General features: G+C 42.5%; 3 protein-coding genes across 4 annotated transcripts; 1 reads left to right on the forward strand and 2 right to left on the reverse strand.

Moving 5' to 3' along the window:
- Window positions 1-743: 743 nt before the first annotated feature.
- On the forward strand, window positions 744-36,969 carry SPATA6L (spermatogenesis associated 6 like). 2 transcript variants are annotated; one of them, XM_081103425.1, is made up of 14 exons: window positions 744-797; window positions 916-1,007; window positions 5,105-5,242; window positions 8,101-8,149; window positions 8,598-8,639; window positions 17,798-17,922; window positions 19,488-19,565; window positions 22,501-22,740; window positions 24,906-25,008; window positions 28,043-28,077; window positions 28,964-29,160; window positions 31,375-31,468; window positions 32,468-32,570; window positions 36,756-36,969. In XM_081103425.1, the coding sequence occupies exons 2-13, from the start codon at window positions 969-971 to the stop codon at window positions 32,555-32,557; spliced, it is 1,230 nt and encodes a 409-aa protein (XP_080959551.1). In that variant the 5' UTR covers window positions 744-797; window positions 916-968; the 3' UTR covers window positions 32,558-32,570; window positions 36,756-36,969. The 2 variants fall into 2 exon arrangements, with proteins under 2 accessions (XP_080959551.1, XP_080959552.1); XM_081103426.1 differs by lacking the exons at window positions 744-797; window positions 8,598-8,639; window positions 22,501-22,740 and having other exon boundaries at window positions 834-1,007.
- On the reverse strand, window positions 1,367-4,864 carry PLPP6 (phospholipid phosphatase 6). The gene has a single exon (XM_081103427.1). The coding sequence runs from the start codon at window positions 4,778-4,780 to the stop codon at window positions 3,887-3,889; it is 894 nt and encodes a 297-aa protein (XP_080959553.1). The 5' UTR covers window positions 4,781-4,864; the 3' UTR covers window positions 1,367-3,886.
- Window positions 36,970-49,196: 12,227 nt separating the features above from the next.
- On the reverse strand, window positions 49,197-112,692 carry SLC1A1 (solute carrier family 1 member 1). The gene is made up of 13 exons (XM_081103428.1): window positions 112,282-112,692; window positions 86,078-86,218; window positions 71,305-71,397; window positions 69,767-69,881; window positions 68,507-68,549; window positions 66,908-67,006; window positions 63,456-63,640; window positions 62,133-62,240; window positions 60,140-60,262; window positions 59,311-59,505; window positions 54,212-54,346; window positions 51,811-52,071; window positions 49,197-49,604 (listed from the first exon to the last, which is right to left on the reverse strand). Exons 1-12 carry the CDS (start codon window positions 112,370-112,372, stop codon window positions 51,825-51,827), a joined length of 1,575 nt encoding a protein of 524 aa, XP_080959554.1. The 5' UTR covers window positions 112,373-112,692; the 3' UTR covers window positions 49,197-49,604; window positions 51,811-51,824.
- Between the last annotated feature and the right edge of the window lie 31,487 nt (window positions 112,693-144,179).

A 144,179-nucleotide genomic window follows, 5' to 3' on the forward strand; every position in this document is an offset into this window, starting at 1 on the left:
AGGGGAGGAAATGCAATTTTCCCTACTGGTTAATAACTCTTGCCCTGTCTGCCACCACTGACGGTTTTTGCAGTGTAAGCCTGGTTTTGGCAACTACAGTAACTACCCATTGGGAGATAATATAATTCATTGCTTGCATTAGGTTAACTAAACCCCCAAAAGAGAGACTGACAATTTCTATTGTGGCTAAAGCAGGATACCTAACATTTTAAAAACCTTTTAAAAAATTATCCTTGTATTTCTAAAAAGCACATGTTGAATTTCTTATTGACAGTGTGTGCTTTGCGGACCAAACATGAGGACATAACATTTCATAAACAAGAGAGTACCTTTAGGGACAGGCTACTATGTTAACTGAAACATCTATGTGAGAAAGACCTATGGATTGGTTTCCTCCCACACAAACACCCCGACAGGGGCCAGGAACGAATTTGCAACCCAGATAAGTGCCCTTGACCTGGAATCTAACCGACGACATTACGGTGCACGTGCCCACGCTCACCGGCCAGGGCCACATTCATTTTTAGACGGACACTGTCAACATTTGGTGTAATGGGAACCAGGGCTCTTAGCATCTCGCCACCCGGCTACCATCTCAGTGCCTGGTCGTTCTCCCCCTTCAGCGCACAGTCTGGCAAGCGGACCGTGGGACCGCGCTTCCCTAGCGGAGCATTGAAGACGTGTACGCCTGCGCCTTAGACCTCGCTGGCGTTCTAAGGTGGAAGGGTGCGCGTTTGAGTTTCCATGGCAACGCGACGCTTCCGCCTTCTGGAAGCCTTAGCTCCGGCTCCGGCTGTGTGAGACCCGTCCGGGTGGGAGGGGACCTGGGCACTGGGGAACAGATGGGGTAGGAGGGGTGGGAGCTGGGGACATTTGCTCCAGGGTTCGAACTAAACTAAGAAAGATCTGTCCTAGGCTCAACGCGAAAGGATCTTTTCATCCCGGTCCTTCCGCCCACGCAGGGAACGATGCCTCTGGAAGTGGTGGTGGAGCTGCAGATCCGGGCGGTAAGAAAGATCAACGAACCTCCCTCTCCTTGCGCCCAAGTCATGCTCTTTCCCCAGGTTCTGAAAGGGTCCCTGGTCATTCTCACCACACCCTCTCATTCACCACACAGACATCATTATCTTTTGGAACAAACAGTACTCTGTCCCTACGATTTTCTACACTGGACTTCCCAGACCTCCTAACCTTTACTTCAGTTCAACCTCTTCCCACTTTCCTCCCCCTTAAAGCCAACTTGTTTCTAGCTCTATCCTGAAATTTTCTGTTCTTTAAAAATAACCCTGTATTAAGTCCAAGGAGGATTTTCTTTTCTTTTGTAGGATAAAGATTTGGGAAAGGTTTAAAACCCTCTTTTAAATAACCAGGTTAGAATTTTATTTCATAAAGCCTCATTACTTCCTGATAATTTTTCACTTCTAGGAACCAATAAAATATTTAAAAGCTATTTCCCCTATTAGCTCTGGTTTGCTAATTCCAAAGGGGAAATCAATCAACTGTCTTATAATTATCCACTGAATCTTGCTTGAGATACTGTGGCAGAGTGACTCCACTGTTCCTATTTGGGCCAGTCATTCCTCTTATTTCAGTTCCCATTTTCCAGTCCTTCCATCTGTAGTGACAGGCTGTCCTGCAGCTTTGCCTCCTAACTGTAGGGGCTTCTCTCCTGGCCATGATTACAAGCAAACATGCCACATAGGTTATGGCTATGGAAAATATGGTTAGTCTCTATACAATTGACAAATGCAGTTTCATTATACACACAACTACAAAATAAAGAGCAGAATTTCCTGGATGTTCCACTTTGACAGCAAAAAGAACCAGGCTATATCAGCCGTGCAATATCAATTGCAAGCTCTGTAGTAGTAAGGTGAAGGAATTCTTGAGAAGGTGAGTGATAAATCAGTCTTCCTCTTCATCAAGGCAAAAATGACACACTCATTTCATTCAATATTATTGGTTAATTCTATTTTCATTTTTAAAATGCATTCCTCAGTATACAATTAATTAACAGTGAAATCAGTTTTCTACTCTACAGTACTTAGGATCCTCCAAAAACAGGGTGAATTGATCTGTGCTTTAAAGCCAGCAAACTAGGCCCCAGCAACTAAGATAGGGAATTCCAGAACTATATATAGCCAGTAACCAGAAGGTAAGCCTAATTTTGAGCCTCTAATATTCAGGTTTGTGAACACCGTAAGAAATGTCATGCTTCCAAATATCTGGCCTGAATATTGTTACCATTAAAATAAAGGATCTAAGATTAAATGATAAAGCAAACTACTTACTGCTTCAGTTTGACTCTGCAAGTGAAGAGGTAGTCTGTGTTCAGGAAGTTGTGGGAATGAAAATGATTTTATTTGAAAAAGCTACTCTTTTATCTTGAAGAGTAGCTATTCCTCTCTCAGTGTGCCTCCCACACTCAGAAAATTTGTTTCCACCCATCATAGCCTACTTGTCACAGCCATTCTCCAGATTCCTATGTGCACCTCTCCTAGTTTATGACAGATCAAAGATAATAATCCATTCTATGTATAAATGTCAAAATAACTTGTCAAAGGTTTTTAACTTAAAGGTTCTTAATTTTTAGGCAGAGAGGCATTTAAAGCTTACCCTTTCAGTTTTTCATGGTCAAAGAATAATGAGCGGCGTCCACTATACATTTGGTGGTCTTTGTTCTTGTGATTTGGGGGAGGCACCATGAATAAACTGCTTTAAATGTAAAGGCCAATGTAAATGTAAATTTAGGAGTTAGTTGTACCTTGTATAGCAGCAGACTCCCCTGATTAATTTCAAATGAAATACTGTTCCTTAAAGTGTGCTGTGTACAGGGAAACAGAATTCCATATGAAAAAGTATTAATACACAAGGTCATCCTTGTGGTATAGATGAAAAAGCTCACACTTTTGCATTGCAGAGTGTCACATTATTTTCCCATTTTATTAACTCAGTGGAGGGCATTTATTTTTAATTCAGCAGAGATGACAGGTGGCAGGGCCCCATACCCTATCATACCGGTCCACTGACATACTAGTAGTATGTGGCTAGCTACCCCCAATCTCTCCGTTTCTCTGACCTCCTCAGCAGCTTATCTTTTCTGCGTAAGGCCATTGCTCTATCCTCCCTTTTCTTCTAGAGACTATAGGTATGTCCATCTTTCAGTGTATCTTCTTCAAGTAAGTCCTTGGCTTGTTCTCTGAATGCTAAAAGATAATACTAGAGAATAGTGGGAACTAAATATAAATTTAAAGACCTTTTGAAGAGGTGAAAGGAAGTTATGTACTATAATCTCTCTTCTCACTACCAAGTCCACAAAGATGGAAGAGACAATAAACTAAAAATGCTTACCAAGAAAATCAAGAGTAAGAGGAAATCTCCCCAGCTGTGATAACAGATCTTCAGAGAATAAACTAGAAAAAGCTATGTCTTAGACTCTTCAATAACTAAGAACTATGATTAGTATGCAGCTTATCTGCCTGTATATTTACAGAATGAAGATCCTTTTTTTTCCCCCCAAAGTTCAGTTCACAAGTGATATATTGACGTATAGGATCACTACAAAATACAATTTTTCTGATGTCAATTTTGAAAAAACAGCAACATTACAATCACCCCAGCTTGATTTCTTTGCAGTTGTCCTGGAGATACAAACAGTTGTTGAATGTATAACAGTGGGATTTTCCTTTCTTTCTGTAATATGGCCCTGATCAGTAATGGCCAGCGTGTGGCTTCAGCCTAGCAACCCATCAAGAGGGGCACCTAAAATTCCAAAGGAAGCCTGAAATGTCCTAAGAGGGACAAGCGGTATGGCTGCTGGTTTATGTCAGCATGATCGCATGTGGAAACATCTAGATCTCCTGGTGCCATAATGAATAAGACGGTGTCATTGTTGGTTCCACAGTACAAAGAGGACTGGAGCATTGTGCGGTGACAGCCAGCAGTAGTCCACGATGCTATACTGCATGTAGCCCAGAAAAAAGCCAAAAGCCACGTCGGTGACATTGTGTCGCCCCAGCATGACCCTGGAGAGGCCCAAGATGAAGGCCCACAATACCACCAGCACCCTCAGTGGAATGGCCAACACCAGGTGGTTCAAGATGAACCGCGACACCAGGGCGGCCCTGGTGGCATGTCCCGAGGGAAAGGAGTACTTGTCCACCGAGAGGGTGACAAACATGTCCATCTGGTTGTGGGCTGGGCGACGCCTGCGGACCAGCCCCTTGAGCAGGGCCACCAGCAGCAGGTCCAAAAGCAGAGCAAAGAGCAGGTTCATCAGCACCTCGCGCCCGGCCCAGCTGTCGCTCCTGGACAGGCAGTAGAGGGTGCCCAGCAGCCAGGGGATGCCGTGTCCCGAGATCTCCAGCAGCTTCATAAGGGGCCGCACGCTGCCCCAGGACGAGCTCTCCCCCGCGCACACCCCCAGCTTCTTGGACAGCCACAGGTCGATGGCCAGCAGGGAGCGCAGGGCGATGCCCAGGAAGGACGGGTTCAGGTCGATGCGGTCCTCCTCGGGCAGCGGGGGCGGGGGCGCCTGCGAGGGGACGGCCCCCGCCAGCGGGAAGGAGCCGCGCCGGTGCACCGGGCTCTCGGACACGCGGAGCCGGGCGCAGGTGGGGTCGGCGCCCGCCGCGCGGCTGCCGAGCAGGGACTGGAACTCGAACCGGCCGCCGCCGCCGCCGCCGCCGCCGTGGGCCGGGCTGCTGGGGCTGCTGCTGCTGCTGCTCGAGGCCGAGGCGCCCAGGGCGCGAACCTCCACGTTCCTCCGGGGGCTCGGCATCGCGGCGGGCGGCCCGGACGCCAGGACCCAGACGGCCTCCGGACAGGCTCCCCGGCCCTGCAGCCTCTTCCGCTTCCGCACTGCTATCCCGGAGGGGCGGGGAGAGGAAGGCGCGAGAGGACGATTGTGACACCTGGCGGAGACGTGGGATGAAACTGGAATTCCAATTTGCAGAAGAGGAGGCGTGGGAGGGTGTTGTGGGGGTACCTATCCGGGGGTGCGGTAGTGGGGGGACTTTGACATTGTCTGTGGTTGGTTAGGGAAAATAGAGTCCCGTTTAAAAACAAACCAACCCTGTTCTCTATTTTTTTTTTTCTTTTTAAGATTTCCTGCCCAGGGGTGTTCCTTCCTGACAAGCAAGATGTGTACCTGGGGGTTTACCTCCTGCATCAGTACCTGGAGACGAAGTGCTTTCCCTCCGTGTTCCCTATTATGATTCAGCAGAGGATGAGATTTCAAAAGGTGATCTTGACTTTCTCACTGCTAAATAGACATTTAAATGTTGCTGTCTGAAGATCATGTAGTGGTTCTCACAAAGGGCACAGTTCTTATAAAGTTATTTTGTAAATTTCCTTTTAAAACATGCTAGAAGGCCCCTGAGCACAGGGCAGAACCGTTAGTTGGAAGACTTGCTTTTGCAGCCCAGGTCAGAGCCAAGTTCTGTCAACCTAGTGCTAAACACCCTGGTCAATGACGTTTTCTATTCTGGGAACTCCCATGGCATTTTCTAACTGGAGCAGAGAGAGCAGTTTCTGAATGTTCTTGGAGATGTTAGAGGCGGTTGCATTACATTTACGACAGGGATAATCAATAAACTAGTGGACCTTAGAAACAAACTTTTTTTAACTCAAAAAAATGATGAAAAACTATAACCAAATTAGTTATATCCTGTATCTGAAATCGTATAACAAAACAAAAAGGCTCCTCAGACTTGATTTTTCTTAGGCCATACCTGGTTTATTTATGATTATTATATAAACTAGAGGCCTGGTGCATGAAATTTGTACAGGGGGGGTGTCTCTCAGCCCGGCCTGCACCCTCTCACAATCTGGGACCCCTCGAGGATGTTTAAGCCCGATCTCTGCAGCCTAACCAGCAGTTGGACATCCCACTCGCAATCCAGGACTGCTGGCTCCTAACTGCTCGCCTGCCTGATCACCCATAACCTCCTCTGCCTCGGCCTCCACCTAGGCAGCTTCCTCTGGAAGGATGTCCGGAAGGTTGTTCGGCTGTCTGGTCTAATTAGCATATTATGTTTTTATTATTATAGATAGTCAAAAACATTACCAATCTTTTCCCCACTTTGAAATATTTTTATTACTACACAATCACAGTCCTTTGAAGTTTTTGTTTTGGAATTTGGAAATTAATCAATCTGATTCTTTGAACCTTGATAAATCTGATGACAACATCACTGAGGTGGTTCTTTGGGGGAAGAGGATGAGTATGGGAAGGCTCCAGGTAGTCTATCACTTTTAAAGGTTTGGATGGTGGTGCCCAGAAAATGACCTGTTTTGACCTGAGAATACGAGAGGAGATGAGGATTGATTGCCTAAAGGGCTAGAGCTGTATGTAATATTTTAATACATTACAGTATTAATTTAAATAAAGTCTACAACACTGGTTGGATGATAGAGGAGAGGTACAAATGGATATTACCTTGGAACATACAGTTAGAATCCAAAGACGCCTCCTTCTACCATTTAAATGTTAGTAGTAGTAAAAAGTGGGTGGTAGAAATCCAGTCTATTCTCCCACCCCTACCCCACCCCCCAAGAATGTCCTTATGTTATCAATTTTAAGTTTGCTTCTATAAAAGATTTTAAAAATCTTTTTTTGGTAAGAAACCCAAGGATACAACGTCATAGAAGCACAGAGTGATAAATTTGTAAATGACTTTGAAGGTCATTTAGTCCAACCTCCTTGACTTGTAGAAGAGGCGGGTGAGCCTCAGAGTCACATTCTGGAGGCCACAATTGCTCTATTGCAGAGCTGTGCTTATGAGATTACTAGTCAGACATACCATGGAATATTTTTCATCTTATAAATTTTAATTAAATAAATGCTTTATTTTGTTTTTAAAATGCTTCACTTTAAATTTTGAAAACTGCCCTCTTGTGTGAGCGGTTTGGGTTCATACTCCAGCTTGCTTTCAGTTTGCTCCAGCTTGGGCTGTACCTGTTCCATTCTTTTGTTGCAAGTACTTGCGTCTGTTCTATTCTCTAAATGTAAATACTTGCAGCAAGTAGAGAAAATCTTTTCTCCTTGAACCTTCTGTGTAATTCAGAATTGAATGTGCTAAAGCATTTGGATAAACAAATTACTCCTGAAGACTGCGTGAGCCCTTATACTTGTTGGTCATGTTCATGCTGGTCATTACTCCCTAAGATCATACTTGAGGATATCCTTGGACATAGATGAAGTGAAGGGCTGAAATAGTTTAGGGGAGGGAGTCACCCAGATTTCCAAGTCAGTAACACAAAAATTACAGGGGACAGCCTCATTTTTGTAGTTAAAATAGACCTAGTTTTGAATTAAGAGCAGAGTTTAACCATACTTAGGTTTAAACACTATTTCAATCAGAACTTTAAAACCTGAAATTAAACTCTGCTGAAAACTTTTTTTTATAGTGCACTAGAATTCAGGGAGAGGGACATAGTATGCCTTTTATTTCAGTCCTATCCCAGGCCCTTTTGATCTAAAGGATGAAATATGCAGACTTGGCATTGGCTAGACAGGCCTCACAGTTATTTTCTTGTGCTTCGTGATACACTTAACTTACGAGGCTTTCCCTCTCTCTCATTATTTTTGAATTTTGTGGGAGTGTAGTTACTAGCACTTAGCTTTCCTTTTGTGATTCACATAGTTAGAATTTTTATTTATGTGTTGTTGTTTTTTAGCACAACCAATTCCTTGACAAGATAAGTCATTCATTCAGTTAACATTTTATGAATATATGTGGTATGCAGATTGTGTTTTAGGTAATCATGACTCTTTGAGGTTGATGCCAGATATGCTTTTAGCAACTAACTGTAGGGCTAGGTCAAGTTGATAACATTTTGAGCATGTGGTAGATTCAGCTAACGTAGATTTTCCTGGCGCTTGGTATTGTATTACTAATTCTCATTCATTTATCCTATAGTCATTTGTTGAATTTTTAACCACATATCTGTTAAAGGTATTTCTGCTGTATCCTAAAATATTATATGGCTGAATTTGATATGTGTTAATTATTTGGAAGAATGTAATTTATAATTTCTGTAAGTATATATGAATGAAACTTCGAAAATTTATTTTTCTCATTTTTTCTTCTCCTGTAGTTATTTGAAAATGCAATAGATCCTGGAGCTGTAGCAGACATTTTAGAAAGTAGGTACTCTCCATCCCTCCCCAACCCTCCCCAAAAAGAGACTATTACATTGTGTGTCTGTAATTCACAGATATAAAATTCTACTATTTTCTAAGTTGTGATACTTCCCTGTTTGATCTATGTTAATACTCAAGAGAACCTGTAAAATTTGAATCATGTTTTATATTTGATTACAAATTCTTTTCCAGATATAGATAGGATATACTAGAAGATACAATTCTACTTGTTTATTTTTTATTTTATTTATTTTAAAAAATAAATAACAATGTATTTAATTCCCATTTAATTCCACTGTTGAGAATTCAAACTGGTTAATTGCCCCTAACCATGGTGCTGTTTAAATTAAATGGGAATTAAATGGACTGTTATAGCAGTTTTAAACCTAGTAATTAATGAAAAATTCTGGCAATTTTCTAAAGTATTAAAATCGAATTTTTTCCTTTTTAGGCATTTTAACCAGGTTTGAATTAATACAGCTAGTGCCTCCAGGTAATGTGCCAGTAAATGCATTTCTAAATTAGCTTTTTTTTTTAAAATTTAAAAGGATTTTGGCATGACAAAATGAGGACTGGTATTTAAAAGTCGTCCCTTGTATAATACTCACTATTTCTCACCTCCCACCCCCTCATCAGTCAGTTTCATTTTGTCCTCTTTTAGAAGAGTAACTTTATGGGTTTGGTGGTTTTATGACTTTCCACATTTTTATAACTTTAATTATTATAAAACTAGTAGTCCTGCGCACGAATCCGTGTGCCAGTAGCTCACTGCTGCCCTCCTGTAGCTCTCCGCCCGCTGCCCCACCCTCCTGTAACTCCCCCCTCCCCCCGCCCTCCCTCCCCCTTACCCCCCGCCCTCCCCTCATAGCTTGCTGTCCTGCCCCCTCCTGTAGCTCTCTGCTGCCCCCTTGTAGGTCGCTGCCCCACCCTCCTGCTGATCCGTGAGCCAGTCGTTCTCGGTCGGTCGTTACATAACGACCATTTGCGTATTACATCTTTATTATATAGGATACTTTTTTCCATCCTGGCTCAGCTTCTTTCAAGTTTTTGCCTTTGACTATGTTTTAATTGTGGAGTGTGTGAGTGTGTATGCACGTAAAGCCCAAAGCCATCTTCTCTACTAGTTGCTACAACAGGGTTGGCAAATCCAGCAGCACTGTTTCGTATGGCTCATGAGCTAAATCTCTACACTTTTAAAACTGAGATTTTATTCATATACTATAAAATTTACCATTTTAAGTACAACTCAGTTGTTTTAGTTTGCTTACAGGGTAGTGCAAGCTAGTGATCACTGCCTAATTCCAGAAACTTTTATAACCTGGAAACAGACCCCATACTCATTAGCAGTCACTCATTATTCCTTCCTTCCCAGAGCTCCTGGCCACCATTAATCTACGCTCTGTCCCTGTCACTTTGCCTGTTCTGGATATTTCATGTAAATGGAATCAGACAACATATGGTCTTTTATGCCTGGCTTCTTTCAGTTAGCATGCTTCAAAGTTTATCCATGCTATAACATATATCAGTAATTCATTCCTTTTTATGGTAGAATAATATTCTTTTGTATGGATATATCACATATACAATTCTGTTCTTTTATATGGATAAGTTTGCTTACCCATTCATTAGTTGATGGACACTGGGTTGTTCCTACATTTTGAACATTATGAATAATACTGCTATCAGCATTCATTAACAAGTTGTTGGGTGTGTACATGTTTTCAGGTCACTTGGGTATACACCTAGGAGTGGAATTATTGGGTAGCTCCGTGGTTAACTTTTTAAGAACTGCCAAACTGTCTTCAGTTGTTACATTTTTAAATGGTTGGAAAGAAATTAAAAAATACAAATATTTAGTGATGTGAAAATTTTAAAATTCAAATTTCATTGTTCATAAAGTTTTATTGGAACACATCCATGTCCATTTGTTTAAGTGTTGTTCAATGGCTGCTTTCACACTGCAGTGAGAGTTGAATAGTTATGACCATACTTAAAGCCTAAAATTTTTATTGTTCTGCCCCCCCCAAAGAAAACCCCACAAAAAATAAAATAAAATAAAATAAAATCTTTATTGTCTAGACCTTTACAGAAAACATTTGTGACCTCTGTACTAGAATCATGGGGCTTTAGGGGGAAACGTTCTATGATGCCTTTGCTTTGTGTATGGCTTGAATGCCTGGCGACCCGAGCTAGTGAGAGAGTAGGAACTGCCATCTGGTGGCATCAGTTCTCATATAGTCTCTCAATGTGGTTAATTACTGGTGATTTTAGAGTCGTGTGTGTGTGTGTGTGTGTGTGTGTGTGAGAGAGAGAGAGAGAGAGAGAGAGAGAGAGAGAGAGAATGAATATACCTAAACATTTCTAATTCTCTTCTGATGTTTGCTATTATACATTTTTGCCTTTTCCCTTCCCCCAAATGAAAGAATCTTCATAGTTTTACCTTGTCATAAAAAGCATCCCCAAATGATGAGAAAACCTAGTTCTACATCGTTATTTTAAATAGCTATAAAAAGCTTCATTAATTTACTTATGTGCTTCTATAGGTCTATAAACAGTATGTAGATAATATTTTGGGTTTTGTTCTTTTTTTTTTTTTAAATATATTTTATTGATTTTTTACAGAGAGGAAGGGAGAGAGAGATAGTGAGTTAGAAACATCGATGAGAGAGAAACATCGATCAGCTGCCTCCTGCACATCTCCCACTGGGGATATGCCCGCAACCCAGGTACATGCCCTTGACCGGAATCGAACCTGGGACCTTTCAGTCTGCAAGCCGACGCTCTATCCACTGAGCCAAACCGGTTTCGGCAGGGTTTTGTTCTTTCATTCTGCATTGTTTACTTGCTTGTAGTTTACTTGTTTGTCATTTTCAACAGCTATATACTTTTCTGTAGTCATAATTGTCCTTAAATTGGTATTGTTGAGCATTTAGTTTTCTTTACCTTTCACATCTTTATAAAAATTATTTTTCCTCTTGGTATATTTGCAAAGAACAGAATTACTAGATTGAACCATGTCTTGTAACCTGGGAATAAACCAATCCCCAGCAAGTTTCCACAATTTCACTGGCAGATGCCTCAGCTAAAGCAGAGGTAGCTGTGGAGGCTTTTATGAGGATCATAGGCCTGCCTACTGTTGCTGTCCCTGGAGCAGGTCAAAGCCTTAGTGGAGTGGATCAAGAAGTCTGTAGTTCTTCCTTCTGCCTCTTGGTTCCTTAGCAGAAGCAGGCTCTGAAAACAGACAAGAACCCCATTCTCCATGGATCTAGAGATAGACACTCTTGTTAATGTCATTTACTTTCTTAGGTAGGCACAACAGAGGGAAGATCAGAAATATCTCCTACCTTCTTTTCAGAAATTCTCACTGAGCACTTTTCAGCCTAAAAGTGACAGGCCAAAATCAGGGCATTGAGGTGTGTTTTCTTCCCCCCACCATAAGATTTTTTTCTTATTTGACCTAATTTTATGTTGAGACATAAATCTGCTAACTGACAAGTTATATTTTAGTGTGCTAGTAAAATAGAAGCAGGCCCATTTTAGTCTTATTCAATTTTACATGAATTGAAAAATTATCCAGTACTTAATATTCTCACTATAAAATGTTTAATTAACACGAATCCTATATAATAAAAGGCTAATATGCAAATAGACTGAATGGCTGAAGGAGTGGTTGCTATGACACGCACTAACCACCAGGGGCAGCCGCTTGACACAGAAGCTACCCCCTGGTGGTCAGTGAGCTTCCACAGGGGGAGTGCTGCTCAGCCAGAAGCCGGGCTCACCACTGGTGAGTGCAGCTGCCAACTGCTGGCTTAGGCCCTCTCCCCAGAGGGAGTGGGCCTAAGCTGTCAGTAGGACATCCCCCGAGGGTTCCTGGATTGCAAGAGGGCACAAGCCGGGCTGAGGGACCCCCGGCCCCCCAGTGCAAGAATTTCATGCACCGGGCCTCTAGTTTTGTAAAATAAAAAGCAAAAAGCCACAGCCATCAACAATCCCTGAAAATAATTACTATTAACAATTTGTTGTGTATCTTTTTAGGTCTTCAAGATATATTTAGCATATATAATGCATTTAGTATATTCAAACACCCTAAAATAATACATATATACACATATGTGCATATATATGTATGTAAATATGTATACACACACATATACTAAATGTATCCAGTATTTATGATATGTATATTTAGTGTTACATTTTGGTTGAATATATATATTCTGCAACTTGCTTTATAAAATTTAATATATTTTAGACTGCCATATGTTTTTCATATGACCAGAAATCCATCTGTGGGAAGGTTGCAAGAATTTTTTAAAACTATGATGATTGGAGAATATTGAAGCTGGGTATATGCATACTGTTATAACTCAAAAGTTAATCAGATACAAAATGGAGGCTTTATTATATACTTGTTTTCCTTTTGTCTACATTCTCTCAATTGCAGAGTGCAATTAAATTTATTGCTCAAAATAACAATTTTACCCAGTTTCAGTTGTATTACAGACTGATCCATTACTTTGTCCTACGTATGTTTATTGAGGGTATATATGCCCTACACTATGCCACTTCCTGGTATCACGCAGGTGGCACCAGTCAGAGTGGCAATGATAAATCCTCTTGATCTGCTAGTCCCTGATGCTAGATAATTATGTAAAAACTAGGGGCCCGGTGCACGAAATTCGTGCACTGGGTGTGTGTGTGTGTGTGTGTGGGGGGGGGGGGGGAGTGTCCCTCAGCCCAGCCTGCCCCCTCTCACATACTGGGAGCCCTCAGGCGTTGACCCCCAACACCCTCCGATCGCCTGATCGGCCCCTTGCCCAGGCCTGACGCCTCCGCCAGAGGTGTCAGGCTTGGACAGGGAACCCCCATCTCCCCCCGATCACTGGCTCTGGCTCCCGCCCAGGCCTGAGGCCTCTGGCCCAGGAATCATGCCTGGGCAGGGGACCCCCATCTCCCTCTGATCGCTTGCTCCACCCCCCGCCCAAGCCTGATGCCTCTGACCCAGGCTTCAGGCCTGGGCAAGGGGACCATCATATCCCCCCAATCCCCGGCTCCGCCCCCCACCCAGGCCTGATGCCTCGGCCAGAGGAGTTGACCCTTATCACCCTCCGAACACCAATCACTGGATCGGCCCCTTGACCAGGCCTGAGGCCTCCGGCAGAGGTGTCAGGCCTGGGCAGGGGACCCCCAGCTCCCCGCGGTTGCAGGTTCTGCCCCTGCCCCTGCAGGACACCTCTGGCCTAGGCGTCTGGCCCGGGCAGCGCAGACCTGCAGTGGCAGCGTGGGGCGCCGCGATCGTGGGCTTCGCTTTAGGCCCAGGCAAGGGACCCCTAGCTCCTGGGACTGCCAGCTTCGACCGTGCCCAGCTCCCATCGCTGGCTCCACCCCTACTTCCTGCTATCACTGGCCAGGGCGGCAAGGGCGCCTGATTCTCCGATCATGGCGGGGGGGGGCAGGGCAAAGGCGGCCCCAGGGCCGCCTTTGCCCTGCCCCCCAGCTCTTAGCTCCCCCCTGGGTTTCAGATCACTGTCAGTGGCAGGGGGCTTCTTCCTGCTTTTCCTTTCGCCTCCCTGCATTGTGCCTACATATGCAAATTAGCTGCCATCTTGTTGGCAGTTAACTGCCAATCTTAGTTGGCAGTTAATTTGCATATAGCCCTGATTAGCCAATGAAAACGGTATCGCCGTACGCCAATTACCATTTTTCTCTTTTATTAGTGTAGATGATTTGCTTGAAGTCTCGCGTGGACTGTGCCACGTGGTCACATGAGCCACATTTGGTTTTACAGGGACCACCAGTTCTTCATTGGCTGAATAGTTACCTTTTCATTTTGCTGTATATATTACTTTACTGTTTTATACTTTTTCATGTTGTTTTCAAACAGACTTATTATAGTCAGAAGACAGATTATGATAATTAAACTAATGATACAGGTACCTCAGATGTGTGTACAGCTTTGCTGCTAAGGAAAGAAGAGGTCCAATGGTTTGGCTTAGGAGCAATGGACTCCTCCCTGGTTCTGCAGTTTACAAAGCTGGGAAAAAGTGAATGAACACAGGGGGGCAGCATAATCCTGGTTGACAGTGAGCTTGGTGCTTTTATTGACTCAAAACCTCTACTTTGGAATGTGTCATATATATGCAGCCCAGCTGTAAAATGCTATTTTAGTGGGCACCTGTTCCCTGATTCAGAGTTTGATTTTACACTTTGTCATGATGCCTACTCAGCATCAGCAGGAAATAACTTTTGCCTCAGATGATGTGTGTGTGTGTGGGGGGGAGGGGGGGAGTATTTTTGTTGTTGTTAATCCTCACCCATGGGTATTTTTCCCACTGATTTTTAGGGAGAGTGGAAGGGAAAGGAAGAGACACACACAGAGAGAGACATCGATGTGAGAGAGACACTTCAGTTGGTTGCCTCCCACACACGCCCCGACTGGGGCTGGGGATTGAGCCTGCAACTAAGGTATGTGCCCTGACTGGAATCGAACCGTGACCCTTCAGTCCGTGGGCCAGCACTGTAACCACTGTGCAAAGCTGGCTAGGGCAGATGATCTGGTTTTGAATTTCTACTTTGCCAGGTGGCATCATGACAAGTATCTTAAACTCTCAGAGCCTCAGTTTCCTTATTTGCAAAAAAGGAATCAAATGAGACCCCATATTGGGAAGCAAGCTGTCAATTCTGATATGCTTTATAAATGCTAGATATTTCTGGAACCAGTATTTTTATTAAAATTATTTTTCTTGAAGCCTCATTTGTTTTCTTTTGGGGGGAGTACTTTTTCACTGGTGGTATTGATGATGTCCCTGTCTGTGCCATTAGCCTATTAAGAACATAATGGAGTTCTTTTCAGACATTTCGCTTGGCCTATGAGAATTGCTTAGCCTGTGTATATGCTTATTATTTACAACCGAGGCTCTTGCTATAATAACCCTGTGGTGTGCTGACATTTTTACACTGATAATAGCAGGTAAACACATACGCTCTGCACTTCACATGTGTTTGTTATTTGTCCTCACAATAGCCCTAAGAAGCAGGTACTGTGATGAGTTTTACATTTTCCTGAAGAGGAAACTGAAGTTAAGGAGTTTACATAATTTGTTCAAAGCCACATCACTAGTAATTGGTGAAGCAAGGCTTCGAACCCAGCTCTGTCTGAATCTAGAAGTTGAGTTCCTAACCAGTGTACTGTAGGCTTCAGTAGAAAGTTGTATTTTGTTGCTAGTGATGGGTGAGGAAATGGTCACATCACTTCCATTTTTTGTTTGCACTTCTGAGATCACTAAATGGAGGAAGTCTCTGTGGCCAGTAAAAGTGCAGAGCAGGTGAAAGGCCCCATCTGATGTATTTATAACATCACAGTGTGTGGAGAATGGATTTGAGTGCAGAAAGAATAGAAGCAGGGTGACCAGATAGGACAGTGATGGCGAACCTTTTGAGCTCGGCGTGTCAGCATTTTGAAAAACCCTAACTTAACTCTGGTGCCGTGTCACATATAGAAATTTTTTGATATTTGCAACCATAGTAAAACAAAGACATATTTTTGATATTTATTTTATATATTTAAATGCCATTTAACAAAGAAAAATCAACCAAAAAAATGAGTTCGCGTGTCACCTCTGACACGCGTGCCATAGGTTCTCCATCACTGAGCTAGGAGGTCATGACAGTAGTCCAGGAGAGAGGGGGTGGGGGCTTGGACAAGGGTAGTAGTAGCTATAAAGATGGAGAGAAGGGGACAGTTTTTAGATTTATTTTGGAGACAGAGTCAACAGGACTTGCTAATGGATTGATGTAAGGAGTGAAAGAGTAGAATCAAGGATAAACCCTAGATTTTTGGCTTGAGCAACTGATTCCTCTGATGGGAAGATAGAGAAGAGCTTATTTGTTGGGGGGGGGGGATCAAGAGTTCTATTTTGGACCTGTTTGCATACACTATACGACATTTATGGTGAGACTTGAATGATGAATAAGATCTCAACAAGACGGGAAGGAAGAAAAGACATTTTAGAAGGAACAGCCCAAGCTGAGCAAGTGCATAGAAGCGGAGGGAAAGATACCTTGTTAGCTTATTGTGGCTGGAGCATGTCTGACAGGGGAAGAGTAGAAAGAAATTATGATGAAAAATCTAGAATGCTTTCTTTTACACATTTATCCTTACTAGAACCCAGTAAGTGGAATGAATAGGAAGAAATGAATTCATTATATTATTTGATAGAAGGTGAGTTATTTTCTACAGTTGATATACCAAGAATTCTTGTCACAAATAAAATGGCAGCCACCAAACGGTAATGTTACCTCATTGACTATTTTGGCAGCGCTCTGTGCAGGGCCCGCTCTCAGTCCAAACCACTTGTGTAGCACCTGCTGTGCAGACAGGAGGGCTCAGCTGGCAGCTGCTCCATCCTTTAGTTCAGCCATTCTCAATCCTACTAGACCTAAGATCTTCTTTTGGTAGTGAGTATTTTGTAGCATCCTCTTACCATATTGACATACTAGTAAATATTAATAGTTAATAGAACCAACTTATACAAATCACAGTATTTGAACTGTAATATAAAGGAGAAATGAAAAGAAAGTGATTTAAAATAAAATGACATGCATATCAACATGTGAATGTTGAGCATAGTGAAGTATTTAGATGTGACGTGATTTTCAAAATGCCAAAAGGATCTCAGTAAAGATCCCAATAGCAAAGTACAGTTTTTCCTTAATGTACACAGTAACCGCATTCCTGAAAATCCAGTGTATTTTAAAATTGTGCAAAAAAGTGCTTTGTGTTTATATGTAACAGTTAGGTTCCAGGCTCTGATAGTCATAAAATAGCTTCTCACTTGGAAGAATGTCTGGCAGGATGTTAGAAGGTTGTGCAGGAGTGTCTTGAGCATTGCAGGGGCTGTTAACTCCCCTGGTGTTGGCACCAGCTCAGCTCTGCTCTGAGCCACTGGGACATTAGCATCCCTATGAACACATCGAACTCTAGTCTGCACTGTATCTTTTGCATGAACAGGGCATTGTCTGCCTTATTCCTATTCTATCCTTAGGCCTGGCCCATGGTATGTCATTAGAAAACATTTGTTGAGCCGAAACCGGTTTGGCTCAGTGGATAGAGCGTCGGCCTGTGGACTGAAAGGTCCCAGATTCGATTCCGGTCAAGGGCATGTACCTGGGTTGCGGGCACATCCCCAGTAGGAGATGTGCAGGAGGCAGCTGATTGATGTTTCTCTCTCATCGATGTTTCTAACTCTCTATCTCTCTCCCTTCCTCTCTGTAAAAAAATCAATAAAATACATATATAAAAAATTTTTTTTTTTAAAAAAGAAAACATTTGTTGAAGGAAAGAATGGATGGATGGATGGGTGGATGGAAAGAAATTTTCCTCTTTGTTCTGTTTTGTAGAACAACCCTTTAGATAGTGTTTTATCTCTGTCAGGACGTGGGGAGGGTTTTGAAACTTGTCCATGAGATAAAAAGTAGTAGAAGTCATCTGAGTCTTGAATAACAGGTACTGCATTCAAAATGTCTATTTTTATCTGTGTGCCTTCTCTGCTATCACCTATCTAAGCTTTTATTTTGTTAAACTTGGGATGTAGATACATCATTTTTCAGAACATAAATCTACTTCTGACTTTTCTTCTTCCTTCCTAGTGTCGGAAGAGTTGGCCTACTATGAAGAAAACACACGGGAATTTCTTTTTCCTGAGCCCAAGCTGACACCTTCGATCCCTGGCATAGGTAGGGAGGTGCTCATGAAAACGGCTGCAGGTTTTCCAGTAAGTGATCTATGCCTAGCTGGCTTCTGTTGGAAAAGCAATTCTTAGGACCTGAGCATTTTATTCCTAATAGGGCTTGCTCTTGGACTGATCACTTTATTTTGGTCAGTACCCCTGTTAATTCTGTTTAGCAGTCTTGTTTAGATGCCCCACTCGGAATGCCAAATTACACTGATTCCTATTATTGATCTGGGAAGTGGGAGTTTTACCTAATTTGGCTAAATCATTGCCATATTCACACTGTCACATAATTATAAGGATGACTTTTTTTTTACCTCCTCCGAATGCAGATTAGCTGAAAGATTTTGTCAATTTAATGACAGCTATTATTTTAGCAATATTAAGAGTAGATAGGGTAGTAATAGTAATAATGCTCCTTCTCATTTATTTTGCCCATTGGTTTTCCATATGATATCTTATTTTCCTCGTAACAGTTCTCAAGTGAGCTGAGGCAGATACTATGGCCTCCACTTAATGGAGGGGAAACTGACAGAGGTTCACTGACTGGTACTAATGAGGGATATTAAAAGATAGGGCAGTTATTCAATCAATAACCTAATAGTTTGGGGGCATTATCTGAACCCAAATTTGAATATTCATTTTGATGTCGTCTGTGATAATTTCTGACTCTGCAGCACCTCTGTTGTTGGAATGCCTGGGTTCAGTAACCAGCTTTGCCATCATTAGCTGGACAAGTGACTCTCTGTGTCTTAGTACCCTCCTCTACAAAGTACAGATACTGGGTATTACTAGTACCCACTTGATGGGGTTGTTTTGAGGATTAGATGAGTTACTATATGCAAAGCACTTAGGTCAGGGCATACAATACAATTTATGTAAGTGTTTAGCTATTCTTATTAAGTATATGTTATACTAATATTTTATTTTTCATCTTTATTGCTAATTGAAAAATAAAAATTGTATCCATTTAGAGTGTACAACTTGATGTTTTTCTATATATCTACATTGTGAAGTAATTGCCACATGCTAATTATCATATCCATCATTCACTGTTACTAGTTACCATTTTCTTTTCTTTTGTGATGAGAACACTTAAGGTCTACCTTCTTAGAAATTTCAAATATACAATATAGTATTGTTAACTATAGCCACATTGCTGTACATTAGACCCCCAGAATTTATTCATCTTGCATAATGAGACATTGTACCCTTTGACCAACATCTACCCATTTCCCCCATCCTCCAGCCCCTGGCAACCAACATTATACTTTCTGCTTCTGTGAGTCTGACTATATTAGATTCCCTATATAAGTGAGATAATACAGTATTAATTTTTTCATGTCTGGCTTATTTCACTTAGCATAATGTCTACCAGGTTCTTCCATGTTTTTGACAATGGTAAGATGTCCTTCTTTTTAAAGGCTGAATAATATTTCATTGTGTACATATATTTGTTATGTGCATATTTTAGATAATGAATATGGTTAATGCCAACCACACAAAAGAGCAATTAAATTCTTGCACAATTTCAAATTAGGATGAGATAGGCAAGAAAACTGTTTCCAGTAATTTTGTTTGCTTCTTTTATGCTGTTTTATTTTTAGGGTATTGCTCCAAAAATAGAGTTTTCTACAAGGACAGCCATCAGAGAATGTGTGTTTCTGCATAGAAACAGATTTCTTGTAAGTATAATCAAGAAGCCAATAATAGAAATGTCAGGAATTTTCTCCACAAATTTAAAGAGCTCAGTTTACCAAGTTTAGGTGCAACTGGATAAATAAAAACCTGGAGACTTATTGCTAGTTTTGAACTTATTCAAACTATTCGCTCTGCCTGTCACATTAGACTGAGCATGTTTGGCACATATTCATCAAGGTTTAGTTAGTGGAGCAGAATGATCTAGGGTTAAGATCACAAGTTTGATGTGTAAACTAGCTTTTTTGGTTGTTGTTTGGTGACTTTTATTCTTTTTTGTCACTGTTGTTAATCCTCACCCGAGGATACTTTTCCATTTCTGGAGAGAGTAGAAGGGAGAGGGAGAGACAGACAGAGACACATCCATTTGAGAAAGATACATCGATTGGTCACCTCCTGCAAGTGCCCCAACCAGGGCTGGGATCGAGTCTGCAACTGAGGTACATGTCTTTAACCAGTATCGAAGCGGGGACCTTTTAGTCCATGGGCCAACGCTCTATCCACTGAGCCAAACTGGCTAGGGCAGTGGTCGGCAAACTCATTAGTCAACAGAGCCAAATATCAACAGTACAACGATTAAAATTTCTTTTGAGAGCCAAATTTTTTAAAATTAAGCTATATAGGTAGGTACATTGTTATTAACTTAATTAGGGTACTCCTAAGGCTTAGGAAGAGCCACACTCAAGGAGCCAAAGAGCTGCATGTGGCTCGCGAGCCGCAGTTTGCCGACCACAGGGCTAGGGCAATGACTTTTATTCTTGATCGTATGAACAGTAGTGTTTCCTTCTTCCTTACGCTGAAGCTGAAGCTCAGAGTTGTATTCATGGCCATCGTTGGTAACCGTGAAGGGTCTTGGGCATCCATAAGCACTACCTCTATTTCCCTCTCTTGTTCAGCCCTAACTTCCCCTTCACTCTGATTTATTTCCATGTTTCTTTTATCTTATTGTACACAAATTTTGTAACCCTTTAAAGTCCTTTCTAGAACAGTATGGAAGTGAATGAATGTAATTTGTAAAGCTTCTTTAAATACTTGTCATCCTAAATCTTGCCTGATCCTCTAGAACAGTGGTCCGCAAACTGCGGCTCGCAAGCCACATGCAGCTCTTTGGCTCCTTGAGTGTGGCCACGAAGTTTCAATCGCACTGTACATGCGCGCCCGCACGTGGTATTTTGTGGAAGAGCCACACTCTTCCACAGTTTGCCGACCACTGCTTAAAAATGTGGGCTGTGGATACTGAATGACAAGGGTCTGTGCAAATCCATCAATCCTGTGGGCATTATAACTCCTATAATTGGGGACCAATGATTACTTTTAAGTAAAGCATTAGCTGCTTTTTAGTTTTTCTTTCTTTACCCACTACTTTCTTCAATCTGTTGGATATGTGCACAGTGAGTTTTTCAATCTTTTTTCTTTAAACCCTCCTAATATATATCTTCATTTTAAGCCTTAACTTTTAAAAGTGGTATCTTTTATTCTTTCTTATAACAGAAGTATCCCACTTATTTTGAAAAATTATAAAATAGGAATAAGCAAAAGGACAGAAAAATTATGTTATTCTTACTATCTAGAGATGATATGACTAATTTTCGAGTATAGTCTGCTATACAACACACTTTTATTTTAAGAAATTAGCATCATACTATTTTATACCCTTTCTTTTTTACTTAATATACCATGCACAGGTCCTGATGTCCTTAAGTACTTTTATACCAGGCCAGTCTTCATGGCTTCATTGTATGCCATTGCACGGTAGCGCCATAATTTGTTTGGCCAATCATTTTCCTATTGTTGGGCACTTAGCTGACATGTCACAGTCCAGTCAGGAAAACAAACCACACATGTTATTTTAACAGAAAGATTTAATGTAAATAGGGGATGGGATGCTGAGAGGTAAAGGGTAACACTGAAGTGATGGGGATAGTGACCGCAGGGAGCCGCCCCACCCCTAAGGCTGAGGAAACAAAGGGAAGAGCATGGAAGCTTGAGGAAGAGAACCCATAGGAAGGGGACCCCATAGCAAAGGGACCCTGGGGAGAGGCTGCCTTCCTGGGTGCTTCTTCAGGAAATCAAAGGTAGGACTTTGATGAGCTGGGACTCAGACCTCTAAGGAGGGACACTGCTCATTGCTGGTGCCTCGGATTCCATGGGGCGAGATTCAAATCCCTGAGTGCTGGAACGCCTGAGGGGGGCACAGTGAGACGAGTTCCGGGATTATTGGAGTGGGGAGAACTATGAACTGGAACCATTTGCTGTTGCTAAGGTGAAGAATGGTTGCTGGGGTGATGCTGTCAGGAATAGAATGCAAAACTGGAAGGGGCCAACTCTGACAGGGGTTTGCAGAGTGCCAGCCCTCCTACCATGAAGCTGGGTATAGAAAGGTGGGTTTGGGAGCTGAAAGACACTTGCTTACTCACCATTCACCAATGTGGTTGGTTTCTCACTTTGGAACTGTTATATAAGAGTTTTTTTTGTTTTTTGTTTTTAGCTAAATACATAGCCATAATTATTTCCTTATAATAAGTTAATTGAAGTTAAATGCCTGGATCCAAGTATATGCCTGTTCTCTCTCTCTCTCAATCTCAATCATCTCACTATCTCTTGATGTCTTTCTATCGATCAATCATCTATCTATAACTGGGGGAAGTGTCTGATACTTTCCAACTGTCTCCTAATGCAAATAAATATCACTGGTATTTGAAATATAACATACTAGTGAGTTATAAATACTAGTGATCTTAAGCTGAACTGAAGGAAAATTAAGTAGAGAAATGCCCTTCCTTGAGTTCCTATTTTATAAATCTAAGGTGTTCAGTCTTCTACCTTAGTTAACAAAGTTCAATTAAATGCAGTAATATTCTGCTTGAATTCCCCCCCCCCCGCTTTTGTTTTTAAAGGAATTGTTTCTCTTTTTGGTTCCAGGAAGAAATGTTTAAGTCACGAAGGCCTTTATTTACATCATATGGACCAACATTCCCCTTAAAAAATAAACATATGAAGCGAAGAGAAATTAATCTCAACAGATTGCCCCAATGTGTACAATTCTGGGAGCCCTCTCCATATTCTACCAGACGTTTCTTCCAGGACCAAACAGCTCAACTGAACCTTGGAAATAATTTCAAAATCCCTGGAGAAAGCAAACCTCCATTTGTAGTTAGACATGTGAGCCTAAAATTATTTATCAGAGTTCTTTGGGATGGTGAGGTTGTGAATGAGTTCAGAATACAAGAAGTTTGCAGCATAAAAATAATTGGGTAATATTAAAAAGGGAATTCAAACTGAATAGTAATGATGATTAAATTATGTTATCTTTCTAGAGTCATATTCAGGAAGCTCCTATAGAGATGTCTTGTACAGAGGATTTGCTCAGTAAATGTCAGCCATCCCTGTGTTTGATTTTCGAAAATTATTGAGTGTGATGTCTACACATGGCAACTCACCATTTATCCAGAAGAAATCAGTGAACTGATGGGTGCAAGACACATACAAAGGCTGGCATATACTCTGTACAATCTAAAACTAAAGTTTCATCAGTTTTAAAGGAAACTGCTTGAGTTTTTTAAATAAGGTTGTTGCTCATTAGCCATACTTTAAAGAGCAGGGAAAAAAATGTATCTGCAGGAAGAAGCAATGATGTGTCATATTCAAAACCCTTGATCAACCTTCAGGGAGAAGTGGGCAAATTTAATAACATTAGTTCTTTTAGTCTCCTTAATTTTTTTTTAACTATTATAAAAGTAATGGAAAATACAGAAATGTTCAAAAAAATTACCGATAGGTTCACCAGTATAATAAAAATAAATAAGTATTTAATTTAATGCATTTTCTTTAATCTTTTTAATATTCATAAGACTCTTTTTCCTACAAAGTCATAGTCTATACAGATTAGTTTCTCAACATATACAATTAATATTACATTAAAAGCATTTTTTATTATTTGCTGTTCTTCATTAACATCAGCCCATGTTCTAGTTCATGACTTATTCTCCAGTCGTTCTTATAACTCCAGTAGTTAACTGTTGATAATGTAAAGTTGATAATTTGACTTAAAGTCACTAGTGGTGATGTTTGTGTATTTGACACAAACCTGCTTGCAGATCATGTTGTCCCATTTATGAAAATATGTTCACTTAAGTAAAATAATGTAGTCACCACTATCCTTTTTTTCAAGGGTATAGACACTCAGATTGGTCTGGAACAGCCGTGGGCAAACTACGGCCCGCGGGCCGGATCCGGCCCGTTTGAAATGAATAAAACTTAAAAAAAAAAAAAGACTGTACCCTTTTATGTAATGATGTTTACTTTGAATTTATATTCGTTCACACAAACACTCCATCCATGCTTTTGTTCCGGCCTCCGGTCCCGTTTAAGAACCCATTGCCCACCCCTGGTCTGGAATGTGAAAGACTGAACTGTGTGACCTGTGATCATTCTCAGGGAGCACTGCCCAGGCTGTTCGGGAACATGCACCTCTGTCCTGTTTTTATTTATTTGTCTGTTTGTTTATATATTTATTTATTAGTATTACAGATTCTTTCATCACCGCCCCCCCCTTACCTCCCTTGTCCTGTTTTAAAAGAATGCAAAATTAGCTTCACTTGGTCTCTTCTGGGCTTGACTTACCAGTGGTTAGGATGTAACTTGTGCCCATCGTTATTTTTAAAAATATATATATTTTATTGATTTTCTACAGAGAGGAAGGGAGAGGGATAGAAAGCTAGAAACATCGATCAGCTGCCTCCTGCACACTCCCCACTGGGGATGTGCCCGCAACCAAGGTACATGCCCTTGACCGGACTCGAACCCGGGACCCTTGAGTCCACAGGCTGACGCTCTATCCACTGAGCCAAACCGGTGAGGGCCCATCGTTATTTCTTTATGCTAACATTTAGCCCAGGGGTGGGCAAACTTTTTGACTCGAGGGCCACAATGGGTTCTTAAACTGGACCGGAGGGCCGGAACAAAAGCATGGATGGAGTGTTTGTGTGAACTAATATAAATTCAAAGTAAACATCATTACATAAAAGGGTATGGTTGGTTTTTTAATAGTTTTATTCATTTCAAACGGGCCGGATCCGGCCTACGGGCTGTAGTTTGCCCACGGCTGATTTAGCCCATCTCTTCGTGTTAGCCTTAGTGACGAGAGGGACAAACAGCTTCCCCCTATCGGGACAACATGTAACGTACATTGAGCCTGAGATTTAATTTGTTCCCAACTTTCTTTTCTCACTTGCATGACTGACGGGGAGAAAGGCATTACAGGTAATGTGGAGAGGGTAATACAAGCCATGGTGGGTTTATGACTTATTTCTCTCCTTTTCTTTCAGGTGGACAGTGCAAAGCCCTTTGGTGAGGATATTTCAGAGCATTATTCTCCGAAGTCTAGAAGAAAATCTAAGTTTCCAAACTTTCCCTTTCCCATGAGAAGAGGTACTCAAGTTTCTTGTTATTCCTGTGTATTTCTCTATGGGAGCAAATGCATCCTACTTCTAAATTTTTCATTCTGTGGAATATTTTCTTTGGAAACTTGGAGTTTAATTCTCAAGTACTCTCCAGCGGTGGAGTTTCCAGGGAAGGAGTTCCTACTGAGCAGTCAGCAGAGAAGCTGTTTCAGAAGCTGTTTCACCAGGGCACCCACTGTGCTCTGGTTGCATTCATTTCCTAGCTGGGCTGGAAAAGCAGAGAGCAGTTTATTCTGGTGTGAACTTCTTGCAAATGCACCACTAATAGCCAACAGATAAGACTCGCCCTTTCTGTGGATGGGAAAGAGCAGGGGATTGGTGATCAGAAGAGTGTATAACACTTGCTTTACAAGATTCCATGTTAGCGAGGAGGGGAGCCAACTCTATCTGAAGCAGTTAGATTAAGGCAGGGGATCGCAAACTGTCAGGTGTCAGGACCCTTTTGCATTCTTCTTTAAAAAAATGTTTTTATTGACTTGAGAGGAAGGGGGAGGGAGGGAGAGGGGGGGGGAGAGAGAGAGAGAGAGAGAGAGAGAGAGAGAGAGAGAGAGAGAAACACTGATGTCAGAAAAAAACATTGACCTGTTGCCTTGCCCACAAACCGTGACTGGGGATCAAACCTAAAACCTGAAACCTGGGCATGTGCCCTGACCAGGAATTGAACTGTGACCTCCTGGTTAATAGATCGATGCTCAACCACTGAGCCGTGCTGGCTGGGCTAAAGGTTTATACTTTTTTTTGGGGGGGGGGGGGAGGTGGCGGTTAATCCCACCCGAGGATATTTTTTCATTGATTTTTAGGGAGAGCAGAAGGGAGAGGGAAAGACAGAGAAAAAACATCCATGTGAGAGAGACACATTGATTGGTTGCCTCCTGCACGCACCCTGACCAGGGCCAAGGTACGTGCCCTTGACCAGAATCGAATCTGGGAGTCTTCAGTTCGAGGGCTGAGGCTCTATCCACTGAGCCAAACCGGCTAGGGCTAGAGGTGTACCATATACGTTTTTTAAAAATATATTTTTATTGATTTTTTTACAGAGAGGAAGGAAGAGGGATAGAGAGTTAGAAACATCAATGAGTGAGAAACATTGATCAGCTGCCTCCTGCATACCCCCTACTGGGGATGTGCCTGCAACCAAGGTACATGCCCTTGACTGGAATCAAACCTGGGACCCTTCAGTCCGCAGGCCAAACCACTGAGCCAAACCAGTTAGGGCTGCCATATACTTTTAAAGGGCTGCACAGATTCTTATGGTAACTCAAGCCAGTGTTCGTTCGTGGATCACAGTGACTGCTTGAACACAGCCAACCAAGGACAGAGTACAATTTGACGCAGAAAGTGCTTTATCACCTCTGACATTTAATTTAAGTCCTTTGGTTTGAAGATCACCTGGGTAGCCTATAAAGGCAGTGCTGCCTTCCCTATTACTGGGAAATCAAGCAACAGCAAATGTCCTTTCCCAGAGAGGACACCTTGGGCTTAATTCTGGCCCAATTATGATAGCACTCATGCATCACATTGGTCTCGGCCTTTACCTGTTCTTAATCCTGGCAGGTGGAGATGTAAGGTTCCAGAGAGGTTACAGAATGTGTACAGGTCACATACCAAGTTTTTGGCAAACCTACATTTAGAAAAGACGTTCAGACCTCTGGGCTCAGATCCTGTAGCTTCCAAGCCAGACCTTTGCTTAGGTCACTGTCAGCTCATTCATCCAGGCCTAAGGTAGAATAAAGCAGTGCTTCTCAAATTTCAATGTGCATTTGAATCACCTCGGGATCTTGTTAAACTGCAGATTCTGACTCAGTGGGGTTGGGGTGAGGGCCTGTGATCTTTCTTTTCTAACAAGCTTCCAGGTGATTCAGATATCACCGGTCCATGGACTGCATTTTGAGAAGCAAAGGAACAAAGGAAAGCCCCCTGGGGAAGTGAGCCTCAACATCAGGCACAGGGGACTCTAGGGCAGGTTTGTGGCTATAGCTGGGAAGGGCCTTAGCACTGCTGATTCCCTGCTCAGCTGGAGAAGAGAGCTTCTGGGACAAGGGGGACACACACATACATGCATGCCCAGAGGATGTGACAATTGCCAGGCTTTAAAATCCCCTTTTATAGCTTCCTTTTTACTGCCAGCGGCACAAGGGGAATCAGCAATTCAGGAAAAGTTACTTGTCACTGCTTAGGCCCCAGTCATGGGGGGCGAGTGGAGGGGCAGCAGCAGCAGGGGTGGGGGTGGGAGGGTGGGGTGGTGGGGTGGTGGGGAGAGCATGGTGGCCATAGCATGGCCTTGCAAATACTCATTTCAAAAGCATTTCTTTTTTCTCAACCTGGAAAAATCCAGTTTAATCTTGGTTTCGTCGATGTATATTAATATATTCACTTTCTAGTCCTTCTTACCATTCTCTGGCATTAGATCTATTTATGTATTATGAGTATTTAGGGTAATCCTAATGATTTATACTTTGCTGCATCGTGTTTCTGCAAGCTCTTGCATATCCATTGTCTCAACCTAACGTTTATGTCTACCTTGGACAAGTATACTTAAGAATTTCTGCATAAATAAGATTCCACGGAAACCAAATGTGAAGGGAATGGCAGAAGAGGAAGAGTATATGCATTTTATATTTGAGCCACACGGCTTTCTTGTAGGCTCTGGGCACCTGAGCAAATACGAGTTTTCCAGGCTGTTGAAGGGTTACTGAACTTACTGCTTCACTTTAGACTCTCTTTTACCCTTCCCGTAGCCATGCGTGCTATGGGAAGTCATGGATAATATAACCTCATTGTTGAGCTCAGGAGGACAGAAAAACTCAGAGAGAGAGTTGCTGTGACTCAAGGGAGTTTTAAAAGTGATAGTGTAACTTGCAAGGGAGCATTTACTAGTAAGTGCTATCATAATTCATTCATTGTGTAATGTTTTTGTACTGCTGTGGAATAAGTGTAGCAGCAGTTTTTAGGGGTAACTGATAATAATGAGTCATTGAATCACCTGTTCCTCTTTCTTCTAGCTTCTTCTCTTGACAGCCTTGCAGCTAACGTAAAGGTAATTTTAGAAGTAGCATTAGTAAAATAACTTATTTCCAGCTATCTAATGTTAATCACTGTGCTTCCGCCAAGGAGTGGTGAAAAGTATACTAGCCAGTGCTGCTTATGGAATTGCTATAGTTAAATTGGAGTTTAAAAGGTGCCTTGGCTCCACTGTCTGCTTTGCTTCCACTTGTTTGTTCCCTCATAAACACTTTTCTTTTTCATCTGTGGAATGAATCAGGAGCGAGGGCATATGTAGGCCCAATACCTACTTTTATCAGTAGGATTTTCATTGCTTTTTCTCTAATCAAATACTTTTATACATAGTGGTGATAAATCACTTGTTCTTGAAGTTTGATTGGCTTGTCCAGGTGAAGAGGTAAAGTTCTGTATTAAATGGATACATGCAAAGAAAACGGAGTATACTGTGCTTCTTACGCCAGAGCATTTAAATATTTTGTTTAAAAAGGTAATCTTCCTAGCAGGTAAAGAAAAGAAAGAGAGAAAGAAAGGAAGGAAAGAAGGAAGGAAGGAAGGAAGGAAGGAAGGAAGGAAGGGAGGGAGGGAGGGAGGGAGGGAGGGAGGGAGGGAGGAAGGAAGGAAGGAAGGAAGGAAGAAAGAAATCTTTCCCAAACCCAGTAATCTCCAGGCCTCCCAAATTTAAGTTCAGAGCATGAATTTATTTTGGCTTGTTAACTCATGCCTGACATAGAGAATTTTAGTTGTCTTTCCTTGACCTCTTCTCCTGAGCATTTGTCTTTAGTCTTCTCTGCACACCCCCATCCCAGGGCAGGTATTCTATCTTGCTCACAATTCTCTTCCTTGTCCCACCCAACCCCAGCTTTGAATTAAGCAAACAAAAGCAAAACTATAACTAAAAAATAATGCACATTGTCACACAGGTTATCAAAGAGCCAGATGAACGGATTTTTTTAAGGCATCAGTCACCATCACCGTTATGTCCGAGAAAGTTTAGAAAGCCCTCGCCCAGTTACAGTAACCAAGGGGATGCGGATTTCCACCTGGGAACTTCATTCGCCACCTCCCGGCACTGCAGATCTCCAAGCCCCCCTCTGGATCAGTCCCGTCTCCGGGGAAGGTCAGTGGCAAGCGCCCGTCTCTTTGCTTGAAGAGTGTCTGTGTTCTGGCAGGAGTCATGCCAGGCCACCTCACCAGTTTGCTTCCTCAGGGATATTCAGCTGGGGACACCTTGATCTAAAAAATTATTATTTCTTTAAACGTCTTCCCCAAAGTAAAAATTCTGCCTTTCTCTTGCCTCTGGAAAACATGTCTCTGGATGTTTGTTGGGAATGGGATAGACAGCTAACTTGACGTAAGTGCTATTTATCTATCCATTTTTAGATGTTATGCATTTTAAAACTCAATCTTTTGATTTCACCAGTATAACAGTAGTGTTCACTATTTAAATTTAGGAAATTACAGAAAAAAATAAGTGAAAAAAAATCACCCATAGTCCTGTCACCTAAAGACAAACATTAACAACACGTGAATATGTTTTCTTTCTCTTTTTCTAGACATGGTTTCCTGGTTTGTTTATATTATTGTTACAAATTTTAAAAACTGTGATTGCATATGTCCGGAGGGCAGGCCAGAGAGGAACAGGAACCTTGATTTTTCCAAATTGCACTCTCTAATCTCATGATTAACCATCCGGTTTGCCCAGGACTGTCCTGTTTTAACCCTGACAGTCTGGCATTCTGGGGAAATCCCTTAGTCCCAGGCAAACCAGGACAGTTGATCACCTTCGCGCCAGGGAAGTGGCACCAAGGATAATATTAGTGAGATAGTGGTTTTGAATAAAGGATATGCAGTCTGCTTTACTCTGCAATATTAGTGATGAGAATAAGGTAAGTCCTTATATCACAATAACACAGTTGCTCACAAAGGAACTCAGTAAGTATCTCTAAACAAGACTTTCATAATCTATTTGCCAATTCTGCTTCAGAATTTAGGAGTTCATACCCACCCCTCCCAAAAATGAATGAATAAATTCAATCACCCAAGAAATATTTATTAAATACCTACCATGATATTCAATACCTATGAGGCCCTAGGACAGTGATGGTGAACCTATGACACACGTGTCAGAGTTGACACGCGAACTCATTTTTTTGTTTGATTATTTTTTATTAAATGGCATTTAAATATATAAAATAAATATCAAAAATATAAGTCTTTGTTTTACCATGGTTACAAATATCAAAAAATTTCTATATGTGACAAGGCACCAGAGTTAAGTTAGGGTTTTTCAAAATGCTGACACACCGAGCTCAAAAGGTTCGCCATCACTGCCCTAGGATGAACTATTAACCTAAGAGTTTCAGTCCCAATTTCAGGCTAGGAGTAGAAAGAGACATTAATCAAATAATGACAAAATATCCACTAGGAGAAGTGCTATCAGTAAGGGGCAAATGAACTCTAAGTGCATAAAATAGGGAAGCGGACTCCCTCTACATGAAGGGGATCAGGAAGGATCTTCCAAGGAATCTTGAACTGAGCTCTGGAGGGTGGGTAGGAGTTACAGGAGTGGGGATGGGCTGGAGGTGACAGCCTTCTAGGCAGAGCGAGCAGGGCTGGGAAATGTCTCCGGAAGGGGAAAATGCTTCATGTTCGAGGAACTGGAAGATACTGTAAGACCTGTGGTTAAGGTTGGGTCTGATTGGCCTAACGTCAGTGAGATAGCAAATAAAATTCTGAAGGTGGAAAACAATGGGATTAAATTTGGTATTAAAATTTTTGGATTAAATTCTTAAATGTCAAAGCAAGATTTGTTCTTTAGAGAAATATCTAAAACACATAGTAAAGGATGAAGAGGAAAGTCACTCACAGCCATACTCCCAAACACAAGCCATTCTGGACACCGTGGTGGTTTTTATTCCCAGTGATGGTCTATGCACAGGTTTAATAAAGACATTGAAACCACACTGTACACTATTTTTCATGGTGCTGCATTTTTCTTACTATTAAGTTATAAACATCAACCCATACTATTATGTACTCTAACTACCCTTTTGTTAAAAAAATATATATTTCATTGACTTTTTACAGAGAGGAAGGGAGGGGGATAGAGAGTTAGAAACATCAATGAGAGAGAAACATCGATCAGCTGCCTCCTGCACACCCCTTACTGGGGATATGCCCACAGCCAAGGCACATGCCCTTGACCGGAATCGAACCTGGGACCTTTCAGTCTGCAGGCTGATGCTCTATCCACTGAGCCAAACCGGTTAGGGCTCTAACTATCCTTTTTATTAGCTGCATAATACTTCACCCTGTTTAATCCGTCCAGCAGGTTCCACCCTGGATCTCAGTCCCCATGGAAGAAGATCCATGGAAGGGTATGCAATCTTCTGACATCGCACAGAGCTCGGCAACACCTACACAAGGTTAGGGCTTCTAGCAAAACTACATCTTTGCTGACAGAATAAGATGGGCCCTGGGACTTAAGAGTTTAGCATGGGAGGCAGACATGGACCAAGTAATCACAGAAGTAAATGTAAAATTCTGTGACACTGACCAAGGAGGCACACGGTGTCCTGGGAGTGTAAGAAAAGGGGTACTTGACTTGGTTGGGAGTCAGGGTGGGCTTCCTGCAGAAGAGACAGTGGAACACCTACTGAGCAATGAGCACAGTGTGCGTCACGAGGAGGTCCTGCAGCAGGAGGGAGCAGGGGCCTTTCAAAGGACTAAGAGAAGACAGTGTAACTGGCCCCAAGCACATTCCCTCCCACCAGAATTCCATTCCCACACACAGGAGTTCTGGTCCAGGGGAGAATCCAGACAAGTGTGTGTGGTCTGTGTAAGGCCACAGCACGGAAGACAAGTTTTCCTGAAAACTGTTGAACAAACTCAAAAAGAGTCTGGGGGACTCTTCCCCCTCCCTACATGGAAGTCAGTTCTGTGGGACTCTTTCCCTCTCCCCATGTGGGAGTCTGTACTTATTCTTCAATAAATTTCCACCTTTGCTATAAAAAAAAAGAGAGTCTGGAGGTTTTGCTATAAGTAAATGATAGATTTATTCAAGGGTCCTAGAGTTTGCAAATTGGGAACACAGGAAGAAAAAGAAAGAAAGAAAGAAAGAAAGAAAGAAAGAAAGAAAGAAAGAAAGAAAGAAAGAGAGAGAGAGAGAGAAAGAAAGAAAGAAAGAAAGAAAGAAAGAAAGAAAGAAAGAAAGAAAGAAAGAAAAAGTAAGGGGGGAAAAAAGAAGTTACACTGAGAAGATAGTAACTGGAGTTTGCAAATTGTAACTTCTTCATATATGTGAACCCCACATATACAGCGTATATGGGATTCATAGACCTCTTAAATGCAAAACTATACATCTTGTTATCATTGATCTATATTACATTATGAATAATGCAATTGCTGCATTTGTTTTGTTATAGGAAGATTTTATCTCTGACGTAAATTATACCCTTGAAAGACCAAGCTACCCTCTGAAGAACTACCCAGTGCATGCACAGAGATATTTTTAAGCTGATGTCTTATGTAAGTAAGCAGCTTAAGTGCTGCTTATTATGGTTTTCTAAAATAATCTTAGTTTCCAGCAGTCAAAATGAGGTAACTAGAAAATGTTGTGGACAGGAGATGAGGGAGAGTCCTAAGAACCACATTCTCCCTTCACACAGTATAATAATGACAGAACATATATGGGTCTGCCGGCTCTCTCTCTCTCTCTCTCTCTCTCCCTCTTTCAGCTCCTTGAACACAAGCTTTTTCTGCTGTGAGGCCTTTGCACATGCTTTTCTCGCTGTCTGGAATACTTCCCCCCCCGGCCCCCCAACTTTTTTTTGAATGCTTCTTCCCTATCCTACTTGGGTCACTTCTATTTATCCTTCGAGTCTCACGGTGTTCCATGACACTCCCTCCGCCTCTGAGGCATACCTTCTTCAGTGCCCTGCACTGTCATAAAGTGTGACACAATTTGTTGTTCTATGTTTATATGGTTTGATTGCTTAAAAGTCTGCCTCTTCTACTTAAGTGAAACCTGTCCCTCCTGCTCCTTGTTTCATAGCCGGCATGTAGTGCATGACAATGGGATCTCATTTAACTCAGCCACGCATGCCAGGCTTGTGGCCTCAACAAGACTCCCACTCCCACTCCCTACCTGCCGCTGTCTTTGTTTCAGATGACTCCACACTGTGGTTGGTGCTCAGTAAATATTTTTTGAGTGAAGGTTTAATGAGGGAATGAGGTAGCTCTAGAATTCAGGTAAGTGGCAAGTAGTTGGCTATAGAGTGGGTATTGTCATTTTTCAGGTATTCTCTTCATTTCCATTTCCAGCCCAGGACCCAGATAACACTAGGTCTTCATTATCAAGTCCTCCCTGAGTGCCAGGATCTGGCCCCAATACTTCACATCTATTAAATGAGTTAACATTTAATCCTCACAATCCTGTGAAGTAATTATTATCACTACTTCCATTTTACAGATAGGGAAACTGAGGCCCAGAGCACTCAGGTGCCTTGCTCAAGGTGACATGGCTAGTGGATGGCACAGCTGGAATGTGAACCTGACTATGAGTCTGGCTTCAGTGCCCACGCTGTGAACCATTGCCTTCTAGTGCTTCTCCAAACCTCGAGTTGTGATAGGGGAACCTGGGGAGAAAGACAAAGAGAGCACTTTGGAACCCCAGGAGAGCTTGTCTCCCACAAGGATCCTATGGTGCTGTATTATGAAGTCCCTCATTCTAGCCACTTCAAAATAATTACGAGTCTTTTTAAACAATAAAGGAGTGTAGGATGACATGCTAAGTTTTTACTTAGTTAGGGGCAGGCTCCCAGGGTTGGCCAGAACTCCCCGCCTTCAGCGCAGAGGAATGTGGAGGACAGCTCAGTAATTGCCGAGTCTGCAGGCTTCCACCTTAGGACGTTCTGCTTGGTAGATTAAAGGATGGATTCTGGGCCCCTTAATGTCCCGTAGCCAAAACAGCCATCTAGGCATTTATTAGGTGGTTATTCGGAACATAACCCACGTAATTACCACTTAGGGAACACGGCCACATAATTACCAAATGCCAGGTTGCATCGAATTTCAACATAGGGGGTGGCATTGAGTTATAGAGTTCTGGAACAGCGGATACGTGCACACTGATGTGAGGGGATAGAGCGAAGGTGAGAAAAGAATTAGTAAATTCTGTCTTACAAAATGGGTTTCCCAGGTAACATGAGATCCATGCCAATGGCCTCTACCCCCACTTGCTGGGTCATGGATGGGTCATGGATTCCTGGTGAGGCAGGGGGCCTGGAGGTTTTCATGCTTATACAAAAACCCAGGTGGCTTTGACTGTCTTGAGCAAATAGAGCATTTATTAGAAAGATGCTGAGTATCACAGTGAATCCAGAGAAGACCCAAATAAGTAGGGCCGAGCAGCTCAGGCTGGGCAGTTGCAGTCTCGTCCCGAGTTGGGAATACAGTCCCGGAGAGGAGCACTCGGCAGAAGACCCGGTGGGCTTCCAGGGCACGCCTCCTTCCCTGCTGCTCTTTTACAAACAGCGCTGCACGAACATGCTACCCGTCCTAATAGCCGATCCCTGCCACCCCAGAGTAAGCCTCTGGGTTCTCATCTCTGGAATGGAATGTTTTGTCAGACATTGCAGAAACGATACTGTTAACAGAGAAGGTGCTGTCAGTATTCAGCTAACACACTGACTCAAGATACTAATATGTTTGATCAGTGATCATCCCAAATTCTGCTTTGAACCTTTTTTTTTTTTTTTTTTTTCCACTGAGGGCGCTCACATCCCACTTCCTGGCACAAGTCACTGAGGGATTGGAGGGCAGCACCAGTTCTCATCCCTCTCCCACCTTCTCCACTTCTGCTGTTTCACTGGTGATCAGCCTGCCCTCTCCTGGTTTCCTAGTGATCTCAAGATTCGGGGGGAATTGAAAAAGTTGAGTCTTGCCACAGAAAGGCCAGGGATTCTTGAGCCAACAAATAATGAGCCCGATTGTCTGACCAGGGAATGGGTAGAGGAAAGGAGTCAAAGGGGTTGGAATATACTTCTTCTTATTCTGGATGGTTTGGGATTTGATATTTTTGGTATAAAGTAGATGATCCCTTGTATATTTTTAAGTGGTTAAAATGGTGAACTTTGTGTTATGTGAATTTTATCACAAAAAAATTCCCATAAGTGCACACACACACACACACACACACACAAACTCTTCCTAGCTCTCTCAGAAGCTTGGTTTCCTCTGTGTCCTTGTTCTTCCCAAGTGTGTGAGCTGATCGCCCATGTCCAGTGTGTGCTCACTGAGATGCCGCTCGGAAGGATGGGCTTGTGAGGCCCTCTTTTGCGAAACCTCTGGGTCCCTCAGGAGGAGCCAGGGCCTCTGCCACTTGCTCCTCCGCACGCCTCCACTTGTACTTGTTTCCCTCAGCCTTGTACTGTAATTGGGTTTCCTTATGAACACTCCCTCAAGAAGGGGACAGAGGACGGGAGGGCAAGTCTCTAGGAAGGGAGGGGAGACTGACCACAGGGCACCACCTCTGGCCGCAGGAGTGTCCCACACCTGTGAGCAGTGTCCTGCGATCCATTTCCACCACCACAGCTGGCCTTCAGGGGGAGCTAGTCCGCCTGTAATGTTCCCACCCCGACGGTGAGCCAGGAAACCAGGCACAGACAAGAATGATAGGATAAACTTTTCTAGAATTAAACAATAGCCAAAAGGAGATAAACCAAGAAAAGGAAAAATAAATAAAGGACAACAGTTAACTGAAGCACAGGTTTCTGATTCTGTCGCCTTCAGCTCCTAAGATAGTGGCCAGTATGGCTTCCACCCTTACCTGTCTGCTGGCAGGCAGGAGCTGTTTTACTTCCACCCACAGGGCCCCCTTCGCCTCCAATACAACCAAAGCAAAAAGCAAACCAGACTACAGATTCTAAACTCCCACCTGAGGGACCTCCCTCTCTGATTTGGTCAGCAGTTTCTGCAGGATTTGTCATTTGGTGGCTTGTGGGGATTGGCTCAATAGGTAATGATGCACCTCCCTTCATCCCAGGAGCTCCTGGTCCCATCAGAGTCCAAGAGACCCCACAGGCTTGGCTGTGTCCCCGAATCACAAGGCAGACTCCTGAGTCAGCAGTCTTCCATAAATGGCAGAATCACGGGGAAGTGGGCGGGGTGCTCAGGCCCCACTTCAGACCAATTCAATTGGAATCTCTGCGGCAGTGCCCAGTATTTTTATAAAGGTCCTTTGGGGGATTCTGATGCACGTTTAGGATTGAGAATCTCTGCAGTAGGCTGCCAGTGCCTGGTGACGAGGGACTTGGAACACCCTCCAATCCCATACTGACCCCACTCCACGTTCAAAAATAATTGTTTCATAGAATAGAATTGATTGGGGGCATGGTTAACAGTTTAGCTCAGTGACACCTGGCAGTTTCTGCTCATTTACAGTGTGCCAAGGACTAGCCTAACACCTCACAATGACACTCTCCAGAGATGGCTCCTCTGCTGATCATCATACTCATTATTCAAAGAGGTCAGGTCACTTGCCCGAGACCACACAGCTGTCTTGTCAGGCTCACAAATATTGCCTCACTCTGCACTGTGAGTGTAGAAGGGGCTCAGACACCAAGTGATCCCTAGAGAGAGAGAGAGAGGCCAAGATTAGGGTAGAGTGAGATCATCTCCTTGGTCTTGTTGACTGTTGGCTCTTTTTCTCAGTCCCACCTGTAGAGGAAGCTGAAAGAACATTAGAGGAGCATCATGAAGAACTCCCTCATCCAGACAACTGGCACGTCCTTAGGGAAACGAACAACAATTTTTTGTTACGTGAATGGAGTTGCTGGTCTCTAATCCCCTTTAAATCAAACCCTGTACTCAATCTTTTGTACCCAGGTAAGAGTCGTTGATTAAAGTCTTCGTCGTTTGGGGCTCAGATTTTCTTGTCAAGCTGGAACATTTGTGTCTCATTTGGTTTGTTTTGAGTTTGAAATAGAAAAATAGCAATAGTTGAGTGGTAGGTCCTTGGAAAGTACTTCTTAGATTTCTACTGAAAATGTCAAGATGCCTTTTCAATGTTCCTCATTTGGGCAGTGGAGTGTCCTTGAAAAGTACTCTCTCTCTCTCTCTCTCTCTCTCTCTCTCTCTCTCTCTCTCTCTCCCTCCCTCCCTCTCTCTTTCCCTCCCTTCTTTCCTCCCTTCCCCCCCACCCCCTTTCTTTCCAAATCAACTTACAGTTCGCATGAGCTAGAGGAAGCTGCTATTTAGAAGAATAACCCAATCAATCTTCTAGGAAAAGGTTTTCTCTTTTTGGTAAATCTGCTTTTTGTGTTGTTCATTTGTTTTTTAGTGTTAGGCTTGATGTACCTGAAGTTCACTGAACACCTAGGAAGAGGGAGGATTGTATCTGGACAATTCAGATCTTGCTTTAAAGGTTTAATTTCTTTTGTTCAGCGATTCTGAATAAATTCACATGAGAAACAACAGCTTCCTCAAATAGATCTACTTGAAGTCAATAGGCTCTGTAAACATGATTGCCAAAACTGAGTTTAAAATCGGTTAGAGCCCTAGCTTGTTTGGCTCAGTGGACTGAGGAGTCCCAGGTTCTATTCCGGTCAAGGGCACATGCCAGGGTTGGGCTCAATCCCAGTTGGGGGTGTGCAGGAGGCAGCCGATCAACGATTCTCTCTCATCATTTTTGTTTCTATCTCTCTCTCCCTCTCCCTTCCTCTCTGAAATCAATCAATCAATATATATATATTTAAAAATTGGTTAGAAAGTTGCCTTTATGAAACGCTTACACAGTTTGTGGGAGCAGGAAGAGGACGGAGTGGGAGAAGTGGGACTAGAGCAGGGGTGGGCAAACTTTTCGACTCGAGGGCCACAATGGGTTCTTAAACTGGACCGGAGGGCCGGAACAAAAGCATGGATGGAGTGTTTGTGTGAACTAATATAAATTCAAAGTAAACATCATTACATAAAAGGGTACGGTCTTTTTTTTTTTTAGTTTTATTCATTTCAAATGGGCCGGATCCGGCCCGCGGGCCGTAGTTTGCCCACAGCTGGACTAGAGGCACATTTGTCTTCATGAGTATAGACCCAGAGAAGAGGGGCCTGAAATGGAGACCTTTTTCCTTCATACTACAACCTGGGCACTTTGCTCTACCTGGCACTGAAACCACTTTCGATTTTGGAAGATTCAGTGAAGAGTCCAGTTTCCTTTTCTCATTATGACTACAGGAAGTAGGTAAATTAGGAAAAGAAAATTGTAAAACAAAACTCATTTATCCTCTTCTCAGAGTTTCCACCAAATAAAGATACAGTATACATTACAACAAACATTGCTTCTTTGGAAAACAGACAGCATGCTTAAATTACACCTGCTTATCTGTTCTCAAAGTGCCTGAAACTATAGTTGCCGATTTATTATTTCAGTGTCTAAGGAGTCATCAAAAATAAAAAAATACTGTATTATATTAAGACTGAGATACAAGTCTCAGAAAAGGGCCTTATAAAGCAGGACAGAAGCAGCCAAAGGAGATCAGGTCTGATGAATTGGTACCCCACGTCAGTTGCTCAAATATACATTGTGACACTCATGTTCAGGTTTTTTTTTATGTTCGGTTTTTTTGAGCATAATTCCTTAATTTGATTAATGGATAAAATCTTAAATGCCCATTCTTACTTAAAGTGTTTTTTTTCTTTTTATTTGCACAACTCAACTGCCTTTTTCTCATTTTCGGGTCTGCTAACTCTATTGTTTAAACGAGTCCTACTTAACTTTTTATTTCTCCAGGAATTACTTTAGTTTTGGGGAATCATTTTAGGCCAGGATTGCAGTTGAGACATTTTGGGTTTTTTGTTTGTTTTTGTGAATCCCCACCTGAGGATATTTTTTCCATTGATTTTTAGAGAGAATGGAAGGAAGGGAGGGAGGGGGAGGGAGGGGGGAGGAGGGAAAGAGGGAGAGAGAGAGAGAGGGAGAGAGAGAGAGACATCGATGTGAGAGACACACATTGATTGGTTGCCTCCCACATGCACCCTGACCAGGGCCAGGGATTGAACATGCAATTCAGAAACATGTCCTTGACTGGGAATCGAACCCATGATCCCCACGATCCTTTGGTGCACAGGCCGATGCCCTAACCACTGAGCTCACTGACCAGGCCAAGACATTTTGCTTTTGGTGTATATGATAACATGAATAATTTTGTGACATATTGGGGTTTGGATTTCTTTTGGGAAGGCCTGTGTCATTAACCATAATAAAAATCCCCACTTGTCTTCAGTTTATTAGTCCTTTCTTGAGTTTCACAGTTGCTAACCTATGAAAGCTGGGACCATATTTTACAAGTATGCTTCACAGGGGCTGGGTTTTCAGAGACTCTTGGAAAAATCTCCCTTGTGGAGCTTGGGCCCTCTAAGCAAAAGCCACCATCCAGTGAGGCCATTTCCCTATGGTCACCCGACTGACTCCAAGTTAGTTGAAGCCTGAAGACCCTGAATTATAAATAGGATTTAAAAAATGAGTCTGTATATGTCTGTTTAAAAAAAAAATTATTGATTTCAGAGAGGAAGGGAGAGAGAGAGATAGAAACATCAATGATGAGAGAGAATCATTGATCGGCTCCCTCCTGCATGCCCCCTACCAGGGATGGAGCCTGCAACCCCCGGCATGCACCCTGACCGGGAATCTTGCCGGTTGATAGCTTGATGCTCAACCACTGAGCACCACTGGATGAGCAAGAGTGTATATGTAAGTTTAACATAAAGGAAGGTGGGTGCTTTTCAGTGTATAATTAGAGGATGAATGGGTTGCATGTGCAAGTTCAGCCTAGCCCCCAATGCCTGGCCACTCTCAGTAAGAGCCCTGGCTCTTTGATTGGTTCCATTAAAGGAGCCTTCGGGCCTCTCTGAGGGCAACCCGAGGAAAGGCCGTGCCCTCTAATCTGTGTGTGACCAACGAACCCGCTAGCACTGCCTGGTGGAACCTCTGTGCTTCTCAGAACAGGGGACCTCTCCCAGCACTCCTCTGGGGTGTGCAGGTCCTGGGGAGAAGCCCCTCCTCTCGCCATGTACTTGGAGCTCTGCTGACAGTGAGAAGAGCTAAAACCCTCAGGCTCCCCGGGAGCTGTTCCCTTCCACGCCTCCACACACTGGGTCTAGGCGCAGCAATCATTACTTTGTCATCAGAGGAAAGACCTGTGCTTAGTTTCACCTTCAGAACTAGGAAATTTGGCAAAAACAGGCTCTTGCCTAGGCCATGAGCTTTCCCCTGGGGCACGTGGGTCCTTTCCAGGAGGACTGGGTTGTTGGAGCTTCCTCAGCCAAGTGAGGAGCTCCCACTCTGAAATTTCCCTTTGAGATTCCGTATCCTTTAGAGAGATCCTCCTGCACCCAGTAAGTCTATATTTTTCTTTCTCCTTATCTTTTTTTTAAAAGCAGCTCGTAGCTAGTATTATCCTCAACTACCCATTAGATCCACCTGCTGGGGCTCATTTGCTCTCTCTATTGATCACAGCTTTGCCTCCTCTCCAAGACCAGGCCAGCCAATAGGACAGACAGAATACAGCATATTGCATGGCGGGGTTTGCTTTGTTTGTGTGGGACCGGCCGGTGGGGAGGGCGCTAATCTTCATCTAGGCAGCGGGAACTTTGAGGAGGCAGCACGGAGTGACTCAGCATTTATCATGGCTTGCCCCAGAAATGCTGAAGGGAATCGGAGGGCCGTTAGGTTGCTGAGTCACCAGCATTAGGACTTTCCAATGGAGAGGGAGAAGGAAGACCCTGATGAGGCACAGAGTTGGCGCCAAGGTAAGAGTGTTGAAGTACTTGTGGGCTTTGTTTTGTGTTTGGTTGCGGATGCTTTTGAACCAGCCAGGGTTACTGCATGGATGGGTGTGGAGGGTGATGTATTCTAGGTTCTTCCACAGGGGAGGCCAGGACAAGAGCAACGTAGAGGGGCTTGGGAGAGTCTTTTCAGGGTCTTCCCATCTAACCTTGGTAAACCCAAATCCCAGCAAAGAATTGGAAAAAGGGCTTTTCCCTTCTTCCCCCCCCCCCCCCCTCTCATTTTTCCACTCCTTTGTTTAGCGCCTCAGTCCGCCAGGCTGTATCAAATGCGTCATGAGGGTGTTATTGTGTTGCTGTGAAGACCGAGGCTCTGGAGGTAGAGCACCTAGGTTTGAATCCTGATTCTGCCACTTAGCGGCTGAGTGACTTGGGCAAATGACGTAACCTCCTTGTGCCTCAGAGTCTTTCTTTGTGAAATGCAGGCAATAATAGTAAGGCTGTCATAAACAGATGAGTCAACACATTTAAATAAGCACTTTAAACTAGTGCCTAGAATAAAATAAGCACTCAGTAAGTATTAGTTGTTATTATTTTTATTAAATTACTTGCAGAAAACATTCCCCCCCCGCCCCCTCCCCCCCTTTCTTTTTTGCTAGGGACACAGAGGCTCCGAAAAACTAATGTGTACCAGAAGCAATTTCCAAACGCTGGTTTGTCTTGTTTCCAAACCTCTTGGGTTTGTTTTTTTCCTACCACTTTTTACCGCCTCTGGGCTGTCACCTGATTGTCCCTGAGGTTGGTGCATGCTGGATAATTCAAGGGGTTGAAAAGTGAACTCAGTGTTTCAGTAGAGTGATGGGACAATTAAGGTCTCTTGCCTGGAGTTGGAATGAGGTTAACCACTTCCTGTTTAGACCAACAAAAGATGATTTCTGCTCTTATGTCCTGTCATTGGGATATTATGTTTGTAAATAGCCACCCCGCCACCCCAAAATAAATATCCCTGTTCCTTTTCCTCCAGGAACTAACACTCAAATTGCTATCTTGAACTGAGATAAATATCACACCTATTTTAGTGGAATGATTTTCAGGAACAGATTGTATGTGAGAGGTGCCATTGTTGGAAGTGCTGAATTCGTGGTGAGAGTTCCTTGTCATGAGGGCTCATTTGTCATTGCGTAAGGGAAGTTCAACCCGGTTGAATGATGACATCCTTTGTTTACTGAGTCATGCGGTCTCCCAGCCCTGACAGATAACTAAACGGATTCCATAGCCTTGCATGAAATCACTCAACTTGTATTTATTCAGCTTCTACTATGTGCTCAGAATTGTACTGGGCCCTGTGGAGTAGGGGAAGCATTATGCTCAGGAATATCCTTCTGGAGTCTCTGGAATTATTAGGGCAATGAGATGTTTCAAGTGTGACTGTCCAAAGGTGTTCCACCCTCCAGTGCCCTCAGAACCAGGCAGGATTTGTGATTGCCAGAAGCAGTGGGTTGGAAATAATTGTTAGTGATGGGGGCTGGGGTGAAATGGAAACTATAACTTCATCCCCTCCACCTCTGGCAAGGTGTTCAAATTATTCAAATTCAAAACAATAAAAGGCTTGATGGCCACAAGCTTTTTATTGAAGCTAATCTTGCCTACAGCCACCAGTTATGACTCTTACTTAATAATATGAAATAATACCTAAAGTTTGTGGAACTCAATTTATTACATTATAATCAACTCTCATATTGATTAACTTAATAATACAAGGCAATATCTGATTATGCACCAAGATTATTACTTCTCTAGGTTCCATGAGGTAAAAAATAATGGGATCTTGTCCTAGCTGGTGTTGCTGTTTAGAGCACTGGCCCTCAGACTGAAGGGTCATGGGTTCTATTCCTGGTCAAGGGCAAATATCTGGGTATCTGGGTTGCAGGTTCGATCCCCAGCCCTGGTTGGGGTGTGTATGGGAGGCAACCAATCAATGTGTCTCTCTCACATTGATGTTTTTCTCCCTCCCTCCTTTCTTCCCTCCCTTCCTCCCCACCCTCCCTCCTTCCCTTCCACTCTCTCTTAAAACAATGGAAAAAATATCCTGGGAGGACGATGAACAACAATAACAAAAAGAAATAATGGTATCTTGGGGTCAGGGGCCAAGAATTTATTTTTGACATTAAGAACTAAAAGCACCAGGTGGAGAAGAGGTTTGGGAGAAGTGAGGAAATTGGGAATATCCTCTAGGGATATCTTCTGAAGTGTCTTAAATATTGGGCCTGGGATTTTAGACTGTGCTGTAGACAATAAGAAACCATCAGAGTTTTGCGATGGGAAAGCAGACTATTAATCGGATGATCTTGTTCAGGTGGTTTGGGAGTGGGTAGAGGCTGGCGGCAGGGAGACTGTGACAAAGCCATTGAAGAAGTCTGGATATTAGAGTCTGGACAGGATGGGAGGGTCATAGAGAAGAGAGGGGCTCATTAAACATGGGGGTGGGAAGAAATCAGGCAATTTAGTTTAAGGTGCTTTAATGGTGTGTGGGGGTCGGGGAGGGGGAGTCTGGTTCCTTTAAGGAAGAAACAGTTAAGTCAGAAGGCGTGGGGGGAGTTGCAAAATGAAGGTGAACTATTTAATCAGGAGTGAAGTACTGATTGAGAGAATAATTTACTCTGCAGATAGAAGGACACAGTGTCCTTTATTTTGTAGATTTACATTCTTTATGACATGAGGTAAGATGAACTCAGGACTAAGAGAACAAAGTAGGAGGCCAAATAAAACCTTTTGGGGAGGATCTCCCCGCCCCCCTCCCCCCCACCCCCGCCCCCATGATGTCTTTTTGGCAATAGGGCCACAGTAGGGAACACTCAGAATTACAGGGTGTGTGTGTGTGGTGGGGTGGGGGGTGGGGAGTGCTGTGAGGCAGGGTGGGTGCTCAGAGGCAATGGGCACCTTCTCTTGGATTTAGATTTTTGTTGTGTTTGTTCTTGCTTTGAAGCTGTCATTGTTGAAAGTAGAACTGAGGATTGTCAAAGTACACATTATTTATTTAAGAATGATGTGGGGAGATAAAGTGCAGGAATGCATTATGTCTCTACTGAGGCTAAGCCATAGGCCACCCATTGTCACTCAGGGGCAACATGTGGAGGGATTCAAATAAATGGACAACCCTCTGTAGACCTGCCATACCACCTCCAACCTCAAAGAAATTATGATCCGAAGTTGCAGAGGAAATCATGGTGGTTTTAAAAGCACAATGCTCAATTTAGGAAAGAGCGACTGCAGAAGAAAATGTATAAGTTTGACTTTGGGTAAGTTCAGTTTAAAAAGAGGGTGCAAAGGTCAAAGGGAAATGTCCAGTAATAGTTGGAAATATGGATCTGAAATTTGGCTGGGAGGTCAGGGTTGGCGAAACCAAAGGCTATAGATTTGGGGGATACACATTTTTGTTAATCATCCGAATAGAGGTGGCATTTGAAGTCATAACAATGGATGAGTCTCCGGTGGAGAGAATGGAGAGAGAGAGAGAGAGAGAGAGAGAGAGAGAGAGAGAGAGAGAGAGAGAGAGAGAGAGAGAGAGACCAGAAGGAAATGGAGCTTCTTCACTCATCCCACATTTGAGGGACCCCTGTGTGCTTGGCACAGGTGGAGCACTGGGCAGAGATGAGGCCCACAGGACGGGAGCAGCAGGAGGAGGAGGTTACAAAGGTTACTGAAGAATGCGGGAAGAAGTTAGGGGCAGAACCCAGTCATGTCTTAGAATTCAAAGGAACTTAGTGGAAATGAGATAATTACCAGCGACAAATGTTGCAAAAAGGTAAACATTAATGCCTAAGAAATTGTTCGTTGGATTTTACAAGCAGGACATTGGTTTGTTGACCTTTGCGTTTATGCTGTTCCTTATCTGAGAGGAAATACTTTCAGCTTTTCACCATTGAGTATGTTAGCCGTGGGATTGTCATGTATGGCCTTTGTTATGTTGAGAAACATTCCTTTTATTCCCAATTTGTTAAGAGTTTTTATCATGAATGGAGATTGAATTTTGTCAAATGCTTTTTCTACTTATATTGAGATGCTCATATGATTTTTATCCTTCATTTTGTTAATGTGACGTATCATATTTATTGATTTGCCTATGTTGAACCATCCTGTATCCCAGAAATAAATCCCACCTGATCATTGTGTATGATTTTTTTGAAAGTTCTATTGAATTCAGTTTGCTAATATTTTGCCGAGTATTTTTGCATCTATGTTCATCAAGAATATTGACCTGCAAATTTTTTTTTTCTTGTAAATGTCCTTGTTTGGCTTTGTTTCAGGGTAATGCTGACCTCATAAAACAAGTTTGACAATGTTTGCTCCTGCCTCTTCTATTTTTTGGAAGAGTTACAGAAGGATTGGTATTAATTCCTTAAATGTTAGAATTTACCAGTGAGGCCATCCAGACCTGGATTTTTCTTTGTTGGGAGATTTTTGATTACCCCTGCTTTGTTTTGGTGGGATTTTTAGGCATTTTGAAGTACTATATCTTAATGGTTAGGAACACAGACTTGGGAATCAGGTTTGAGTTCCAGTTGTGTGAACTTGGGTCAGCTAATCTCTCCAAGCCACAGATTCCTCATCTGGAAAATGGAGGGTAATAATACCTGCCTGATAGGACTGTTGAAAAGAATACATGAATTAAGCATGTAAAATATTTAGTACAGTGCCAGGCATGCCGTTAACACTGGGCAAATATTAACGATTATTATTTGTCTTGAAAATGTTAGGCCATCCCAGACTTGAGTTAGAATTAATATTCTAGCACTCCTGGCCTTCCATAGCTTTCAATGCCTGGTAAAGAATGTTGCCCTAACCGGTTTGGCTCAGTGGATAGAGCGTTGGCCTGCGGACTCAAGGGCCCCAGGTTCAATTCCGCTCAAGGGCATGTACCTTGGTTGTGGGCACATCCCCAGTGGGGAGTGTGCAGGAGGCAGCTGATCGATGTTTCTCTCTAATCGATGTTTCTAACTCTCTATCCCTCTCCCTTCCTCTCTGTAAAAAATCAATACAATATATATATATAAAAAGAATGTTGACACTGGAGCCAAATTGCTGTGCCACCTATTCGTTGTGTGATCTTGGGGGCAAGTTACTTGACCTTTTGTACCAGTTTCTTGTCTATGGTACTTGCTTCATGATGTTGATGAGATCAAATTAGTTAATATTTGTTAAGTGCTAAGAACAGTGCTTGTCACATAGTAACGGCTATGCAAACATTTGTCAAGTAAATAAAAACGCATTTCCTCTATGTTGTATTTGCTGTCTTTAGTTCTGGGGAGACTTGACATCCCATCCTCTCGGACCCACCCAGTTTCCTAAAGACCCGAACATTTCATTGTCCTCAGATTCATATTGGAGAAACTTTTTTTCCCCCCAACTCCTCAGCTCTGATGAAGTTTTTTTCTGGCTTCTTACTATTCTTGCTAAGCTAAACTGATGACTTTGAAAACACAACACGAGGACCCCTTAAATCAGAGGTTCTCAACCTGTGGGTCGCGACCCCTTTGGGGGTCAAACGACCCTTTCACAGGAGTCGCCTAAATACATCCTGCATATCAGATATTTACATTATGATTCATAACAGTAGCAAAATTACAGTTATGAAGTAGCACCAAAAGTAATTTTATGGTTGGGGGTCACCACAACATGAGGAACTGTATTAAAGGGTCGAGGCATTAGGAAGGTTGAGAACCACTGCTAAATGAAAGTCACATTCATTTAGTGATCCAAGTCATCTCTAACAGGTGCATATCTTCAGGACTTTGTGAAGGTGCGTCCATAAAGGGAAGCACCTGTGCAATGACGGAGTGGTGCCTTTTCTGTGACTACCCTCCTGGGACTACTCAATTCACTTCAATCAATCTTATTCTCACCTTGGAAAAGGCATCTTTCCACAGGGTCTGGACAAAATAAAGTAGATCCTGTCTAATGACTCATTTTTTCCCCCTTGGCAACCGGACCTTTGACTCTGAAACACCCAGGTGATAAAACTCCTCAAATGCCCTGAAGTGAGGGATGAGAATGTGACATCCTCATAACCTTGCTGATAGAACAGCAGGTACCAGATTCTATGGTCTGAAAATGATGTGTGTGTGCTGGGATCCAGACACTACTCTTCAGGAGTTTGGTTGATTCTGTATATTAGTTTCTAGTGTCTCTGTGTAATATCCTGGTTCTGCTCTCATGAGGGCAGTTTTCTAGCTTCAGGCTGGTGAGGACTTCTGGAAACCAAACTTCTCTAGAAGAGGCCACAGCTTTCCTTTTTCCTTTTCTTCAACAGAATAACAAAGGGGTGTTGATTTTATCTTGGCTTTGGGGGTTTACTAATAACTCTTCTGAATTTTGGAGTATCTTAAAATTGGCACACCAAGTGAGGCTTTGTAGACAAGTATCTCGGTGATCCCGGAGAGACCACCACCAGATCACACATGGCACTGGTTTTTCCCAGCGAGGAGACATGGACCGGTCAGCAGTTGTGAGATGGATCTGAATGCTTTCTTAGGACTTTTGGGGTGTTATTTAGCCTGGGCCACTGAGAAATGTTCCCAGTCATCTCCATTCATGATCAATAACTTCATACACTTAATGTACAGTCATCTAATTCGATACATGTGGATCAATATGTATTGTTTCCAAAGCTAATTAAACAAGGCTTACTTCTTGTTTATATTATACAGCTTTTACTTAAAAAGTTAAGATTGCAGGGGGGAGAGGCACATTTCCTACCACAGAGGGTATTTTAAAAACCTCACGTGGGGCCCAGAGCCAAGTCTCAGCATGGGGAGAACAGTCTCATGAGACATCCAGGCCGACCTGGCAGAAGTGAACTTCATGTCACAAATCTCAGGACTTAATAGAAAGAGTGCTATGTGAATGCACAGCTCCGCCTCACACAACCTGATCTCAAACCTCTCTGCCGCAGATCACAGCCAAAAAATTGTGGATGCTTTTTGTTCAGTGCCCATGTGATACTTTACAGGAGAGAATATTCTAAGTCTTACACTATTTATATCAAAATGTCCGGTTTCCCCTTCATAGAATGGGATTTGTTAATATATTAAGTCTCACTAAGTTGGATGCACTATTTGCTTTAATAACTGAGACAGGTCTCAAAACACTGACTAGCAACTAAAGTTGCATCTGTATGGGTTGCCCATGTAAAAGGGGGTGAGAATATAGGGGTTTTGTGTGGTGTGGGGGGCACTAGCATTTATCAAACATGTGACAGGGTCTCTGCTAAATGAATTATACGCATTTTCTCATTTAACTTAAAGCAACCCCAAGGGGCAAGATTTATCACCATTTCACAGAAGATTAAACCAAGGCCTTAGATTACTGGCAAGGGTCACAAAATGGTTAAGAGACCAGCCACATGCCTACTCATGGGTCCCTTGCTGGGCAGCTAGACAATACAGAATATTCTGTTGGATAGAACTTTTTAGAATTCTGCCAAGGCTCTGCATGACCATTTCTTCTTTCTGTACCAGGAGGGAAGATTCTTAAACACCTGCAAAGCCAACACTGTTGCTGGCCCACTGCCAACGAGAAGCCAAACACAGTTTCTTCATACTATTCTAAGACTGCTATGGTTTAAATAACAGGCATTATACCCAGTGGGCTCACTAAGGTTTTGTGGGGAAAGAGTTATTTTCCAGCGCTAATACCTTTGCTCTGTTCATGAGTATACTTTGGGCAGATCAAAATCATATGGGGGTCCCTACCCAGGTTCACTAACATTTCCAAACAGATCTCTCTGTAAGGACTTGTGTTGTTGGGTATTTTATCCCATGTTGCCAAAAGAGAAGACTGTTCTGAATTAGTTTGACCAGGCAGTGATAAGCATTTTTATGAGACACACACTAAGTGGGGCAGAGAGAGCTGTCTGTTCCGTATTGTCTGTCACTAAGTGTGTCTGCTGGAGGAACCCCATCATGACCGAGGTTCCAGGCAGGACTGTGCCATTCCTTTAAAGAACTCTCTGAAGTCGCACTCTGAATACAGCCATTCGTCATTTGTAGGAACATTCCAGTGGTCAGGACCAGTCCTTCAGTGAAACCAAGACTTTCCCCCATTACAGTAATTTCTAACCAAATTCTATTTTCCTTTTCATCTCCGTCATCAAGTGTGGGCAAGCTGTCCGTAATGACAATGAATTTCAACCTTTTAATCCCCACTGAGTAACGTGAAGAATTAGATTACTCCCCCCCCAGCCCTGCTTTTTCATTCTTGGCTATAAAGACAGTTTTGGAAATGACAATCTGTCTACAATCTGAATGAACTGACCATGTCTCCACCTTCCCACACCCAGCAGAGTGAGATAAAAGAACAGAGAAAGACGGGGAAGAAAGAATGATGGGAATGTTTATTGAGACTGAAATGGAACATTGTTCTCTTTGATGAATTAACAGCACAGTGTGTTAAGAGGTCAGTTACAAACGGACTCCAAAATAAGGATGGCCCGCAGTTCATGAACAGCTCTGCAACTCTGGTGCCTCAAATCGGAGAAACCTGCCAAGGGGGTAGAACCATTCAACCTAAGATAAATTACCAACTCAACTGCATTATATTTAGATTGACTTTCTATAAACGATACCATTCTTTGCATTTAAACACTCACATTGAATTACTGGTTCATATCTCTGATGTTTACTGGACAATTCAGCATCATGCTCCTGTAGACTGCAGGTGCAGGTGGTCCGCACTGAGCATGTATTCACGTCTCCATGCTCTTTGCACAATTCTGGTTTCTTACTAGGTAAATAGGAAAGCACAGGCTTAGAGTGGCTACTCAGTACTGCAGAAGCACAAGTATTTTGGATCTCAGTGTACATACAAAAGTCATGTTAAGCATTATTTACAAGATGTGAGCTGAAGCACAGACTTCAATAAGATATCTTCATAAATTAGCAGGAGAATGGCAAATGATGGATTTTTACAAGCAGGGCCAAGATCACTAGACTGCTAGTCGGTTAGAACAATCCTCTCTGGAGGAAGAGGCAAGTGCCACACGAGTGAAGGATTTTCCTGAACCACTGATCCCAAGGTCTCAGGTTGTGGGAGTTACTCTGCAAGAATCCAGGGCAGGGATAGTTCTTTTCTGGGCAATGTGGCTTGTTCAACCTATCAAATTCGTATTGAAATACAAGTTATCTGGTAGCTTGCCACTGTTGCTTGGGCCCTGATGGTACAAAAGGGCAAAGTACTATCATTTTTAAGTGGGCATTACTAACCTTGGAAGAACGAAGCCTTACAGTTGGATAAAGACACATCCAGCCTTATGTGAATGACATCTTCGAACATCATCTCACACAGAGCTGATATGATTCCCTCCCAGCAGAATTTAGAAGGTGTAACGAATGTCTATGCCACATCAGAATATCACCATAACACATCTCTGCTTTGGGGCAGAAATGATCGAACAACATGATTTCTCAGTCTAGTGCTCCTGAGAGAGGAGTTCTGATAAGCCCCAGAGTAGGTCTGGATTAGAATCATAGTTCATATTCAAGTATTAGGAGAGCTCTTTATTTCACATTGACTGTTCCACTCTGATCTCTGTCTGGCAAATTATATGAAAATAATATATACATATCTATATATATATATATAAAACCCTAATATGCAAATAGACGAAACGGCAGACAACTGAACAACTGTTCGCTATGACGTGCGCTGACCACCAGGGGGCGTGCGCAGAACATGGTGGGTGTCAGCCACAGCAGGATGGTGGAGCAGGTGAGCAGGGGCACCAGACCAAGGCGGGGCGCTGGTTGCTATCATCAGGGTGAGCCTCTGGTGGTTATTGAAAATTCTTTGCTCCTGTGTGCCGCAGTCCCGCCTGGCACTCGCACCCACTGCTGGTGATGGCCCTGCTCACACCCACTGACAGAACGCAGCAATTGGGGCTGGCACCAGCAGCAGGTGCTGAGGGACCGGCGCCATCAGTGGGTGCGAGCGGTAGCTGCTGGCCCTAATCGCCCTTGAGGGCTTCTCTCCCTGCTCCTGAGGGGTGATCTGGGCAGCAGCTGCCGCTCGCACCTGCTCCTGGCACCAGCCCCAATCACTCCGTGTTGTCAGTGTGTGCAAGCAGGGCCAGCACGGTCAGTGGCAGTGGCGGGAGTGGCGCTGCGTGCGGAAAGAGGACTGGGGGCCACGGTGGGAGGGGTTAGGCGGAGCCATGAAGGATGGGCCAAGACCTGCCCCTGTGGCCACCGCAGCCTTGTGGCCCACAGTTCCTTTCAAGGTGCACGAATTCGTGCACTGGGCCCCTAGTATGTGTGTGTGTGTGTGTGTGTGTGTGTGTATAGTTCTACACTGAACACTGGGTTAGGTTAATAGTTACCAGTGTCCCAATACAGTACATTGAAAAAAGGATTTCCCTTCCCCCCAAACCTGACATTTATCTTAAAACTGTTATTGCAGAACTGTGCTGATCTGTTTTCTTTCAAAGAAGTTTCTTTGAAATTGGCTGGAGATGAGTTCAAAATGGACAATTTGGCACATTAACTAGAGAAGAGGGATGGTTTGGAGGCACTAAAATCTATAAAAAATGTGAGACGTCAAAGGAAATCCATGCCATAGAAAGCCTGAGTAAAAAAGTTGTAGTCACTGACAGAATAGTTTTTTAAAAACCCCAAACACTGGTGTGTGCGTGAGAAAGCAATTGCGCTTTCACATCTGTTACCTAATTCCAACAGCTGCTATGTTATATACTTCTAAACTTCGTCTCTTGTAGAATTCTAAAACTCCAGATAATATAGCTTGCTTTTTCATCAATTTCCTTTTCTCTTACCCCACCCCCAAGTCCCAGAACATAGAGAGCAAAAGTTCTGAATCCAAATATAGAAAGTAATTTGGAGGTCTTTGTATCAGGTCAAATGTACAATTGGCCATTAGTGTTCTTCTTTTCCTTAATGTTTGAATTCGCTAAGAGATGTCCTTCATCATTCCCAGTCACCTGAAGCCAGGGCTCTAGAACTGTGAGGTCTGGGTGAATGAGATGGCGTCAGATCTGTCAATGGCAAAGCCTCCATTGACATAGGACTTCTTGGCGTCTGAGTCTTCATTATCGAGTGTTGTGGTTTCCACAGCAAAGGGGTTCGAGAAGTTGACGTCAGATGCAACACTCATCTGCTCCAGCTCCTTCTTAGAGAGCTTCTCCACGATGCCCGTCCCAAAGGCGTCACCAAGGACGTTCACCATGGTCCTGAACCGGTCCCTGGGGAAGGGAGAGGGTGAGTCAGACAGGAGGCCCAGATTTCATTTCCCTGGCCATTGGAGAGAAGAAAGGACCTGAAGTGTTGCGTTACAAGTTAAGCAGAAAGTGCTGTCCTCATGGCTGGCCGACCAGAGGCTCCTCTCCTCACAGGCCTGGAGCAGAAGTTGGTTCATAAAGGGACAGAATGAGCAACCCAGCTCCCCCAGGCCTGTGCTCCCAATAAGTCACAGTGACTCCCCAAACTTGAGCACCAATTTACCTGAATTCCCTCTTTTCTTCCCAAAGAAATGGGAATAGTATTCACAGATTATTTTGGGACAGTCAAAATTCCATAAATCTTTCACCCCTAACTTCTGTTTTGTGAACATTTTCGGGTTCTCTTGGCTAAGCTGAGAGAACTTGGATGTTTTGTGGGTGGCACATGGTATGTGTCCAAGTGTTCTTGTGTTTGTGTGTCCCTGGTGTACTTATTTCTTTACCACACCAAGCCACTCCATGAATAAGCCAGCAGGGATGCCACAGATCTCAGGGTCAGAAAACCAGGTTTGCCTGGGAATGTCTTTCTCTTTGAGGCACCCCCAGCTAGTCTTTACTCCCAAAGAGCCTGGAGAAGAGGCTGAAGGCAGGAAGCTGTGTAGAAAGAGAAGGCATCCTGGTGAGAGGATGCTAGAGCACTGTTGGTAGAAACTATGTACATGAATATCCTTATGAAAACTACACCTGCAGGACAGAAAAGGCCAACAGTGCTTACACATGTCCACTCTGGATGCCCTGCTGTTATACAGAACAAAGCTATGGGTTGAACTAGACCCTAGAATAGACCATGGATCAGACTAAACCTTTGACTTTTCTGGGATCTTGGAGTGAAGGTCATCAATTCCAGGAAGAACCAGGGAAAGGAGAGAAGTGCAAATCCACCAACACCACTGGAAAAATTGAAGCATTTGCCTCAATGGTTGGGTACCTTTGCAAGAAAGATGCCACCTCAGTAGGGCTTTGTAGAACCAAGTAGCCACTAAGGGGAGCCCACATGGCACAGCTTCCCTGTGCAGGAGCTTCTGCCTTCAGGGACATGACTGTGTCTTCACACCCACATGGAATGTTTCCCTTTCCTTAGCTGCCACTTGCAAACTGCACACCACTGGACTCCCCAGTAAGCCTGGCTGGCTCTGAGTGAAGGCTTGCTAAGGAGCTACACTTACTCCTGATGGCCAGGGTATAGAGACCTCGACGCCAGAAGATCAGTGCACAACGTGGGTATTAACCAAGGAAAGAGGTGGAATCAGGCTTGTTCTAACTTTAACCTTCAGGGTCACAAAAGGCACGTTCTTAACCTTACCCTGAACATACCACAGATGCTTTGGCGTGTTCCTTAGCCATGTATGTGTGTGTGTGTGTGTGTGTGTGTGTGTGTGTGTGTGTGAGAGAGAGAGAGAGAGAGAGAGAGAGAGAGAGAAAGAGAGAGAGAGAGAGAGAATTATTGGCTTGAATGGTCTTATTCTAGTTATAACAATTAAGACTTGCCTTTTATTGAGCACATACTGCTTCCAGACACTGTTTTAGATACTTCTCCCACATTAGCTCACTCAGTCCTTAAACCAACCCAATGAGATAGACGGGATCTTTTCCATCTTACAGATAATGCAACAGGACCTCAGAGAGGTTAAGGAACTTAAGGTCAAAAGCCAGTAAGACACTGATCAGGGATTCAAACCCAAGTCAGTCTTATTGCAAAGCCTTTGCTTGTGTCACTGCCCCTGATGGTCTGAAGCTGGGAAGATAGGCTGATTTTGAACCAGGTGGTCTGAACCTATGCTGCTGACCTAGGGCTGGGATAGGCCAGGGTGGCCTATGGGGTTTGGAATGTCTGGGGCCTTGCCTACCTTCTTCACTATATCATTTTGTGTTTATCTTGTCCAATGCCAGGCTCTTAACCTTGAGCATTTCCAGGTATAATGAGCTAGTAGAGATCATTGGCTTTTTTAAATCACTGCTTGAAGTTACGAGGAGTTAATTTTTAACCACATTATCAGATGGCCTGGTCAGAGGGAAATGAAAGCAGCAACAGATGGCTCATTAGGCAATCTGAAGAGAGAATGATGACAGACTGCAGATTCTGCAGCACTTTATTCCAACTCACAGGAACCAGTCGACAGCGATGATCAGGGTGACATCCTCAGTGGGCAGGCCCACAGCACTCAGCACGATCACCATGGTCACCAGGCCAGCCTGGGGTACACCCGCAGCTCCAATGCTGGCAGCTGTGGCTGTGACACTGTAGCCAAAACACACCAGCACGAAAGGAGTTAGACACCCATTTCTTCCTTCAGGGTTCCTGGCCCGAAACAGTCCCAATGGCTGTTACTGCTGTGTCCCCAAAGTGGCCAGTCAGAATCTGTTATCTGCTGAGCACCAGCTCTGCCTTATTAAAGGGCTGTGGGAGACTGAGGAGAGTATGATCTTCTGGCCATGGTCAGCAAACTGCAGCTCACGAGCCACATGCGGCTCTTTGGCCCCTTCAGTGTGGCTCTTCCACAAAATACCACGTGCGGGCGCACATGTACAGTGCGACTGAAACTTTGTGGCTCATGCGCAGAAGTCGGTATTTTGTGGAAGAGCCGGTATTTCATGGAGGAGCCACACTGACGGGGCCAAAGAGCCGCATGTGGCTCGTGAGCCTTGGTTTACCGAGTCGCAGTTTGCCGACCACTGTTCTAGGGGAAATAGGGCAAACCACTCTAATGCAAGGACTGCATGAGGCACACAACATGCAAGAGATATATTTAAGAGGAAGGCAAGTGCTTACCAACTGGGATGGGTGACTATCTACCTATCCCTCCTGAACAAATGACAAATGCCTCTCCACCTACTTACTTCTGTCTACTCACCCATCAAGCATTTAATGAGAATCTAATATGTGCCAGGGATTTATGTTGCCTTGAAGGATAGTAGAGGGATAGTGGTATGGATAGATGGACAAGGGCATTTTAGGTGAAGCTAAAACCTCAAGTGTTTAAGGAGGTTTTATTCACTTTCTCAACATCATAAGACTCTTGACATCTCTGGCAGATGCCCTTTAGGGCACTGACTTGAGAAATAGCTGACTCCTGTCCAAGGTATAAGCGTTCATTCCTGACTGCTCCTTTTTGCCAGTGGATGCACTTTGTACAAAAGAAAGGTCTGGAATTCGGGAGAGGCAGCCATGTGAACTTTGCTAAGTATTTAAAAAGATCCCTCTTGGGCAGATAAAATGTGGCACATCCCTTTGGAATGCACAGTTTTTTATCAGCAACTTCCTTAAATTTGGTCACTTTGGAGGAAACAAGGGCTTTCCTCTGGTCCTGAAAAGTCCCTTGATTTGAGTCAGCTTGAAGGGGACACCCACGACATTTTCTCGAGACACGTCCTTACTCTCGGCTAAAGCCTGAACTGTCTCCAGGATGTCGCTGAGTTGAAAGGTAAAGATGCAGAAACTGCCTATTTAGACAAGAAGAATCCCTGATTCAAGCCACAAATCCATATTCTTGTGAGTTCATAAAGCCTCAGAGTTCTTACAAAGCTGATTCCAGTGCCCATTCATCTGCCCAGTGTGGGTCACAGGTGGTGTTTGAGGGTATGGTTAAACTCAGGCCAGAGTTCTTAGACAAGTAAGTTTTTTCTTAGTGGCTATGGCCACCCAATTTCTAGTAAGTTAGAGATTTCTGGGGCTGTCCCAATTCCTCTCAAAGTTCCAGGCCTGCACAACCTTTTGGATCTGTTCTGACTTAAGCATTTGTTGTTAAATCCAAGTTTATTTCAACGCTGGTTGAAAAAATTTAAACTGACCGCAATGATGGATTTTGTCAGAAGTAGTAGGTGCCCATGTCCACTGCTCCTTCTTGGAACCCCTAACACATCCCTGTTAACCATGGGGTCCCTATAGCCTGAGGCTGGGCTTGAGATTCAAAATCCATTTAGTTAAAACTCTGCTCTTTGACCTTGACCTTACTTTACTGGACTTCAGCTATCTAACTGGCTTTCATCGGAAGTATAAATCTTCAGATAGGCGGGAAAAATTTCACCAACAGCCTGTCTTAGGCAAGTGACTTCTCTGAATCTGTTTGTCACCTATAAGATGGAACTAATGTGTTTACTTTGTAGTGCTGCTGTGCAGATTCAATGAGGTAACACATTTAAGGCACCCAGCACAGCACCTGGATCTAGTAGATTCTTAAAAACTGATGCCACTTCTGCTACGTCAGCAGCTGCTGCTATTGCTTCTACTACCACTGCTGCTAGTATTATTACTACCACTACAAAAACTATCACTGCTACTTTTTCCTCCAAGCTCTTTCTGGGCCCCAAATTCTATAATTACCTTTCATTATAAGAAAATGTATCCTACTTATAACCTTTTGATAAATGAATGTTATGAGAAAACCACAACAGGGTGTGTTTTGGGTAGATGGTGCTTACATTTTTTTGATGTCCAGTCCAAAATGGCCAGAGAAAGAGATAAACTATAGGTCCCCAAATCTTTTTAACCACAGGAGCCACAACTGTAACTTGTCAAGTTTAACATTTATTATTTCATTCTCTCCCAGGTAGAGCCAGAGAGGATTCTTTATTTTAAGTTAATGATTACCCTGGCCAGGCAGCTGTTATTGGCTCTAGGCCAGTATTAGCAGCCAAGTCTGATATAAGAATACCCAAGAGCAGGGAGAGGTTTTTATGTGAATTGAGTATGTAGCCTCAAGGCCCAACGTTTATTCCTCTAGTAGTTTTTTGTTTGTTTGTTTTTAAAGGTTACAAAGATCCAGGAAACCTATGACTGAGGCAGGGAGGGAATTCATCACAAAGTGGCAAAGACCCAAAAGAACTGGCATCTCTTACAACCACTCCTTAGAAACCAGTTCAGTGCAGACGGGGTCCCACAGCCCAAGGTGAGGGAGGTGGGGAAAGGCACTGGGGAGTCTAAAAGTAACAACTGCTGGAACCACCGTGGCTGTGGATCAAGATTTCAATTTTAACAAGCTTGTTGCTGTTCAAACTACAGAACTTTATTCAAGCTCTTTCTGATTGAAAACATTTAAACTGACTGCAATGATGGGTTTTCTTTGTTAGAAGTAGTAGGTGCCCATGCCCACTGCTCCCTTTTGGAACCCCCAATACATCACTGTTAACCACGTGGTCACTATAGCCTGAGGCTCTTTAGCCACTAACATGGCTTGTTAGCCACTAACACTTTATAGATCATGCAGTTGCCCAGCTGAATATGCCAAATGGTCCAGTTTGCACTTGTCTTCGGTTAATTTCAAGCAAACTGCAATAAGTATGTTATGACTTAGGGTTGGGGAAGATTTAAAAATGTACTGTATGAGAACACTGTTAGAATTATTTGTTTGCCTGGAAGTTATGCCTATACCAAGTGCTACGGGTGAAAGAATGAATTAACTCTGAAATGTTCAGGTTCAGCCTTGAGTAGGCGCAAGAACCCAGTTTAGTCTCAAACTCCCACTTTAAAGTTCTGACTAATCACAATCCACTCTTCAAAGCAGCACTGACCAGTAGGAGTTTCTACAACGACAGCACCTATTTCTACAATGATAGAACCTTCTGTGTCTGCTCCGTCCAATTCGTGTGGGTAGCTAATGGTACTATATTGAGAAGTGCTGTTCCAGAGAAACAGCTCTGGCAAAATTCACTAAGGACACTTTCACCCCCTACTTGAGTAGACAATTTCAGTCTTCATTTGACTAGGATTCTCTACAGTATTTGACTCCATGGGCCATTTAATCTTTGAAAATCTCTCTTTTCTAGGTGTCAATGATACCATGGTTTCAGGGCTCTCTTCCCATCTTTCTTTCCTTCTCACTCTTCCTCTTGGGTTCTTCCTTCCCTGCTTCTAACATTAGGATTTTCTAGAGCTCAGTCCTTAGTCCTTTTCTCTTCCCTAGGACTCTCCCTATGCAGTGCCATCCATTTCGAACATTTACTGAATGCTCACGATGTAGGCATCATTCTAAGCATTTTATATGCATCATCTGACTTAATGATCACTACCTGCACAAAATGTAGATACTATCATTATCCTCATTTTACGGATGAGAAACAGAAGCTTAGAGAATGCAAGTAGCTTGGCCAAGGTTATAGCTAATCATGGTGAAGCTCAGATTCAAACTCAGATAACTGACTTCCTATCAAGCTGAGGACCCTGGCTTCTGTAGCTACAGTGAAGACCACATTTCTCTCACTGCTTACTTCTACCTGGGTGTCTTAAAGGCATTTCAAATTCATTATGTCTAAAAGCATAAACTCTATCTTCCTACCTAGACTTGCTTCTCCTACACTAGTTCCTGTTCTGGTAAGCACCATCCACCAATCCAGAAACACCCACCAATCCTGGGAGTCATCCTATCTGCCACCTGTCCCTCACTCCAAATCTAACTGATGCCTCTTTAATTCACTAGCTCTTCTCCATCCCTCATGTCAGTGCCTTGATGTGGGCCTTTTCATACCAAACCTGGACTCCTGTAGTAGTCTCCTAACAGGTCTTCCAGCTATGGTTCCTGCTAAAATGAAAATCTGTCCATGGTATGAAAGATTGTCGAAGACCTTTCCATGAGCTCCCCATACAAAGCTTTCATGGCATGATCCCTGACTCCTCGTTTCTTTATGTTCTCCACATTGCACTCTGTCAGTCATACAAAATAATCTGTACTTGCTATTCCTTTCATCTAAAATGCTCTTAGCTTCCTTCTTTTTCTATGAAATTCTTACTCCTCTTCTAAGATTTAGCTAAACTCTCTCCGGGAAGCCTTTCCTCACCTTCCCAGGGAGAGCTAACCCTTCCTTCCTTGGTGTCTTCGATGCCTCCCATTCAAACCTCTACTATAGCCCTTATCACACCACTCAGCATTTATTTAGATATGTGTACCCCTTATCTACCTACTAGGAACCCCTTGAAAGAAGAGACTGGCCCTTGTTCAATCTTGAATCCTTGGTACCTACTCTGTGCTTAGGACCCAGTGAGGCACTGAACTGAGAACAGAATGATGCTTTTGGCTTATCCAGACCTTGAAGCAGTGCAACACAATCCCACTGCTTGTAACAGAGTTGTGCTTAGTCTTGGGAACCGACTTTGTAGACCAAGAAAATCAACCCACCACTGGACCACTCTTGATCTCCCCTCACAGGCAACTCTTACTAGAGGCAATTCCAGTAACGGAGATGAGAATGAATGTGACACCATGCCCCCACCTGATAGTGACGATCTGCCCAATGCTCAAGTCCATGTCATTCAACTGTGCAATGAACACAGCGGCTACTGCTTCGTAGAGTGCAGTCCCGTCCATGTTGATTGTAGCACCAACGGGTAACACAAATCTAGTGATCCTTTTGTCCACGTGGTTCTTTTCTTCAGCACAGCGGAAAGTGACAGGCAGGGTTGCTGAACTATGTGATAAAAAGACAAAGGCGTTACGGTTTAGAAATGCTGGTCCTCGGTCCCTGCCTGAAGAAGAGACGCCTCCATTCCAAAAACTAACCAGGTATGCTGGCACCTTTGACAGGTTCAGGAATCAGAAGGTGCTATGGTTGCCACTGTTCCAAGTTACAACATAATCCCTTCGTGGGCTGCAGGCTGTGCCAAGAGGGCCAGAAACATCCCCCAGGGTGAAGAACTACATTCAAGGACATGGGTAGAGACTATGGGGATTCTTTCTTTCTTTCTTTCTTTCTTTCTTTCTTTCTTTCTTTCTTTCTTTCTTTCTTTCTTTCTTTCTTCTTTCTTTTTAAAATTGATCTCAGAGAGAGAGGGAGAGAAGCCAATTGGTTGCTTCCTGCATGCACTCCAACTGGTGATCGAACCCACCACCTAGTTATATGACCTGACTGGGAAATGAACCACCACCTTTTGATGAATGGACCCATACTCCAACCAACTGAGCCACACTGGCTGGGGCAATCATTTCTTGAATTAAAGGCAACTACAAAAACTATAAGCTGCAGATACTGCTTCATCAAGTGAGGCGAGGGTTGATAAAAGCTTGGTTCAGAGATTTCCTCTAGACACCCCTCTTCTATTTACCTGGAAGAGATCATGAGAGCTGTCAGGAGAGCCTGGGCCATCCCCATGGCAAACCGGAAAGGGTTCTTTCTTACCACAATGAAATATATCAGTGGAAGAATTACAATGGAGTGGATTGCAAGCCTGTAGATGAGAAAGGAACGGGTTCATGGATGATACCACCTCTTCATATTAATCCTTTTTTCAAAAGGCTTTTTTCATGTCATTCAACTTTCATATTGATCTAATGAGAAAATGAGAAGTAGGGCAGGAATATGTCTCCAGTCCACATATGAGGATGAGGAGATTCATTCAGCAAATGAAGTATCTTATCAAAGTTACTGGCAAAGCCAGTAGCTGAATGCACATTCCAGGGCTCACAGAACAATTACATCATGCTTCCAAGCCCTGATCGTGCTGTTCCTGCTAAATGTGCTAAAATCTTTCACTTCCTTCTGTTGCTGAATTCTTACTCCTCCTCTAAGACTCAGTAAGACTCCTTCAGGAAGCCTTCCCCCAACCTCCCAGCTCCCGCTGACCCCTCCCTCCTTGGTGCCTCTGTCGGCCCCTCTATTATAGCCCTTCACAGTCTCAGCCACTCTGCTCCCTGGGCCTCACCGCTGTTTTGTTGGATGGCGCCCACTATCTAAGAGGGAAGTGAGGATTGCAATGAGAAGGAGGAAGCCCTTGCTCTTCCATTTTCATACTTTGGACCGACTCTCTTTGTTATTCCTGTCTTCCAAAAACGATTCCTTGTTCCACATGGAAATATATGGGTTACACAAAACAGGGGGCTTCAGAAAGGAGACCGATTCAGCGGATGCCACATATGTGGCAGCGTAGAGTTTAAAGATATGTGAAGCTGAAATAGTAAGAAGTGGTCATTGAAAATACAGCTCCCGGGGGTGTGGAAAGAGGGTCTCCTGGATAGAGAGCTTGTGGCTAAGAACTCTGAGGAACTGACTTCGCTTACTCTTAGGAACCTAGCTAGGATAAGAGAACAGAAGCCAGTAGAACCCCGTTATGAAGTGGCTCAGCATAATACGCCGCAGCCCCATCACTGCCTGGACGCAGCCTCTGGCCTCTTTGAACTGGGCTAAAGAGGTCCTGCCTCCCTTTGCACTGAGCCCTGGGATTTGACTGACCCTCACACTGTAGGAATCCAGGCTGCTTCTCTGTTGGCCATCAGGGCTATGCTCTTGGTAAACACAGATTAAGTACTAAATGCTATGCAGTGGAAACTCCCTAATGCAATTGAGTTCCAATAGGTGAGCTGATTGCTTAAGTGGGTGTTTGGGGGCATTGACCAGTGGGAGTCAAATTGATGATGTTTACTCATTCCTATGGCCCATATTTCAAGGCACATGTGATGTATCCCACCGCCGGCTGATATCTGGGAGCACCATTTATCACCTATTCCCCTCAAGGAACCAATAACTGGACTAATAAGTATGCAAATGACCTGTTTCCTGCTGCCTTCCTGCTTTACACAATTCCTTCTAGCATGAAGATTTTCCCTGCACCCTGTCTGGCCCTTTGAGGATACAGGGGGTGACAGTGGTCACCAGCCCCACCAACAGGGTCCTGGAACCGACCAGCCATCCTGCTCCTACTTGCTCGAGTCTGATTTTATTTAGGCACTGCCTAATTTCTTTCAGGCCCAGGGTACATGGGGTTATTTTTATTTGCTTGGTTATAGTTTATATCCCTGAGGAAGTGAAGGCCAGGAGACAGCCAAGATTGGCTACCAGTGGGTTTTAAAAAATTATTTGAATACAACTAACAAAGGCAGTGACAAAGCCTGGTCCAGGCTGTTCTGCCAAGATCTGGCACTGAGCACAGTGCAATCCACCTCCAGTACAGCTGTTAAAGGGCACCCCTCCCCACCTCCAACCGGCTCTCTTATCGCTGAACCCCATTTCCCCCTGCACATAGGAGAGAAGCCAATGTTAATCCTCTGAAACCCAGACTCTCATGAGCTCAAGTGACGTTTCTTCTCTTGGGTCTGACATACCCAGTCAGGACAGTGGCCATGTAAAGGCCCAGCTTGCGGAATATGTCCCAGTCTTCAACTTCTATGATCTTTCCGGCAATCAGGAATAAAATGCCGATTGGCATGTAACTAGGAAGTAAGCACAACAAAGTCAGCAGGTGTTTTCTCAGGGTGGGATTTTTGGGGAAGAAACAAGCCTCAGCTTTGCACCCGCCCTCAGCTGGGAGGAGCACAGGGTGCACAATGAAGTGAAGGTCTCAGTTTCATCTCAGTTCCAGGCTGTGGGGGACCACACTGGCTTCAGGTTTCAACATCTGTGTGTACCTTAAATTCTACCCACCTAAGCTACCGTAATGGGACACACTTGGCAAGAAGGTATGGTTATTGAATACCTGAAACCTATATAATTTTATTAACCAATGCACCCCAATACATAAAATAAGTACATAAAAAGGTGTGATTAAACTACTGCATATCCCATTCCTTGTTCCCAGTACATATACATTCTACCTATTGCTACCTATGAGATCTCATTTTAGCTTGATCCTGCAAATAAGGTCACTAGGCTCTTTCTAGCCATGGTCACCTTGTTTCCCAGGTTGTAGTATCAGCAAAGAGCAATAGGGTTAGTAGTGGGAGTGGTCATAATAGCTGTTTGTGGAGCTCTCATGACAGGTCTTGTGTTGGCTTAAGTATTTTACATGCATCAATTCAGTTAGTGTGCTTCTCCCAATCCTAGTGGGAGATTTTATTACCCTTTTTTATAGATAATTAAGCTGAGGTGCAATGGGATTAAGTGACTGAAATAACTGAACCTTTTACATCACTGTCAATGTCTATAATTTGGATTAAATAATGTTAAATCAACTCAATATGAGATAAGTGGGACAGAGGTCTCTGAGGAAAGGTGGACTTTTCGGCATCTCTGAGACAGGGCAGGTACTCAAGCAGCTTTCGTTTGGATGGGTTAGTGCTCGTGCTGTACCTGTTGTAAGTATCTGGAATATCACTTCTGCATGGGGCCTACTAAGGAAAGCACTTTGTGTTTTGATGTGCAGGGAACCCCTTCAAGTCATGCCTTTAAGAGCTACCTCTTACATGAATGCTAGTTGGGTACAAGATGATCAGGGCTTTGGCAGTAAACACAATGGCTGATATCTAGATTCTTGTTAGTGGACAAAAAGTAACATGTGGAGTGATTCAGTACTCTTGTTAGTGTCTTAATATTCAGGGTTCCCCTTTTTAAGGTGAGTCAGTTGAGACACATAAGACTTTTGGTTCTAATTCTGAGGGGACAGTTCTAATTCAGGGGAAGCAAGATGGCATTAATGAGCGTTAGCTCACCACATAATGATCTGAATGATTTTCATGGTTGCATCGGTCAGAGCATTGAAGAAATCCACCAGAACCTGTCCCTTTTCTCCCATTTTTCCAATGACAAGTCCAAAGACAAGGCAAAAGACAATCAAGCCGAGGACATTGATGCCATCTGAATACATGCCTACGACTTTGTATTCCTTTGTTTCATTCTGTGAATCAAAACCAAGAAAATATATTGATGCATGGTTATAATCTTGTTAGACTGCATAGGCATTGAAATGAGAAGATACCATAGGCAAACATAATAAACCAGTGATCTACCAGTCAGAGTCAACAATACTTTGGGAAATATAACTAAAAATACAAAAAAGAGAACCCATCTATGCATATATCACATTTTTTACTGCCCCCACCTTTAGCCATTGAAGTTTCTCCTCTATCTCTCAACAAATCTATATCTGAATATTTCTTTTGAAGATTTCTTATTATGGGATGTTTTACATTTTTTATTTTTTAAAATTCTTCATTGTTTAAAGTATTATATATGTCTCCTTTCCCCCCGTTGTGTTTTACATTTTTTGTAAGAACTTCAGAATCAAGGCACTTGCAGGGTTATTTTAATTACTCACTATATTTGGAGGCTATATAAAAAGAATAGGAACTAGTAATGCAGGAAACAGAAAATATTGACCACTGTGGACATTTTTAGGGCATTTTACTGGTTTATCCTGATAATGAAGCATGAGAACATTCTTGCCCTGGCTGGTGTGGCTCAGTTCGTTAAGCATCGTCCCATGCACCAAAAGGTCACTGGTTCGATTCCTGCTCAGGGCACATGCCCAGGTTATCGGCTGGATCCCCAGTAGGGGGATGCAGGAGGCAGCCAATAGATATTTCTCTCACATAGATGTTTTTCTCTCCCTCTCCCTTCCTCTCTAACATAAATAAAAACATATTTTAAAAAAAGAATATTCTTTACTGCCTCTAATTTTGAATGACCAATAGGACTTTGGAGATATAAAAGTTAACCAGCCCGACCAGCGATGCTCAGTGGTTGAGCATCGACCTATGAACCAGGTGGTCATGGTTTGATTCCCAGTCAGGGCACATGCTGGGGGTATATAGGAGGCAGCTGATGAATGATTCTCTCTCATTAATGTTTCTCTCTCCTCTTAAACCAATAAATATATATATTTTTTAAAAAGTTAACCAGGTTCCTACTATTAGGAACCATTTGTTTGCTTTATCCTGTGTAAGAATAGCATGAGATTTACTGAGAGATTTCGTAAGGACATAACATAAATGGACAAGCCCCTGGGGCACCAGTTATTTCTCAATTATGATGTGATTTAATCAAACACATATTTACCAAGCAGCTGGAGTGTGCCAACTGCAGTGGCTACAGCATAAGGTCATCAGTAAAAGGGGAAAGATTTATTCATTCTGAAGAGAAACACAGTGAGATGGTGTGTAATTAACTGCACAGCCAAGCTATGAGTTATAGGCATCCTATGGAACCTGGGGACATGGATGAGGGCTGTGAGGTTACCATTAAGAAATGATAAGCCAAGGCAAAAGTCATCCTGTATCCTGCTTGGAGAATTCCTACCCATGTTTTATGGTTCTCCAACGAATTTAAGCCATCCTGTTGGATGCCCCGGAGTACCCTGTTCTTCCCTATTGTAATACTCATCACTCTTCATACCAGGGCAGATGCCACATCTGTCTTTTCACTATTGCAATCCAATGTTCGGCAGGGCCTGGCTCAGGGAGGGTGATCAGAAAATGCTGTGGAACCACATCAAAGGCAGGAATAAGGAGTAATGAAGGAGGCTGATCAGGATAGGATAGAAGGGGCCCACTGGGAACTGAGCCCAGAAACTAGGAAGGAGCCGGGGCTGCTGGACCTGTCAGAGGGGTTACCTGGGGAGTGAAGGCTTTCTGCAGGTGGAAGCAGGGAGCCAATGGTGGCCTAGTTAATCTGAATTCTTAAGTCTACCGAACATTTATCTTTTCCTTAAATTTTCCCTTCCCGTGTGAAGGCAGAGAACATTCAGGAAAAAATCTACTACAGGACTAAAAAATGTATTCCTTCAGGTCCATACATTCTAAGCCTTCAGTAGGGAAATCCCCAAAGCTCTCAAAGCCCATTGATTTTAACTATGAGTTCATGGCAAACCCTACGTGGCAAAACCTAACCCGAACTGAAACGAGGCCACGTATGGTCTATTTCTTGTAATTTGGCAGAATATTTATAAATTCGGTGCAAGAATATTGATGTGCTTGATTCTAGAGCCGTGGTTCTCAACCTTGGCTGCACATTAGAATCACCTGGGAATCTTTTTAAAATCCTGAAATTCTGTTTCCGTGTTACTAATGTTGTGGCCCCACCCCATAACAAAGAAACAGAATTTCCGGAGGATGAGGCCCAGAAATCAGGATTTTAAAAAGATCCCCAGGTGATTCTAATGTGCAGCCAAGGTTGAGAACCACTGTTCTAGAGTGTTGTTGCCAATCCTACTTCAGGGAAGTGTTTAACGTGTACACTCACCGCCTGGCCCATCTAACGTGGAAAACTATGAATCTGCATCACATCTGGGCAGAGAGTTGCAAGAAAGAAATTGTGGGCCTGCATTCTGCGTTTACATCGTCGTGCAAACCTAGAGCAGTTCCCAGAGGTGCGCACCTCAGCTCTAAGGAGTGGCGGAGATACAGAGGCAACAGGGCTCTCTCTCCTCCGTGTGGTTCAATGGCTGCTCATTATTCTTGGTAGTTAGGTTCTATGAAGTGGTCACCAACACTGAATTAGCGAATACTAATGCATTGTTTCTAGGGAAAATGTATGAGTAAGTTCTTGGGAATCAATGTTCACAACATTTTCATCAAATCATCCACACATGACCTACTTTATACATGTTTCTGTTCAGAGACGACCTTATTTCTCTATATACTATTGATTCATTAACACTGAATTTACAACCCACACACTAGAACTCATGCCTGAATGAAGTGTATCTAACATACTGTATTCTCTGGAAGGCACATTGGAGCCCTCTTCATTTAGGAACCATAGACAGCACTTCAGCACTATGGTTGGGGGATATTTTAAATAGTGAAATTACCACGAAAAGTACAAAACTGTGAAAATGTGGCATAAGCGCACCACGAAAAGACACATGTTAATAGCATGAGAGCTGAAACAAGAAGGCAGAGCATAGCTGTGTTCAGCATCTGCTGGGAACACATGTGCATTGGGCAACTTAAATTTTTCACCGCTCCATGCACATCTGTGAATGACACGAAAACGCCTGAGTGTTGGTTTTGAGGTTGCAAATACATTTTAGCAAGTAGGTGAATTCACAAAGTGTGGAATACATGAATAATGAGGATGGACTGTACTTCCATCTCCTGCTCACTCACAACTCAGGCTCTGTCTACTGGGGAGGGGACGTGGGCGACAAGGAAGGAAGCAGTACCTTGGCAACAGCAGTTGTCATGACGGCTGTGACAGATGCTCCCGTCATATTCATCCCTGGCTCACTGGGAGGACTCACTTCTTTCCGCATGGTCTTATACTGCACGTTAGAAGAAGAAAACCCAAGAAACAAATGAAGAAAGTTTTTTAAGCACCTGAGGCTAACTCACAGGAATACAGTTACTTTGGCAAACAAATACCACTGAAAGGTTCTACCTCCAATGCCTCTGTTGGCTCCGGGTGTTGATAGAACCTCCTACGAGGCTCTGGAACCAAAAGCGGAATTGAGAAATCCAACCCCCTGACGCCCACAGCCACCATTCAATGATGTCAAAGTGTTCTCTCACTTTTATAAGAAACGACAAATTAATGGAGCAACAAAGTGAATGAAATTATTGGTGTTATGTGTAGGTGCTTTGACAGACTCAGGAATCCTGTGCATCATTTTTCTATCCTATTTATTATTTATAACCTGGGAGAAACCTCACCACTTTGATAAATGTAGTCGCTATGACTTTAATAAACATCAACAACTATATGATTGTTCCCAAATCAACAGTCGTTTTAGGGCTACTCCATGAGATTTCTGTTGACTCCTCCTCCTTCAGCCCCATCTGGTTCTGTGGAGCTTCAGCAGAGAGGTTGAAGAAAGAGCTAGTATACCCTCACACCAGGTCACGCTTACAGGCTCTGCCAACACCGAGAACCTCACAAGCGACCACTGTGGCTGAAGCGCAAAGGCACCCCTGAAATAGAGGTGGTTCTGTCCTGCTTGGAGGTCGGCAGCGAGCAGTTTAATTGCTGCTCCTGCTGGTATACACAGAGGTCTCTGTGCATATAATTTATGTAAATCAATTCAGCACTTTGCGATAGACTCAGCTGTCTAAGTGCATAGACAAATGAAAGAAAAAGACGTGAAGAAAATGGAGTGGAGAGATTTTTAAACTTTCCTAGAGAAAAAAAAATCATGGCATTGTTATATTGTGCCTTAGAGTGTCAGCAATGGGGACAGAATGATTAAGGAAAAGACCAAATACCAGGAACACCAGCCACCTTGTGGGTCAGACACTGATCTGCCCACAGGAGTGAAAGAGGAGATGGAGGCTACTTTTTCCACTGCATGGCATCTCCCCACAGTCCAAGTCTATTCACAAATATAGTACAATGTGGTTCTACAAAAACAGGTATGAGAAGCCATGTTCTAAAACATTCATTGGCAGAGTAGAGGGGGTCAATGGTGGAAAAAAGGGGACATCTATAATACTTTCAACAATAAAGAGAAAATTTAAAAAAAAAAATAAAAGAAAACATTCGTTGTTTGACATTTTTTTCTGATTTGCTCCGTTTGAACCCCTTTTTTGTGGGGGTGGGGAGAACATAAAGGAAATGGGAGCGGAATAAGCTACAATAGGCACTTACTTCACTGTGACCGAAAGACCAGGGATACAGTACAGAGGAGGCACCTGAAATTCCTCCGTTCCCAGGTACATCTCCTGCCATTTTTGATGGGCTCATTCCATTTGTTGGGTTATGGCAGGAAAAAAAACCTAATCGGTAGTGGGAAGAGGGGCGCGATGTGGGCAAAAGTCAATATTATTACCTGCTGAAAACAGGCTTGGACAAGGTTCTCAGGGAACATATTCCTGTTGGAGACATGAAAAGCAGTATTAAGGTAAGGCAGAAGTGTTTTGTTTTGTTTGTCATACCCAGTACATGGGTGAAGTGTAACATAGAATCAGTCCTCTGGTTTCTCTTCTGGCTTCTTTACATAATACTTCCTTGTAGTAAGATTTATTCTTCCCTGCTAAGCTTCAACCAAGAATAGGAACCTCTCCTAACCAAATGTTCCTTAACTGACTCACCGAGGAGCCGATACACATGCTGTCCTGGGGGAAACACCACACTGGCAGGTGGACACTCGCAGTTAAGAGACGAATTTAATATTCTGCACATTTCTGTTTTCACCCATGAGAATGTATGCTTACCAAGAGTCCACTGCACTTCTTCCCAAATTCTTGATGCCAACTGCAAATATCATTGTCGTTACTGAATTAAAAATTATGTAAATCGAGGAAATAGGAGTGTGAGAAGGAAGGTATGATTTCTATAAAAACTAAGCCGAGTGCCTGGAAACTCAATCAAGCCAAGTGACTAAAACTTCTGCAGTTAAATTAGGTATGGGAAGGCAACTAGAATAAAAAGGGAAACTAGAAGGATTCGGCACTCCACTTTCTTTGCAAGTCTAAGGGCTTTTGTTGCTCCGCTTCACAGAAACTGAGTCTGGAAATTCTAGACGATGCATTTCTGTTGCATCCTGCAGCGTATGCAACAGAAATGGTAGGAAATTACAATCAACTGACACACTCGAAGAAAAGACCTGACCCTACGTAAAAAATTGGCAAATAAACCCATTTAAGTTTTAACTATACACAAAATATGTAATGCATATCTATCATTTTTTATGATTCTCTTCTTTAATTGCTATTTATTAACTAATTTCCAGCCCTAACCACCTCAGATTAAGAGGGTTTTATCCTGTACAATTAAAAAATGTATTTCTTCAAATGTGCTTCAGACTGACTACCCAGCATCCTACTGCAACAAGCATACTTTCTGCATCTGTCCATCCTAAGTCCTGTCAAAGGAGCTCATTCCTTCCATGCCCTTTTGGAGCCATGACTCCGCAAGCAGCACTGGCTATGTAATTTGCAGGGCCCAGGGAAAAATGAAAATGCACAACAATTTAAAAATTATTAAAAATTTCAAGATGGCAATAGCAGATCATTATAGTAAGCCTGGGGCCCTGTGTGACCACACAGGTCGAATGCTAATGAAGCCATTCTGCTGGCAAGACACTCACCTGATCAAGTCTAACATGGCATCGACAGTACTGACTTCAGGGCTGCTGCCTCTCCTATCAATTTCACCCACTTTCTGGCTGACACCAGGCTTGATGGTCACCACCAGCACGATACCTGTGGCCAACGAGAGCATCCACAGAGCAGTGAGACTCTTCCAGGGCACCCAGCACCCCCAGTGCATCCTTCTTTGACCCACTGGACATGGTGGGACCCCAGGATCCAGCCAAAATGCTGAATCTCAGCTGCGACTTCAGCAGCAGCCTTAATTACTATTCCATTTAAATGAAGCAGAAGGAACTTTTCCCATGTCTTTATTTAAAGCGAAGGGGCTACCCCTTCTCTTCGTCCATCTCCTATCTCAAAAAAAAAAAAAAAATCAATGAAAAAAATATCCTTGGGCAAGGATTTAAAAACATAATAATAATAAAAAAAGAGAATAAAAATGAAGGGGCTATATTCCAGAATTGCTTCTGGAAACACCTGCTGACAAGAATGTTCTTTTTTCTTTTTTTAAAAAAATATATTTTATTGATTTTTTTACAAGAGAGGAAGGGAGAGGGATAGAGAGTTAGAAATATCAATCAGCTGCCTCCTGCACACTCCCTACTGGGGATGTGCCCACAACCAAGGTACATGCCCTTGACCGGAATCGAACCTGGGACCCTTGAGTCCACAGGCTGACACTCTATCCACTGAGCCAAATCGGTGAGGGCTATTCTTTTTTCTTTATTTTAGCTTACGAGGTCAACCTAGGCAGGGCATCCTTAAAATATCAAGCTAGGTCAAAATGGACGGACCATATTTTCTTCACAAAAGAATGCCAAAGGTACAAGAGCAGCTCTATTCCCTTAGAACAGCCGTGGGCAAACTACAGCCCGTGGGCCGGATCCGGCCCGTTTGAAATGAATAAAACTAAAAAAAAAAAAAAAAAAGACCGTACCCTTTTATGTAATGATGTTTACTTTGAATTTATATTAGTTCACACAAACACTCCATCCATGCTTTTGTTCCGGCCCTCCGGTCCAGTTTAAGAACCCATTGTGGCCCTCGAGTCAAAAAGTTTGCCCACCCCTGCCTTAGAATGTTCTCCTTCTTTCAAGTGGAATTTATACTTGGCAAGACTCAGCCATTAGCTCTCACTACTATGTGAAGTTTGAAATGCACTCAACTGCTATCTTTCCAGAAATCTTTTATAATTATACTCAACTCCACTACTATAGACTCATTGCTCTAAAGATGGTATAAGCTCTTGGCTCCACTTCCTTCCACCCAATGATCTTGGAGACGTATAGAGCTGCCACCCTCTTTCTGTTCTTACTAGAGACTTTAATAAAGAATACCATAGCTGAAATTCAGTCACTATTACATTTTCTTCACATAAAAAGTACATGTAGACTTCAAGCCAAAAAGCTTCATGGTAGTGTAACAATACTGCTTTCTAATTTTCTAAAAAATGCACATTATAAAAAGCCCAACCACCTTTTAAGTGAAAAGTCACAATTATACAAAGGAATAAGAATTCAGCGATAAATTTTACCTAGAATGACAGCAATGAGAGTGGTGCAGAAATAATATGCAACAGCACGCAGCCCAATTTTTCCAGATACGTTGGAATCCAATGCAGCGACACCTGAAAGGGGGGAGAAGTCAAATTACATTACTTTTAGAAAGACTGATTTACAGGACTAGTGATGAGTCAATCCTTAAGGTGTGAAACAAAGAGCTGAGAGCTGTCGCTGGATCTCTTGGGCATATCGCACACATTTGGACAATATGTGAAGGGTGAAAAAAGCAAAATTCCAAACACAGAATTAAGAGATGGGAGCCTACTGAGAGCTAAGTTCCCCTTCTTGGCAAGCCCTCACTGCCGCTGCCCATTGTGAGCGTCCTGCCTTGGGCTCCTCTTGGGGTGTGGTCATGAGACACAGTCAGAAGGAGTCCTCCTTCTGCATTTGCTTGCCGTGTGGGTGGGGGAAAGGTGGGAGAGGACATAAAGGGGATACATGATGATGGAAAAAATAAAATAAAAATTTTAAATATATGAAAAAGAAGACCGTTATCAAGATTTGTGTACTATGCCACTCAACATCCTTTTGGAATTCAGTATCAAGGAAGAGTTTATTTTAAAGAACTGAGATAATTCTTTCCTCATGTAATGAAAATCAAATAACCCCTTCGTCCTTTTGTTAGGAAGCTCAGAGTCAACTAAAAGATAACTTTTACATATGTGTTCATGATAATTATCTGATTAAAAAAGAGAAAAATATAAAGAAAACAAAAATGACTTCAGCTCATCAGCCATAGTCAAAATTCTGGTGATTTATCTTCCAATATGTTTTCCTCAATTTTTTGTAAACATAGCTGAGATAATTTTATAGTTTTTAATCCTCTCTCTTCCTAATACTGTATTATAAACATTTTTCCTTATTATTATAAATTCACCCTGAAGAAGGCTACATAATTTGTCATGGGGCTGTACCATAGGTATTTAATCATCCACTCACTGCTAGATCTTTAAGTAGTCTGAGGGCCAAAGTCAGTAATAAATCACAGTAATTTCACTAACCATTCTGGCTAGCATATTTTTTCTTCTTTTATTGATTTTCAAATTGCTTCTATGTTAATTTTATTGTGTGTGCCTTTGATTGTGACACACCTAAAAATTCCCATTTTATTTTATTTTTAAATTGTTTTTATTGATTTTCCGAGAGAGATGAAGGGAAAGGGAGAGAGAGAAACATCGATGAGAGAAACATGGATGGGCTGCCTCTTGCATACCCCCTATTGGGGATCGAGCCCATAACTTGGGCATGGGCCCTGACCAGGAATCAAATTGGCAACCTCTCTCTGCAGGGGTCAATGTTCAACCAACTGAGCCATATCTGCCAGGGCTAACAAAGATTCCATTTTTATAGAGGCAGGATATAAATAAAAATTTCTGAAAGCATAGGAAGATATATGGCCTTGTTGTTAGATGCAGTTTCAAATGAACTTTGACTGCCAATAAAACTCTTGAATGTCGCCTGGATTTGCACGGGTTGTCTAGAGTGCCAAGGATGGCTGCAGAGGTGGAAGGCATACACCTTTCCTCGCCAGAAGGCCTTGCCCTCCATCAAGGATGCTCATATAAATGGAGTCAATGACGCAGCTCTCTAACCAGACCTCTCCCATGTGGGATACATGAGAAACAACCAAACCATCTTTCAGCAAGTTGTCATTTGGAGGTTTCAGACTACCCCCCTGATTTCCAAAAAGAGAATCACATTTTGATCACCAAGAAAATGATTTCTTGAGCTTGCAACATGCATGAGTTGTGTCATACTGTTTGCAAAACCTGAAGTACAGGGCAGCAGGAAAATGAAGAGGTTGTCATGAAGCAACCCCAGAGAAAAGGTAGTAAACATGTAGGCTTTCAGTACACACAGGTAGCTTTTATATTCACTCCTCACACTATAAAAGGCCTGTCTATTTTTTTATGTGGCTGGAGGATTATGCTCCTCACATATAATTGAACATATTTGATATAGGAAAAATCTCTTAAGGAAGCTATCACCTCTCACTCTAAACACATCATTCCTCTGACTGTTGATTGCTCCTTTGGAAGTTAACATTTTGGGGGGAGGGGCCTTGACTTCTTTAACATTCACCCCAGAATGTTGTTAAGGGCCCCATTCTCCAACATCTGGGACAAGGTTGTGCAATTACTATACATATACATATGGTGGAATACTGCAACAGTCACATCCTGGAATAACCATGATCATCTTTTTCGCTTTCTTTGGGAAAAATGCAGTTGGGTGTGCTCAGAAGACTTTCTTGTCCTAATGGCAAGACAATGAAAAATAACAATTCTGCAAGAAACAACAACAAAATTAAGAGACTTAAGGCCACAATGCAGAAAAAAGTGGACTATTTCATATTTAGTTTTGGTCTCTTAAAAAAAGAGGAAACAATAATGCAAACATGTCAGTTTGTTAAGTATATAACTACAAAATGTGCCTATCCCATTTTAGAGCTCTGCATATTATTCTGATAAACAATTGAAACAAGTAAGTATAACAATAAGCTATGTTAAAAAGACAAACAAGAAAATCATCAAATTAACAGAACTGAGTCACCTGTATAAGTACTTGTAGCCCTGACCTAAGAAAAGATCTATTTTCAGATATATTGGCCCTTGATTGATGTCCAATTTAAGCAGCTCCCAGCCCCCAAGGTGCTGATAAGTGATAGGCTCACGGGGTGGTTGCAGAACTGTTCTTGGGTATGTGTTTCATGTCTCCTCAGGATTTCCTTCTAGCAGTGAAACAAATCTATGTGGGTAACTGTTCCCAGAGTATGTTAATACTAGTATGTCTTCATTTGTCTTAATGATGAGGCCGAGGGCTGGTGCCTCTGCTTCTATTCTAGGACCCAGCCGCCAATAAAAGGCTTCGTACTAATGAGATTCTCAGTGGAAATATCTTAAACAAATACATGCCCAAAGCAGGCAGCCAGCTTCTTCCTGCTGGAGTACAGCAACTATCTTGTAGTTATTTGCAGGAAGAGCTTTGTTTTCCATTCCTCAAATTTACCCCAGTCCTACAATTCTTCTGGACATATCAGAAATGTATTAAAATCAACAACCGTACTTCTCTGCCTCTCTCTGGAGTTGCCCTCTACCTCCCAGTCATCACTGACGGAGGGCAGAGCTGCCCCAAATCCAGGCTTTTGGACAATTTATAATGTGATGTTGAGAATCAGGGCAGTGACCAATGGAGAGGGAAGGAACATAGGTAGGGAAACAGCCTAATCTTTGAAAAACCTCTATAATAGGAACATTACTGAAGTTAACTTGAATATAAAATGCCTGTCTGCATGGTCTAAACACCCCACCTGCCAAAACAACAATGATGATGATGATAATTATACACAATGACGACAGTAAGGATGACAACAGACACTGTGTACTGAGCAATGACTCAATGTTGAGTGCATCACCTTTAGTTCTCACTATAACCCTATGAGATTAGGCATCATTCCCCCCATTTTATAGAGGAGAAATCGGTGGTTCAGAAAGGCTAAGTAACATGCCATGGTCCTATGGCTGGTGAATGATGAAGCCAGGAACCCGAATCCCAAGTTTGACCCCAAAGGCCAAATTCTTAACCACTATGTCATACTGGCTCTACCAACATGCTACAGAGTTCTAGACCAGGGCTGCCCAATAGAATTTCCTGCGATGATGGAAATATTCTCTGTTTGTGCTGTCGACTGCAGTAGTCACAAGCCACATGTGGCTAGTAAGCACCTGAAATGTGGCTAGTGTGAGTGAGGAACTGAATTTTGATTTTAATTAACCTCAATTTAAACAGCCATTTGTGGGTAATGACTACCATCCTGGACAGCATAATCTCTAGACCTTCCCAGAGTGTCCAACATTCAGTGGATGCTCAACAATGTTGAATGAACAAACTCAAGCTTGACTCCATTACAAAGACACCCTCTCCACCTTGCCAGCATAGGGGCAGGGGAGAGGATGAAGGGAAACCATCATCTCCAGGTATGCATTTCCTTCACCACCCTGGCCACATTGCTCCAAGGCCTGAGGCTTCTTCTTCACCGGTCCCCAGTGCAATAAATAAATAAGGTGCTCTGTGGATGTTGGGTTCGAAGCCTTCCACGTGAAGAACAGAGCTGCACTTCTCATGGGCGGTGTTCTTACAAAGTGAGCTCATTTCAAAGATCCACATGTGTGTCAGAGATTAGGAACTCGGCAGGTAGTCTCCTTAGAAACCATGTGCACAGGGCAGTTTGGCTCGGTTTCCAGGGCGACCATCCATGATAGACCTCCATTAGAGAACACATTTAGCATCTTAGTGCCTCTCTCACATTTTTTTCATTACTGTGTACTCTACCCCACACCCCACTCACCTCCCAGCCTTTTAGACAATTTTTTCCTTATGGCAACCCCATGAAATTTTAATACCATAGACAAACTTTACATCTGTTTATGTACTAAATAAATACATGTATTTTTTTTTTTTTTTTTACATAAAAAGAGTAAGTTTCTATCCCTTAACTCCTACCCCAAACCAGCTTTTGTTGCCTTGGGGGCGGTATTGCTCCTGTTGAGAACATGGAGTCTAGCTTGAGGAATACTGTTGTGTGAATAGCACCTTAATCCAGAAGGCAGTGCCTCTTCATCAGTTCCTCTGTCACACTAGTTACCTTCCAAGTGTTCACTAGCTACAAGTAGCTTGTGTCTACTGCAGTGGACAGCACAAGCAGAGATCATGTTGGGAAGTGCTGGTCTAGAATTTGTAGCAGGTGGATAGAGCCAGCATGACACAATGGTTAAGAATATGGCCCCCACCACTTACTGGGGAAGGTCAGTTCCAAACAATTGAAACATCACCGTGCTTTATCCTGGGGTTTTACTCTCAGTAGTCGGGAACAGTTCTGCGGCTGGGCTGTGCTCTAGAAACAGGAATACAATCTAAGGTTGTCCTTGGAAGTGGGGGGCACCTGCTAGCTCTTTATTTTAAGAAACCACACTTGCTTTTTCACTTTGGGAGGAGGGTCTGATGAGCTGAGTTGCTGGCTCCTGGCCCAAACAGTAAGAATCGATTAGAACTTTTTATAAAAACACTACAAAAGAAGCAGCTGCCATGGGCTAAACAATAGCATGTTTTAAAAGTAAACACTTGAGGGCAGAAGTCTCCTCTGAGAGCTCCCTGATGTAGCTTACCACCCACTGGAGAACAAAGTTTTCATGACTATCTCTTCAAGTTGCCACTAAGAGTTCAGCACTAACTATTACTGGACGTTTTTTGGCCTGGCAGCTGATGGGTGCTTCACAACTTGGAATGGACACAACCAGGAAACTCACTGTTGCATCCTTGCATCTGGATGGCTTCTTCTCTCTGTCACCTGCAGAGAGCCACCGGTATAGGGAGAAATAAACATTGGCTTTGGCGGGACAGATTAGGCTCAAATCCCAGCCTTCTCCTACCAGACTCAGTTTCCCCAACTATGAAATGAGGTTTTAAGTGCCCCTACATCTTAAAGGGTAATTGTGAGGAGCACATGGACAACCTCATTTTATACAGCTGTTGTGAGGATTAGAAATAATATCTGTAACACACCTAGCACTGTGCCTAGAACTTAATTTGTATTAGTGAGTAGATTCCATTATTCTTGAACGAAATGATCACTATCAAGTGTGTCACTGAGCAAATGGAAGGCATTTAACAAGGGTCAGCTCATTCATTCCCTCATTCTTTCTTCCATCATCCTTCTGGACTCCTTCATCATGTGGTCACTAAAGAAATCTCTAAAAAACATGAATCAGGCCATTTCACATGCATGCATAACCCTCTGGTGGTACTTAAACCAGAAAATCCTTAATCCGGCTAACGAGGCCCTGCACGAAGAGTGCCTGCCTGCCTCCCTGTCTCAGCTGGTGCCACCTTCCTGTCGCCTCCTCCTACCCTCTGGAGCCCAGGGAGCTCCCCACCACTTGAAGGCTTGTGCACAGGCTTCTCCCTCTGTTGGACTACTCCCCGCCCCTTCTCTCCCCTTCGTTTGGCTACTTTCAAGTCCTTTCCTCAGAGTCCTTCCCTGAGTCTCAGGATGAACCAGGCTCTCTGTTTTCATGTGCATCTTGCTCATGTCATGTTTCACATGGTTTATCAACGGGTTCATTTAACTTCTGTCTTTCTCACTAGACCAGAAGCTCCTTGATGGCAGGAGGCTATCTGCCTGCTCACCAGTGTGGATGCAGTGCCCGCACACAGAGGAACTTGAGAAACACATATGGACAGGATGAATGACCTGGTTATTTATGAACAGCTGCCTGTACTCAGGGCCCCTCTTCCCAGGGTCTGGTCCCTGGGCAGCAGAATGTTCCAGAATGGAATTCCAGACTCTGTGTCAGTCCCAGGTGCTGCCCTTAGGGTCTGTGTGATCTTGCAAAAGCGGCTTCATTTCTCTTCAACCTCCAGTTTCCTTATCTCTAAAGATGGAGATAAGGTCCTACCTAATGTACTGTTACACTGGGCTGCTATGAGGATCCAATAAACAGGGTCACTGCCCAGAGAAAACAAGGCTGGGTATGAGTTCACTTTGTTCATCCAGGGTACAGGGAAGTCTCTGCAGGTTCCATTATACCTGGGATGATGAAAGGGAAGAGAAAAGGCAGAGGGGAGCATGCAAAATATATTTCTGTGCATGCTTCCCCTGGGACATCTATTTTTCTTAGAGACATTAATACAAAGAACTCCCCTAAATAGTTACATCACCAGCATAGACTATTCTGTGAAGTTAAGGACATAACCTGGTCCTCAGGCAGGACCAACTAAAGGTCACTTTGCAGACTCCCTCAGCAGGTCCACATTTGATGTCCAAAGCGTGTCAAGAAGCTGCGGGCTGGCCTGCTTCCTCAGCAGTCTGGGGAGCTGTTTGAACACTTTTCCAATACCACAAAGTGTCCTGGTATTTGCATTGGGACCGATTTCTTAGAAGACCCCACAAGCTTTTAGAGGCAGCTTAGTGTCTAAATAAGAGCATTAACCAGACCTCAGAGGATCTGGGGACTCAGCCACTCCCTTCAGAGCTCATAGGAATGCTCTGACATCAGGATAGCTAAGAGCTCTGACACATCTCTGGTTTTCTACCACAACCTAATTATCACCTAGCTCTCTCTTTGCTTCTTCTTATAAAACGGGTAGACCAGGCTTCTGCGTAGAAGCTACCTGAATGCTGGTGAACTTCAATAACCAGCCACAAAGCAAGTCTTTTTTATATTGTTTTCATCTCCAGAAAGGGTGCATTGTGTGCACTCCCAGTGTATGGCTCAATTCTAATACTGGCCTGATAGTGTCTACTGCCAATGCAGGGACTTCCTTGAAACTATGGATGAAAGAAAAACAGGTTCTATGGCAGGAACCTCCCAAGGTGATCTGATCATAAATTCCTAACCGAGCAGGTCATGGTGGTAGTCACATTCCAGACATATAACTATTTCAGTAAAAGATGTATCTTTGCCTTAAGTGAACCCAGTCCATTGTTTTTGTGGACCTGGATTAACACACCTTTGAAATGAACATAACCACCCTGAAGAGAAACTGCAAAACTGTCATCCTCCAGAGCATTTGAGATCTTGCTTCCTGGCAATTGTCACCAATTTTGGCTCAAATAAACTCTTACAGACATTCTCTGCAGGTTTGGATGTTTCTTAGGTCAACATTTCTGACAGTATTAGACAAAAGATTAAAGAACTAGATAGCACTTCAAATGCACCAGGACATTGTTATGTAACACGGTATTATCACATCCCTGATTTACAGTTGAGGCAAAGTTAAGTAACTGGTTCAAGGTTTCACAGCTAGTTAATGGCAAAGCCAGGATTCAAACCCAGGCAGTCTGTCTCCTATGGCTGCACTCTTAACCACTAGACTCCCTTGCCCTCCTATCTATCTATGTCTGATACTAACGAAGACTCTTTGCTTGACCAAACTTTAGTCAGGCTCCTGCACCTTCCCCTAGGCCCATTTACACTTTCTTTTAAGATCTAGTTTTAGCAAGAACCCTGCTAAGTCAACTTAATCAGAACCCTCCACTCTTGATATTGGATCACTGACATCTACTTAGGTTCCTTGGTCTCCACCATCTCCCAGGTGATGTCTGATTACCCTGGCCTACCTTCAGCAAGAATCAGGTTAGGCCAATTCAGCCAGAATTCTCTTTACCCCCTGATGCCTCCTCTTAGTAATCCATCCACTTATCCCTCCCTTTCGAGGTGGACATCAATTTCTTCTTGCTCAATATATCTCCCCCCACTGCAAATCCCATTGCAATGGTCCTGGTACCTATCACAATGGGCCTGAATAAAGTCCACCTTTACCCAGGGTCACTGAATTTCCTTTTCTTTCAGAACACTTCCCCACCTGAAGACTGTCACTGTGTCCCTTTGGAGAGAATGGCACAGTGGGGAGTCGCTGCTAAAAGTTGCTTCTCCAGGCCTGCAGGCTCCGGTCTAAACCCCTCAGGAAGGCACACAACCTCACGAAGCCACATGCTCACCTTTCATTTCCACTCCTCTTCCCCATGTTTCCAGCATTCCAAAGTCTCACAGTCCTCCCAAGGTGCCATGCCTTCTGCTATTTTCTTCTTCCAACAATGTGCACCCCCACATCATCTAATTTCTATTTTTTCTTTAAAACTGCACCCCACTGTCCCCTCTGCTGTCCTCATCTGCACAAAGCACTTATCACACACAACTGCAATCCACTTTCTCTTTCTTATGGGACAGGACTTCTCTTTATATCTGTGTGCCTAGCACAGAGCCTGGGGCACCAAAGATCAATGAATGAATGCGTGGTCTCCCATGTCCATGCATTCAACACATAGGAGGTGCCTTAGAATCCCTGCAAGGTTCCTTAGATCCTTTTTTAAAGAAATAAAACTAGGTTAATTCATCATCAAACAGAGCTGTGAACCAGTCTAGTACCAGTTTAGGCAGAAGGGACAGCCTGGTGAGTTCTTTGGGCTTTACTATCTCAGAGAGAGACTGAAGCAGGGCATATTTATCTCTTGCCAGTTTTCATTTTATTACTGTTCCAAGTGGCACGTTCCTTCATACACTACATGCCTCGTCCTCCTTTGGATAAAAGGCACTTTAGAAATCCAATTGATATAATTAAGTCCTCTGGCTTCAACAGTTGTGTTCTAACTCAACACAAACTTCTTGATGGTCTTAGGGAAACGTTTACTTCATGTGTGCAAAACTGCTTCCAGTGGTTCTCAACCTTCTGGCCCTTTAAATACAGTTCCTCATGTTGTGACCCAACCATAAAATTATTTTCGTTGCTACTTCATAACTGTGATGTTGCTACTGTTATGAATCGTAATGTAAATATCTGATATGCAGGATGGTCTTAGGCGACTCCTGTGAATGAGTCGTTCGACCGCCAAAGGGGTTGCGACCCACAGGTTGAGAACCGCTGGCTTAGGCCATCTTATTTTCTTGGTTCCCAAACAAGGCTGAGGAAAGAAAAAAGAGGTGCTCCTTGAAATGCAGGCAGAGCCCAGTGGCTCCAGATGTTGCCAATGAGGCAAGATGTTCATCCTCAGCCTGTATGGAGTTTTAAGTTCGTAAGCCACTTTGAAATGGCAATTTTCATAGAGACTGAACTATAGAAAAAACCACCATGTTTCAAGAACAGCATGCACACTTTCCCTCACAGGTAAGTAATATATGATTTCACTCATATGTGGAATCTAATGAACAAATAAACTAACAAGCAAAATAGAGACAGACTCATAGAGCAGACTGACAGCTGTGTGTGTGGGTGTGGGTGTGGGGGGGCGGGGCGGGGGAGAGGAGGGAAGAGATTGAAAAAAAAGAGAGAGAGTGAGAAAATGTTTGTTGGTTTGTCACCAGGATTCTACCTGACTAGACTGTATCTTTGAAGGTCAGAATCTAATCTTATCTTTCACCTCAGCTTGGGTTAGAACCTGGCTGGCCTCCCGTTTTTTGTAAATAAAGGTTTTATTGGCACACAGCCATGCCCAGTCGTTTATCTAATGTCTATCTTTTCTACAACAACCAGTTGGGTAGTTGGACAGAGACACAATGTCCTGAAAAGCCCCAAACATGCACTACCTGGCTCTTTACAAGAAGCTTGCATTCTCCCACTTGAAAAGAAATGGACTCACATAGGTATTCTCCAGCTGGCTGTTTAATAAATACTGGTTATAGTGAAGCCTTTAATTTCTTTTCTTTGTTAAAAAGTGGTGGAAAACCTCTGCCCTGTCAGGTGAGATCAAGCCCTAAAAATTTTGAAATCCTGATGCAGAAGTTGGAGTAACAACCATTTAACAGTTTGGAGCCTTTAAAAAAATATTTTTCCTCCCCACGGTGGAGTCTTAAATTTATCTGTGGGGAAGCTCCCTTAAAGGTAAGTCTGTTACCCAATCAGTGCTCTTGTGGAAACTGGAAAGTCACTGACAAACATCACAAAAGTTTTTATCGAAGTCATCAGTACTAGGGTCCAGGTCTCAGGGTCCTGAGGTGGCGGGAAAGGGAAAGGCTTGGTGTAAACGTGGGATGCACAGAGCTGCAAACCGGTGCTGCTTCTTGGGGAGCCAGCATCTGTAGGAAATCCAGAGTAAGATGCCACAATTGGGGGGAGGAATGAGCGTCTTGCTCTGGAGGGGGACTGTGCACAGGAGCCGCGCGGACTTGGTATAGCCCAAACTGGACAAACTCCAAGTCTGCCAAGTTGGGTGGGTATGCCACAACACAGCTGGTACTAAAGGTATTCATTCTAGTGTGAGTCTCCTGATGAGGCCCTCGCAACAAAGCCAGCCCGCTGAGGCTGTGGTAGGGGTTTTCCCTGAAGTGGATATTCCACAAGAGCAATCGAGGTTGCTCCTGGCCAACACCAAAGGGCCTCTGTGATGGTGAAGCTTTTCACTCTTAGAACCTAGTGCTGGGTGATGCGCCTGGGGCGCAGCAATGCCTAGATAGAACATCTTCGTGTATGAGAATAAGCTGGTCGCACACACATGGAGGCGGATCGACAGCTAAGCAGAGGGGCAGCCCCCTTAGGGGACCCCGAGGCTCTCGGAAGAGCCCCTTCAGGGAGCAGCTCTATGCCACTGTTGATGTTTCACCTCCTTTTATCCTCCAACCTTTCAGAAAACTTTGTCCCAAACAGCAGCCTAGTCTTTGCTGTGCTATGAAGAATTAAATTCTCATTCTCATCTTGGGATGAGAAGCAGAGGGGAGCTCCTCAGAGTCAGAGGAGTGGCGGCAGCCACAGGAGACCCCACAGGTGGCAGCTGTGCCCAGGGGAGCACTTCTGAGGCGCATCCTGGAAAGATGCTCTGGCAACCTCTGGGAGTGGCAGCTGAGGGGCTGTTCCTTTCCTGTGCTGCTTGTAGGAAGTGAAAATCATCATAATTTGGGCATGAAAGAAAATGTGACCCGAATTTACACTCACTGGCTGGTGAGACTGGAGCAGGATTTTGCGGGGACACAGTTCTCAGGCATGTTCATAAGCCATTTCCCCTGCTAGTTCCCTCGTGGTTTGATATAAATAGAGCTTTCAAACCTAAATGTTAACAGGCCCACAGTGTGCATGGCACCAGTGTCCCTCAGATATAAATTATGGGTAAAAATTTGTGAGTGCCTACATTGTCTGTCTGTAAAAATGCCTTGAGATTATGTCTACTGTCCCTTCTCGCTCTCTCCCTTTTTAAGGCAAATTCCAGACATTGTCATTTCAAACCTACATAATCCCATATACATTTAAAACTGACATTTTCTTACATAACGAATACCATTATCACCACAGACTTATCAACCATTTCTTGGCGCCATCTAATAGCCAGTCTGTATTCAAATGTTCCTGATTAACATGATATCGGATCCTCACCATCACAGGAAGAGGGATTCTCCTCATTTTTTTTTTTAAACTATAAAGTAATTACTTTTATGTTAGCAGAGGCTTTAACAGCAGAGAGTTTTTTCCACTTGTTACTTTGACGAGAACATTTCCTTTAAGCAGGAGCACAGGTTCTTAGTCTTGGGCCTCAATTTTTGCTGTGTCTCTATCTTCAGTTAATGCATCCCCGGGGCTCATTCAACTCACCCAGCTTCCAACATGCATCCTCTGCTGGCCTACTGGATGTATAAAATAAGCTATTGATCTGTGGATTTATAAAGGCTTCTGAGATGTGAAAGCAGCTCCTCCTGAGTATTTCCTAACTTCAGCTTTACCCTCCTGACTGCACGAGTATTATTACTTTTTCCTTTTAGTCTGACAACTTAAAAACGTGCATGTGGAATTACTGTTGCCATCCTGCTTTGCTCATGTCCCTTGAATCTTTGACCATTTTATTGATCTATGTCAAAGGTATGGGTAGTGAGTGGTTCTGCTCTCTGAGTCCTGTTTAACTGCTGGGGGTTTAGTGAAGAAAAAATGGAGTCCTGTGCTATAGCTCCAACAAAACAGCTGGGTTATGTGAGTGGAATGCTGAAGGTTGTAAATTATTTCCTAGATTATATGCAAGGCTAAGTAGCACCGAAAACAGCCAGACTGCAAAAATCTTACTACTTACTGACTGCCAAGAGCAGTACATGTTTTCAAACATTATACAACTAGTATATTCATACATGTATTATCTTCTAAAGCCTGGTTCACTGCATGAGTTTTGGATTTGCTGATTAATTTGGATCAACTTCCATACCTTCCTCCATAGACACAGATTTTATTTTATTTTATTTTTTAAATCAAGAAAGTGTATTTTATTTTATTTTTTTTTAAATTTATTGCTTAAAGTATTACAAAGGGTATTACATATGTGTCCATTTTATCCCCCCGCCCTAGACAGTCCCCTAGCCTCCCCTATCCCCCAATGTCTTATGTCCACTGGTTATGCTTATATGCATGCATACAAGTCCTTTAGTTGATCTCTTACCCCCCTACCTCCTGCCCCCCAACCCTCTCCGGCCTTCCCGCTGCAGTTTGACAATCTGTTTGAGGCAGCTCTGCCTCTGTACATAGACACAGCTTTTAAATAGCATCGATCACCAAGTGGTTTATGAACTTTGTGAAACTGCATGCACAATACAGTATGTAAGTACAATGGTGAACATTTTTCGTGGAAGAGAGTCCAAAACTTCCATCATGCTTTCAAAGGAGCCTAAGAAAACACTAAGAGCCTTTGATATGGAAAAAAATTCTAAAGGATTGTCACAACAGCAATGCTCACAGCGGCCGGAGAGATTAACATAAATGAGTGAAGTGGATGAGGTATTAGGCAATAGGGAATGGTGGAAACTGATAGCCTCAAATACATTCACTCCAACTACATAGAGTAGCTAGCTATCTTTAAGCTCCAGATCACTGCTGGTAGGTGGGAACATAGGTTCAAGTGTTTCCTGGTCTTACTTTCTCTTTCCCCCCACCAAGGAAGCCAGAAATCTGGATGCTTACATGAAATCTTCCAAATTTTAAATGCTGATAATAATTTCAAGTTAAATAAACAAACATTGTACGGTACCGACAACTGGTCTGCTGACTTGGTCCTCCGGCTGCAGGGCCTAACCGAAGCCAGGCATTTAAAAACATAATTAAATTCATAAATAAAAATAACTAAACGCTCTCTTCAGCTCTGTAATAAGCCAACAACACCAAGACCATTTAGGAACAAGGCTCCCAAGGGATTCTAGTCTGGTGGTTTGGCATTTGAAAAGTTCAATGGCCAAATCTATAGCAATGCAACTGCTGAATGCAGCGGATCCTGACACCCACCCTTCCTTCCCCAGCCAATGTCCAGTACTCTACATAGGTCAATCCCAGGCCTCTTTAGTAGCAGTGGGAAAAATGTTCCAGAAGAGGACATGTCAAGAATCCTAATATAGACCATCTAACCACTCCAGTACACTTGAAACTAATACAAAATAATGTGGAATGTAAACTGTAATAGAAAAACAAGAATCCTAATTACATAGTTATATAAAACCTTGGTTGTCCAGCTGACAGCACTAATAGATTGTCATGCCACATTTTGCTTATTGCCAGAATTAAGGTAAGTACAAGAAACTGTGAAATGCACAGAGAAGTTTACCAGAACCAGACAAATAATATCTTTTGTAAACCAAATTAATTTCCATCTATATAAGGGATCTTGATCTTTAAAGGGAATCTGCCATATAATGATCAGTAAGGGAAAAATAATTTCCAAATTTAACTGCGTCACAAGTTTAGATTTAAAAATACTAGGCTTTTAAAATATGGTGCAAACCTATCACGGAACCTGTCCCACAGGATGTGGCTGCTGGCACCCTGGGACCATTTGCAGGGCAGGTATGTAGCAGGCTCTGAGTTCTGTGGAGGATTGCAAGTGGGTGAGGAGAAGGGGGAGAGGGCCCTGAAGGCAGCTGCTGAGAGGATCGAGGGCAGGACAGCTGCAGTGGGGAAACAAATGAGTGAACTATGGAAAACGCAATCAAAACTGACAACCACATTTCGCCTGAGAACACTGGCTGACATTTCAGTGAAAAAACGTGCCCCCCCCCTTTTTTTTTTTAAACTTTTGAGCCCTGGATAGAGTTTTATTTATAATATGTTTGAAAATGGTCGTATGAATATTTGAGCTCTGGTAGATAGTACCACAAAGCAATGCCACGTTGTGAATAATGGAATATTTCCACTCAAGCAATTATACACTTTCCAAGTAAGGTATGTGAGAGAGTGTGTATGTTACATCAAATACATTTTGATTTTTCATAATTAGAAAAGAGCAATTTAAGGTACCTGTGATCATGCTGGATACAATCAGTGGCAAAATGATGAGTTTCAGCATCCTCATTAGGATTTCTCCAGGAAAGGCAAAGTAGAACTTCTCCAGATTAGAGAGTTTGCTGTATTCTCGAACCAAGACTCCTATGCCAATCCCTTAAAAAAAAAAAAAAGGAGGAAGGAAAAAAAAAGAACATTGTTGAGTTCTCCTGTATAAATTTCTATGGAAAAATACTCCCCCCAAATGCAAATTTTAATGGCAAGTTTAGATAATCTCCCAGGAATCTGTAAATTTTAGACTTGAAAACCAAATCACATTTTAATGAATGGGAAGTACACATTATTTGGTAAACCTGTAAAAAATATTCTTCACGTGAAAAATTGTTTTTAATTTCTTCTTCAATCATGTTTATTATAATGAAAAAACATCACAAAATACTGTGAGAAAGAAAATAATCATCTTGGTCGACCCAATACAGTATATCTTTGGTTTTTACACACCAACCTTATATTTTGTCTAGCTTAGATAGCTTACATATTTTATAGTTTACATAACTGTTTTCATTTTCTATTTTATCATAATTACTTTTTATAACTTTTATAAAAAAAACTCTTCCGTTTATGCAACTTTTATAATTTTAATAGCAACATAAGATTCTGTTGGTTTGACATATTTACCATATTGTTGAACAATTATGTTCTCTAATGCTTTGCATTCTTTTCAGGTCTTTTTAGATAATGATGTGTTCAAGTTTTTTTGGTCAAGAGCTTTTTACAAAGTTTCTAATCCTGGACATTTAGGCTTATTATGTGAGTAGGGGAACGTTTACTATCAAGACATGTTATACATTTTCTGAAAGCTTGCCTTATCTACATGAAATCCTTCTGTTGTGATCACTTGGATAACTAAAAAATCACAATTTTTAAACATGTCTTCTTTATCCTCTCCCAAATGGTTCCAATAATATCTAACTGCCCTACACCATCCCATTCCCCACAAACCCCATTCAGAATCCCCCCTTTTTAAAACCAAGAAGTAAAATGGGCTGGGATGACTAGTGCATCAACTTCTGAGGATGACAGGCTAATTGGAGGTAAGATGACTAAGGAGCAGGAAGATTCCAGGAGGATATCACTGGATACGCTAATTTACAAATGTGAAAATTTAGAGTTGTTTGGGCATCGTTAAGAACTCCAGGGCAATGCAAAGAGATGTGAATTATAATCAGTATTAGAGTTTTCATTTAAATTCAGGTATACTTCCCATACCTATTAGTAGACCAAGTAGATGCACCTCACAAGATACATTTGTGTAGTAATATTATTCTTACTAGTAGCTTAATTTTATATTCCCACATATTTTACTTTTGCTTTCATCTCTTTATTTTGTGTATGAATTACTGATTTCTGATCAGCCACTTTAAATGATTTCTGATCAGCCACTTTAAATTATATATATATATATATATATATATATATATATATATATTTCATGTTCAAAGGCTGTTAAATTGCGTTGTTTACCCATATCTTCAGAAAAAAAAAATCACTTCTACTGTCATGTTAAACAACCTGCTTCCCTATTTATAATGGTCTGGCCCTCTAGCAACTTCAGTGCAAAATTATAGCTAATTTGCCTACAAACGTCAGGTGGTCATAATAATCTGGCCACTCAGTCTATATGTAAACATTTCCCAAAATGTAGCTAAGACAGAAAAAAAAGGCTTTATTATCAAACCCATTTGGCTCGTATTTCAAAACCTAGTGTTAGAGACTCCTGAGTAATTAAGGTACACCAAGGGTTCAAAATATTTTAAGTGAATTTAAAAAGCTTTTTGTGCTTACTTCTTCCTTAATAAGTTGCTTACGTTCAGCTGTTCTATATGGAACACACCTACATTATGCTGTAAGGATACTCTATAATGCTCAGTGTTTTAAAAAAAGAAATCAACCAAACAGACATTTTTTTTCTCATACTATTTAGGTTGCTTCAAGTAAATTTCTGGCTTGTATGTCAAAGAGAGCTCTGTATGTAAAAATAAAGGAGATGTGTCTGTGCTCAAAAACCAGTCACAAAAGCACTCTGTTGAGTAGCAAAGAACCCAAAGTGCTCCGATCTTACTAACAATTAACTGTGCTTCTAATCATCTCCACCCCAAATGAATGCAGGGCAGTTAGAGAGAAACGTGCTTGCTTTTCCAGCCTTTAGCCAGATATGGGTTTTCATGGCAGAGATAAAAGAGTCTGCACAAGGAGTCATTTGAAAGCAACCAAAGGTGACAAACACTATAAATGGGTTACTGTGTTTAGTAATGAAAGCTTTCTCTCAAGCTTGTGCTTGACTTATCACAAATTGTATTCCAGTATTTCTCTTCTTTTTTCTTTTCTTTTTTTTACTGAAAAAAAAAATATAAAAACCAACCGAGACCTGGAGAAGCAGGGGAGGAGAGGGGGGTGCGATTCACCCTGAGCCACAAATGTCATCCCTGGGGTCCTCAAGTATAAGAAGTGGTTGGTGAATGACCAGGAGTTACACCTGGGAAATGGATGTGCTTTGTTTTGGTCTCAAACAAGTTTGGAAAAATTAGATGTGAGATAAGAAAAATCACTGAAAGATTTTCTAGGTTCTAAGATGAGAGGTCAGGATTTTCACAGGGCACAATCTTTCCCTACCCTTTTGCAGAGACAGAACCTTGGACTGGATTAAGGAGCATGGAGAGGTCTCCAAATCTAAACGATTCTGGGAATAAGTGTCTGTCTGGGGTGCACAGGTCAGACGCACTCCCAGACCTAGAGAAGAAGATCAAGTATTGCTCTAGGAAGGCCTTCAGTAGGGCTTACAAGGAAGCCCAAAGGTAAAATTGGTACCTAGACCTCTATAGCCCCCGAAAATACCAGGAATTGATTTCTGGGCTGCCTTCCTCCAACACAGGGAAGAAAATCCCAAGCAGGTACTGAGGCGGCTTGGAAAGAACATGGTTTTAGGGCAGGCTTGAATTCTGCCTCCACCATTTACAAGGTGTTAACCTTCCCCAGGTGTCAAGTGGTCAAATTAGAGGTAGGCGCGAAAGGGTTGGATTAGATGCCTTCAAAGGCCCCTCTTAATGCCTAAAATGCCGTGATCATCTCAGCCTTGGTGTCCTCAACTTTAAAATGGGATCATAGGAGCAGCTCATTAGCTCCAAGGGAGCTGGCTATGTTTTCTTCAGTTTTTACACCAAATGTTACGCATTACTGGTAAAACAGGAAAGGGAGAAACTAGGGAGGAAAGCAATTAAGACCTGAGCTAGAGATTTCTTCTTTAAGCTCATGTTCAAAAATTTAAGCTTCAAAGAGAAGATGCTCTCTCTTCATGTCCATGTTGTCTCAAACAACTGTTACTCCAATAGCCTTATCTTGGAAGTAATGTATGACTGCCCCCCACCCCTGACAATGTTTATAAAAAATTGTTAAAAAAAGAAAGCTAAAAAAATTATTGTTCAAGTAATAATTCTGGCAATCAAAATAAAGAACAAATAATGATTTCATGAACCTATCCACTCCTTTAACCACCCCCTCATGCTACTTTCCAGGCCCTACCTACCCAGCCTTCATTCTTATATATGCTTTTTTTAATAGTTATAACAATTTAATCCAGGAATAGTAGTTGAAATGCATTTGATTCATATTCATGAAAATAGTATTGCTCCTATTTTAGGATATTTGCAGTAAAGAGATTAAAACCTTCTGTGATTTTTAATCAAAGTCCCAGAATAGTATTATGATCCACAGATTGATTTTGGCTTGGTTAAACAAGAATTATTGGCAGAGGAAAAAATATTTTTAACCATCACTGAAATAGTTATCTAGCCATGCCATTATTCTAGACATATTAAGCAAATACAATGTGCTTTTTTTGTCTAAAGTTAATGCTGATAACCAGAAAATAAAAAGTACAGAATAAATAGAGTTATCAACAAATAACTACTTGTATACCCTGAATAGACTGGGGGGGGGGGGGCGCGAGGAGGCGAAAGGGGGAGACGGTCTCTCTATCCTGTCTTTCCAATGAAATATCTGTCTCTTTTCTCATCATTTTCTTTAGAGCTAAGTAGTTCTACCAGTGCAAGCTCTTACATGAACTCTGGCTCAAAAATAGATGCCTCTGAGTCAGTACAGCCTTTTTTTTTTTTTTTTTTTTTTTTTTTTTTTACTGCACAAGAAATATTATCACAGCTCTACTGGAAATAATAAGTGTAAAAATTCACCCATAGCTTTATCAACTTAAATATGTGAAAAGTGAAATTGTGTCCATGTTCCATATACTATTGCAGTTAATCATAATAAAATGGTTAATAATTATTGAGTATATACTATATGTCAGAATCTGTGGTAAGTACTTCAAATAAATGTTTTCTTGTATACCAGTACTGTTATTTTTTGTTTTACCAACAGCTTTTTTAAATTTTCCAAAAAAATTTTTTATAATTCTTTATTTTTTAAAATATTACATATATCTCCCTTTTTTCCCCATTGACCTCTCCCCAGCCACTCCCACCGTCCCCCCCACCCCCAGCACATGCCCTCACCCCCCCCCCCCCAGTGTCTGTGTGCATTGGTTGTGCTTATATGCATGCATACAAGTCCTTTGGTTGATCTCTTACCCCTCGGCCCACACCCTCCCCTGCCTTCCCTCTGAGGGTTAATGGTCTGATCAATGCTTCTCTGTCTCTGAATCTATTTTTGTTCATCAGTTTATGTTGTTGATTATATTCCACAAATGAGTGAGATCATGTGATATTTATCTTTCTCCAACTGGCTTATTTCATTTAGCATAATGCTCCCCATGTCCAGCCATGGTGTTGTCAATGGTTAAGAGTTCTTTCTTTATTACAGCAGCGTAATATTCCATTGTGTAGATGTACCAGTTTTCTAATCCACTCATCTGCTGATGGGCACTAAGGCTGTTTCCAAATCTTAGCTATTGTAAATTGTGCTGCTATGAACATAGGGGTGCATATATCCTTTCTGACTGGTGTTTCTGATTTCTTGAGAAATATTACTAGAAAGGGGATCACTAAGTCAAATGGGAGTTCCATTTTTTATGTTTTGAGGAAACTCCATACTGTTTTCCACAGTGGCTGCACCAGTCTGCATTCCCACCAGCAGTGCATAAGGGTCCCTTTTTCTCCATATCCTTGCCAGCACTTGTCATTTGTTGATTTGTTGATAAGCATTCTGACAGGTATGAGATGGTACCTCATTGTTGTTTTGATTTGCATCTTTTGGATGATTAGTGACTTTAAGCATGTTTTCATATGTCTCTTGGCCTTCTGTACCAGTATGTCCACTTTTGAAAAATGTCTATTTAGGTCCTTTGCCCTTTTTTTGATTGGATTGTTTATCTTCCTTTTGTTAAGATGTATGAGTTCCTTATAAATTTTGGAGATTAGACCTTTATCAGAGATAACATTGGCAAATATATTTTTCCATGCAATGGGCTTTCTTATTGTTTTGTTGATTGGTTCTTTTGCTGTGCAGAAGCTTTTTATTTTGATGTAGTCCCATTTGTTTATTTTCTTCTTAGTTACCATTGTCCAAGGAGCTGTATTGGTAAAGATATGTCTACATTGCTACAACATATGTCTGATATTTTGTTGTCTGTGGATTCTTCTAATATTTTTTATGGTTTCCCACCTTACATTTAAGTCTTTTATCATTTTGAGTTTATTTTTGTGTATGGTGTAAGTCGGTGGTCTAGTTTCACTTTTTTGCAAGTATCTGACCAATTTTCCCAACACTATTATTAAAGAGACTGTCTTGACTCCATTGTATGCTCTTGCCTCCTTTGTCAAATATTAATTGAGTATAATTGCTTGGGCCGATTTCTGGGCTCACTGTTCTGTTCCATTTGTCTATATGTCTGTTTTTGTGCCAGTACCAGGCAGTTTTGAGAACAGTAGTTTTGTAATATAGCTTGATATCTGGTATTGTGATCCTTCAAACTTTGTTCTTCTTTCTCAGGATTGCTGTGGCTATTTGGGGTTTTTATTCCATATGAATTATTGGAGAGTGTTCTAGGTCTGTGAAGTATGCCATTGGTATTTTAATGGGGATTGCATTGAATCTATACATTGCTTTGGGTAGCATGGACATTTTAATAATGTTGATTCTACCAATCCATGAACACAGTATATTCTTCCATTTGTTTATGTCTTCCTTTATCTGTTTTTTCAACATCCTATAGTTTTCCGAGTACAGGTCTTTTACCTCCTTAGTTAAGTTATTCCTAGGTATCTTAATTTTTTTGTTGCAATGGTAAATGGGATTGTTTTTTTGGTTTCTTTTTCTGTGAGTTCATTATCCTATATAATAAAAGGCTAATATGCAAATAGACCAAAACAGCAGAACAACCGGAACAACTGGTTGCTATGATGCACGCTGACCACCAGGGGGCATGCGTGGAACATGGTGGGCATTGGTCGCGGTTGGGGGCACCAGACCAAGGCAGGGCTCTGGTTGCTGTCATTGGGGCAAGGCTCTGGTGGTTACTGAAAATTCTTCGCTCCTGCATGCTGCGGTCCCGCCCAGCGCTTGCACCTGATGTTGGCACCTGGCACTGGCCCCAATTACTTGGCACTGTCAGTGGGTGCAAGTGGCGGCTGTCGGCCCCAATTGCCCCTCAGGGCTTCTCCACCTCCCCCTGCTCCTGGGGGGCAAGCCGGGCTGGCAGCTACTTCTCACAACCGCTGCCGGTGATGGCCCCGCTTGCACCTGCTGCCAGCGCCAGAGCCGCTGCTTGCACCCGCTGCCGGTGCCCAGAGCCAGTCCTGATCACTAGGTGCTGCCAGCGGGTATGAGTGGTGGCCGCCGGCCCCGATCACCCCTGAGGGCTTCTCTACCTCCCCCTGCTCCTGAGGGGTGATCGGGGCAGCAGCCACTGCTCGCATCCGCTGCTGGTGCCAACCCCAATTGCTCCACACCATCAGCGGGTGTGAGCAGGGCCAGTGCCATCAGTGCATGGGAGCGGTGGCGAGGGGAGCGGGGCTGCCAACAGAGGACCCAGGGCCAAGGTGGGAGGGGCCAGGCGGAGGCACGGAGGATGGGCCGAGACCTGCCCCTATGCCCACCACAGCCTCACAGCCCATAGTTCCTTTCAAGGTGCATGAATTCGTGCACTGGACCCCTAGTAAAGTAAGAAGATTCTCTTCCTCTTCTTCCTTTTCTACCTGCAGGAGGGTGGGCCTTCCCTGTGGTTTCTGCAGTCCCTAGGAAAGGGAGGGACCAGTGTTGAAAGGTGACTGGAGAAGAAGAGTGACCTGTCGTTTTTCACTCTTCCCTGAGGGACAGAATGGGACTGCTGGCTTCTCTATCTGAAAGAAGCCACAGACAGGCGCTGAAGAATAACCTTTCACCCCAGGAAATAACAACTCCTTGGTCACCTTTTCTAAAATAGAAAGGAGGAACTACACTGTCCTTAAATGTGAATTTTAAATATGTTTGAGTGATTTTCACTGTTTACAACAAAGATTACAAATGCCCAAGGCTAGGGGTCAGGGCAGTAGTGAGACCCAGGCCTGTGGGGTCTGTGGTGGTCCTCACAGTTCCAGCCAAGCACCATCACATTGAAATGAGGGTCTAGGGTGGCCTCACTGTCTGAATTTTTAAAAGAGAAACTGAGAATTTGGGTCTTCGTGTGAAATGACTCAATTTTTAAATGTTCAAAGCTTAAAAAACAATTGTTAAACTCTGTGAGGTCACAGCAACTACCTCTGCAAGCCAATTTCATCAGGAGGGAGGGAGAGAAGGCAAGAGAATGAGAATCTAAGATCCATGAACTGGGTCAGGGAAAGGTTTGGTAAGATGATGATAGTGGTTTATTTCAGAGCTTAGATGAGAGGGAGTATGAATCAGGTAATTAACTCATCTGTTTTCCAGAGAGAAGAGGAGGTCAGATAAAGCCATGTTGATTATCCCATGTCCCAACAGCAAGCCCTGTTTTGTTTTTTTTTGTTTTTAAATATTTTATTGATTTTTTACAGAGAGGAGGGGAGAGGGATAGAGTTAGAAACATCGATGAGAGAGAAACATTGATCAGCTGCCTCCTGCACGCCCCCCACTGGGGATGTGCCTGCAACCAAGGTACATGCCCTTGACCGGAATGGAACCTGGGACCCTTGAGTCCACAGGCCGATGCTCTATCCGTTGAGCCAAACTGGTCAGGGCAGCAAGCCCTGTTTTATCACACCTGTTTCCTCAAACTAAACCCACCAGACCTGTGCTTAATCTCTCAAGAACCATTTAATGTGTATTGTATTCAATTGTCCAAATGTTCTGGCCCATTCAGGGTAAGTTTACACTCTGTCTTTGGAGGCATGGCTGGGGTGAAGGGCTCAGCCTCGAAGTCAGACAGACATACCTGATTTGGAACCTGGCTCTTTCATAGACTCACAGGTCACCTTCTCTTTCCTGTGGCAATTCACAAAGGAGGAACCAGGCTAGCTCTAGTACCAATGGCTAAAAGGATCTGGAACTGAAGGCCAATTACAAGAATGTGGCTTAAATTCTGAAGGTCATTTTGAGGTGGTTGAAGGGAAGGAACTTACCTAACAACTTCAAGTACTCTTTTAGTTCAGGCAACACCTGACTGGGAGGAGGGAGGAGGACAGAAGTAATCAGAACCCAGTACTCCCTGCATGGACTGCCTGGCCTGCAGGGAAGGCTGGGGAGTCTGACAATTAGCAGCCTGGTGGGAAATGTGGGAAAGGATGCTTGATGTGAACAATCAGGGGTCCACTCTGGCTGGAAAGATAACTCTTTTGTCAAGAAGATGCTGGGACCCAGAGAAAGAATTCTCAGACTGCAACACCCTAGGGGTAAAACAAGATGGATTTCTGGAGGAACCCAGCAAGGCTGAGTACTAGTAAGCTCTCCATCTCCCCACCACTGGACATTCCCCTTTCCATTAATGTATTTCCCAAGGAGTTTGTATTCCAACCTCTTCTCGGGCTGCACACTCTCCCAGAGCGATCCTATCTGCTCTTAGAGATTAAATTTCCACCTGTATCTCTTGCCTCATTCTGTCCCCCAACTACCTTCAGGGCATCTCTGCCTGGATATGTACCTCAACATGAGACACAACATGGGCCAATTAAACACATCTTTCTTTTCCCTAGAAGACCTCTGACTTTTCTTTCTGGGTTACCCTGGTGATTTGATTTTATTTATCTTATTTTTTTAAAATATATTTTATTGATTTTTTACAGAGAAGAAGAGAGAGGGATAGAGAGTTAGAAACATCAATGAGAGAGAAACATTGATCAGCTGCCTCCTGCACACTCCCCACTGGGGATGCGCCCGCAACCAAGGCACATGCGCTTGACCGGAATTGAACCCGGGACCCTTGAGTTCACAGGCCAATGCTCTATCCACTGAGCCAAACTAACCCTGGTGATTTTAAAATAAGTTCACAAATCATTTGACGCTCCTCCCATCAGGAGATGAAGTCTCTGTCCCCTTCCCCTAAACCTGGGTGGGCCTTGGTGATAGCCTTGATAAAGAGAATGAGCAAAAGTGAGGCTCAATGGCTGGGTCAGAAAGGGCCAGCTTCTGATGGTTTCTCTTCCTGAGACACTCAGCGTAAAAAGTCCAGCAACCTTGAAGCTGCTGTTGGAGAGACCACATGGGGGAGAGAGAGAGAAAAAGAGAGAGAGAGAGAGAGAAAGAGAGAGAGAGAGAGAGAGAGACATCAGAGTATGAGTCTTCCAGGTAAGAGACAAGTAGGTCATGCAATGCACATTAGCTGCTTCTAGCCCCAGCTGCCGTCACCCTGTAATCAAAAAAGAGAACCAACCCAAGGGAGAAATGCCTAACTGAGCCAGTCAACTCTCAGAACCATAAGGGATAACATGATCATTGTATGTTAAGCCACTAAAGTTTGGGAGTGATTGGTTACATAGAAATAGAGATCTGAAAGCGTTTCCTACCTCCCTAAATTGTGCTATCATTGCAAACCTTTATTGAGGGCTGCAGACTGTGTATGGATCAGGTACTGGTCTAAGCATAATTAACTGTGATCTTCAACAACTCTGTGAGGTAACTTCATTTCCAGGTGCAAAACTGAAGCACAAGGAAGTGAAGTAACTTGCCTGAGGCCCCACAGGAAATCAGTGACACAACTGAGATAAGGAAGCCATCTGGTACACTTTGGGGACATTCTAGAGGACTCTGTGTCACATTCCAGCCTACAGTACTGAGCAGTCACCAATTCCACTGATTCTACTGGGTAAACAACTCTCAAATCTCTCTCTCTCCCTTCCAGTCAATGACACTTGCCATGGCTCAGGTCCGCCTCATTTCTTACCAAAACTGTTTCATTAACTTCCTAAAGCTCTTCCTGCTTCCAGTCTTGTCTCTACTAATTCGTCCTCCATATCAAAGCCAGTGCCATCTTCCCAAGATGCAAATCGGGTTGAATCACTACTTAAAGCCCTTTCAATGATTCCCCATCACAGAGTGGCATCCAAGCTCCTTGGTCCAACCCCGCCCTGCACCAGCGTATCAATTCTGCTAAGACCAGGTCTCTGGGCCTTTGCACATTGCCCCCTCTATTTTTCCACTTCACCTGATCACCACTTCAGCAACTTAAAAACTCAGCTCCAGGGTGTTTGGAAAGCCTTCCCAACTTCCTCCATGATCCATATGACATGTGTGTCCCTGGGCCAGATAACCAGGCAGGCCTTAGCTGGCCCTGCAGATGTGGAATTAAGAAGTCCCCTTACCTTCCATGCCCAACAGTGCCCAAAACAATCAGAGCAGATGTGACCGGGGAAGGGCACATGCTAGGAATAAAACCACAGTTTGTTTCATGATTATTCACCTTACTAACTATAGATATGAGGTTTTTTTACAGACCTTGGGAAACTGGGGATGTGTTGCAAGAAGAAACACAGGGCTGTAAAAAGATAGGATGCCTTGGAGCACAGACGGGTTCATTACTCAGAAAAGAAATTAAATTTTGAGAGCAGATGAAGGACAGGACACACTTTGACTTGGTTGCTGTGCCTGGACCCTGACCCTCTCTGGGTGTTTGCCTCAGGAATGCTGACCATTCTCTGTTCCCAGGAATGGGCTGAGCTGGTTTTTAACAGAGAAAATTAACTACCTTGTTACTGGACTTCAAGATCCTGGAAGGAAACACGCAAACCCCAGACCCTGCAGCCCTTATCCTGTCCCCCTTCCCTCTTGCATGCAGCCCTTCTTCCTTATCCCCTATATAATCGCCAGCTAGTAGGAAATGTTGGAGCAGAATTTTCAGGATGACCTGCTGCTCTCTCCATACTGCTGGTGTTCTTGGAATAAATGCTCATATATGATTCAGCCTTGCCTCTGCTTAATTTGGCTCAAGTAGTGACAGGCAGCCCCATACCCATTTTGTGTCCCTGTCCCTGCCTCCAGCCCCTCCCTCCCATCTTAAGCTCTTGAGGCATAAGCATTGTATACTCACTTCTGTACCCACCCATTGCCCAAGGCACTGAGCCTGACACTCCAGGGGTGTCTGATTAATACCTGCTGCACTGAACTGAACGAGGAATACACTGTAATTGCTATTTAAGGCATGTGTCCCGGAAGCCACCACAATTTCTATATTTTCTCTTTTGTAATCCTCAGGCATAATTACAAAAGGCAGGAGAAAATAGAGGATGACGTTAGCAGAGCAAAAAAACTGAGCCAGAGGAATATGGGTATAAACTCTGCCACATTGCCCCAAGGCCTTCATACCCAAACATGGGCTCTCCAGTAGTCCTGACTCCTGAAATTGTCCTCCTTGGACAATGGCTGGCTATGGTATTGCACCCATGAGAAGTTGGGTGCCTGGTTTCTATGCCTTAGGACTCCTTCCAGGCTTCTGGGGGCCCTGGGGTACAAAGAGCCCTTTGGATTCAAATGAGGATGAGTCTGGTTGTAGGACCAGCCCGCAGGAACCCGGCTCTCCAGCAAACATCCAACTGGCTTAGAGGTCCAGCTTGGGAGTGAACCTGTCAATCTAGGAGCAACCAGACTCTCCTTCCTCTTGAAGGTGTGTTAGTCCCACACAGGTGTGCTGGGTTATTTCCAGAGATAATATCTATGACTTGACTTGTGGATTCTAAAACAAACAAAAAACCACCTCCTTTTTTTTTTAAACATCTGGTGTACTCTATTGTACTCCCCCCGCCCCCCCCCCCCCGCCTTCTTGAAATAGTTTATATCTGATAATCTCATGGGTGATTCATGCATTCCTGTTAAAGACTTTTATCTATTTTGTGGTCACATTCTACTCTCTCCCCATCTTGCTACCTCAGCAAATATTTGGCCTCCAAGGCACTGAAGGAATGACAAGTCCCCTCACCCCAACTTATACAGTTTGGAGAGGCTCTGGAATCCTGTGCTCGAAGGACACACCTCTTCCGTAGGTTTAACATCGATGGCTGGAAATAATACCTCTTTGTAATAACCAGTTTCACAACTCCCATAAATACCTTCTTGGTTCATTATACAATCCTAGAAAGGCTTCTCCCCCAGGTGTAGATGAAATCTGACCGTCTCCCCCACAGCAGGTTTTAGTCAGGAGCAATTTGAAGGCAGAGAAAGGGATAGACCTCTGGGGAAAACAAGCCAGTCATCCTGGACTTTCTAGACCTGTCACAAGGCTGGAACTCCCAGTCTGATGAACCCTGCATCCAGAATGCTAAGTCTGAGTAACTGGGACTCCCTGACTATCCTCAGCCTGCTCCTCACCTCTGCTTCTAACATTTGTGTTACCCTGAACTCTATTCTCCATGATTCCTAACCACGGGGCCTGCCTGCCAGCCGTGTACCCTTCCCCCCTAACTTCTGTGGAGCTGTAACTCTCACCTCTCCTTCCCCACTCCAAGGACTGCAGAAAAGTTTACTTTTGTCTTCAAGTAGTTAAGACATATTTGAAGAATGTTATGATATTTCTTTCTTTTTTTTAAAATTTTTTTTTATTGATTTCAGAGAGGAAGGAAGAGGGAGAGAGAGATAGAAACATCAATGATGAGAGAATCATCGATCGGCCGCCTCCTGCAGAGCCCCCCACTGGGGATCGAGCCCGAAACCCAGGCACATGTCCCTGACCGGAATCGAACCCGGGACCCTTCAGTCCACAGGCCGATGCTCCATCCACTGAGCAAAACTAGCCAGTGCTATGATATTTCTTAAAATGAAAGTGGTCTGCAGTGTTGAAAGGCTGGGTCAGGAATCTCTGTCTGTAATACCTCAGATGCTTCTCATAATCCTCACTGGGAGAATAAAGGCAAAGACAGGCCAGCTTGTTTGTGAAAGGAAAGAACACTTACATAGAGAATGTTAAAGAGGCCATATAGCAACTAAATAGGGCCCAGCTGCCCGTTGGTGCAGGATGTGATCAGGACCCCAGAAAACACACAAAGATGACCTCATCTTCTAGGGTCTTCAAACATGGGGAGTACAGTCTTTTCACAGCAACACTGAGGATTTTTATTCTTGGAATCTCAAAATGTTTTAGGTTTGTGAGGATCTTTAGTCTCCTTTCTCAGTATTTCCCTCACAGACAACAGATGTTCCCTGGGGCCTGGGCAGAGGCTGTACAAGGGGAGATAGAATCTGTCTGTAGGAAGAAAGAGAAAATCTAAGCAAAAAGTCACAGGTGCACACCCCTCCCGCTGCAGTCGCCAACACCTTTCCCTAGAGCACAGAGCACAGAGTACTGAGCGGGATTTACTACAGATCCTGCAAGAGCTCAGAGATGAGCACCACTTCAGGGAACTCCAGGGTTCTAGGTCTGAGAATCAGTAAGTCCAGACTTCTATGGTTACTCACTTGAAGTTGAAAAAGCAACCAAACTTTACCCTCCATCATTTCCACTTAAACAATAGTAGATATAAACTTTCAGTTTTAGATTTTGTGTTTTTTTCCCTTCAAAATAAACAAGCTAGCTAAAGATTAGTAGAAAATATTAATATTCAGTGCAGGTGGCAAACTAGTTTCAGAGGCGATCTGGGTAGGTTTCTCAGGGTCTGTGGGTTCTGGATCGACAACAAGACCTCAAGCTCCATTACTCAGTGGACCTCAGATTCTCCTCCATGAAACGAAAACTTAGGCCGTTCTCCAGATGTAAGAAAGAAAGAAAGAAAGAAAGAAATGAAGGGGAAGCAGAAATGGAGCAAACCTGTTATGTCTCCTGGTTGACAATTAACTTTTGCTAATAAATAAAGTAAAAGCCCATCTTCAGACTCTTTAATGACCAAGTTTAGTGTTTATCCAAGCAGAACAAGCAGCACAGACAGGCTGATTACTTACTTGTCACAAAAATAATCTCCAGACAGGGAGAAAATGGGAAGAATATGGACAAGGATGTGAGAGGATGCATGGAGGGAGAAAAACAAGTTCACTAAAGGAGACTGGATATAAAGTACAGTGCAGGGAACATAGTCAGTAATATTGTAATAACTATATATAGTGTCAGATAAGCACTAGACTGATTAGGGCGATTACTTGATAGGTTATATAAATGTCTAACCACTATGTTATACACCTGAAACTAGTATAATATTGTATGTCAACCGTGATTTTTTTTTTCTTTTAAAATATATTTGTATTGATTTCAGAGAGGAAAGGAGAGGGAGAGAGAGATAGAAACATCAATGATGAGCGAGAATCGTTGATTGGCTGCCTCCTGCATGCCCCCTACTGGGCATTTGCGCTGATCAGAAATCAAACTGTGACTTTCATGCAGTCCAGGCAGTGTCAACCGTAATTGGAAAAAAATAAATAAATAAGGGAGGACCACAAAGACCACATTCGGAAAGACTATCACTCACAGCTGAATCAGCTCCAGGCCATGGTCCAACTTCGGGAAACCAGATGGATCTTCCATTCTTTCTAATCCAAAGAGCTCTCTGAAGATTAGACTGGTTCTGGCACTGGTCTGGCACTGTCAGGGCTTCCTCGGGTAGAGAGATGCCCTCCAGTCTGGGAGTTTCAGGGCCAGGCTGAGCTCATAATAAAATGGCTTCAAAACTGTTCCAGACCAGGCTTGCTCTTCTGGGATCCCCAAACTAGTAGTAAAGTATATTTAGGATATTTCAGCTTGGGCAAGAGTTCCCCAGAGTGTTCACTCAGAAAAATGATACAGCCCTGTCTGGTTTGGCTCAGTGGATAGAGCGTCGGCCTGTGGACTGAAAGATCCCAGGCTCAATTCCAGTCAAGGGCATGTACCTTGGTTGTGGGCACATACCCAGTGGGGAGTGTGCAGGAGGCAGCCGATGGGTGTTTCTCTCTCATTGATGTTTCTAACTCTCTATTCCTCTCCCTTCTTCTCTGTAAAAGAACATCTCCTATAAGTAGGTGCAATGCTATGAGTGTGATAACCTATATAAAACAGCACTTTTTTTTTAACTCTCAGGAAACTGAGATAAGAAAGAGAAGTCATAATAGTAGTAAGAGTAGTAGTTCCATACAATACTGCAATTGGACACAAGATAAGATAAAGACCTCTGTACTCATATGCTTATCTTTACCTGGGTTTGTAATCTTCCCAATTCTCAGGCCCAGGAATCCAGGCACACCTGCTCAAGACCATTCTTGGCGTCCTTCAGGACCCTTTCTCAATCCCATCTCTTGTTGAAGGCCATTGGTACATTGCAGCTTTCTCATAGCACTTACCACATGTAGGATCATGTTATTTTTTATTTTTATCTATTAGGCTCGTGTTACTAATATCTGTGCACATAACGCATCTGGCAGTCTAAGACAAAACACAGACCTCAACTCTGCATCTCTTACCAGGAACATCAATACTTGTTCAATTTAAATTGAGTTTCTAATTGAATGCTAAATGAATAGATTTTCACAGCAATGCACAATACTTTTCATCTTACATGCACATCCCTTTGACTAACAGTGGTTGTCTGGAGCATAGTTTTGGAGATTCTGCGCCGTAACAAAGCTCTGTGGCAAAGAGGGCTGTAATCAATTAGTGATGTCTGCCTAGGTCAGGACTGGGGGTAGTGGTGCAAATGCAGTATAACTTGGGAAGGTAAATTAAGGGTTATTAGAGTGCAGCAAAGAGATTAGAGTACTACACAGTCAGGGAAGTCTATATGATCAAAGTAAAAAATTAGATCTTCAAGGATGGGTAGGACAACAGTGGGTGAAACACAAGCAAAAGTACTAGAGTAGGAAAGTACAATACAACCCAGTAAAGCAAGGATGAGGCAAGTTCAAATAGGAGGTTTACAAAGAATGGGGGAAATGCTGTGAATGCTCCAAGTTAAGGGACAGAATAAAGAATAGCCAAGAGATCTCCTCCCCCTCTCCTAGCCCTCTCCTCCCAGTGTGTGTGTGTGTGGGGGGGGGGGGGGGAGGAAGAATAGCCAAGAGACAGAGAAGGGATGGAGCAAGAGGGAAGATAATAGGCTTTATTTAGTTATGTCCAAGAGTGAATTGAAGTCTGCAAGAATGATTTGAACTCTTTTCTTTTTTTAAAAAAATCCTCACCCAAGGCTATTTTTTCCATTGCTTCCCGCCCCCCCCCCCCCCCCCCCAGTTTTTATCATCCCCGTAGTCCATTGATTTTTTTAAAGAGTGTGGAAGGAAGGGAAGGGGCAAGAGAGCGAGAGCGAGAGAAACATTGATGTGAGAGAGGCACATCGATTAGTTGCCTCCTGCACACACTCTGACCAGTGCCAGGGATGGAACCTGCAACTCAGGTACATGCCCTTGACCTTGACTGGGAATGGAACTGGTCACCCTTTGGTGCGTGGGCCAGTGCTTTAACCACTGAGAAACACCAGCCAGTGCTGAATTGAAATTTCAATTAGGTATATCAAGGTTTTCCAGGAAGGAAGTGGCCTTGCTTAATGGTTAATAACCTAAGTTTTGCAATCAGGTAGTTCTGGGTATAAATTCCAGTTCTGACTCTGACCTCAGCTGGATAACTTAATCCTTGTAAGTCTCAATCCCCTCATCTGTAAAATAAGTAAATGCCCTACTTCATTGTCCTGAGGGTCAAATGGGGAAGAAATATGCATTAATCTCATAGCAAGCCCTCACTAACTATTAGCTATTACACTTGGTTAACCATAAGAAAAAGAACTTTTCAAAAGAGAAAATGTCTACCTCATTATCTCATAATTTGCGGAATCTCATATGAAACCTATACAATAGTTATTAGGTGGCTCAGAAAACAATTAAGTATATGAAATACACAGAGAAATAGAGCCAGATCACTTGATTTTCCAGTAATGGGAAGAGGCTTGGACTTTAGGCTTTCTATAGTTAAGCATTTCTGGGGATGGTGCATTTTTTGTTGTTGACTTAATTCTTTACTGAGTTATAAGGAACTAGGTAACTCTCAAGCAATAGAACGGTTATAGAGAAGTAATTTAATGATATGATCTCACTTAAGCTCTCTCCTCTAAGAGATTGCCTCTTAGTTGAGTAACTAAATGCAGTTTTAACCATTTGAGAGCCCTGAGCCCTGAGATGTTGTCTCAATGCTGTAATAAGAGTAAAGACACACAGGGTGGACCCCCTCTAAGGCTCTTTCTGAATTGAAATTCTGGCCCCAAAGGCCATCTCTTTGCTTCAACATGCAGACCTAGCAGAAAGTCCCATGATGCGAGATTCAGGAGCCTTCCTGGACACACGAAGATTTGCTGTGACAGCTGTCCTGTCTGTGCACATGGTTAGGGACTCTGCAACCAAAAGGGCCCAGGGAACAAAGCCTTCAACTTGAGCATGGAGTGACTGGTGAGAGGGTCTTATCTCCTCGCTGTGGGCCTGGGTCTCCAGGTGGAAAATGAGGCACAGTGTCCTCCCAGCCTGACTGAGTGGGGATGGCGGCCCTGAGCTCACACAGCTGGGCCTGGACCTGGGAGAGGAATGATCCGGGACACCCAGCATGAACTGTCTGTGAACGGGGTGGGGTCCACCCATCCCAGAAAATTCAGGAGTATTTGCTGGGAAGGAAATACCCTACCCCTGGTAATGGGACGGACAGTCCAAACCCAGGGTTAGCAACATTTCTGGCAAGGAGTGAGTCACGGAAACACTTCCTTTCCATTAACAGAGGTGTTACTGTGCAGGGTATTAATTGCAACAGAGCACTCTTTGTTGCAATGTGGGGCTGTTTCTTCAGCAAGTATAATGAATTACCTCCTTCCAAATCTATCTGTGAGCTAAACTATAGCTCCGTTAAGTGAATTATTGGCTTAACAGTACCGTCTCCAATACTGCCTTCTATGAGACGTATGTGTCACATTCAAAATAGGAAAGGCCATTGAAACACGTGCTACTTTAGCAGACACTGCTGCAGGGGAGTTTAAATGGGCCACTGGATGTCATCTAAAATGAGTGCATTTTCTTTGTCAGGGCTCCAGTCCCCACAGTATACGTGACCCCAGATCTCCAGCGACACCAACACCGGGGAGGCCTGCAATTCCTCAGGCAAACAGAGCTCCCCTGGCCAGAGGCGTGCCACTGACTCCCTCCCTACAGGACAGTTATTTTCAGTCTCAGCTCTGTTAAAGGTAATCACAATTTCTCACAATTAATTAATGTGGAAAGCTTTTTCTCTCTGCAAGCAAGTGCTCACAGGATCATCCCACTTATGTACACCTTGTCTGGCTAACCCAGGGTTTTTACCCATCTGAGGCACTACTCAAGCCCTACCCCATCCTGACTTAGCACACAGTAATTTCTTGTGTCATGTGACGCTTCCCTTATTTCTTATGCCTGCTGCTCAAATCTGTAAACACTGCATCACAGATTAAGCAACATCTAACAAGATGCTGAGTATTTATCAACCATCTTCTCTTTTCTGAGTACGAAAGCTGAATTAAGTCAGACAGACCGACCGACACACAGTCCCTTTCCCTTTTCTATGTACTTCAGTGATTTACAAAGTCCTCCCTACAGATACACTAAGAATGTCTATACCAACCCTGATGTGCAGAGTCTAACACTTAAAAATAAATTTTTAAGATTCATTTTATAATTATGTGTCTAGATAATTTTGTGTGAGGTTTTGGTTTGATAGACTTTAGGCACATACTATGCCTAGCCCTAGAACAACCCAAAATCAGAATCTTTTTAGTGATTCCCTAAATCTGGTGGGTTCTGATTTGATTTCAGAAATAGGCACTCAAAGCTCAAAATTCCTTTCCTAATTGTTCAATATGTGGAACTCGGGCCAAGCCAGCCAAAGGACCTATCTTTCTAAGGTACATAAATAGCTGTGTGCAAAATATATATACTAGTACACATCTAGAAATAGAATAGGTTTACTGAACTCATATTACTACTCTAATGGATAATCTAATACTGACACAGAACATTGCCCTCATAATAGCCCCATATACAATTTACATTCTTATACTCAAGTCACTGATTAAACAGTTCAAATGCAGAACAACTGAGTCAACGTCAAGGTCATTTTATCCTCCAGTAATGACCTTTAACCCTCCCTCAGTTCCCTATGGAAGAGTTTCTCTCTCTCCTAGCAATGAACCAAGGAATTACTATACAATCATAAAGCTAAAGGATCATAAAACTAAAAGGAACCCCAAGAGATTTTCTAATCCAAGGTCAGCAATTATTCAGGACACATGCTACTGCTTCCTGATCCTAAGCCTTTGACAGACATCAGCAATCAATTTAAGAACTTTTGTTTCCAATCCATTGTCAACAAACCTATCGTATGGGATATAAATGGGAGTTGGCACATGAATGGAATCCTCTTTGCTCTTCTACCTAATCTAAACCCCTCTTCTTTCTGATAAGAAACAAAGGCCCAGAGAGTTTAACTATCAGATATACTTTCTTACATAGCTTTTGAGTGTCTCATTTACTTTAAGTTCTCATTTTATTTTCAAGTTAGACTTTGAGCTCATTTATTCACTCAATAAACCAAGACAATGCCTTACTAACTCTCTGGGTCATAAATGACTCAACAATTCAACTCATGTATTGAGACTACCAGCCTTGTGACAGGTGCTGTGGGTACTGAGAGGACCAACACAGAATTCCTTCCCTCAAAGACTTATGGGCAGGAAGAGAGACAGAAAATTAGAATATATTCTAACTAATAAATACCAAGCAGACATTGGTTCAGTACAGTGGGAGAGCATCATAATTCTTTCCAAGCTGGTGTCCCTGCCAGGACTCCCTCTTCTGCTAGAGGTCACCCCCTCCTTCTCCTGTGGACCAAACCCAGCCAAGCCCCCTCAGGCCAACCCACGGAAGACGTGGCCTAGCTGTCTCTTCCTCTCCACTCTCAATGCTGCTGTCCAGTGGAGGTCTCCATTTCTCCCTGCCTGGACCTTCACAGTAAACCCCTGGGGGTCAGCCCACCTGCACGTTTGCCCTCCTTGGATCCATTTTCCACATCCATCCACCTCAATGATCTTTTCTAAGCCCAGCTCTAACCTTGTTACTACCCAATTTAATTCATCCTCAGGACCACGTCCAAACTCGTCAGCATGGCATTGCAGGTCCCCCCAGGATCTGCCCCTGACCTCCTGTGCAGCCTTGCTTTTTTGTTTTTTCCTGTCACTCAATTGCACCCTCTACTCCAGTCACACCAAGTCACTTAATTAAAAGGTAGGAAGGGCAGAATTTAGAGGCAGAAAGAAAAGCAAGGCAGCCTCATGGGCAGAGGGGTCAGGGTAGGTCTGAGACCAGAGTGGAAACCAGCCTGGCTGAGCGGTCTGGCAAATGCCACTGGAGAGGTGTTTGTCCACTGCACACACTGCAATTCTGAGAGCCCCGTGGAGACACACTGCTGCCCCCTCTCAGCCTCAGTGCATGATATAGGATTCCTACTCCCCACTCCACCCTGGCTCTCAACCAAGGTTGAGATAGATTTGGAAGGAGGTAATTCATTATACTTGCTGAAGAAACAGCCCCACATTGCAACAAAGAGTGCTCTGTTGCAATTAATAGGCCCAGAGTCTCAACCAAGACTCCCAGGTGGATCAGCAAGGAGATGGGGAGCAAGATGTAGGAGGAGAAGCAGCCTGAAGGAGGAGGAGGGAAGGAACAGGAACATCTGGTGCTGCCAATCATTATTTGAATCTCAGTTTTCTCATCTATATAATGGCAACAATGGCTACTTTATAGTTGCACACTTTATTTTTTTTTCCATCAGCATTTCCTAAGATTTCACTAGCCATGATGGAAATGAGATTAGACAAGTGTAACAAGTAAAATACATGCATAGGTTAACTGCACTAGCCTCCTAAACTGGTATCACTTTCTCTGCTCTTGCCTCTGCAGTCTGTGGTCAAAACAGCTGCCGGGGAGAGCTGATTAAAATACAACCAGACCATGTCACTTCTCTGCTCAAAACCTTTTAATGGTTTCCCATCTCCCAGTAAAAAGTCAAAGTCCTTATAATAGAAGAGCTTACACCATCGTAGTGCTCTGTCCCCGTCCCAGCCTCCTGCCTCATCCACCCTTACTCACTCCACGCCATGTGCTTTCTCAAATAAGCCAGGATGCTCCCCAGGTAACTGTGCCCATGTTCCCTCACCTCTTTTGTCTCAATTTGATCATCACCTTCTCAACAGAGCCTTCCCTGTAACCCTATTTAAAACTGCACCCCGACCCTCTTTCCTGCCTTATGTTACTCTAGAGCAGCGGTTCTCAACCTGTGGGTCGCAACCCCTTTGGGGGTCGAACAACCCTTTCACAGGGGTCGCCTAAGACCATCGGAAAACACACATATAATTACATATTGTTTTTGTGATTAATCACTATGCTTTAATTACGTTCAATTTGTAACAATGAAAATACATCCTGTATATCAGATATATACAGTACGATTCATAACAGTAGCAACATTACAGTTATGAAGCAGCAATGAAAATAATTTTATGGTTGGGGGTCACCACCACATGAGGAACTGTATTAAAGGGTCGCGGCGTTAGGAAGGTTGAGAACCACTGCTCTAGAGCATGCTCACCCTCTAATATATTCTATTGTCGTTTACCAATTTATTTTGTTTACTGGTTACCTCTCTCCATCTAAACATAAATTCCAGGAGGACAGGGTTTTTACTGTTTTATTCACTGCTGTATGCCCTACCCCTAGAACAGTCCCTGGCACACAGTAGGTGCCCAATATACATTTGTTGAATGAATGAATGATTTAAGTGTTGGTGACTGCAGGTACATTCCAAGGCTGAGCTGATGAGAGGCCCAGCAGTACCAGGCCTGGGACCTGCCACAACAAATGAGCTTCATGGAAAACAAAACATATTTTGAACACTGCCGTACGCAAGGCTCCGTGCAGGTGATGAGCTGGGCCTGGAACTAGCCTGAGCTGTGGCTCGCCCCTGTCCTCAGGGGCTTCACAGACCCATAAAAACAGGTAGAGCAAGATAGCATATCCCATGACTCAAATTAGCACCGCCAGGTATACATTTACAGGAACTCAAGTGCAGGAGGTGCAAGGCTGAGGCAAGGGTATTACTAAGAACGGTTCCTGGTTGTAGACAATGGAATCTGAATCTAGAAATGATTGCTTCCTTGGGTACTCCAAAGAAAATTATTCAGAATGAATAAGCTTGCCAGCTCTGTTGTGTAAATAACATCTATTTCTTTTCCTGAAAATCCATAAGCGAGAAGTCAGATTTTCTAAATGATTGAAATAAAGCACAAACTGTCTTGAAAGACAGAAAGACCAGGCTTTATGCTGTGAATAGGGTGCGGGCCCCACGAGCGCTTTACCAAGATTATGCACAACATAAGCACTGGGTGACCTGAATCAGAATGCCCTGTGGCACAGAATTCTCACACCCCGATTCTTCGTGAACAGAATTCCCACTTGAAGCACAAAAATTCTTCCCTCACTGTTTCAGTCTGTTAAACGAATTGAGAATCGGGCTATGGGGCACAAGACAAAATGATTACATCTTTAAAAAAAGCATTTAAAAAATATCCTTTTAAAAAATTGAACAATGCCGTGGAGGCTGGTATTTGGGGAACATTTGGCCCATGGGCTGTATTAGGCCCAAGAAATCATTTGGTCTGGCCCTGCCAAGGCATTAGAGGCGAGTTAATTAAATGTTGGACCAAATATAGCAGGCTGATTTTTAAGGTGATAATGTGTATGGCCTGCGAATGATGTTATAAATATCCAAATGGCCCTTGGCAGAAAAAAGGTCCCCCATTCCTGGGCCTTAGACAGAGCATGTCATCAAAACACTCGAATCACCTTGAACTCTGTAGTATAAGGCAGACACTAAGCAGAACAGACCATGAGACTTCATTTCATAAGAAAATATTAACTTTCTCAGAATAAAATTATTGCGATTTACCTTAAGATAACATTTATTAAGTGCTTATTATGTGCCACAACTGTGTGTTTTTACACTATATTAATCAACCCTGATAACAAATGAAGTCATGACAAATATCCCTGTTTTCCAGATGAGGATATTGAGGATCCCAGAGCATAAGAGATTTGGCTAAATGGTAGAGTCTGGTAGTGTCAGAATTCAAATCCAGCACTCTCGACTCCAGGCTCTGTGCTCATTCGACTACACTACAGAAGCAGGGAAAAGCCTGTGAGAATTGTAATGAAGGCAACAAAAACTGTCCCTAATGGAGTTTGCATAAAGGCCTCTCATCTGAGTAGCCAAGATATTATTTCTAGGACCTTGTAGGCTTTCACAGAAATTAACAAATCTGGTTATCTAACTATTCAGTCCCATTATCTCGTGACTGAGAAAATGTTTAGCAGTTAGCGTCTTGTTGTCCATGAAAAGAGAGAACTTTCACACCTAATGAAGATATGCTATGTCTTGAAAAATCAAAGACTTTAAGCTGTTTCATACTTTTGCCCCTCATTTTAATAATAAAAATATTTGAAAGTGTCAAGGCTGCTGAATTACAGCAGGGACCAAACATTTTAATGGCTACAATCAGCCCTACACTGTGCCAGGGTAGTTAATAAATTTAAGAGTTCATACATCTTTAAGATCCACATGCTCAAAGGTCCAGAAGGAAAATTGCATGAAAGTGTTTTGTGATTTTGTTTCAATTAAGATTATAAAAATAAACTTAATATCATGAACTAGTAAGTTCTTAGGAATGAACTCAGCATCACTGCTATAAGTTGGCTGGAATTTCACTTCTGGTTAAACTAATGAGACAACACAAACAGATATACTAATAATTTCCACACAGGCCCAGTGCTCTGAAGAAAGAGGGAAAAAGGAGGATCTCGGGAAGTGCCTGTGATGGATGGGTACACTGGGGGTAGCCCAGGCTTGACACTTCTCCGACCAGGAGCAGAAACACTAGGGGACTCCCCTGTGTTGCTCCTAGAGGGGCGAACGTCTAGGAATACTTCAGCTGGGCCCTCACAATTTTTATGTGGGGGTTTTCCTTTCTGAATCAAGCTCCTGGGCTCACCCACAATAAAACTGGAGGGAAAATGACCATCAGGACCAAATGCCAGGTTTGCAAAATAGGCATGTCATCCTTCTTGACTCCAAAGATATACCTATGCAACAGGTTCTAAAGGCCAGGGGACAACTGCTCAAAATCCTTTCCAAGCCAGCAACACACGGTTAACAGGCGAGTCTCTCTGGAGAACCCCATTCCCGGAAAAGCAGGATTCCACTTCCACAGGGAATTGGGAGGGAAATGTCAGGGTAGGATTACCCTTGAAAACTGTCCTTAAACGGAGACAGGAAAACAATCAAGATCATCTCATCTATTTGGCCGCAGGGAAATCTAATCACTTTCTTTGTGACATGTGTCATTTGAACAGGGTGGGGAAAGAAATCTTCCCTAAAACCACCCTAAGCCACTTGACCCTTCTAGGGGGAGATACAGTAGAGCTAGGTGGTCAAGACTTGGTTCTCTACTTCTCTGCTTTCCTCCCACAAATGGCCTCTGCTAAGACAATTAGAGAACGCTACTTATTTACTAGAAACCTGACTTTACTTTGCACAAGTTTCTGGAGGAGCAAATCTGGGGGGTTAAGTGAGAGAGCAGGCAACACCAATGATTCTGAGATGCAGAAGTAGCAGCTGCAGACGGGGGTCGGGGTGGTGGGGGGCGGGGGTGCGAGCATGCACTCGGACCAGGAATCAAACCAAGACCTCCTGGTTCACAGGTTGACGCTCATCTACTGAACCATGCCAGCTGGCGGGTCCCAGCTTCTGTTTCCAAATGGAAGGTGGGGATTTAGAAGGAGTCTCACCTCCTGTGTGTCCTCACCTGTGTGAACTCACACAGTAAAGGAGACAGACATGGCTCTGACTCAAAGAGGAGCATCCCAGAGCCCAGATTGTAAAACAGACAACCTGGCAGAAATCCAGAATCCAAACAGGAACCACTCACACCTCTGAGCAATGGCTCAGACATCCACCCAGTGCAGCGATCTGTCAGGAGTGAATCACTTAAATACGTTTTTGTTGAAAAACAAGCAAATATGACTTGAAATTTATTTTCAATAGAAGAACAGTGTGGAGAGTAAGGAAGTTCAGGGAGCCCATGTCTACACATTAGCAGGTTGGGGAAGGAGGAAAACTGAGTTCTGCTGGATCTCTTCTTCCCACTCCCGTCACCCCTGCATTTGGCACGGATGTGTCAGGTTTTCAGAGCTCGGGTGCAGGCAGTTCATGCTCGCTGCCTGGGAAGGCGCCTTTCCAGCCCCTGCCCCCTGGGAAGCAAGGGCAACATCCCCCACCCTACGCCCTGGCCGTCCCAGGCTAAGGTGCCTCTTCCAGTCAAAGGAGAACTGTAATCCACATCTCTGTCAGGGCAGCGTGGTTCAGACCAAAAATTGGGGAGCAGATACCATTAAACACACACACACACACACACACACACACACACACACACACACACAATGTTTGCTTCCACTCGGGAAGAACCCAGAGCTACTTGCTTCCCTTTCCAAACCCGTTTGATCGTTTTGGGTAAAGCAGGACCCGGTAGCTCAGCTCCTGGGGCACCCAAATGGAATCCCCGATGAGCTTTGTTCTTCACATGCACAACACAACACCCTGGGCGAGGCAAGCTCCCGCGTGGGGTCCGAGGCCGAGAAGGCGCCGAAGGACCCGGGCACTGGGTGTGCAACGCCTGGCCCACCCTCGCACCCGCCCGCCCGCCCCGTACGCGGCCTGGGCGCTGGAGCGCGTGAGGGTGCGCGCGTCGCCCACCCGCCGCGCCGCTCACCTAGCACCACCGCGGCGACGGTGGAGAGCAGCAGCCAGTTATTCTTCAGGAAGCGCTTGTGGTCGCATCCCTTCCTCGCCAGTTTCTTCATGGCGGGCGGTAGGGCTTGGAGCCGCGGCGGCGGCCGCTGTCGTGCGCGGTGCTCGGTGGTGCGCGTCGGGGCCGGCTGGGGGCTGGGGGCTGGGGGCCGGGGGCCGGGGGCCGGGAGGCCGCCGGGGTTCCAAGGCGCAGTGGAGGCGGGACGCGGCGGCGTCGGGGAGAGGGTGTGCGCTGCCTGCTGCCGCCGCCGCGGTCACTGACGCTGTCACCGCCGCCGCCTGAGATTGCGCGCCGCGCCTTGAGCTCGGGGAATGTGCGTGGCGGGCGCGCCCGGCTCCTCCTGCCGCCGCGGCGCTGTGCGGCCCGCGTGCCAACCAGCGAGAAAGGAGGGAGGAGCGGGAGAGCAGGGAGGCGGGTGGTGCGTGTGCGGCGCCCGCGGTGCCGGTGGAACAGGCGTGGGAGCACGCCCTGCGCGCCCGAGGCTGCTGCTCCGGAACCTGCGCCCCGCCCCGCCTTCTCCCGGAATGTCTCGCCTTTTCTTTCCTTTTTCTTTTTTTTTTTTAGATGGTCAGGCTAAGTTTTCGCATTGAGGGTTTCCTCCTGTCCGTAATCCAGCGGAGGAGCCGCTGACCCCTTTGGTTTGGCCCTTACCCTGCACACCCCTTCTGGCCCCCTTTCTTCACACCAGCCATTATCAGCACATCACTGGAGAACGTGGTGCCCTTCTGGGCAGGAGGAGTTGCGGGGAAACTGAGTTCTGCCTTGGGACCCCTTTGCTTTTCCGCGCAGTCTCTAGGAGGAGGGAAAGAAAGAGACCTGAACTTCCATGTGAGGACTTTCACCACCTCGCCCCCTCCGCCTCAGGTATTATTAACTCTCCTTTTGAGTGGCGGGGAGGTGAAGGTCCAACGAGATCATCTGTGGACCCAGGGCTTGGAATGGGCCCTCTTAGAACCTCACTTTGGCTCCTTGCGATTGGTTCTGTGGCTGACAAAGGCCCCCAAACTGTGAGTCTTGGCAGAGTGAATAGGACCGAGATCCCGACCCAGCGGTTCTGAGGAGTGGGCGGGCCCCTCCCTAAGGCCAAACGGATTGGAAAGGCAAACAGAGTTGGAGAAGCTAGGTAAGTGGTACCAGATTTACTCTGTACTGCTGAGTGAATTTTCTAATTCTCTCCCATTCTTCTATCCAGTTTCCCACCGTTGCTTATACAGACTCTTTCCCTCCTCTCACCCCATCTCCACCTTCACAGCTCTAGCCGCCTTCTCTTCAGATTCACTAACATGAAGTAAGCCCTGAACCTTTTTGCTATTGTGGAGTCTACTCTCTGATTGGGGAGGTTGGAGGATCTCCCCAGCTAGATTTTTTTGATAACTAAAACCTCACAATAAGAGCTTCATTCTTTTGGCTTAAATTGATACAGCTATCTTTGAAGAGATAATAAACTAAGCTTCACAAACCATATACTACACTTTAGTATGAATGAGCTTACCAGCTCCTTTCCAGAAAGTAAATTTTGAGAGAAGGAAGGGTAGAGGGATAGCAAGGTCATTGTATGCTAAGGAAGATATGAAGAAATGCCAAAAAAAAGGAAATTAAGAAAGAGGGGACATAGATTTTCATCCCAGAGTAAAAAAGCTGGAAGTGCTCAGATGTCCAATATGAAAGGAATAGTAAGTATATTATGGAACTGCCATGCGATGGTACATTATGCAGCCTCTGAAATTCATAAGGAACTTTATGAACTTTCTAAAGCACATGTTACAGTATTATGAGGGGGGAAAGGAAGATTAAAATTATATATACAATTTGATCACAAGTATATAAAACAAACATGTAAAACAAAACCACAAACTTAGAAAAAAGTCTAGAAGGAAATGCACCAAAAATTTAACAATGGTCATCTTTGAGCGATAATATCATTATTGATTCTTTTTGCTTTCTATCTTTCTGTATTTTCAAAAATGTTTATTTAGCATATGAATGCCTATTACAATTGTGATGGCAGTATTTAAGAAGTAAACAGATCCCAATGCGGGGGGAAAAGGGGACATATGTAACACTTTCAAGAATAAAGAATTATTTTTTTAAAGAAGTAAACAAATCCTGAAGAGAGAAAAAAGTGGAAGAAACTAAAATGAACTTTTTACATCACAACCTTTTGAGGTATAGTAAGAAAATTACATCTCAGTTTTGGGAGTAGAATATTTAGGTTTAAATCTTAGCACCACTACTTACCAGCTGGAGGACCTGGTCAAGTTGCTTAAATATTTTGTCTCGGTTTCTATATCTGTAAAATGGGGGTACTGTAAGAATTGAATACAATGTGTATAAAATACTTAGACCACCCCTGGCTCATGTGGCTCAATTGGTTGGAATGTTGTCACACACCTCAAGAGGTAGTGGGTTCAATTCTCAGTCAGGGCACATATCCAGGTTATAGGTTTAATCCCTGGTGAGGTGGGTACAGGAGGCAACCAATTGACGTTTCTCTCCCTCTCCCTCTCCTTCTCCCTCCCTCTCTCTCTCTCTCTCTCTCTCTCTCTCTCTCTCTCTCGCTCTCTCTCTCTCTCGCTCTTGCGCCTCTCATTCTCCCTCGTCCTCTCTCTAAAAAAATCAATAAAATTAAATATATGTATATATTTTAGAAGGACTTAGACCAGTGCCTAGAACACAAAAATTATTATCACTAGTTTTACTTTGAGTCAACTCTCTCTCTTGTTGCCTGCCTTTTGTGTATATGTCCTGAACCACTTCAGAAGCACAAGAACACTTGTATATTGATCAATAGTAATTGCCCTTTAGAATTGCAGTGAACCCTAAATCTATTGCACATTCATGCCTAAAGCCCATATAGTACACATCTGTTTGTTGCTTATTTAAATTATACAAATTTAAAATAGTGCAACATAAAAAGATAAAGTCTAAATATATATACTCCTTTTGAAATAATGGAAATCTCCTAAATGAAAAGAATCTAAAAAGTTCAAAGTGGGTGGGCCAAGTGAATTATAAACTGCATTTATGCTATTACTACATGGCTGTTCCTCTTTAGCTGGTAATAATTAATAAGCAAATAGTTCTAATGCACTTATGTGTTAGGCATCTTTTTAAACCACTCTACACATACTAACTCATTAGGGTTCCCACAACAACTTAATGAGGTAGGGACTATTGCTACCTCATGGGGCTGTTTGAAGAATCAATCAAATGAGATCTTGTGTATTATCATCATCTTTGCTTAACAGGAATCTAAGGCAAAAAGAGATGAACTTGCTTAAGTTCTCTTCATTAGTCAGAGGAGGAGCAAGGATTGGACTAGGTAGTCTGCCGCAAGCTAAATGCAGCAATCCATGCTTTAAAACTTCTACCTCTTATATAAGGAACAAATACAGAATTGTTATGGGAAAATTACTCTTGAGTTATGTGAATTTTACTTTATGCAAGACCTTCAAGAACCCAGCCATCCACAACTAAGATGTCCTAGCATGCTGAGCTCCACTGGAAACTGCATGCATTTCATAGGGTCAGTGATTGAACTCTCAAATTTCTGTCTTCATTGCTGCTATTGGCACCTAATTCTGTATGATTTATTTACTTAAAACGAGAAATGGTATAGGAAGCATCACTTTGGGGAGGGGGGAGCGTAGGAACCCCTGGTGCTTAAATTTAATTCTTTTACTTTCTTGGCCTGGGATAGTCATGAACACAAATGATCTCAAACTGGACATGTATTCAGAGGCATTTCCCTTTTCCTGAGGGAACTTGAACACTCAGATCCTGGAACAAAAACTTCACTCTCCTGGGATACGAATTTAAAGTCAAATAGAAAGAATTTTAGGAGCCCCCCTCACCCCCAAAAGAATATTAACATCTCCATTTTCCAGGTCCCTCAAATTCCTTCCTCTTGCTGAAGTACACCTTTGGTCAGTTCTTAACTAGATTACATTTGGCCAGTGTGCTTTTTTAAGTTTTTAAAAAACATTTCAGTAACTCTGGCATTTCCTTTATTGTTATTCTTTTTTGTTATTGTTGACTCATGAAGTATGTTGTTAGTTATTACAGAAAGAAATCTTTGACTTTGCCACACAAAGTTAAAGCAGCAGGTAACAGCCTGGTTTTACATATCAATTGTGATAGAAATGAAAAAAGACATTCAGAAACAAAACATCAGGTATCAGCTTCTGTTCATTGCTAGAAATAGTTTGCTGGTTGCATTCTACCATCATAAAAGATATTCAGTTGGCTGCTTTGTCCTCATGATGTAATAATGGGGAGAAGGAGGTCAGGGGGTACCAGAGTCTCCTTCAGCATCTACCACTGTGTAGCCATTCATGACCAATGGATGGTAAGAAGGATGCTGTCAACATATTCACACACTCTTTTTAACAGTCTCTTCTTTATCTCCCAATCTTGTTCTGGAAATTAAAGAATAAAAGAACTCTAACTCGCCGAAACCAGTTTGGCTCAGTGGATAGAGCGTCGGCCTGTGGACTGAAAGGTCCCAGGTTCGATTCCGGTCAAGGGCATGTACCTGGGTTGTGGGCACATCCCCAGTGGGGAGTGTGCAGGAGGCAGCTGGTCGATGTTTCTCTCTTATCGATGTTTCTAACTCTCTATCTCTCTCCTTTCCTCTCTGTAAAAACTCAATAAAATATATTTAAAAAAAAATTTTTTAAGAACTCTAACTCATTAAACCTTCATAATAATTCTTCAAGCAATATTTTATAACGATGATTTGTTCTGAAGAGACTTATATATTAGATGTCCTTCAACTCTTGGATTAAACAGAACTTTGCTCCATAGGCTTTATTGCTCACTCTGACAAACTGAGGAACAATCCCATTTCATTTTAGAATATGAAAAAAGTTATCTTCTTCATAGAATCTGTGTGTGCTTACACAAGTCATTTTACCTCTCAGCACCTCAGTTTCCTCATCTGAAGATTCTATTTAGACTAGAGTAATAAACACAAATGGTCAATATATATTTGAAATATATGAAAAAATGTTCAGTGTCGTTAGTAATCAACAAAATAACAATTTTAAAATATATTTTATTGATTTTTTACAGAGAGGAAGGGAGAGGGATAGAGTTAGAAACATCGATGAGAGAGAAACATCAATAAGCTGCCTCCTGCACACCCCCTACTGGGGATGTGCCCACAACCAAGGTACATGCCCTTGACCAGAATCGAACCTGGGACCCTTCAGTCCGCAGGCCGACACTCTATCCACTGAGCCAAACCGGTTAGGGCCAAAATAACAATTTAATATTTGTTCACCAACTGAGTAAAGATAGTTTAACATAAAATATTTTAAAGTTCATAATTATAACATTTATAATTTTAACATGATAAGTTGTAAACTTAGAGAAGGTATGGAGAAGTGGGTAGTGTCACACACTGCTGGTAGTCCTAGAAAATGCTACGACTTGTCTGAGGATAATTAGACAATTTGTAACATTTTCCATCAGAAGTGTTTATATTCTTTAACTCAACCATTCTACCTCTAGAAATCCATACAAAAAAAATATCAAAGGACTGTTCATCCCAGCTCAGTTGGAAACAACCTAACTGTCCAGTAAAGTGGATTGGCTAAAGATTGAGAGAATTAGGATTTGTTACAGAAGGAATTTAAAAAAAAAAAGTACTAACATTCCACTTTTGCATGCTATCCAGGATTATGTACAGGAAAGACTATTATCGTGAGAAAAAATGTTCCATATTCCTTTGTTGGGGGCAGCAAGAACACACCAGGTGTTAGACCAGTGAGGTCAGCAACCTCCATATGGTACTTGAGTTTGGCTAGGAAAGAATTCAGAGTCAAGGCTCAAACAATAAGAGAACATTTACTTGGAAAATCACAGAGGTAGAAGAAGTAATTCGAAGAAGAAATGGGCTTAGGAAACAAGTTATAGAGGTAAAGGAATGGCTGGTGGAGCTTAGAAGTGAGGGAGGGGGTGGGGAGAGGGAAAGACATGGCCATGCTCCCAGGAGGGAGAGTGCACTGGGTCCTCTGTCCTAAGGGTTTTAAGGGTGAATATTTTAGGAGAGGCCCCAGGGAAGATCTTAATAGAATATTCAGCAGCTTTCCAGGTGTGTCTCTTCAGGGTCTAGGTCTCCACTGATTGATTGGTCAGCACCAGAGGAGAGGGTCATTATTCAATGTAGATGGTCCTGAGGGCAGCCATGGTGTTGCTTATCTGGTTTTGCTGCTTTCTGGACCTAGAGCTGAAATACAACATAAGGCCTAGATATTAACTCAATAGAGGAAAGGTCAGGAGGTCTAAACCACATGACCAGAGGTTTGCTAGGGGAGGAAAGGACCCTGGGGAAAAGGAGCCACAATTGTCCTTTGCTAGGCACCCAGGGCTTCCTGCCCTGGTGACCTTCTGTACTTGACCCATTGTCTTTGCTCTGCTCATATCTGTCTAACTGCCTACCACACCTGCATCTCCCTATTAGAATATCAAAATCCCAGCATGGAAGACCCATCACACAGAATTCTCCTGTAGTGGAGGACAAATATCCTCTACTTGTCACTCTGTTGCAGCAGGAGATGAAGACATCAGGGTTTTAGAAGTAAAACTCACCACTTTCTGGTTAAGGAAGAAGGAAGGGAGAGGAGGAGAGCAATACTGGTCCTGTTTTCTCTCTCCAGGCTTCTTCCAGGAAGGGGGTGTAAGAGAAAAGAGGGGGAATCTCTGTCTCCTACCTCCCATTGGGAGGCTGCCTCCCAGGCTGTTCCTTCCCAGGCGTCAATGCACATGTGGCAGGGCAGTGTGGTCAGGCAGAGAGAGGCTCTGAGATTTCACTTCCTAACCACCTGGTTCCTCATGGCAGGGATGCTGAGCCAAAGGCCATGGAATGGTTATAGCAGGATGAAGTGACCATCCTTAGAGTCTGGGGAACCCATGTAAACTGGCTTCATGAAGAGACTCACTTGTTACTAGGAGTAGAAGGGGTGAGACCGAGTATGTGAGTAAATGCCCCTCAGCTCCAAGGGAGGCCAAGAGTAAGGACAGAAGACATCTTCACAGCTGCAGATTTCAACCACAAATACCGCAGGGCAAGTTGCAACCAGGAACACAGAGGATAATGCTCTGGACACCGGGATCCAAATAGGTCCACACTACAATGGGTTGTTAATTAAAAAAAAAATTCTTTTATTCTAAGACAGATACTCCTCATCTCATTGCTTGTTAAAGGGGCGAGATCTTCTGTCCTACAAAATTCCTCACATTCGGATTTGGCTGAGTGCTTCTTCACAGTAGCAACTAATGAGTTCTCTACCCCCACTGTTTGCTCTAAGCTGGTGGTTAGAACCAGAGGTTTGATATTTAGCAATGATAAACTTGAACAGTGAACTCTGATATCGTCAGCCTGATTCATCTGTGATAAGTTCACCATCAACCTTTCGAATATGTTTTTGGCATCTGTTGGCGATGGTTGCTTAAGACCATTTTATTTAATCCATCCTAATTCTGTCATTCCTTCTGAACATATTTGCTGGAATTCTTGTATAAAAAGTTTTGTTGTTTTTTTTTAACCTCATCAACTATTTGGTTACCCTGAAATAGAGTTTGTACAGAAAAGGCAGGATCCATGCTTAATTTTTTTCTTTCTTGGTTTTCTTGATAATGAATATGGTGTACTAGCAACCTCCAATGGTGACTGATGAAATTCTGTGTTCTTGTTTTTTATTAGCATTATTATGGACATGTGGATTTATATGTGTTTTGGATGGATTAATGTGTTTCAATCAATTATAGTCACGATGCTTTTCCTTGCTCAGATTGTTCCATATTTGGTAATGGCTGCCCCTTCATTTTGGCTTCTGTGTTCTTTTGATAGGACCATTTGTCTTCCATAGTGTCCTTATTTTTTGGATCAGCAAGGTGTCCCAAGAAATTTCTTGCCCTGGAACTATAACCAGCCACTTCTTCAAAGGGTCCAGGTTCCTTTTAGCTGAAAATAATATTTGGAAAATACAGCCTTGCTGATGGGGAGACTCACTGCCACTAGGTTGTCAATGATGTGAGGCCTTGTTAGTGGGCAACACTCAGAAATACATGGTTCATAGTAATAGACAAAGAAATGATGAGTTCATACTAATATTATCTATTCAAAATTTTTAATTATGGTAAAATATCCATAAAATATTTTACCATTTTAACCATTTTTAAATGTATGCTTTTGTGGCATTACATACATTCGCATTGTAGCAACCATGAACATTATCCGTGGCTAGGACTTTTTCATCTTCCTAAATTGAAACCTGTACCCATTAAACATTAAATCCCACTCCCTTTTTTTCTCCAGTACCTGGCAACCACCATTCTACTTTCTGTATCTATGAATGTTTGCCTTTTTGTGGCAGGTTTTTTTCCATTTAGCATAATGTTCTTGAGACTGAATAATATCCTATTGTATGTATATAGCACATTTTGTTTATCCACTCATCCATTGATGAACATTTGGATTGTTTCCACCTTTTGGCTATTGTGAATAATGTTGCAATGCAAATGGGTTACAAATATCTGTTCAAGTCCCTGCCCTTATTGATTTTGTGTCTATACCTGGAAGTGAAATTGCTGGGTAATTCTTTGTTTAATATTTTGAAGAATAGCCACATTGTTTTCCATTTTCACAGCAATGAATAGGGTTCCAATTTCACCACATTCTTATCAACTCTTGCTATTTTCTCTTTGTTTTAATAGTAGCCATCCTAATGGATGTGAACCAGTTCAAATGTCAGATTGTAGAGTTTTGATTAAACTTCTTTGATTTATTTTGTATAATTTTTCTCTTTACTTTGAAAATCTTGGTTCTTAAAGACATCGATTCAAGTATTTATTTCCTATTCTTAAATGTATATATTATAGTTTAAAAAGCAATGTCAATATTACTTCCAATAATAAGGCCACTGAATGCAGCTTAAGATTTCTTTGTTGTTCTTCTATCGCCAGGGTATAGCCCCTGAGGGATACACAGTCAAATTACTGTTTTAAAAGTCACTTGAAATATTTTCCCCCCTGTGGTTATGCTATCAGTTTGATATACAGTTGGGGCTACAGGTTTCCATTTGTTTTCAAATTTTAAAAATTGGTTTTTAAATTTTTAATAATTTTAAAAGTATATGAAACATTTACATAGTTCAGTCAAAAATATAAAGCAGCGCAATCAGAGAATTTTCATTTAATATCCATCTCCTGAGACACCTTTAGGGGGTGCCAGGCTAGAGTCATTAGATATACTTAGTCTTACAGACTTACAGAAAGGTGAAGAGGACACAATTACTTTTATGAAATATCTTAATCTTTAGTAATGCTTTCTATCGAAAAGTCTCCTTTTCTAATATTAGTAAAGTTATACCACCTTTATTTTAATTAGTATTTTCATGATATATAATTTTCCATACTTTTACAAACCTCTGACCTTCTTATTTGAAGTATGTTTCTTAAAAGCAGAAAACAGCTGGCTTTGAGTTCATTATCAGTCTGAAAAATCTTAGTTTTCCTGAATAGACACTTCTCCAAAGAGGACATACAATAGATGTGAAAAAAATGCTCAAAGGTCATTAATTGTTAGAGAAATGCAAAATAAAACCAAAGTGAGATACCATCTCACACCTGTCAGAATTGCTATCATTGTCCCACTGGTGTGGCTCATTGATTGAGCATTGACCCATGAACCAGGAGGAGGTCACTGTCTCTCTCCCTCTCTCTTCCTCTCTCTGGAAAAAAAAAAGAATATATATATATGAATTGCCTGGCTGGTGCAGCTCAGTGGTTGACTGTGGACCTATGAACTGGGAGGTCACAGTTTGATTCCCAGTCAGGGGTCACATGCCAGGTTTGAGGGCTCAACCCCCAGTAGTGGGTGTGCAGAAGGCAGCCAATCAATGATTCTCTCTCATCATTGATGTTTCCATCTCTCCTTTTTTCTCTGAAATCAATAAAAACTATTTTTAAAAAAGAGAATTGCTATAATCAATAAATCAAATAACAAATTTTGGCGAGGATGTGGAGAAAAGGAAACTCTCATGCACTGTTGGTAGGAATGCAGATTGGTACAGCCACTGTGGAAAGCAGTATGGTGTTACCTCAAAAAATTGAAAATGGAACTGCCTTATGAACCAGTGATTCCACTTCTGGGTATGTATTTAAAGAAACCCAAAACATTAATTCAAAAGAATATATGCACCCCTCTGTTCATTGCAGCATTATTTACAACTAGAGGCCCGGTGCAGGAAATTCGTGCGTGGGAGGGGGGTCTCCTCAGCCGAGCCTGCACGCTCTCCAATTCGGGACCCCTCGGGGGATGTCCCACTGCCGGCAGTGGGACATCCCTCTCACAATCTGGGACCACTGGCTCCTAACTGCTCACCTGCCTGCCCGCCTGATCACCCCTAACTGCCCCCCTTGCCGACCTGGTTTCCCCCAACTGTCCCCCCCCATTTTATGCTCTTTTTTGCTCTTATTGTTTCCTTTTGGCCTAATCAACTATTTTTACCATTCCAATCAACTTGTTGGTCATACATTCTTTATGCCTTTCGAGGTTACACTGGAGATGACTGCATTCAAACAATCATTCTTGAGTTATTAGTGTTTAATATAAATTAGTACTTCTCACATAATAATAGGACCTTGGAATATATGAACTCTGTCTTTTCTATGTTTATGTTGTAATGCATTTTAATTTTACATAAATATAAAACCTCATAAGACAGAATTAGTAGTACTAATATTAGTATTATTTTTATATATTCCATGTTCACTTAGGTTTACTCATATATTTACCCTTTCTGGTTCTCTCTTTTTTTTTTTTTAAATATATTTTTATTGATTTTTTACAGAGAGGAAGGGAGAGGGATAGAGAGTCAGAAACATCGATGAGAGAGAAACATCAATCAGCTGCCTCCTGCACATCCCCCACCGGGGATGTGCCTGCAACCCAGGTACATGCCCTTGACCGGACTCGAACCTGGGACCTTTCAGTCCACAGGCCGACGCTCTATCCACTGAGCCAAACCAGTTTCGGCCTTTCTGGTTCTCTTAATTTCTTCCTATATTCTGTATTTCTGCCTGAGATCATTTTTCTTTTTCTTGAAGAATTCCTTTTAATAGTTCTTGCTATGTTGGTCTCATGGCAATGAATTATGTTGGTCTCATGGCAATGAATTATGCTGGTCTCATGGCAATGAATTATCTTTGTGTTTGTTTATCTGGAAATGTCTTTGTTTCACTTTCACTTTCAAAGTATGTTTTTGTTCTTGTTTTAGCTCCTGCTGTGGCCCAATGCAGACACTTCATGTCCCAGGGCTTGTGCTGCCCTGCTGGTGATGGGCCCCTGATTCCTGACTCCCTCTTCATGCCCATGTACCAGCTTTGACCTACCTGAACTATAGGAGGGTGTTTCTTACTGGCCTGGTAACTGTGGACCAGTTCTTACCTGGGAAACCCAAAAAACCTTTTCACAATCCATTGGGCTATAACCACATCTTCTCCAATTAGACTTCTATTCCAGCCTTGGGGAGAGAGCTTTCTTCTAAGTTTTGCCATCCTTGGGTACTTTCCTCAGGGCTGTTGTATTGTTTAGCATTCTCCTTCTATCTTTATAGTTACTCCCTTGATGGAATTAGTAAGTCTTTATATCAGACTTTCCTTATTTATATTACTGTGTGATTTCTCTCTACTTGGGTCTTTAATGATATAACTGCATCCCCAGAATAAACCCTATTGGTCATGATGCATTATCTTCATTGGATATGTATTATTCAATATATTAGATATACATGTTTTGATTAAATTTGATAATATCTTGTTATGTTTCACATGTATGTTAGGAGGAATAATGTTCTATTTTCTTTTCTTTTAAAAAAAATATATTTTATTGATTTTTTTACAGAGAGGAAGGGAGAGAGATAGAGAGAAACATCGATGAGAGAGAAACATCAATCAGCTGCTTCCTGCACATCTCCAACTGGGGATGTGCCTGCAACCAAGGTACATGCCCTTGACCGGAATCAAACCCGGGACCCTTCAGTCCGCAGGCCAATGCTCTATCCACTGAGCCAGACCGGTTTCGGCCTATTTTCTTTTAATGTCTTTGTCTACTTCTGGAATTAGGGAAATACTGGCCTCATAAAATGATTTGATGTTTCTTCTCTATTTTCTGTAAAAGTATGTGTAGGATTGGCATTACAGTGGGGCCTTGACTTACGAGTTTAATTCGTTCTGAGATCAAGCTCGTTAAGGAGCTGGTTAAGGAGCTCGTTAACTCAAATTACTCTATCAACTCAATGCAAAAAATCAGCCGAGAGACAGCTGGTATCTCAAAAAAGTCGTTAGTCGGGACACTCGTAAGTCAAGGCCCCACTGTATTTCTTTCTTAAAGGTTATATGGAATTCACTAGTGAAGTTGTCTGGGCCTGAAGTTTCTTTGTGGAAGTTGTTAAACATGAATTCAATTTCTTTCATTGCTAATGGTCTGCTCAGGTTTCTATTTCTTCTTGAGTCAATTTTCAATAATGTGTGTCTTTCAATGAATGCATCCATTTCATCTAAGTTGTCCAATATATTGGCATAAAGTTGTTCACAATACAGTATACCCTTTTATCCTGAATGTCTTTTAGGTCTGTAGTGATGTCCTTTCATTCTCTCCTGATATTGGTAATTTGCATCTTCTCTTCATGTTTTGCTTAATGAGTCATCTGGGTAGGAGCTTGTGAATTTTATCAGTTTCACTCCCGTAGAACCAGATTTTAGGTTTATTGATTTTCTGCATTGTTTTCCTGTTTGGTAGGCCACATTTTGACACTTCTTCATCTCTGTAATCTTGTACTCTAAAATCCTGGCTGCTAAGGCAATTTTTCTAATGATGTCCAATAAACACAATGCCTTCAAACAGATTTTATTTTTGCATTCTTTCTGGCTATTAAAGTTGTTCTCAGCAGGAACACGTGCTACTTCATTACAGCCAGAAGCAGAAATCTGAGAGGAATAATTTTGGGAGGCCAGTATTGCAGGCAGAGCACTGATTTGGAGGCAGGATTCGCAGGTTCAGACTTTTCTCTGTTGCTTACTAATATGCTATTAATAACCTTGGGCGAGTCAACTTGACTAGTTTTCGTTTCCTTGTATGTAAAATGGGGATAACAATAATATCTCACATCACGATGTTTTTCTAAGTATTAAGTAATTTCAACATAAAACTTTTATGAATTATAACACATTTTATAAATAAAGGGTGGCTCATATTTACTATGTACAACTGTGGATGCCTTGAAGGCAGGGACTGAGTCTTTTTTATCATGATTCTTCAACACCTAGCACAATTCCTGGAATATATTTTAGTGTTTAATAAACATTTGTTGAGCTCAAACAAAGCTATTTTACATTAATAATTTAAAATTCTCACATACTGGCTCAGAATAAATGTATACTGTATGCCCAGGGTTATTGATAATATCTGAATGAATCTAGGTCGTGCTGACTTGTTAATTATCATTATTTAGACTAAAAATGTATACTATACATAAATTTCCTGTATTATTCTTATAGGGTTATCCTCTTTCTGGTCACAAGTAGAAAAAAGTGCTGAAAGAGCAATATACAGTGGGAAATCCCCAAAGATTGCCTCCAAGGAGGAGGAGGAGGTAGAAACACACCCGGATTCTGGTAATGCTGGAGACAGAATGTACAAATATAAACTGAGGTTCCTGAGAGATGTGTCACTGAAGTGTGTAAGCTCTCATCTTGTGGCCACATCTCTTTACATTGGGCTGCTGGGTGTGTCCAGAGGAATTAACTACACTGCTTTCAGGTGACAGGTTTGTGTTTGATCTTAACACCATTTCTGTTTTATTTTGTTTGTGTTTTTTTCTTTCCACATGTCATCAATTTTAAATTCAAGGTGAAGCTCATTCAGCCTATGTCAGTGTTTCCCCAGCTTCAGTATTCTGCATATCACCTTCATAATTCTTTTCTCCATCTACGTACCTCTTATACTACTAATATTTTTTGAACTTATTTTTTCCTAAATGAATGTGTCTTAAAAGAAACTTAATGTCACGATCACCAATGGAAAATCAATACCACTTTTTGAGATTATAGTAAAAATAATAGTAAAAACAATTTTATTAATTGCTACAAAGAGGCCATTGCCTATTGATTGTGAGCCCTAAGCCTGCTCTTTATGAACATAAGCAACAGAGAGGTGTTAAAGCCTTTATAAGTTGAGTTGTTATCCTTGATATAATTTTTAAAAACTTGGAAAAGAATTGAAAGGGAGTGATTTCTTCCGTAAGTGATTCCATTTAATTTAATGATTTGCCAGCATGCTACCTAAAGGTATTTCATGTACCACACTTTGTGATATACTAGTTTAGATAATCTCCAAGGTCTCTTTCAGCTTTCAATATTTATAGTGTTTTAAATATTTTCTCTTCCAGTATTTGTGTAGTTCTCACTCAATCTGTCCTTGACTTATATACATCATGAACAGACAATTCCTTTTCATCAATGACCATCTCTGCTCCTAGTGCTGAGAGTCACTATGAAAACAATTGGGAATTTCAAGTAATAAGTAGAAAAAGGGGGGAAACCGAAAATCAGGAAGTGATTGAGAGAAGGCAACTCAGACAAAAGTCATCCTGCTTTCTTTCTTTTAAAAATATATCTTTTTATTACTTTTCAGAGAGGAAAGGAGAGAGAGATAGATAGGAACATCAATGATGAGAGAGAATCATTGATTGGCTGCCTCCTGCACAACCCCCCATGTTGAGCCCGCAACCCAGAATGTGCCCTGGACCAGAATTGAACCCGAAACCCCTCAGTCCATAGGCCAACGCTCTATCCACTGAGCCAAATCAGCCAGGGTCATCCTGCTTTCTTGACCTAGAATAATTTCATATATTTTCTCAAACATTTTCTTTTAATTCCCTTGCATATTTCCTTTGAGTGTTATTTGAGTTAAAATAAGCATGTTCTCCACAAAAACAGACATGTAGGAGGATTAAGAGGTTATTAGCCATCTATCCCTTACTATAAATTAATCCAATATGCTTATTTCCTTAATACCTGAGATTGCCTACATTGAAGGGAAGGGGATTAAATAACTTTGATGAGTAGTGTCTTTTGGGAGTCTAGGGAGCATAAGAGGAGAGAGAATTGGTTGAGAAGTCATGGAGAGGCAGAAGAGACATAAGGAAGGCAAGTCTCAAAAGTTTAGTGTGGTTTAACATTTTCTCTCTTTCCCCTTGTTCTCACTCCGTCACTTTAATTTCCGTTCTAGAGACCCAGAAGTCAGGTTAGTACAATCTTGACTTCTAGAGGTAAAATTATACAGTTTATCTTCTTCTTAGGTTAAGTCAACTTTTATAGGCATGAGTACTCCCCACCATTAGTAAAACTACATCTGAGAAAAAATGTATTGTGTTCTGTAACATAGTATTTGGTAACCTGAGAACTGTCTGTACAGTGCCCCACACACAAAGGGGAATTAAGAAGTGTTATTACTTCTGTCTGCCTTTGTAAATCTCCAGTGGGACAGAAAATGTCAGGCAGATTGTTAGTACAGACATGGATTTTCCCAAGAAAACAGTTCAATTTTACATATAGTGTTACTGTGTGTTTTAGGTCCTGTTTTCCTATTATGCTAAGTGCAATGGTTCTTTTGATGGCTGTCAAGCAGGTTCTAGATCAGCGCTTTTCAAACTATCTGTGGTGAAGGATAGGATTCTTTCTCTCTTTTTTTTGTTTTTTGTCTCTGACCTGTGGCAGACCAATCCTGGCATGCAGCTTGGGCCACGTTTGACTCACCATGCCAATCTAACAACACACTCAGGTCTGTTACCTCGCTCAGCTAGACAACTTGTCCAGTCTTGAGCTTGGATGTTGCTGGCAATGTCAGATTGCATTCAGAGCTTCTACACACATATTCCTAATTTCTGGTTTATCTAATTGAAGATTAGTGAAAGAAGTTCACCGACCACACTTTGTGTAGACTTGGTCTGGTAGGTATGCTCTGAGAGTTTCTCTTATAAAATGACAAGACCCCTCCAACCCTGGGCAGTCCTTTTATTGACCTAAAATCAATGTAATCTAACATTCCATCAACAAAAATTATCCGAGCACCACTGGTTTGTAGTATGAATTTTCCAACTCATTTGGCATACTCTTGTTGCTGTTTTCATTCTTCTGAACTCTACCAGAAAATTAGGAACCCAGAAAATCTATAGATCGTATTATTATATTTTACCAATGATAACACTTATATTATATAAACATAATATGTAAAATAATTTATAAAGCTTTATTCTGTCAGGTTGTTATGATCCCTGAGGTTTTAGAACTTTATAACAATGCACATTTCTTTCTTTTTTTTTGTTTTTGTTTTTTGGAACTTTACTTATTTTTATTAGTATTATTCTTTAATCCTCACCCGAGGATATTTTCCCATTGATTTCCTCAGGCCAGGCTGCTAGGGTGGGATCATTAGCATCAGAAAAATGCCCTTGGGGGACCTGTGACCTGACTCTTTCCAGAGTCCCTCCTCTGCCCGTGGCTCCCACCCCTCCCTGGCTGCTCTTCCCCACCCGGCCTCCAGAGCCAGGAGCCTTCCAGAGATGTGGGCAGGGCCAGGTGCCGGCCCTAGGGGTGGGCGAGAAGTGGTGGAGGGGCATGCATTCAGTGCTCCCTTCCCTAGGAGCACCCAGCCCCTCCCCGCCCAGGCTGTCCACCCCCCCTCCAGGCTCTGTCCCCAGCCAAGCTCTGTCCAGACCCCCCACCCCCATCCTCTCCCTACCCCCACCCCCGCGAGAGGCTCTGTTGGAGAGGCTGAGGCAGGCGGTGCTCACTCCGGCCCCCTGCTGCAGGGGAGACAGACAGCTGGCACTTGGACTTGGACCAAATGTATCCTGAACAGGATCCATCACATTTATTTCTTGTTCATGCTCTATGTCCATCTTGGGTCTGTTTTAGCTCAGCTTCAATTTACCTTCGTTTTAGGACCCACACTCAGAGAGTAGTCCAAGTTGGGACACTGCTGGTCTTGTGCTTAGAGAAAAGAGAAGATGGCACCATGTGATGACTTCTAAAACTCTCCCCAAAAGTATACACATTACTTTCTCTCATATTTCAATGGCTGACAAGTCACATGACCAAGGCTGAAGTCAATGAATCAGGGATATGTAACTTTCCAGAGGGAGGGCCTGGAAGGAAGGGCAGCAAAGAATTCAAGTACTGATAACATCGATGTCACTCACTGTTAAAATTGAGTGAGAGTTGGCAGAAGAATAGAGAGGCATTCCATAATCAAGAAAGATGAAATTACTTTTACTACTTTCAATACCAATTTGAGAACATTGTACTCTCTTTTCCAGTTTCATTGAGATATAATTGACATATAACATCATATAAGTTTAAGGTATACAATGTAATGATTTGCATATGTATATATTGTGAAATGATTACCACAATAAGGTTATTTAACACATCCATTACTTCACATAGTGATAATTTTTCTATGTGTGGTGAGAACTTTTAAGATCTGTTTTCTAAGCAACTTTTAAGTATATGCCAAGACCAATATTAAGGAGCTTTCTCCCTCTATGTTCTCTTTTAGGAGTTTTATGGTTTCAGGTTTTACGTTTCAGTCTTTAATGCATTTTGAGTTACTTTTGTGAATGGTGTAAGATAGTGGCCCAGTTTCATTTTTTTTCCCCATGTGACTGATTAGTTTTCCCAACACTATTTATTGAAGAAACTACCTTTTCTTGATTGAGTATTCTTGGTTTCGTTGTCAAATATTTAGATGACCGTATATGCATGCATTTATTTCTGGGTTCTCAATTCTGTTACATTGATCTGTGTGTCTGTTTTATGCCAGTACCATGCTGTTTTGATTACTATGACTTTGTAATATAGTTTGAAACCAGGAAGCATGGTGCCTCCATGTTTTTCTTTCTCAGGATTACTTTGGCCATTCAGGGTCTTTGTGGTTTTATATTAACTTTAGGATTTTTTTTTCTATTTCTGTAAAAAATGTCATTGGGATCTTGATAGAGATTGCATTGAATCTATAGATGGTTTGGGGTAGTATGGCCATTTTATTTATTTATTTATTTATTATTTTTAAAATATATTTTATTGATTTTTTACAGAGAGGAAGGGAGAGGGATAGAGAGTTAGAAACATCGATAAGCTGCCTCCTGCACACCCCCTACTGGGGATGTGCCCGCAACCAAGGTATATGCCCTTGACCAGAATCTAACCTGGGACTCTTTAGTCCACAGGCCGACGGTCTGTCCACTGAGCCAAACTGGTTAGGGCAGTATGGCCATTTTAACAGTATTAATTTTTCATTTTACTCTGTCTTAAAGGCTTTGTAAGATTAGTTCGTTGAGTGTCATAAATGAAAAATGTATCCCCTATGTTAATTATAGATTTATATTAAAAAGAGAAACATCTTGGGAATTTATCCATCTCTCTAGAGCAGTGGTCGGCAAACTCATTAGGCAACAGAGTCAGATATCAACAGTATAATGATTGAAATTTCTTTTGAGAGCCAAATTTTTTAAACTTAAACTGTATAGGTAGGTACATTGTTATTAACTTAATTAGGGTACTCCTAAGCTGGCCTTTCCTAAAAACGTGCTCAATCTGAGGGGTCAACCTCAGCGAACGTACCCCCACTTCTTCTAATGCCACTTCTTCAAAATAGACTTGCCCAGGCCGAAAACCGACTTCTGCGCATGGGCCACGAAGTTTCAATCGCACTGTACATGCACTCCCGCACTTGGTATTTTGTGGAAGAGCCACACTCAAGGGGCCAAAGAACCGCATGTGGCTTGTGAGCTGCGGTTTGCTGACCGCTGCTCTAGAGTATTTGAGGATGACATATAAATAAGCATGACTATAAAGTAAACATGAAAGAGAATAAAGTCCAATCTTTTTTAAAAAAAATATTTTATTGATTTTTTTACAGAGAGGGATAGAGAGTTAGAAACATCGATGAGAGAGAAACATTGATCAGCTGCCTCCTGCACACTCCGTACTGGGGATGTGCCCCCAGCCAAGGTACATGCCCTTGACCGGAATCGAACCTGGGACCCTTGAGTCCGCAGGCTGACTGGTTAGGGCAAAGTCTAATCTTATATTCACTCAAATTATATCTGAGGTTTCAAAATTCAACATCTTTTATCTCTATTTGGTTTATTTTAGAAGATGAGGATATCACAAAAAAAGAGTAATATATTCATGTTCTGAGACTTGTCAGAGAATTCCTGCTTTGGTAAATTAAGATGGGACATGTACAATTCCCAGAGAAGAAGTCAGACTGGTATTGATAGTTCTTTAAAATTCTTAGTTCTCCAAGGATAGGAACAAAATTTTCTCAAACCTTTCTTTAAATAGGGCCCTTTTCATATCAAAGGATTAATAATCATCCTTAAACACCTAACATACAGCCATGGACTAATTAGGCCCATTTGGGGTTAGGGCTCTTTAAGATCTCGTAGATTTTAAAAATACATCAGGTTTGAAATGCCTTGTCAGAACTAGAAAAAAAAGAACAAGGACAAATCCCCCTGTATGCAGATACAGTGGGGCTTTGACTTACGAGTTTAATTCGTTTCATGAAGGAGCTCATAACTCAAATTACTTGTATGTCAAATCTTAAAGTGAACGAGTGAGACACGTGATGCTGGGCTGATGTTGTGCAGTTCACTGTGACATTCGCTGCGCCAACTAGCGGTGGGGTATCTGAAGCTGGCTCGTAACCCGAATTTTAGCTCGCAACTCAAAGCAAAAAATCAGCCGAGAGAAGGCTTATATCTCGAAAAACTCATTAGTCGGGATGGGACACTCGTAAGTCAAGGCCCCACTGTATGTAGTGTGTGTGTTTGTGTGTGTGTGTGTGTTTGTGTGTGTGTGTGTGTGTGTGTGTGTGGAGATGTCTTTATTTGCTTCTTTCCTTTACCTCCTTACCAGTGATTTTTAAAAAAATTTCACTTTGAGCCTATGCTATTCCCTTAAGTTCTTCTTGGGATGGCTTTTTCTACTTTCTGTTTTGAGAGATATTAACAGTGCATTTTCTTAGGAGCCCCAATGTTTAAACTTGGGAAAAATAATTATTTTGTTTTAGCAAGAATATCCAGCTACTTGTTTTAAATATATGTGTGTACAGCATCTTAATGGGGCACAGTGCATCTAGGGAGTGTGTCCTGGAGAAGTGCCACATGGGCGTGCACGTTCATTTTGGAACCATGATGGTAACCCATTATATATTAATCCTCACCTGAGGATATTTTTTCATTGATTTTTAGAGAGAGTAGAAGGAAGGGAGGGAAGGAGAGGGAGGGAGGGGGGGGAGAGAGAGAGAGAGAGAGGGAGAGAGAGAGATAAGAGAGACACATCAATTGGTTGCTTTCTGCATGTGCCTGGACCAGGACTAGTGATCAGACCTGCAGCCCAGGTATGTGCCCTTGACCAGGAATCAAACCCATGACTGGTAACCCATTATTTTGTATAGAAGTTACAGTATGTGCAGAGTTCATTTACCACATCCTCTTATTTGATCTGCTTTTGACACTACTTCTGTGAAACTAGGACTTTCAACCCCATTTTATAATTAAAGATTAAGTTACAGACCCAGTGTTGGGGAGATCAGTGGTGACTTCCTCCTCCTGTCTTCTTTCTCCATTCACACCTATTTCAGGAGTGCCCATGTTCTTACATGACAGCCTGAGATTCCCCCACTGCTGATCAATCTATCACTGATCCATCAAAATACCTTTTTCCTTAGTCATGGTTTATTGGCCTAAAGATGAGTACTTGACCTGAGCTATGTTAATCAGGGTCTATCATTAGGATTTTAGAAACTGGAACTGAGAATTCACCTCTTCACTGGCATAAGCTTATAGAGTATTTGTCTGTCTCTAGCATTCCACTGAAAACAGCTCTTGTCCTGGTCACCTATGACTTCCCTGTGGTCATATCTAGTGGTCAATTCTCAGGCCACATTTTTCTCCATCATTCAGCAGTATTTAGCAGAGTTGATCACTTTCTCCTCATTCATTTTCTCCAGGTGGCTTCTGGGACACCTGTTTCTTTTACTTCTCATTCTACTTTGCTGGCCATTCCTTCTCAACCTTCTTTACAGGCTTGTTCCCAGCTCCCAATCTCTAAATGTTGGAGAGCTCCAGAGCTCAGTCTTCAAACCTCTTTTATTCTCTATTTTTGGCTATCTGGATTCTCTCCTCTTTTACCTCCATCCAGAATACTCCAGAATATAATGTTGACTACCTTCAAAAGATATTCAGTGTATGACCATTTCTCACCAAGTCTACCACATAGTGTCTTATCTAGATTATAGAAATAGCCTCCTAAATATGCTCCCTGCCTTCACTTTGCACTCCTACAGTTTAATCTCCATTCATCAGCCAGAGTGATTCTACTGAGACATAACTCAGATCCTGTCACTTCTCAGCTCAATATTTCCCAATGACTTTCCATCCCAGAGTAGAAGCACAAGTTTTTACAGTTATCTTGAGTCTACATGGTCTGGTCATTGTCACCTTTCTGATCTTGTCTCTTAGCACTCTCCTTTCCCCCACTTCTACTCTAGCACACTGGCCCCTTGCTTGTCCTTGAACATGTCATGAGTATGTTCCCCTTTAGAAATCTTTGTGTTTGTGGTCTCACCAGATATTCTTGTTACTTTCTCCCTAACTTCTTCCTTTGTTCAAATATCACCAAATATTAGAAGACATTCTGTGGCTACTTTTATAAAATAACTAACACCACTACTGCCACTTGGCACTCTTAACTCCTTATGCTGGCTCTTTTTTCTCCATAGCCCTTACCACTACCTGATGTACTATTTGTACTTTTGTTTATTGTGTGACTTTCTCCACTCCATGAGAACATGAGTTCCCCAAGGGCCAACATTTTCCTTGTCACAACCATGTTACTAGCACTGAGAATGCTGGCTATGGTGTAGTTAGGCTCAAAAGCAACAGCAGATCGAGTGATTGAATTAATGTAACATCTATAGCTGCGGAAGGCCAGGTTTTCTAGCAAATAGAGAAAGCCAGTCTGCAATAAGAGAGACCAAAGCCAGCATGCTGTGTGGAGCAGACACCAGGGGAAAGATGGGTGCTGGCTGAGCTTGAGTCCCCGATAGCTCCTGGTGCTCAGGTGCTTTCCTGATCTCCTGAAGTTTGGTGGCTCAATCCTCCCGTGGAGTCTATGGACTTTTGTGTTTAAGTGCATTGAGTTTTTGTATCTACCAGGGTCCTAATAAGTACACCAAGGACATATACACAGAAGAAGTTATAGTGAGAGCCAGAATCCAGGTCTTGGATTTATTTTATTTTTTTTAATTAAATCTTTATTGTTCAGATTATTACAGTTGTTCCTCTTTTTTCCCCTCATTGCTCCCCTCCACCCGGTTCTCAACCCACCCTCTGCCCTCCCCCCCCCCCCGCCCACTGTCCTCATCCATAGGTGTACGATTTTTGTCCAGTCTCTTACCGCACCCCCCATACCCCTTCCCCCCCGAGAATAATCAGTCCACTCCCTTTCTATGCCCCCGATTCTATTATATTCACCAGTTCATTCTGTTCATCAGATTATTTATTCACTTGATTTTTAGATTCACTTGTTGATAGATGTGTATTTGTTGTTCATAATTTGTATCTTTACCTTTTTCTTCTTCTTCCTCTTCTTAAAGGATACCTTTCAGCATTTCATATAATACTGGTTTGGTGATATTGAACTCCTTTAGCTTTTTCTTATCTGTGAAGCTCTTTATCTGACCTTCAATTCTGAATGATAGCTTTGCTGGGTAAAGTAATCTTGGTTGTAGGTTCTTGGTATTCATCACTTTGAATATTTCTTGCCACTCCCTTCTGGCATGCATAGTTTCTGTTGAGAAATCAGCTGACAGTCATATGGGTACTCCCTTGTAGGTAACTGACTGTTTTTCTCTTGCTGCTTTTAAGATTCTCTGTTTGTCTTTTGCTCTTGGCATTTTAATGATGATGTGTCTTGGTGTGGTCCTCTTTAGATTCCTTTAGTTTGGGGTTCTCTGCGCTTCCTGGACTTGTAAGTCTATTTCTTTCACCAGGTAGGGGAAGTTTTCTGTCATGATTTCTTCAAATAGGTATTCAATATCTTGCTCTCTCTCATCTTCTGGCACCCCTATATTCGGATGTTGGTACGCTTGAAGTTGTCCCAGAGGCTCCTTACACTATCTTCATATTTTTGGATTCATTTTCATTTTGTTTTTCCGGTTGGGTTTTTTTGCTTCTTCGTATTTCAAATCTTTGACTTGATTCTTGCGATCCTCTAGTCTGCTGTTGGAGCTCTTTCTAATATTCTTTATTTCAGTCAGTGTATGCTTAATTTCTAGTTGGTCCTTTTCCATAACCTCGAGGGTCTCACTAGATTTATTGAGGGTCTCACAAAATTTATTGGCGGTTTCTAGAAAATTCTTGAAAAACCTTATAACCATGGTTTTGAACTCTATATCCAGTGGTTTGCTTTTCTCCATTTCTGTCATTTGTGACCTGTTTCTTTGTCTCCACATTTTTTATGCTTCCCTGTGTTGATAGAGTGGCTTTGTGTGCTAGGTGTCCTATAGGGCCCAGTGGTTCAGCCTCCCCAATTACCTGGGGTGGACACGCTTGGTGCACCCCTTTGTGGGCTTTGTGCACAGTCTTATTGTAGTTAAGCCTTGATTGTTGTAGGTATCACTGGGAGGAATTGACCTCCAGGCCAATTGGCTGTGAGAATCAGCTATGTCATCAGTGAGAGAACTTCTGTGCTGGAGACACCCTTCTGGGGCAAGACTTGCTTCAGTGGGGCTTTGGTGCTAACTGAGTCTGCCCCCTGAGTGTGTCCCTTATGGATCTAATGTGTTGTAATCTGGATGGTCCCACTCTGACCACTGGGTACACTGGCTCTTGGATCTCTAAGGAGGTGCTAATTTAGCCTCTGCCTGAGGCTACCCAGCAGGAGCTATGGAGAGATATTCAGATTCCTCTTCTTTGTTTGGGATTTGGAGGTGCCTAGATGAGGCCCAGCTATGAAGCAATGCAAGCTTCTGTGGGGTCTTGGGCCTTCTTTTGGAAGTTGTGGGTCTCTCTGCCCCAGCTGCAGTTTGTTAGGTAATTTCAGATTGCAAAAGGCCAGACCATTTATATGCAAAAGCCTCTGCTAGCAGCTTGGGTGGGGCGTGGTCTCAGGGAATCAACATGGTGGAGCAAACAGCTATGGCTGCTCCTCAGTCCTGCCCTAAGAGGCCCCAGGTCTCAGTGTCCTGCGGTAATTGCTGCAAGCACCTTTGAGAGAAAGACGCCCTTGAGTCCTGCCAGCTGCCAGACAGTCCAGTTTCTCCCCCGTATGAGTCTGGGTCCCCAGAGATTCGCCCAGAACTGGAGTTCAGAGCACTTGGGAGCTTGTATCTCTCTACCGATAGAAAACAACAACTGCGTCCTCAGTTGCCAGCCATTTCCACGTGCGCCTCTGTACCTCTGCACTTTACTTCCGCACCTCCTCTGAGTCTCAGTGTGCTTTTCTCTTTCCTTCTAGTTGTAGGATTTCCACTCAGCCAGCCTTCCTGTGGTTCTGGATGATGTCCGTTTTGTCTTTTAGTTGTATTTTTGAATTTGTTGTGGGAGGCAGCAATTTCCGGTGTTTACCTATTCCACCATCTTGGTTTCTCCAGCCTTGGATTTTTTGAAGTATATTTTTATTGATTTCAGAAAGGGAGGGAAAGGAAAAGAGAGATAGAAACATCAGTGTGAGAGAGAATCATTGACCTGATGCCTCTTGCAGGCTCCTTACTAGTATCGAGCCCACAACCCCAGGCATGTGCCCTGACTGGGAATCGAACCATGGCCTCCTGGTTCACAGGTTGACATACAGGTTTAGGCACATCAGCCAGGTCAGGTGTTTCTGCAGTTCAATGACCTTATGTGATTACAAGGCCTGAAAATGTATGTGCCAAAATCCACTTGAAACAAAGTCACAGAGGGCATCAAAGGTGAATGATGTTGTTTCACTTACTAATTACCTGCTTTATTCCTGCCAGAGGGTTTAATCAATCTCCTTAATAAATATATATTTGTAGAATCCAGAAAGGAATAAAGAACACATGACCTTTGAGTGCCTCACTTCATGATGATATTAAGAACAGAGTTTTAAAGAAAATGATTGCACAAAGGACAGGAGAAATCCAACAATGTTAGGTTAGAATGAATGTTAAACTTTATCCACCCAAAGAAATCAGAGAAATGATATGATCTACCCAAGGTAACTTGGTTAGGCGTAGAGTTAGGGTTAGAACTAGAATCCTAATTCCCAAGTCTGTCTGTTCCTCAATCCAGGCTCTTTATACTGAAAAAGATGCCTAATTCTTCTTCTTCTTTTTTTTCTTGCCCTTTCATTGCTGTTGTGCTTTCTGGGGTTATATATAGCTACTAGTGGCCCAGTGCATGAAAGTTGTGCACATTAAAAGGGAATTAATTAGAGGAAATATTTTAATATTGCGATTTGCCCTTTCTCTATAATAGAAGTGTGAGAGATGAAAGGTAATTAGTAAAATGTATATGAAAATAATATATAAATTTATTAATAAATAAACAGTAACAAAAGGATATAACAACAACAGAGGCATATATAAAAGCAACAAAAACGAAATGAAAAACAACAAAAACATGATATGAAAATGACAAAAACATATGAAAACAACAAAAACATGATATAAAAACAACAGTGATGCAAACAATGACTGACACAGTGATTAAACTTATTCTAATATCTCCCTGTACACCACATTAAGAGTGAAAACACTTTCAGAGTGCTTGACTAATTTCCCTTGTGATGAGTATTTAGAACTTTAACTTTAACGTCACATGTTCTTCGAACTCGAGAGAAAGCAAACATTTAACTGACCATGTGCAAAAACGGGTACAGGTAGGAATATCCATACTCTCTCTAGAGTTTGTCCTTGTGATTTATTAATAGTCATTGCAAATGCTGGCATCACGGGAAACTGTCGTCAAATTAATTTAAATGGGAGGCCAGTGTCAGATGAAGACAAATCAATTCTTGGAATCAGAACAACCTCTCCCTCTGCAGATCCTGTTAATACTTCACCTTCGATAATCTTAGGTCATAATCTTTTGATAATAAATCTGGTACCATTACAAAGACCCCATTTACTATTGAGATTTCTCAATAGCATGATGATTGAACCCACTTTCAATTTTAATTTATGACACAGCATTCCCGAAGGAGTAATACTATTAAGAAATTCCATGGGAAAATTTTCTTTTTCAGCATCATCTGTGGAATCAATGGAATCATGACTCAAATATGTGTGAAAATCTCCACCGAGTATATCCAAAATTTCTTCATTTAATTTTTGAACGTGCTCATTTTTTGGACAAAGAATTGCATGTTTAGATATATTTTTAATATTATCTATAGATATACTATTTCCAAAGGTAGTTTCAATAATAGATCCATTACAAATAATTTCACAGGGGATTTCAGTAATATCCATTCCTAAATGAAAATTGCTATCAAGTTTGCCATCTCCAAGTTTTACTAACCATTCATCATAAGCATAATCCTCTGATCTCATATTTGTTGTAAGAGACAACTTTCTGAAACATCCCTAAACAGTAAGTACTTTAAGCTCGTTTGTACTATGGCCAATCACATAGCATGCGATACAATACTGAGATGTTGTCGAAAATCCCCTCCAAGAAGGAGAACTTTCCCACCAAATACAACATTCAAATTCATAATTTCTCTTAGTAATCTGTCTATGACATTTATAGCGTGACTGGATGCCATGGTGCATTCATCAATAATGAGAAGTTGGGCCTTTTTAATAGTTTTAGCAATTTCACTGTTTATATTGAGTCTAGAAATTGAAGTTTCATTGAATGGAATCGGTAATTTATGTTGGGAATGAAAGGTTCTTCCACCGAGAAGTGAATTTGCAGCAATCCCTGTAGATGCTGTGGATAAAACAGTACCAGCACAACCTCTAATATAATGTATTAAAACTTTATAAAGATATGCCTCCACACTGTGAGAGCGGGTTCCTCCCTCAAACCTCACCCTCACGGGGAAACAGCTCAGGGAGGGCGCAACCCTTGCCAAGGCGACCCAGGACTCAGTGCCTCCACACTCTGAGGGCGGATTCCTGCCTGAAACCTTGTCCTCGCCGGAAACAGCTCGGGGAGTGCACAGCCATTGCCAAGGTGACCCCTGCAGGACTGACTGCCTTCTGGTTGGTAAAGCCTCGGTCGTGATGGGTGTTACACCCAGGGTTTTTATATAAATAGATGTAAACTCTATTAATAATCTCTCCACCAATAAATTGTGGATAATGGTATTTAGTTTCCTACAGTGAGTGTAGTGATATATTTTAAATGAATTGAGGGTAATATGGAAGGCAATCTCACACAAGCTGTGACTGAAATATAAGTCAGTATATAAGTCAGTCCAAATAGCAATTTATGGGCTTACTCATGTGAAAGAATAATAATTTTAGAATATGCCACAAAGACAGGTTTAAGATAATCATGAGTAGACTTTTTTTGTATTTCTATTTTAGAATGGAATTATCTCAGAGCTAAATTATACTTTGTAGTATTTGTCCAGAACTATGGAAAAAGGTATAAATGAAATTAAAGTGTTTTTTGTTTTTTTTTTTCAAATTTGGAAGATCCACATCAGGATGCTGGCAAGGAAATGTGTCACCTCCAATTATTATGTCCTTTTTTTAGAATTGAAATCATGAGAGAAAAAGAATCTAATTGGCCCATTCTGGGATACATCTTATCTACTGACCAGAGGAGAGCATGGCATATTCTCTGCAATACATAAATGGAGCTGTATTTATCAAAATTAGAGGATATTCATGCTGGAAAGGGAGAAGTAACAGGTGTCCACTACTGTCCCTTAAATTTGTCCCTTTGCCCTTTCCCCCATGTTATCATAATGTGCTGAGAAATAGCAGGTGTAGCACAAAGGGACATGGACTTGAATTTTAAGGCTCCCTAATCTTGAACAAGTCATCTGTAACCTTTTTGTGCCCTAGTTTTTTCATTTGTAAAACTAGAGGCCTTTAACATGTTGTTGCAAAAATTTCTTCCTGCTTCATGTAGTTTAAGAATTTCTGGTGCAAACTTGGGTGCTGTCCATAGTACTGACAATTTAAGATGAAATCGTTATAACTGTAATTTGAAAGCTTTATTATGATAAATAACCCAAATTAGAGTTTTAGTCTGGTTAAATACCAAGATTCTGAAGACAGGACTTAATTAGCTACCCAGGTTGGTGTGATAGGGAACTATGGAAGAAATCTCAGACTTGTAATTAAGCGATATAGTGCAGTGCTCATCTGTTTTGATCTATCTGACATTTACTCTTCTTTAGTTGACAGGACCCTGAAGATTTTCCTTTGGTCAATCAGTCATCCTCCATCGGTCCATATGATTCCAGTAGAGTTGACTTCACCCCCGATGTCCCCTCCATTTACTCCTCATTTTTGCTGTGAGGGATTGTAGTTCTGTAAAAGATCCCAGATGAGAGCTCTGAGGAGTTGGCTTTAGTGTCCAGCACCAGGTAGGGAAAGCTTTGCATCTTTGGAGCACAAATAGGACAGAAACAGTGAAAGATCACATACAATGGAGCCAGGGAAAAGCAGGACCTGGACATGGAGTAAGCTAGTTTCAGGTGCTGAACAGAGGGCTGCATTTAGGAGGCTGACTGCTTCCCATAAACCCCAACAAAAGAAGAGGTGAAGCCACCTGGGTCTCTGGGAAGTCATTCATTGGAGAGAAAATTTTAGCATCTCTTCCAGCAGATGAGCAGTACTTAGAGTCAAAGACCAGTCTTGGAGCAAAGAGAGGTTCAGGAAGGGGGAGATCAGTGATAACATTTGAGTAAAAATGAAGAGTTTAATTTCAGTTCAACAGCTGAGATTCTGGTGGGAACTAGAGACATACACGTACAGTACTATTAAGCAAGTGGAATGACATGGATGAACACATTGGGTGGTGTTGTGTTGGCGAGACTGTTCAGGGACAACTTCCTGGTGGAAATAAGATCTGAGCCATCTTAAAAGAAATATAAGAGTTATGGGAGAGAAGTTCATTGCAAGCCTGAGGTACAACATGAGCAAGGAGCAAAGGTAGCAGAGTGACAATAAGTGGGCATGTTTGCGAGAATCACCAGGTGTGTCTGTCAGATCAGAAGCTGTTCAGAGCCTAAGCCCAAGGAAAGGAGAAGATAGTAAGTGAGCTGGAGAAGGAAGCAGCGCCCACATCATGAAAGGCCTTTGGTATCTTGAGACAGAATTTGGTCATTTTCCTGTAGATCAGAGCTGACAAGTTGGTAAATCATGAGCTAGGCATGACCCTCATATGTTTTATTTATTTATACAGTATTATTTTAAAAATTGAAATATTGCCCTGACTGGTTTGGCTCAGTGGATAGAGCATGGGCCTGCAGACTCAAGGGCCCAGGTTCGATTCTGGTCAAGGGCATGTACCTTGGTTGCGGGCACATACTCAGTGGGGAGTGTGCAGGAGGCAGCTGATCGATGTTTCTCTCTCATCGATGTTTCTAACTCTCTATCCCTCTCCCTTCCTCTCTGTAAAAAATCAATAAAATATATATATTAAAAATTGAAATATCATTTAACAATCAGGAGGTTTCACATATAAAAAAAATCTAGATTTCTGATCTTTCTAGAAAAAAATGAGATCTGACAATGCTGAGCCTGCACGCTGATATGGTGAAAATTACCCAGAAATAAATACTAGCTGTCTGATTGGGGCATGTGCATTTCCAGTTCCCCTCAGCCCCCAGTACTCTCCCCTGCTTCCTCAACCAGCACCCAGCTCCTCTCTTTTTATCTGCATGACCCTTGTAGTAAAGAAAGAACCTGAGAAGGATTTAGATATGAGCATACACAGCGTGAGTTGCCCCCCAAATACTCTATATTCATGAGTAGGTCATTTAGTACCGCTGGCCTTTCGTTTCCTCATCTCTTAAATCCAGACTAGTTATTTCCAAGGTCCTGACCTGCTCTATCACCCTATGATTCTATTATTAACAGTGATGAAAGATATTCTACTACTGTACATTTTTCAAAGCTGTTATACTTTTTTCAAAGTCCCTATGAGATAAACACTGTGTTTCTGATTGAACAGATGAGTAAACTGAGGTCCACAGAGACTAAGAAACAAATCCTGTGCCCTTTCTCCCACACCACAATATACTGTAAGGCTATGCCTGAATTTCCCTGTTTGTTCATATTCCCCAGAGTTGGCACATAATGATTAAAATAACAAAATGCAACCAACTAGCATCTATGAGATAAAACTCCAAGGGAACAGGTCAGGTCAACAATAAGTAGCCTTATATATATTTTAAATCCTCATGTTTTTGGTGAGATATTTTGGCATCCCGGGAGGAAGGAGCTAAATCAGAGCTCATAAGAAGGTTTTTATTCAATTCTTTTCAGGTAGTTTATCCAAGCATAAAATCTTTAAAGCAATTTTGTAATAAAAACTGACCGCAATTTTTAATCCTCAGATGCAGCAAAGCCTGGACTAGAGGGAGAGGGTGTATTTGCAGGGAATGCAGATGTCACTGGTTCCATATACACCAGGGCTTTGTCGTCTTATGAGTTCATCTGAAGGGAGAGGAAGCCAGACTTCTAATGTTGGAATGTCTTGCTTTCTTTATGATAGCTGACAAAATGATTGGAATACCAGACTTGTGAAGTCATGTCCAGCAGCCAGATGTTTTGCTTTACACAGGTGAATTTGAAGTTACTGGAAAGAAAAGGCTAATGGAATTGCTAAGTTTGGCTTAATGATACACATATGGCAAATAGATTAAAGTCAAGAGCTCATCATTCCTGTTCATTCAAGAAAAATGTGTGAACAGGAAGATAATTGAGATAATGATGCTGCCCTGGCCAGTGTGTTCAGTGGTTAGAGTGTCAGTCCACACTCCGAAGGGTCTTGGGTTCAGTTCCCAGTCAAGGGCACGCAGTTGGGTTGCAGGTTCAATCCTGGGCTCCTACTGGGGCACTTGCAGGGAGCAACCAATCTATGTGTCTCTCTCAAATCAATGTTTCTCTCTCTCCCCCTCCCTTCCTCCCTTCCACTCTCTCTCTCTAAAAAAGGGAAAAATATCTTCCAGTGAGGATTAAAAAAAAAAAAGATAATGATGCTAACCAAGACAGAATGGCAAAGCGAAAACTTAGCATGTGATTACATATCACCTCTGATGAGGGAACAATAGGGCATTCCTTAGGTCTCTTTATTATTGTGAAGCATAGTACTTATTAGGATGCTCTTGTGATTCAACAGAAGTGGTATGTATTATTTTGCAGGAGAGTCTTTGTATGCTTGAGATGCTGATTGATGGAAGGGCATCCTGAGTTGAGTAAGAAAACCCAAGATCACATTTCAAACAATCAGTTCCCATCAGTTTCTTCTGGTCTTCATCCAATGATCACCCACCAGATCAAGAGAGTTCTCTTCGTTCTCCCATGGTCCTATCCCTTAACCCTTTCTAGGGTTCCTCTGTGGTGAATCACCAGCACCTCACACAGCTTCAGGGAGTCAAGTCTCCTCGACTCTTTGTGGAGAAGCTTTGGATAGAACCTCTACAGCCAGACAACAGGCAGGAAGGGACACACATAGCAGAACTATAGAGTGTCAGCCTGAGATGGATTAACATAAACCGGCTTCTTTGAACCTACTTCTTTGAACCCAGCTATTTCCTGTTGCACTTAGGAAAAACAAGGA

The sequence above is a fragment of the Myotis nattereri genome, assembly GCF_964212035.1.
Source record: "Myotis nattereri genome assembly, chromosome: 12".
NCBI lineage: Eukaryota > Metazoa > Chordata > Mammalia > Chiroptera > Vespertilionidae > Myotis > Myotis nattereri.

Excerpts from the sequence above, each read along its gene's own strand:
- SPATA6L (XM_081103425.1), top strand. The coding sequence starts at position 969 with ATGCCTCTGGAAGTGGTGGTGGAGCTGCAGATCCGGGCG. Across the intron at positions 1,008-5,104 it reads TGGAGCTGCAGATCCGGGCG|ATTTCCTGCCCAGGGGTGTT; the intron begins GTAAGAAAGATC and ends TTTCTTTTTAAG. Across the intron at positions 19,566-22,500 it reads TGCATAGAAACAGATTTCTT|GAAGAAATGTTTAAGTCACG; the intron begins GTAAGTATAATC and ends TTTTGGTTCCAG.
- PLPP6 (XM_081103427.1), bottom strand. The coding sequence starts at position 4,780 with ATGCCGAGCCCCCGGAGGAACGTGGAGGTTCGCGCCCTGGGCGCCTCG.
- SLC1A1 (XM_081103428.1), bottom strand. The coding sequence starts at position 112,372 with ATGAAGAAACTGGCGAGGAAGGGATGCGACCACAAGCGCTTCCTGAAG. Across the intron at positions 69,882-71,304 it reads TCTCATTGCTGTCATTCTAG|GTATCGTGCTGGTGGTGACC; the intron begins GTAAAATTTATC and ends CGTTGGCCACAG. Across the intron at positions 52,072-54,211 it reads ATCGCTGTCGACTGGTTCCT|GGACCGGTTCAGGACCATGG; the intron begins GTGAGTTGGAAT and ends TCCCTTCCCCAG.